The sequence below is a fragment of the Oryza glaberrima genome, chromosome 6 (genome assembly GCF_000147395.1).
Source record: "Oryza glaberrima chromosome 6, OglaRS2, whole genome shotgun sequence".
NCBI classification, from domain to species: domain Eukaryota; kingdom Viridiplantae; phylum Streptophyta; class Magnoliopsida; order Poales; family Poaceae; genus Oryza; species Oryza glaberrima.
This window is the reverse complement of record NC_068331.1, coordinates 4,277,052-4,416,943: the sequence shown is the minus strand read 5'-3', so window position 1 is coordinate 4,416,943 and position 139,892 is coordinate 4,277,052. Positions and strand designations below refer to the sequence as shown.

At 42.6% G+C, this 139,892-nt stretch overlaps 15 protein-coding genes, 1 non-coding gene and 2 pseudogenes across 22 annotated transcripts in view; 10 read left to right on the top strand and 8 right to left on the bottom strand.

Moving 5' to 3' along the window:
* LOC127776302 (glutamate receptor 2.8-like) overlaps positions 1-1,934 on the top strand; it is a 4,845-nt gene extending 2,911 nt beyond the window's left edge. The window contains exons 3-6 of the mRNA XM_052302660.1: positions 49-302; positions 385-700; positions 815-1,227; positions 1,361-1,934. Of these exons, the coding sequence (XP_052158620.1) occupies positions 49-302; positions 385-700; positions 815-1,227; positions 1,361-1,849 (1,472 nt within the window). The 3' untranslated portion in view covers positions 1,850-1,934. The remainder of the gene's footprint in view (positions 1-48; positions 303-384; positions 701-814; positions 1,228-1,360) is intronic.
* A 3,578-nt stretch (positions 1,935-5,512) lies between these two features.
* On the top strand, positions 5,513-10,973 carry LOC127776301 (glutamate receptor 2.8-like; annotated as a pseudogene).
* A 2,396-nt stretch (positions 10,974-13,369) lies between these two features.
* On the top strand, positions 13,370-20,320 carry LOC127776057 (glutamate receptor 2.9-like). The gene is made up of 5 exons (XM_052302375.1): positions 13,370-13,646; positions 16,157-16,740; positions 17,963-18,275; positions 18,797-19,209; positions 19,402-20,320. The coding sequence occupies exons 1-5, from the start codon at positions 13,370-13,372 to the stop codon at positions 19,942-19,944; spliced, it is 2,130 nt and encodes a 709-aa protein (XP_052158335.1). The 3' UTR covers positions 19,945-20,320.
* Positions 20,321-24,184: 3,864 nt separating this feature from the next.
* LOC127775602 (glutamate receptor 2.5-like) lies at positions 24,185-27,774 on the top strand. Of its 4 annotated transcripts, none has more exons than XM_052301863.1 (5): positions 24,185-24,468; positions 25,156-25,979; positions 26,083-26,398; positions 26,491-26,888; positions 27,003-27,774. In XM_052301863.1, the coding sequence occupies exons 2-5, from the start codon at positions 25,179-25,181 to the stop codon at positions 27,462-27,464; spliced, it is 1,977 nt and encodes a 658-aa protein (XP_052157823.1). In that variant the 5' UTR covers positions 24,185-24,468; positions 25,156-25,178; the 3' UTR covers positions 27,465-27,774. The 4 variants fall into 4 exon arrangements, with proteins under 4 accessions (XP_052157823.1, XP_052157820.1, XP_052157822.1 ...); XM_052301860.1 differs by having other exon boundaries at positions 24,185-24,886; XM_052301862.1 differs by having other exon boundaries at positions 24,185-25,065.
* Positions 27,775-31,558: 3,784 nt separating this feature from the next.
* LOC127777677 (glutamate receptor 2.7-like) lies at positions 31,559-44,968 on the bottom strand (annotated as a pseudogene).
* A 10,043-nt stretch (positions 44,969-55,011) lies between these two features.
* On the top strand, positions 55,012-58,506 carry LOC127776316 (UDP-galactose/UDP-glucose transporter 7). Its single transcript, XM_052302670.1, has 7 exons — positions 55,012-55,145; positions 56,351-56,456; positions 56,571-56,816; positions 57,345-57,455; positions 57,536-57,694; positions 57,817-57,960; positions 58,060-58,506. Exons 1-7 carry the CDS (start codon positions 55,108-55,110, stop codon positions 58,225-58,227), a joined length of 972 nt encoding a protein of 323 aa, XP_052158630.1. The 5' UTR covers positions 55,012-55,107; the 3' UTR covers positions 58,228-58,506.
* A 191-nt stretch (positions 58,507-58,697) lies between these two features.
* On the bottom strand, positions 58,698-64,581 carry LOC127776314 (cyclic nucleotide-gated ion channel 17-like). Its single transcript, XM_052302669.1, has 7 exons — positions 64,255-64,581; positions 63,182-63,680; positions 62,609-62,821; positions 62,185-62,471; positions 61,845-61,956; positions 60,667-60,903; positions 58,698-59,838 (listed from the first exon to the last, which is right to left on the bottom strand). The coding sequence occupies exons 1-7, from the start codon at positions 64,311-64,313 to the stop codon at positions 59,188-59,190; spliced, it is 2,058 nt and encodes a 685-aa protein (XP_052158629.1). The 5' UTR covers positions 64,314-64,581; the 3' UTR covers positions 58,698-59,187.
* A 4,065-nt stretch (positions 64,582-68,646) lies between these two features.
* Positions 68,647-72,310, bottom strand: LOC127777542 (serine/arginine-rich splicing factor RSZ21A). 3 transcript variants are annotated; one of them, XR_008018343.1, is made up of 7 exons: positions 72,168-72,303; positions 71,878-71,978; positions 71,056-71,144; positions 70,328-70,562; positions 69,765-69,887; positions 69,524-69,655; positions 68,647-69,408 (listed from the first exon to the last, which is right to left on the bottom strand). XR_008018343.1 is itself a non-coding variant. In XM_052304148.1 (6 exons), exons 2-6 carry the CDS (start codon positions 71,964-71,966, stop codon positions 69,634-69,636), a joined length of 558 nt encoding a protein of 185 aa, XP_052160108.1. In that variant the 5' UTR covers positions 71,967-71,978; positions 72,168-72,310; the 3' UTR covers positions 69,359-69,633. The 3 variants fall into 3 exon arrangements, 2 of the variants coding, with proteins under 2 accessions (XP_052160108.1, XP_052160109.1); XM_052304148.1 differs by having other exon boundaries at positions 69,359-69,655; positions 72,168-72,310; XM_052304149.1 differs by having other exon boundaries at positions 69,359-69,655; positions 71,878-71,972.
* A 5,598-nt stretch (positions 72,311-77,908) lies between these two features.
* On the top strand, positions 77,909-79,826 carry LOC127777233 (UDP-glycosyltransferase 73B4-like). The gene has a single exon (XM_052303793.1). The coding sequence runs from the start codon at positions 77,980-77,982 to the stop codon at positions 79,627-79,629; it is 1,650 nt and encodes a 549-aa protein (XP_052159753.1). The 5' UTR covers positions 77,909-77,979; the 3' UTR covers positions 79,630-79,826.
* Positions 79,827-87,656: 7,830 nt separating this feature from the next.
* On the bottom strand, positions 87,657-89,228 carry LOC127777635 (putative RING-H2 finger protein ATL49). Its single transcript, XM_052304238.1, has one exon. The coding sequence runs from the start codon at positions 89,226-89,228 to the stop codon at positions 87,894-87,896; it is 1,335 nt and encodes a 444-aa protein (XP_052160198.1). The 3' UTR covers positions 87,657-87,893.
* Positions 89,229-97,111: 7,883 nt separating this feature from the next.
* Positions 97,112-99,074, top strand: LOC127777483 (UDP-glucuronate 4-epimerase 1-like). Its single transcript, XM_052304081.1, has 2 exons — positions 97,112-98,273; positions 98,393-99,074. Exons 1-2 carry the CDS (start codon positions 97,294-97,296, stop codon positions 98,772-98,774), a joined length of 1,362 nt encoding a protein of 453 aa, XP_052160041.1. The 5' UTR covers positions 97,112-97,293; the 3' UTR covers positions 98,775-99,074.
* Positions 99,075-99,555: 481 nt separating this feature from the next.
* LOC127777563 (uncharacterized) lies at positions 99,556-101,516 on the bottom strand. Its single transcript, XM_052304171.1, has 5 exons — positions 101,017-101,516; positions 100,807-100,942; positions 100,235-100,326; positions 100,024-100,147; positions 99,556-99,916 (listed from the first exon to the last, which is right to left on the bottom strand). The coding sequence occupies exons 1-5, from the start codon at positions 101,514-101,516 to the stop codon at positions 99,818-99,820; spliced, it is 951 nt and encodes a 316-aa protein (XP_052160131.1). The 3' UTR covers positions 99,556-99,817.
* A 178-nt stretch (positions 101,517-101,694) lies between these two features.
* Positions 101,695-109,764, bottom strand: LOC127777562 (origin of replication complex subunit 1). The gene is made up of 17 exons (XM_052304170.1): positions 108,941-109,764; positions 108,333-108,468; positions 108,088-108,240; positions 107,839-107,979; positions 107,593-107,744; positions 107,416-107,515; positions 107,193-107,315; positions 106,931-107,092; positions 106,721-106,778; positions 106,466-106,644; positions 105,567-105,675; positions 105,332-105,402; positions 104,983-105,078; positions 104,166-104,242; positions 102,903-102,986; positions 102,362-102,521; positions 101,695-102,225 (listed from the first exon to the last, which is right to left on the bottom strand). Exons 1-16 carry the CDS (start codon positions 109,675-109,677, stop codon positions 102,458-102,460), a joined length of 2,442 nt encoding a protein of 813 aa, XP_052160130.1. The 5' UTR covers positions 109,678-109,764; the 3' UTR covers positions 101,695-102,225; positions 102,362-102,457.
* On the bottom strand, positions 108,103-108,180 carry LOC127778191 (small nucleolar RNA snoR28). Its single transcript, XR_008018457.1, has one exon. It is a non-coding gene; the product is annotated as a small nucleolar RNA snoR28 (small nucleolar RNA).
* A 1,647-nt stretch (positions 109,765-111,411) lies between the features above and the next one.
* Positions 111,412-114,937, top strand: LOC127777754 (uncharacterized). Its single transcript, XM_052304374.1, has 2 exons — positions 111,412-112,327; positions 114,071-114,937. Exons 1-2 carry the CDS (start codon positions 111,540-111,542, stop codon positions 114,711-114,713), a joined length of 1,431 nt encoding a protein of 476 aa, XP_052160334.1. The 5' UTR covers positions 111,412-111,539; the 3' UTR covers positions 114,714-114,937.
* A 4,066-nt stretch (positions 114,938-119,003) lies between these two features.
* Positions 119,004-122,889, top strand: LOC127775510 (probable folate-biopterin transporter 2). Its single transcript, XM_052301757.1, has 5 exons — positions 119,004-119,922; positions 120,698-120,957; positions 121,206-121,301; positions 121,388-121,558; positions 121,761-122,889. Exons 1-5 carry the CDS (start codon positions 119,511-119,513, stop codon positions 122,439-122,441), a joined length of 1,620 nt encoding a protein of 539 aa, XP_052157717.1. The 5' UTR covers positions 119,004-119,510; the 3' UTR covers positions 122,442-122,889.
* A 3,171-nt stretch (positions 122,890-126,060) lies between these two features.
* Positions 126,061-131,454, top strand: LOC127775417 (uncharacterized). Its single transcript, XM_052301662.1, has 6 exons — positions 126,061-126,434; positions 128,039-128,287; positions 128,731-128,904; positions 128,985-129,091; positions 129,905-130,224; positions 130,537-131,454. Exons 1-6 carry the CDS (start codon positions 126,234-126,236, stop codon positions 131,106-131,108), a joined length of 1,623 nt encoding a protein of 540 aa, XP_052157622.1. The 5' UTR covers positions 126,061-126,233; the 3' UTR covers positions 131,109-131,454.
* Positions 131,455-131,579: 125 nt separating this feature from the next.
* On the bottom strand, positions 131,580-139,655 carry LOC127775416 (AUGMIN subunit 3). 2 transcript variants are annotated; one of them, XM_052301660.1, is made up of 19 exons: positions 139,367-139,655; positions 138,369-138,405; positions 137,844-137,947; positions 137,106-137,301; positions 136,792-136,858; positions 136,244-136,347; positions 136,068-136,152; positions 135,873-135,933; positions 135,419-135,550; positions 135,251-135,320; positions 134,643-134,700; positions 134,500-134,555; positions 133,836-133,988; positions 133,555-133,666; positions 133,329-133,470; positions 132,525-132,600; positions 132,295-132,390; positions 132,032-132,191; positions 131,580-131,958 (listed from the first exon to the last, which is right to left on the bottom strand). In XM_052301660.1, the coding sequence occupies exons 1-18, from the start codon at positions 139,540-139,542 to the stop codon at positions 132,063-132,065; spliced, it is 1,854 nt and encodes a 617-aa protein (XP_052157620.1). In that variant the 5' UTR covers positions 139,543-139,655; the 3' UTR covers positions 131,580-131,958; positions 132,032-132,062. The 2 variants fall into 2 exon arrangements, with proteins under 2 accessions (XP_052157620.1, XP_052157621.1); XM_052301661.1 differs by having other exon boundaries at positions 131,580-131,944.
* Between the last annotated feature and the right edge of the window lie 237 nt (positions 139,656-139,892).

Genomic DNA, 139,892 nt, shown 5'->3' with positions numbered 1-139,892 from the left:
ATTGACAATTGACACGAACTAACCTTTTTTTTTTGGTCCCTGATTCAGAAACCGAGAGGATAAATGCTGGTGTGAGGAGGAACTTAGGAGGTTTGCCTGAAGTTTATCATAAGAAACTCAAGATTGCTGTGCCACTGAAACATGGCTTTAGAGCTTTTGTGAATGTAACTGACCAAGGTGTCACTGGCTACTGCATTGATCTCTTCGAGGCTGCCGTGAATAAGTTACCATACCGTCTGATTTATGAGTTTGTTGTCTTCGACCGTTCTTATGACGAGCTAGTACAGAGTGTATCTTCAGGGGTAAGCCTTACTCCCTCTGTTTTAATGACATTGTTATAGAATCAAGTACTTATATTATATATCTGCTGGTTCTTGCTACCAGATCAACGATGCAGCAGTGGGGGATATAACCATAATTGCCGATCGAGCTAGCCATGTGGAGTTCACAATGCCGTACACCGAGTCTGGTGTTTCAATGCTTGTGCTTGCGGAGAATGAATCTGAATCAAAAATCGAATGGGTATTCTTGAAGCCACTGACAAAAGAACTTTGGTTTGCCACTGTGATCTTCTTTCTATTCACCGCATTAGTAATTTGGATAATCGAACATCCCAGAAACATGGAGTACCAAGGATCAAACACAAGGCAGTTGAGCACTGCTCTGTATTTTGCTTTCTCCACTTTGACATTTTCTCATGGTTAGTACTTAGAGGCTCAACTAATAGGCTATATTTGATGCAGTATTAAGAGGTTTAACTATTTTCTCATAGTACTTTTTCAATAACCTGCTATCTCTGTTATACTATGCACAGGTCAAATTATTAAAAGTCCTTTGTCAAAAATTGTTGTGGTAATCTGGTGCTTCGTGGTGCTGGTTCTTGTGCAGAGCTACACTGCTAGCTTTTCATCCATTCTAACTGTAAAGAGGTTCCAGCCCTCAGTGACAGATCTTGACCAGCTCCTGAAAAATGGTGATTATGTTGGATACCAAGAGGGATCCTTTGTGAACTCATTTTTGACAAGACGAGGTTTCAGTGAAAGAAGGCTAAGATCCTACACAAAGAAACAGGAATATGCTGAAGCTTTGAGGAAGGGGTCCAAGAATGGAGGTGTGTCTGCTATCGTTGATGAGATCCCATATTTAACCGCTATTGTCTCGGACCCTCATTACCAGAAAGAATTCCAGATGCTTAAGCGCATATATAAGACGCCTGGATTTGGTTTTGTAAGCCTCTTGCTCTATTGCTTCGGTGAATTCACTCATCATCCTTTTAAGAGCTATGCTACATTCTGGACAAAATTTTCTGGCCTAACTGGCATGATCATGTTTTTTTTTTCTTTTTTTTGTTCCCCTTCAGGTGTTTCCTCCTGGTTTTCCACTGGTGCATAATCTTTCAACTGCCATGTTGGATGTAACAAGTGGGGATGAGGGGTCACATATGGAAACGAAATGGTTTGGTGCAGAGGCTGTCTTTCCAAGTAATGCAATTCCCAACACAGATTCGGCACCTCTCACTTTGAAGAGTTTCTCTGGTCTTTTTATCATCACGGGGTGTATCTCAACTCTTATGCTGATGATTAGGTTCTCCATGTCAATTCTTGCCAATTACACTCAAATTAGAGATTCTGATGTGCAAAGTCCTGATGTGGGTGGTCGAAACGATGCACATGAAGAATCTAATCAAGCACAGAACAGCATGGGTGGCATTGTGGCTGATATACATCTCCATGAAGTTAGAATTGACAGTTCCCAGGATATCCATGGGAGTGTCGAACGTGCTGATGGCGAAGAGCCTCGACCAATTCAGAATGGCCCTGTGCCTGCAAATTCCACCCAGACAGTATGAATTACATGGTCATGCTGAGCATGCTCTGGAAATATAAAAACAAGAATGCTCCATCTCTTCATTTATTGTAGATATTAACCAATAATCTTCTGCAGAAATTAGTCTGGGCTGTTCCCATTCAGCAACCAGCCATGCTTCACCGCAGGCCGTGTTGGATTAGATAGTTCTATGCGTAGTTTAGTAACTGATGACGTCTATGTTTTATCATTTGCAATTGTTTATTCTTTAACAAAAATGTAATTATCACTTCTATTTTCCAAAGGCAATTTATATACTCTTGTTTTCCTCAAAAAATATATGTACTCTTTTATTATCATTTCCCTGCAGATAAAAAAACTACTGATTCGCTTCCAGCCTACCAGATGAATGATACCTTGAAATTTTAGCTGTCGGATTGATCAATACCCAAGTTTTTCTTATATATGTACCTGGGGACATTACCAACTGGTCAGAAAGTCAGAATCAGAATTGCATGAACAAGTCGATAGATCTGAACATGGAACTAGACCAGAAGTCTAGAGATTATTTGTCCCAGGACAAATAATCTGGTCATTCATGATATCAGATTCATGCTGAATGAGCATGAATGATGTTCAACTGATGTTTGTCTTGGGCTTTTTTGATCCGCGCATCTACTGACTACCGAGAGAACAGAGCAGATCAGATGGCATTGCTACTTTGCTTATTATATCCAGCTAGGGCAGCTTGACACACAAGCGAAAAATGTTACCATGTTTAATTTGCCTATACAAAAAAAAAAAGAAGTGCTTTCACTTTGATATATATATGCCACTGTATGTGTAAACTAAATTTGTGTCTCGTTTTCTTTACCATTTTTTCTAGGTGGCAGCGCACTCGTTTTCGCCACTGCAACTCACATGTACATTCTTTTTAATCTAATAGTATAAACATGAATAAACTTGTGTCCCGTTTTCTTTACATGTACATTCAATTTTAATCTACTAGTATAAACATGAAGAAATCTTAATTTTAATCTTAACTAATTAAAAGATTCATATTTTTCCAATCCTTACATTGTCCGTGCCCAAATTTTCATCCGTCCGCCCCCCACCCCCCAAAAATCTCAGTTGGAATTGCATCACCCCCCAACCAAAAAAACCAAAAAAATGCCAATCGAAATTCAATCAGACAAATAGAAGCATATACATACGAGTTCGCATCAAATAACATACAAAGTTTTAATCCAGTTCATGTTAGATCCCAAATACAAGAATAGAAGAATAGCAAACGGAGATAAAAAAAAAACAAATCGACCAAAAATCGAGCGGAGTTTGCCGTAGCAGCAGTCGCCACCGCCTCCCATGGCCAGATCCGGCGAGTGGCCGCTGGCAGTGGCTTGCCGAGCTGCACCGCCGCCCCCGCCACCGCCATCGTTTTAGCGAGTGGGGGGGGGGGGGGGGGAGGCGACAGGGGACGGAGGGAGCCGCCGCTAACGCCACCTGCGGCTGCCGGGGGTGGAGGGAGCCACTGCCGCTGCCACCAGTAGCTGCCGCGAGGCCGCCACCGCTGCCAGATCTACCTGCCGCGGGAGGGAGGCCGGTGGAGGAAGGGGAGGGAGTGGCCGTGGGGAAATAGCGCTGCCGGTGGTTTCCCTCCCCGTCGCCGTGCCGTTCCGGCAAGACGGGAGGAAGAGGGGGAGATGGGAGAGGAGGACTGCAACAGGGGGCCTGGGAGGCAATATGGGGTGGAGGGAGCCGCCGCCGCCGCTCGCGGGGAGGGAAAAAGGGCGCCGCCATAGCTAGGAGGGCACTGCCACCGCCGCTCGCACAATTGGAGTGCAGTAAGGTTGATCTGATAGCTAGCGAAAAATATTTCTTATATTATGGCTACTCTTTACAATATGAAAAAAAAAGTGTTTATCAATATTTAGTACCAAAAAATAACAAAGTACTGCAATTGCTCATAATAATACATAACAAAAACTAAATATTTTTTATGGTTTCAAACTTTAGTGTCCATATCAGTGGATTTAGAGCAGCAAATAATTATATCATGTTAGCATCTTATTTACACTGGAAAGATTCGATTCGATTATAAAGACCTCAATTAATCTGGTGGTTTTATGCTCCCACACACTAATTACTATTTTTTTTTTCTTCAACCAGTGCAAAATTAAACGAGTTTAAAAACCTGCGGGCTAGCCCGTCCCACTTGCATGCTGTTGAGTCCGAAGACCTGAACATTAATCGAGAAGACATAACGGTAGAAGTACGTGTAGAACATTCATGTTCTTGAAATGGATAGGGAAGGAATTCGTCAGCCGATCGAGACAACGCATCGTCGTTTGCACCGTATTACAGGGGACGACGCGCCTGTTTGGTGCTAATCATGGAGTCCCAATGATTTGGTCATCCCTACAAAAACTAACCTTAGCCTCTAAGAAAGAACACCCGACTGCTCTACTCGTATTCGTATACACGAACTGTTCTCTACTAGGGGTATAAGTTGGTATGCCACAAACCCACGCATATATAGATCATAATAAGATATTCGTAGCTTATTTTAGTTTATAACTGGATTTAGTGGATTAGTTACTTACACCCTCATATTCTCTGCATGTGGGTTTCGATAGGTTCCATTCTTTTTAGATTATTTTATTGTGGTTATGTATGCTTATCAAGCTCTTAAATAGTATGTTTTTTTTGAGAACTTTTTCCATCTGCCTTTATTAGAAAAATTTTTTAAACCAACGTTTTTTTTTTTAACTTTTTAGTAGCATTTAAGCTATTTGTATGTACCATCAAAATTATTATCATAAATTAACTCAATCTCAGTTTCAAGTCAAGTCAAGTCAATGATTGATTATTATTTCTACATTCTGCAACGTATGGCTCAGTTTAGTTCTAAAATTTTTTTTCCAAAAACATCACATCGAAATTTTGTATATATGTATGAAGCATTAAATATAGATAAAAAAACTAATTACACAGTTATGATGGAAATCACGAGAGGAATCTTTTTAGTATAATTAGTCCATGATTAGCCATAAGTGCTACGGTAATCTATATGTGCTAATGACGGATTAATTAGACTCAAAAGATTCGTCTCGCGGTTTCCAGGTGAGCTGTGAAATTAGTTTTTTCATTTATATCCGAAAACCCCTTCCGACATCCGATCAAACGTCCAATATGACATCAAAAAATTTTTATTTCGCGAACTAAACAGGGTCTATATAAATGTATAGTAAGGAGCAGGTAGTTACAGGAATAGTATAACTGAATACCCGATCGAGACGTTCTCTGACATGCATTGACACAGTCTGTACCTGATCTGGAGTATACTACTATACTTGGGAAACACTCCGAATTTCTGACTGGCTACGTACATTACCAAACACAAATAGTATTAAAAAAAAATACTGTCAACTAGCCATTTTGACAGTGTATAAACCGTGTGTACGTTGGAGCGTGTTAGTGTCCTAGTTAATTACTATTACTTAATTGCTTAATTAGTAGTGCCTGTATACATATACTTATTTATTAAAAAAAAACCGTGTATACGTATACTTCTACCTATATATATACATGCAGTTCGTCTCGAGATGCCATGCACTGTTAATTGCTGTGTGTTAGCTCCTTTATTAGCTAGCTCGACTAAGCTCTTGCTTTGCAGTTAATTTGCACGTTTTCGTACTATACGGCTATGGAGGAAATGCCTCGGTTGGCTATGGGCGCCGCGATGCTCATCATGCTGCTCACGGTTTGGAGTTCACCGGAGATGGCAATGGCGGCGTCGGCGGCGGCGACGGTGGCGCACCGCTTGGGCCTAAACGGCTATGGTAATGCTAATATGAGTGAAGAGATATATAAGCTTATTATTTGTATTTGCAACATTCCTTTCAAAAAAAAAGTTATTTGTATTTGCAACTTAAGTACTACTGAACTAGCCATCGTCATATAAAAAGAACCGGAGGGAGGACGTCGCTGCATGCACGAATTGTTTACTATATATCCCCCGCTACTTCGATGGGCATTTCTATGTAAATTTAGTTACAGTTTGAATTGTTTCGCTAAGTACGATAAAATTCTATCACCCTCGGGTTCATTGCGTCTAATTAAGTACATAATGAAGGTGTATTTTGATAATATTTTTGGGAACACGTGAGATGCACATGTTTTATTAAGAGGAACAGAAGTAAGTACATAGGGTTGTTAGACAATAAATTCACGTACTTACTTACAAATGGTAGCATATTTTGTGCGATAGTACTTATCTCTCCAATGGTAGAGCCGTAGAGGATATATGTATTGTTGTGGATAAGAGATTCGATGATGAGGTCATAACTATAAGAGTAACTATAAATAACATAGCAAAATTTGGGTAAAAGCTAAGTTCTGGCATGCACAGAATTTGGGTAGCAATTCTTTTTCAAATTTAGTATGGAAAATCATTTAGCCACTCTTTAGAGATGCTCTAAAGATCTGGGAACTAGGGTGCATTGACACTTCCATTATAACTTATTTTTAAGTTCATGTTAAATTACTTAACACATACTAGTAGAAAGAGAATGGAATGTGAGAAACTTAAGGATGTCTAACGCGCGAATGATCGTGCATGGAGTGGCACCCCTCTCCTCCTCCCCCACCGCATCACTCCCGAATTGCTCAGTCGCTCCTAGTGCCCTCGTCCTAGCGCACGTGGGCACGCACAAAACTTGGTTTTGAAAACAAATTCAAAAATAAGATTTTCTAAAAAAATGTACTAACAACAGAAAAACAATTATGTTTGAGAATATTCATGTGCTTTATGCATATAAATATATATACATTGAAACTCTATAGGTATAAAATGTACTAGAATCTTAGCAAAATTCTATATACCCCTTTCTTTCCTTTTTATATGAAGTTGGTTAGTTTAAAATGAACTAACCAACGTCAAACAAATAAAACATAGAGTATAAATTTGATAGATAACCTTTTATGTACAAATTTCATACATATATCTTAAAAAAAAGTCATACGGTGCCAAAATAAGAAAAGCCTACCTGATTATGCAGTCGCGCGATCACCTGTACATTAGCCTTCTTGGAGGAACCCAGAGTGGAAGATATAGGGTAGCTAAGAGGTGAAATCTGAGCCATACATCCAAATCCAACCGCCAATTCTTCCTCAATCAGAGCTCATCCCCTTCCCTTCCTCTTCGTCAGTTCTCAATTCTCACCATCGTTCAGACGGAGAGCCCAATGCCGCGCCGCCGCTACCGCCGCCGCTGCTGCCGGTGGTCCACCCCTATGGAGGGGCGCGGCTGCGCCACCGGTTGCTATACCGTGCGATTCTACCCGTATTGCTCCAATCCCCCACCTCCCCAACCACACCGCGCCGCCTGAGTCAGAGCTTCGTTACTGCAGCATTCATGCGCGCTGCGCGCATGGTCCCTCCGCCGCACCAACCCCTAAAGGACGTGGATCCATTCTTCCATCTAAGTTGAGGAGGTTCGCTGTTCATCCTAATTTTTCTAAGAGTTTGTATTTTTTAAAAAAAATCGCGGGGAGTTCATAGATTGTTCACTCCACGAATTCTTAGTTTTTAACTTTTCTTATGCGGGGCCAGTTTGATAGTGATTGCCATGGCAGTATCGTAGAATCAAACAAGCAGTACGCAAATTTTTTTCAGCAGATCATATCAATTACCATATCTATCCATTATTGGCTCTATTTACGGTGGTATCCTTTAATTTTTTTTTAAAAAAATGATATAAGAGGACGCGATCCCTTCTCCAATCTATTAAGTTATTGAAGGAATAGAAAAATGAGCCTCCACGTTCACTCTCACGGCCTAAATATTCTCATATTAATCGGAGAAAAAGAAAAACAGAGTCCATATAGAAATACAATTTAGAAATAGTTGAAATTCGGAATTAAAAAATAAGGAATATTGGAAGAGGAGACTAGAGTTCATATAGAAATACAATTAAGAAATAATGGAAATTCGGAATTAAAATAAGGAATATTAGAAGTAGAGTATAGAGTCCATATAGGAATTTAAAACTAACTAAAATTCTAAATAAACATAATAAAATTAAAAGTAGATTTTAGAGTTCGTGTAAAAATACAATTTACAAATAACTAAAATTCGAAATTAAAAAAACACAGGAAGAAGAGTCTAAAGTTAATATATGAATACAATTTAGAAGTAACTGAAATTCGAAATTAAAAATAAAGAATATTGAAAGAAGAGCCTAGAGTCTATATAGAAATACAATTCATAGATAACTAAAATTCGGAATTAAAAAAAAAAAAGAAATATTGAAAGATAAGTCTAGAGTTCATATAATATAATTTACAAATAACTAAAATTTTATATTGAAAATAATTAATAACTAATACGTATATAAAATACAATATGAATATTGCACATTAGTAGTTTCGTAAAGTTAGTATAAAATTTAAAATTATGTTGTCATTTTAATATATTTGAATACTACATTGAGAATATATGAGAGAAAATATAATGATGCTAGCCGCGCAATCTGCGTGGACCACTATGCTAGTTTCCATATATCAGAAATTAGCATACAGGATTGACCTAGTTCAAACAATAATAAAAATAAAAGATAGAAAAGATCAAAAGACCAACAACCCGCCTGGAGCAACCAGAGATTCTATTCATCCAAGATGCCATCCATCTTGCAGATTTGAGAATCTGATTTAACTTCTCACACTCATCCCAGCTGTCATCCATAAAAATATAGTGGAGGGATATGTTTTCGTTTGATATATATCCTTAACAATGTACTCCTATGAAATATGCCTAGCAGTAATGCTTAAAGAACATGATGCAAACATACGCAAAGAATTATTGTTGTTGCTATGCCACGTAGTTTAGTTTTGCTCATAGGACGAGAGAATATTGGATCTAGAGATGCGCTAGTAGCGCAGCAGTGGCAGGGGTCACTGGCACGCACCCCGTCGGCCCGGGTTCGACCCTTATCGAGCACGCTCACCAGGGGAAATATTTACCTCTCCTTTCTTAAAACCATTGACACCAAGTCCTTCCTTGGTGTCCAACCTTTTTTTTTAATATTGGATCTACAATTGACATGAACTAACCTTTTTTTTTTTCCTAATTCAGAAACCGGGAGGATAAATGTTGGAGTGAGGAGAAACCTCAAGATTGCTGTGCCACTGAAACATGGTTTTAGCGCTTTTGTGAATGTATCTGACCAAGGTGTCACTGGCTATTGCATTGATGTCTTTGAGGCTGCCATGAAGAAGTTACCAAATCATCTGAGTTATGAGTTTGTTGTCTTCAATGGTTCTTATGACCAGCTAGTACAGAGTGTATCTTCAGGGGTAAAGCCTTACTCCCTGTGCTTTGATGACATTGTAACAGAACCGAATTCTTACACTATATCTGCTGGTTCTTACTATCAGATCAACGATGCTGCAGTGGGGGATATAACCATAACTGCCGATCGAGCTAGCCAGGTGGAGTTGACGATGCCGTACACCGAGTCTGGGGTTTCAATGCTTGTGCTTGCGAAGAATGAATCTGAATCAACAATCAAATGGGTATTCTTGAAGCCACTGACAAAAGAACTTTGGTTTGCCACTATGATCTTCTTCCTATTCACTGCCTTGGTTATTTCGATGATTGAACGTCCCAGAAACATGGAGTTCCAAGGATCAAGAACAAGACAGTTCTGCACTGCTCTCTATTTTGCTTTCTCCACTTTGACATTTTCTCATGGTTAGTATTTGGAGCTCAGCTTTCAGGCTATATTTGATGCAGTATTAAGTGGTTTTAGCTATTTTCTTACAATAGTTCTTCAATTACCCACTATCTTTGTTTTACTATGCACAGGTCAAATTATTAAAAGTCCTTGTCAAAAATTGTTGTGGTAAGTTGGTGCTTCGTGGTGTTGGTTCTTGTGCAGAGCTACGGAGCTAACTTGGCATCCATTCTAACTGTTAAGAGGTTCCAGCCCTCAGTGACAGATCTTGACCAGCTCCTGTCTAATGGTGATTACGTTGGATACCAAGAGGGATCATTCGTGCACTCATTTTTGACAAGACGAGGTTTCAGTGAAGCAAGGCTAAGATCCTACTCAAAGAAACAGGAATATGCTGAAGCTTTGAGGAACGGGTCCAAGAATGGAGGTGTGTCTGCTATCGTTGATGAGATCCCATTTTTAACCGCTGTTGTCTCAGACCCTCATTACAAGAACGAATTCCAGATGCTTAAACGGATATATAAGACGCCTGGATTTGGTTTCGTAAGTCTCTCACTCCATTGCTTTGGCGAATTTACTCATATTCCTTTAAGAGCTATGCTACAATCTGGCCTAAATTGCATCATGTTTTCTTCCCTTCAGGTGTTTCCTCCTGGATTTCCACTGGTGCATAATCTTTCAACTGCCATGTTGGATGTAACGAGTGGGGATGAGGGCTCACGTATGGAAGTGAAATGGTTTGGTGCAGAGGCTGTCTCTCCAAGTAATGCGATTCCCAACACAGATTTGACACCTCTCACTTTGCAGAGTTTCTCTGGTCTTTTTATCATCTATGGATTTATGTCAGCTCTCGTACTGATGATAAGCATTTCAATGTCAGTTCTTGCCCAATACACAAAAATTAGAGTTTCTGATGTGCAAAGTCCTGGTGTGGATGATGGAAACGGAGCTCATGAAGGATCTAATCAAGCACAAAACAGCATGGGCAATGGCTTTGTGGCTGACATACCCTCCATGAAATCAGAATTGACGACAGTTCCCAGCATATCCATGGGAGTGTCGAACGTGCTGATGGCGAAGAGCCTCGACCAATTCAGAGTGGCCCTGTGCCTACAAATTCCACCCAGACAGTATGATTACATGGTCATGCTGAGCGTGCTCTGGAAATATAAAAACAAGAATGCTCCATCTCTTCATTTATTGTAGGTGTTAACCAATAATCTGCTGCAGAAATTAGTCTGGGATGTTCCCATTCAGCAACTAGCCATGCTTCACGGCAGGCCGTGTTGGATTAGATAGTTCTATGCATAGTTTAGTAACTGATCACGTCTTATGTTTTATCACTTGCAGTTGATATTCTTTAACAAAAATGTAATTGTCACTTCTACTTTCCAAAGGCAATATATATACTCTTGTTTCCCCCCCAAAAAAATATATCTACTCTTGTATTATTATTTCTCTGCAGATAAAAAAAACTACTGATTTGCTTCCAGCCTACCAGATGAATGATACCTTGAAATTTTAACTGTAGGATTGATCAATACCCAGATTTTTCTTACTATATATATGTACCTGGGGGCATCACAAACTGGTCAGAAAGTCAGAATCAGAACTGCAAGAACAAGTCTATAGACCTGACCATGGAACTATAGACCAGAAGTCTAGAGATTCTGAGAAATTGCGCACACATGTCCAGTGCCTGCGAAGTCATGCATTCAGTCAGTCACCTATGAAAACCAAGACTTGGTTATGAAGAAAAGTTTCAGGGAAGACAGACTGCTGAATTCTGATTACTTCTTGCTATTCTTTGACAGTTCGAATCTTGATCAATATTATAGACAGATAAAATCAAACTGGGGGAGAGAGATTGAATGACAGATCATGAGATGTGGAACCTGTCACGGTCAGATCAGATTGACCAATGAGATGTGGAACGTTTTTATTTTAGCTTCATAGTTGACATTACTGGATATATTTCGGAACTAGAATAAGAGTATATAAAATAGTTCTTCCAATTATTTGACATTTCCAAGAAACTTCTTTCTTTCGTTTTTATAGTACTAAATTGCTTGGAGTCTTGGATCAGATTGTTAGCTAGAGCAATAATCCATTTTCTTATTGGTTGTAAAAAAACCCAATACATTGGATCTATTATAAAAATCGTACGTGGTGAGAATATTCAAAACATTCCTCTTGCATATGGTGCAATTTCGGAGAAACTTTTTAGAATGGCGGCTTTGAAATACTATCATCAAGGGAGAAAATACTAACAGTTCGTCGGTAAATAAATGTTTGTGTCCGGTCATTAAATCCTATAGTTTAGTAATTTATTCTTGTACATTATGTCGTATGTTATTCTGAAAATGACAGCGATGCTGCAAGGCAATGACCACAGATCAGGACAAATCTAATCATATTTACATATGAGGGATTTTGTAAGAATTCCACGCTAGCTAGTTCCCTCTGGCTTCTTTCTTGAAAATCTTCTTTCTTGAAAATAATTTGCCGTCCTTTCATGAACTCACGCAACATGCATGGTACTGTTCTTGGGTGTGGTTGAGCAAATTAAGTATAACCACTGAGAATCTGTGCGTTGCTGCGGAACTTCTTTTTGGTAAAATAGAAAATATTAGTTTCAAAATATATTTGTATATTACGTGTGGGATCGATATTTGCGATGATTTAAGTACATCTTGGAACTCATTCTAAAAACTTTAAAAATTTAATAATTAATGGAGAGATGGAGTGGCATATTTTTAGGTGCTTGCTCCAGTTGAGTTAGGTTGTTAGAAAGGAAAGACATTTACCATTCATCACTCCCATGCTAATAAATTTGGATCTATTGTGAAAAATATATAAACTAAATTATAGTTAGCGCACTTAGTACTCTGAGAATTAACCCAAAAAAATCATAGCCGTATGAAGAAAGATTATGATGGAAAAGGTAGTGCTATTTATGCATTAATATGCTTATATGCACTATGTTGCTAGAAGCGCGGGGGATAAAAGGATGACTAATTAATGATTGAATTAAATAGATAATAAGTAATTAGAGTGGCAAACAAAAAAATATTATACATATGATAGTATATATATAATATTCTAATTTTAAGCTAATAATGTGCTTAATATAGGTTAAAACAACAAAAGATTAAAAATTTTTGGGTCTCAGTGACCTCATCAGTCCTCAGGTAGCACAACATAGGAACACCGAACACGGACACCCCTAATTAAGTAACATCTAGATCCAATGGCTGTTATTTTTGTACTAACATGATCTTAAGGTCAAAAGTTGTTGATCATGTGGTTTTGTGTATGTCATGTTTTATAGAAGTTAATGTTCCATTAAACACCAAGAAATGGATTATTTAAAAAAATGTTCGACTAGGAACCTAAATTTAATTTCCTCTAGTTCCCAGCTGTCACACATGCAACGCAACACGTATATAATATCAGGTCCCCTAGTTGCTACGTTATATGCAAACATTATCATATCTTTTTTTCTAACAGATCGATAAGATCGTACGTATATAAATTCAATTTGACTTGATCAAAATACGAACTACTAACAAAATCTAGTGATATGTCTCCAGCGTAAAAAACAATTGTAAAACGCCATCACACATTCTTTCCCCATGTAAAAGAAAATGAACTGGTGAAACGTCATCCTATTCAGCTCGAAACCGAAAATTTCGACGAAATTTCTCCACTGCTGTAACAGCTATATATAGCTATGTGTATATATAATCACTGCATTTTCACGTACACACAGCAACTAATTTATCACTCGATCAAAGGTGTGCGAGAATTAATCTGCCGTCGCATTGCATGGGGATCAGGCAGCGTCGCCGTCTGCTCGCTGTTGCTGCTGCTTTCCTCTCGCTGCTCGCTCTCCGGAATGCGGCGGCGGCGGCGTCGCCAGCGCCGGTGAGGGTGGGCGTCGTGGTGGACATGACGAGCGGCGAGGGGAGGAGGAGCCTCGCCGGCATTTCCATGGCGGTGGAGGACTTCCACCGGCGGCGGCATCGTCCGGGCTCCGCCGCGGTGGTGGAGCTGCGCGTGAGGGACTCGTGTGGAGACGATGATGCTGCAGCTGCACGCGCCGGTAAAATAGTTGCATCTTTTTTTCGTTTTTGATTTCGTAGTTCAAATTTCAGACATAGCATGCATTAAGCTAACTTAAATAAACAGTATATTAGAGTGAGAAAAACGGACAATAGAGTCACTACCAGACTCAAGAGCTAGCCTATTGGCCAAAAAACCGTCCCAAAAATACGGTCCGCCTGCGAAGATAGTTTTCACAGGCGGCATCTTATATGGTCCGCCTGCAAAAAGCAATCTTCGTAGATGGACGGCTAGCATGGCCCCGATTGCTAATATCGTAAGCGGCCGTTTTGTCTCTGAGGGCGATGCCCGCCTGGGAAAAAAACATATCGCCATGTCGGAAAATCGATTTTTTTAGTAGTGTGTATAAATAGACTGCGGAACCGACCAGAAGTATCATGACCCACAGGCTTTGTCTCTAAAACCAATAATGAGTTTGGAGAAATTATTTCAAATTAAATAAGTAATAAAATGTCGCAATCACGATGTTTTTCACTTGTGTGTAAGATTGTAAGTTGAAGATAACATGCACACCAATGAAAATTCAAAATTGCGACCTTGTAGAAAAACCCAAATATGTTAATTAGTTGTACCAGGTCTCTTAAGTACTTTTTTGTCATTGAAGAGTTATAGCGATAGAATAGTATATTATAAGTATAAGGGACCATATATTATGGTATATATAATCCCATCTTAGGAATACATCTCTTGGACATCAATTCAGCAAAACCATTGAAACTTCTTTGCAAACCAGTGTTTCTAAAAAACTATATATAGCTGGAGTAGTATATTTCTCTTCAAAATATAAAACTAAAGGTGATTAGAATCAGTCCAAATTTACAGATACGGCCTAGCCAAAAATACAATATGCGCTGCAGAACCCAACAAGTCCCCTCACACTTGTTAATTAATTAGTAGTAATTTAGTACTAGTATATCAGTACACCATAGAAAATTAAACTGCATATATACAACCGCGTTGGCAGATGGTGACAGCCAAACTGGAATAAATCGCGTGTGTAACCACCGTAAAGTCAAAGAAAATTTGCAACGTGAGCGAGGTAGTAGCAAGCGCATCGTTGCAGGCGTCGAAACAAAACTTCATTTATAAAAAAACTTCATGTTGACAGTACATACATGTCTCCCATAAAGGATGCACATAAATGAATCTCATCATGTACTAATTAAGGAACCTAACTAAATTCCAAACTGTTATGTTAGGGCATTCCCAACCCAATAACTAGGATGATATCCATAGCATTAAATAAGTTGCCACCTAGAATAAAAAATAATGTGTTAAGTGAATAAACGAGGAAAGAGATGGAAACCATGTCTTGCATGAGACATGGTTTCTACCCAACATCTAAGACATCATGTGAGATAAGTAGCATTAAATTGAAGTATGGAATAGTGGTGTTTGCATTGAAAGAGTAGTGTCTAGTACTAGTTTCTTGATGATGTGGTGTTTATGGAAACTATATCTAGTGTTATGGGTTGGGACTGCCCTTATACTCCCTCCGTCCCATTCTAAGTGCAACCATGATTTTCATGCTCAACTTTGATCGTTTGTTTTATTTGAAAAATTTTTGAAAAAATTTAAAAACATAAGTCACGAGTAAAGTATTAATCTCTCCGTCCCAGAATATAAGGAGTTTTAGGGTTGGACACGGTTATTAAGAAAATAGGTAAAAGTAAGTGGTGGATGGTTGTGATTGGATAATTAGTGGAAGTAGGTGGAAAAAGTGAATGTTGAAGGGTTGTGATTGATTGGAAGAGAATGTTGGTGGAGAAATTGTTATATTTTGGGACAAATCCTAAGGCTAAAAGTTGTTATATTTTGGGACGGAGGGAGTATTCATGTTTTATCATCTCATAACAACAAACATATTAATTATAAAAAAAAATTTAAATTAGACGGACGATCAAAGTTGAGTGTGAAAACTCATGGTTGCACTTAAAATGAAACGGAGGGAGTATTATGCTACTATGTAGTTAATTCAGAATTTATTTTGGTCTGGTAAATTAAGGGATCATATATAGATAGAGAAACTTCACAGTACTCAAGAAAATATGCCAAAACCTTAGTATCTCGATGTACAATATATTAAAGTATCAAATTTTACACTAAAGAACATGATACTCCCTCCGTCTCAGAATATAAGAAGTTTTAGTGTTGGAAACGGTTCTTAAGAAAGTAGGTAGAAGTGAATGGTGGAGGTTTGTGATTGAATGAGTAGTAGAGATAGATGGGAAAAGTGAACGGTGGAGGGTTATTATTGGTTGGGAAGAAAATGTTGGTGAAAAAATTGTTATATTTTGGCACAAATTCTAAAGGCTAAAAATTGTTATATCTTGGGACGGAGAGAGTACCATTTTAAAAATTACCTCTTACATCCCGTTACATCTTTTCTAGCTACTAACTCGATCGACATATATTTTGATTAATAACTTATTTGTGGGTGTAACTTATGCGAAAGGTATGTGCATGGGTTGTGTTAATTTGTGTATGCAGCCGAAGACCTTATCAAGAACGCACAGGTGCAGGCTATCATCGTCACCACGGAGGCGGATACGGCCGTGGTTGCCCGCCTTCGCCGCCGCCACCGCGTCCCCATCCTCGCCTTCCCCATCTCCGGCGGCGCTCCTCCGCCGTCATCACATCATCCACCCCACCATGCAACGGCGACGGCGCCGCCGTTCGGCGCCGATCACACTTCAGCCAAGGCGGCGCTCACCGGCATCCTCACCGCCATATTCTCATCAGCACGGCGCGCAGGCGGCTCGCCGCCCCATGGCCGCCGCTACAACGCCGGCGCTCCGACTGGTCGTCGTCTCGACCGCCGGCGATTGGCGGGGAGAAGGTCATCATCGTCATCGTCATCAGGCGAGGTTCTGAGGATCGCCGTGCCGCGGAAGACCGGGTTCCAGGCTTTCGTCGACGTGAGAATCGACCCGGACACCAAGAGACAGAACATCACCGGATACTGCATCGACGTCTTCAACGCCGCCATGGCCAGAGTACGGCCTCGCCGGAAGTATGTGTTCCACGCCTTTGACGGATCGTATGATGATCTTGTACGCAATGTATCTTCAGGGGTAAGCCTTGATTACTCCCACAAACTTGTTTATTTTTAGTTGAATTTTTTAGTCCTTAAGAAATTAACTCGAGATACCTAAATTTTACACGAGGGGACTCATCTTTTCACTTATGCTTATATTTATCAGCTAAAATTTGAAATTTCAACCTTAAATTTGGAACTGATTTTAGGGTTTCTTCATCGAAGTTTATTTTTTAGCCTTTGTTTTTAGATCATTAAAAACACATATAAAAAAGTTTTATTCACAAATTATTTTTCGTTTACAAATATGTCGGGGCTGTAAATTTTTTGGTACTACATGTAAAAAATATGATAGCTCTCCAGGGTACCTTATTAAAAATTATATTATCTATACTCCCTCCATTTTAAGTTATTTGTTCATTCTAGTTTTGTAGTCCTAAGTCAAACTTTGGTCTTTGACTATCAATATTTCTAAAAATCTAAAAACTAATATAGTTAACACAATAAGGTTTATGTTTCCAGATTTAACTTGAATAATATTTTCATAATATATAATTCACATGTGTGGTAAATTATTACGATTTTCCATAAATCAGTTGATGTTCAAAGATAAACATATTTGGACTTAAGACAAAACTAAAACAATAATTAATTTAAAATTGAGATAGTAGTAAAAAAATAGTTTTTATGTTTCGAAAACATTTGTTTTTTTCCTAACAAGGCTGATTATATTAAATATAAGAAAACTAAAACAAATCATAGGCATAAGCTTCACCAATTTACCACGAAAAGAGCACTTTATATTTTTCACTTTTATATGGGAGATATTTAGCAGTGTTATATATCATTTGGAATTGAGGAATTTTACCGAAAATTTTATATAAAATAATTAGTAAAGTCCGTATGTTCCTTGGGAAATCTAAGTAAGAAGTATCGTATAATATCGCAGCCTCAAAATAAGACCATAAAAATGTAAAACAAATCAGTTTAAAACTAGAGTTTGTAAAGTTAAATTATAATGAATTGAAATTGTATATTTTTTATAAAACACAAACGGAATAACTCATTCAATTGCTACAAATACATTGGCATATTTAGGTATAAAGATTTCTGGAACTAGAAATAGCTAGTTTTTTTAAAAAAATTATATTTGTGTCAATTGTCAAACAGGGCCTAATAATTTAAGCCAAGTCCCTTTGAATGACGACATTTCTAAGAAATTGTGCTGACATACATCTTCTGTCTTATGGTATCTTCAGAAGTTCAGCGCAGCAGTGGGCGACGTGACCATCACAGCCGACCGAGAAAACCTCGTGGAATTCACGATGCCATACACGTCGTCCGGTGTGTCGCTGCTGGTGCCGGAGGAGAACGACTCCAAGCCGATCCAATGGATTTTCGTGAAGCCACTGACCAGGGATCTCTGGCTTGCCACCATCGGCTTCTTCTTCTACACCGGCTTCGTCGTGTGGATGATTGAGCAGCCAAGAAACCCGGAGTACCAAGGATCAAGTGTGAGGCAGCTCAGCACTGCTTCCTACTTTGCTTTCTCCACCCTGACGTTTTCTCATGGTAATATAGTTACTACTTTTACTCCTCCAGTTCCTAAATATTTGACGCCGGTAGTATTTATGTTTTATTTGGATCGCTGGTCTTGTCTTAATAAATACTTGAAAACGAGTTATATTATCGGACTGTGTTGCATCGTAAATATAACCATATAACTTTTCATTCATTACAATATGATCATTTAAAAATAATTTATGGTCAAGGTGAGACAGTTGTATAGTCAATAGTGCTAGTTATTCATGAATGGAGAGAGTACTGCTTTAAGAGTTGTACATTTTTTCCAAACATAAATAAAGCACATAGTTATTATAACGAGATCTTTTTTTACTTTGAAAAAGATAACGAGACGTATGACATTTATAGTGTAAATTTTGGTCTCCTTTAGGTATATTTTTAGTATTTTAGTATAAAAGGGTATGGTTATTTCATACCAGAAATTGTGGTACCTCACCAAAGATCATAAAATTGCTCCTTTGTAATTGCATCATTAGAGGTTTACTTGGTTTCTTTCAATGTTCAAACAGGTCAAATTATCAAGAGCCCTTTGTCAAAAATTGTTGTGGTGATATGGTGCTTTGTAGTGCTGATCCTAGTGCAGAGCTACACGGCAAGCTTGTCATCCATGCTAACTGCAAAGAGGCTCCGACCATCGGTGAAAAGCTTGGATCAGCTCCTCCTTACCGGTGACTATGTTGGATATCAAAATGGATCATTTGTTGGCTCACTCCTGAAAAAACGAGGGTTCATGCCATCCAGGTTAAGGTCTTATGGAACACAAAAGGAGTATGCTGAAGCTCTGAGAAAGGGGTCCATGAATGGAGGAGTGTCGGCGATCGTCGACGAGATCCCTTATTTAACTTCTTTTTTATCCAACCCCCAATATCAGAAAGAATTTCAGATGATTAATCGGTTCTACAAGACCCCCGGATTTGGTTTTGTAAGCTTCTCAATCTTGTTCACTTTGGTAGATTCAGAGTTCTTCAATTTTCTTTTCTTTTTGACAATTAGTATATCGCGCAAAGTTTTTGCGTGTTCTCGAAAAACATTCAGATGTGTAGTGCTTACATGGAGAAATTCAACAAGTTATTTTTTGTTGTCTAATTAGTTTGCATCATGTTTTTGTATTCAGGTATTTCCTTTAGGTTCTCCACTGGTGCATGATCTCTCTACAGCTATCTTGAACCTTACAGGAGAGCCTGAAGGTTCAAACATTGAAGAGAAGTGGTTTGGCTCATCTGAACAGTCCACAGGAGGTGATGCAAACCCTAGCAGCAGCAGCAGCAGCAGCAGCAGTGACTCAAACCCTCTCACACTCCAAAGTTTCTCTGGCCTCTTCATCATCAGTGGCTGCATCTCTGCTCTGATGCTCCTGATAAGCGTCGCGAATAGGGTAATTTGCGCCAAATGCGCAAAGGAAGCTCGTGTTCATGATGTGGAGCATGGAGGCAGTACTAGTAGCAGTTCCACTGAACAATCAACACCACTTCACATTGTTATTGACAGCAACCCTGAACCTGATCAAGCTGTGCAAGAAGATGGAAATGATGGGTTTCAGGATGCCCAACCGATGCAGGCAAGAGTTGGCGATGAAAGGCATGATCCAGTGCAGAATTGCAGGCACAATGGCCCTGTGCCTGAACATCATGCTCAGATGGAAACGAACACTGGATGATATGTCAGCGTGGTTATGTACAGTACCCCTATGAAATTGCAAAAAAAAAACAGATGGCATTTGGGCTTTGTTTTGGACGCGGGAATTTTTCCTGATTTTGCAGGGTCTGAATAGTTGTATCTGAATGTTTTTGCAGTCCAAATTAGGGCCTTAATTTGGTTGGATATAGTTATGTAGGAGTAAATATTTTAGTGGGTTTATTCATCATGTAGAGTTGTTCTGTTTTGACGGTTTTATTGCGTCGATGTAAATATGTAAAATATTGTGTAAATTACCAGTTACTGAGATAAAAACATGAACCGATGATGAACTTTGTAACTTGTCAGATGAGATTCCCCGATGAAGATACAGGCTGTGATAAGTTGAAGCAATGCTAACTTTTCTTGTTGATCTTTGCAGCGATGAGGACGAAACGGCGAGTCATCTTTTTCTTCACTGTCCGTTCGCTGAAGAATTCTGGAGATCTCTCAGCATTCACCCCGGCATCTCATGCGTGCAAGATCTCTCAGGGCAACTTGCTCCTAGGCAGCTCCCCGCTAAACACTTCCAAGTTTTTTTATCTTCTCTGTGTTGTGGGGTTTATGGATTCATAGACATGACGTCGTTTTCCGTGATCTGCCTAAATCACTCCCAAGAATGGTAGCAGAATGTATAGAAGACGCTAATCTTTGGGCTGAGCGTTTTCGTAGAGAAGATAGAGTAGTTGTGTTAATTTGGAAGGATCTTCTCTCTTCGTCTGTAAGAAACCTATGAATGTTTGTAACCCTGTTCTCCTGCTTTCTTAATGAAATTCAGGTGGGGAAGCTCCCCCCCCCCCCCCCCTGTTTATTCAAAAAAAAAAAACTTTTTTTGTTGATCATTTGAATTAGGGAATCAGTACGTGTATCCACTCTTTTCTGCTTGCAAAAAAGTCAAGTTGCTTCGCTTGGAAGATATACTGATTGTAGACCTGAACATTGACAGCTCTAAAAATAGCGAAATGTGCAGAACCCTGAATTCTGGAAGGAATTTTCAAACCCAAAATCAACCTTCATGCGTAATTATCTAGACGCATCGGATCACACAAGCTAGGTAGTAAGAGAGAAATTTCTCAGCAGTGTTAGGATGTACTATCTCGTCAATAAAAGTTACTAATGAATTTTGAAATTAACTTGGTTAGCAGTTATAACTGCTAGACGTTTTTTTTTAATCTAAACCTATATACTTTGAAAATAACCTAACATATAGGACATGTTCAGATTGTAACCAAAATAAACCTTACCAAATTTTAGCAAGATGATAATATTACCAAATTTTTGACAGGATTTCTTATGTATTTACTAAATTTGGCAACAAACTAAACGTAGACATTTTTTTTGCAGCTTTGCCAAAGAAAAAAGTATGGTTAAAAATAGCATCAATATGAACAGTTCCATATTTTGATAGAAACCAATGTATTTAACATGTTATTAAATTTTTGATGTTTGTACTGTCAACAGTGACTAATAACCGGTGTAACCTCACAAGGTATATATTTTTTATATATGGTGCCTATGATATATTTTGATGCATTTATGAGCCTGTTTGGCACAGCTCCAACTCCAGCTCCATCTCTTCTGAAATTAGAGCCCAGCCAAACAGTTTCAGCTCCACCTAAAATAGGAATGGGGTTAGGTGGAGTGTTCTTACAAAATAAACTAGAGAGGTGAAAATGGGTTTAGGCAGATCCACAACTCCACTCCAAACTTAACTCCTGAAGTTAAATTTAGGAGTTGGAGCTCTACCAAATAGGCCCTATATAAAAAAAATGTCCCCGCGAAACTACGAATGCACGCACAAGCTAGGTATTGTAAGTAGCTTAGCTACTTGCAGGGTAGCTTAATTTGCAGTTGCAGCCTGTCGTCAACGGCGATCGATCTTGAAAATAAACCAGGTCACTGGTTTTGGTTCATTAATTTGCTTATTGTTCTGCTATAACCACTTGGATGAAGACGCGCTTAATTAGTATGCACACACATCGTACTACAGGCTATTACTTAGACGGAAACAAATCGTTCGACGACGCACACGTATTCACAGACCGGGTGAATGCATGGAAAGCGTCAACCTCTCGTCTGCAGGGAGATCGATCGATCGATCGACGAACGTGTACGCATGCCTGTATATATACGCATGCTGTCTTAAACTCCTTAAACCATGCATGCATCTATATAGAGAAATTAGTATACGTTTAATTAGAGGAAGCTTAATCATTACTAGCTAGCTAGTATACGATGGTTCTTACACATATCATGATCAGCCGGTTTACTGCTCTTGCTCATTGTTGTTTACTGCTCGTTTTGCTGCTCGCGTCGTCGTCTGGGAACGCGGCGCCGATGATGGTGGGCGTGGTGGTGGTAGACCTGCGGAGCGAGGCGGGGAGGAGGAGCCGCACCTGCATCGAGATGGCGTTGCAGGAGTTGTACCACAAGCATCCGATGAGCTCTACCACACTGCACGTTTGGGAGTACTCCCGTGGAGAACTTACCGAGGCAGCACATAATGCTGGTAAATAAACCCTCTCTTATCCCTTCTACGGAGCATATCATAAGAAGAAAATCCCTTATATACCACTGAAAATTGTTCTGATCCTTTATATATCATTGAAAATTGGCTCTTCCCTTATATGCCATTAGTCCAATTTTGTGCACCCTCTCATGCCACTCCCGCCTGCTTATCGTGTGTTGACCATTAACTCTCAGGTAAGAAAGATGTATTTGCCCTTCTGAGTTGTTAGGCATGTCCTATACTTAGAAGGGCAAATACGTCTTTTTCACCTGAAAGTTAACGGTCAACAGACGGGAGTGGCATGAGAGGATGCGTAAATTTGGACCAATAGCATATAGGAGAAGAGCCAATTTTCAGTGGCATACAAAAGATTAGACCAATTTTCAGTAGCATATAAGGAATTCTCTCTATCATAAGTTAAGAGCGTCACTTTTTTTTTCGTCCTGATGTTAGATATGATATATACCTTATGTATCATGCTAATATGGTAGTTTAATCAACTTTATAAAAAATAATAGCAACACTTATAGCACTAAATTAGTTTCATTATGTTTAACTTTAAACATATTTTGATATTTTTTTAAATATTGTTATATTTTTTTTATAAATTTAGTTAAACCTAATAAAGTGTTACTAAGAAAGAGCCTGTGTTCTTCAACTTTCTCTACCTATCTGATCTCACTATCTAAAAAACATATGTCTAGCTAGTGCGCTAGTATATATCTACCTTTCTTCTATTATATTTATAGTCGTATATCCATTTATCCAATATATTAGTACCTCTTTTGTTTTGTTTCACATTATAAGTCGTTTTGATTTTTTTCTCTATTCAAACTTCTTAAGTTTCACTATATTTATAGAAAAAAACTAACAATATCTATACACCATTAAATTAGTTTCATTAAAACTAATATTTAATATATTTTTTTATTTTGTGTTAAAAATATTGCTATATTTTTTATAAACATGATCAAACTTTAAAATTTTGAAAAAAAAATCAAAACGACTAATATGAAAGAGGGAGTAATTTTGATTCTCGGAATTATTAATAAAATAAAATGGTTTTGTCCTTAATACTTTAAACAAATGTATGTGCAAAGTATATAATAAAAAAAAGATGAGTCATGAATTAGTTTTAACACGGCGAAACACCACAAATATGGCGGTGGAGTCGCTCTTTCTTGACTTAACCTACCAAGATTTGCCCGAAAGGGTTTTCAAAAAAAGATTTGCCCGAAAGTTAGAAATTCTCATATTAATTGAGAAAATTACAATAAAATGTAAGTCGTCAAATCATGGTGAGACGAAATTATAACTAAGTATTAATAGCAATGCCACATACAAAGTACAGTTGTATATCTCTCCTCTCTTCTTAAATTCGGACTCGTCCTCCTTCCATCCTCTCGCTGTAACACGCAGCATGTTCAAACGTGAAATATAATCACTTTCCCTCCTTGTAATTCCTATGCATTGGTATCCTTTCAAAATCCATGAATTTTTGAAGCCATTAAAGTATACCCCTGATCTTAAAAAAGACAATCTAAATAGTGATTTGGTATCATTTACGGACATACGACATTTGGATATAAGTTTATCTAGCTAGTGTCAAATCCCATCTAGATTTTTTTTTTGGAGGGAGTAGACCCTTAAAATCTGAATAAGGAAGGATCTAGCTTATCCAAAAAGGCCGGAAATTTTAGGAGAAAGACAAGGCAGCCCATATTTTTAGGACGGAGGTAGAGTCGATCTCGTCGCTCATCGCACCAGGTGTAGCCGCCGCCAAAATCCCCCCCTCTCCCCTTCGCGACCCAGGCCGCAGGCCCCGCGCGGCTCGCCGGAGCTCGTCTCGCCGCCGCCCTTGGGCAGCAGCCCGCCTTCGCCGCCTCCTCTACTCATGGGTCACGTGCGCCCTCCCTCCCCGTCCTCCTCCCCCGGGCCCCGGTGCTGCACTGGTCGGCATCGTCCTCCGCCGCCCCCAAATCGCTCTCACCTTCAACGGTGAGTGCCGTCATGGACCACCTTTTTCCAACGGCACATTCATGATATCACTGAAATCCTGTTGAATGTTTACCTACGTGGGCACCAGGATTTGAACCCTAGTGGGTGGAGTCATGCAAGTCATGTACCCACGACTCCACCACCACACCCTTGGTAGTTCCTGGATCACCCTTTTCTTCTTTCGTGAATGATTAATTTTTTGTTGATGCGCTATACAAATCGGCTCTGCCCAGCTCGCTGAGAGCTTTCTCTCATTCTCTGGATGGCCCTCAATTCCGGCCTGGAGGAGTTTGTTTCCATTCCTATGAGCATTCCAAACACGATGGTTTTGTCACTTCAGTTCCTGCCAAAATCACAACTCGATCCTGTTCCAACTGGACCAAATCAGTTTGTCAATTCCGCATTAATCAAGGCAGCGGTATTTCCTTCGAGATCTTTTACTACTCCTACTTAGTATAAAGTGGTAGTGTTATATCATAGTGTTAATTATAAGACAAACATCTCTATAGTGAGTTATATACCTAATGTCTTACAGGTATTTCTGGAGGATCTGAAAAGAAAAAAAAAACTAATTTCTACATGCGCTCTTTGTCGAAAGTAGGAAAATTTCAATGTTTTCTGCTACAGATATACCTATTGATGAAGCTTTACATAAATTGTGATGTACCGATCCTATGGGTTGTGCAGCTAAAGACCTGACGAAGAATGCTATGGCGTTCGTCATTAGCAGGGAACTTCAGAGGTTAAATAAAGAAGTCAATTTTGCTGCTTTCCTGGATAATCCGAACATCGCTGATGTGCACAACCAAAGTATTCTGCTCTGGTCATACGATGTAATACCAGCCACTGCCACTTCAACTGAGATATGCAGGCTCTTCAGCTCAGTGGTCCAGACAATAGAGATAGAATTGGGTCAGGGTGGTGTGCTTGTAGCCAGAAGAACACATGCTGACTCAGCGGACACCATATCATTTTATCAGCTTGCTGAGAAGCTCAAGCTATCACCGTACGAGATTGTAACCATCACTGGTGAAGGTGCGAGGGGAGTATGTTCGAGGACATCATATTCTGGGCTCCCCCAAAATCGAAGCACCAGCAACTGTAGCTTTGACATTAGCAGCAATGGCAATGGAGCTGTAACAGAGGATTCTCAATCAGCTTCTGTAGGCCACAGTAGGGTTGGATTAGCAGTAACACATGGCACTAAAACACCCCTTAATCCAAAAACTCAGAGAAGAAATGCTATTGAATCAAAGGACAAATGCTCAAAAAGTAGTTGTGGAAGTGGGAGTGAGAAATCTAACGAGACACTCAGGATTGCTGTGACACGAAAATATGGTTTTCAAAATTTTCTGAACATTACTGATCTTCCTAATGGCAAGATAAATGCCACTGGTTTTAGCATCGAAGTATTTGAGAACGCTATGAAGAAGTTAGATCATCCTCCATGCTATATGTTCTGTCTCTTTGAGGGTTCATATGATGATCTAGTAGGCAGCGTCTCTTCTGGGGTGAGCCTTACTCCTACCTGCTTTCTTGGCATTTTGCAAGGCTTGAATTATAACCTTTTAATTTCCTGTCATTCTCTCACTGAATCGTTCTTCTGATTTTCAGAAGTTTAATGCTACAGTGGGTGATGTCAGCATAACTGCCGAACGAGAAAGACATGTAGATTTCACAATGCCATACACACAATCTGGTTTGTCTATTCTTGTGCTCGCTGAGAAATACTCCAAACCGAGAATTCAATGGATATTTATAAAGCCGCTGACATGGCAGCTGTGGTTGGCTGCTGTGAGTAGTTTCTTATACATTGCATTTGTCGTGTGGATGATTGAACGACCCAGAAACCAGGAGTACCAAGGATCAAGCTCGAGGCAGATCAGCACTTCTCTCTACTTTGCTTTCTCCACAATGACATTTTCTCATGGTTATAACTCACATCTCAAACATGCAGGTTTATTTACTATTCTATAATATTACTTCTGAAATAACCTACTTTCTTGGTTACACTATGCACAGGTCAAATTATTAGAAGCCCTATGTCAAAAATTGTTGTGGTAATATGGTGCTTTGCAGTGGTGATACTAGTGCAGAGTTACACGGCTAGTTTGTCATCCATGCTAACCACATCGAGGCTCCGCCCCTCAGTGGTTGATCTCGACCAGCTCCGTCACAATAATGACTATGTTGGGTATCAAAATAAATCATTTGTGTACTCCTTGTTAAATCAAACGTTCAAAGAAGACAGGTTAAAGCCTTATGCAAATGGAAAAGAATATGCAGAAGCTTTGAGAAGGGGGAAAGTATCTGCTATTGTTGATGAAATCCCCTATATAAGATCTTTTATGTCTGACCAGAATAATTCTAACGAGTTCTGGGTGTTTCCTCAGACATACAATATCCTTGGATTTGCTTTTGTAAGACTATCACTTTAATGAGTTCGTACATTTACACCTCATCCTTCAAAGAGCTATACTATGATACATTCTGGGGTCAAAAGTTGGTTACTAACACCGTGTTTTTCTCTTCAGGGATTCCCTATAGGTTCTCCATTGGTCCATAATCTTTCAGTAGCCATCTTGGACATGACAAGAATTACCAACAAGACTGTTTCACAGTTGACAGATGATCATGGCAGCCATTCCACGCCTCTCACTTTGGAAAATTTCTCCGGTCTGTTCGTCATCGTTGGATCTGTTTCAACTCTCATGCTGCTGATAAGCATTGTGAGGTTGGTTGTTTCGAGATGCTCAGAGACGGCAAACACTAATGCTCCAAGCATTGATGACGACAATGGGGATGAAGAATCGAATCCACAGCAGAATGACACCGAAGAACCCCTCCTTGAAGCCAGAGACAACGATTCCCGGAGTGCTGACCAGAATGGCAGTTTTGCTGCTGACCAAGAGCCTAGTCAAATGCAGAGTGGCACATCCAATGGCCATGTTCCTGCACAAGCACAACACATTCAGATTGAGATGAGCCCTGCCTGAGATGCCAGAGTGATCATGCAGAGCTCACTCTGTCAATGCAAGAACACTTATGCTTTTGCAGATAACCACGGATCACTTTAAGATGGTCTCTACTTGTAAAAACGGTTTGTGTCACTGATTTGTGATGGTCTCTGTTAGTTTTACTACAAGTAATTTGAGTTAGTTGTATAAATAGATACAGTTGATTAGGTGAAAAAAAGAAGATAGAATGTCTATATCATTTCTATTACCTGTTGTTCATTGTAAAATTGCTTCCAGGGCTCTCAGCCAATTTGTTTAGAAAAAATAAAAGCCAATGAAAAATAGTGGTATCAACATTCTATTTTTGCTAGATATTGAAGAAAAGTTGTTTTTCATCATGTTCATTAAATCCTGCAACGTTGATGTGCATGCCCTCCCTTTTCTTGACATGCCCACTCACTAGTCACTATACTTTCCTGTTTTCATTTGTGGAACTCAAATTTATTATAGTTAACGGTGAAGACAAGACAGTCCACGGCTACATAATTAAATTTTAAACATTAAGCATTGATACTATAATATCCATTCTTGAGCATTGATATGTCCACCCTCCGGTTAAAAAATAGTATTTGATGTTTAAGGTAAGAATCGGTTAAACTTTTGAAATTCTTGCAATGAATAGTGTATCAAATGTTTAGTTTAATGACAAATAAAATGATTTAGATGGATCTGCCTCGCAAAGTAGCATCATAATATCATAAATCTATTACATTTTATAAACAAATTATGAGCGAATCTTATCCTAAACATTAAACACACACATATATATATATATATATATATATATATATATATATATATATATATATATATATATATATATATATATATATTAGATATTAGATATCTTAAAGGTGCTGGATTTGCTGCCTCCGAGCGATTTGGGAAGCCAGCGCCCAATGCGACGTCTACACGTCATAATAAAATAAAAAAATTAATAAGCGTTAGATTAACTCGAGCCCAGCCGATCCACTCATCAATTTTTGCAGAAATCCCCTCGTTATTTCGGTATTTACGATCGAGTCCACTGAATCAGAGCCGTTCGAACCCACGCGTGGACACAATCTGACCGTTCGTCTTCTATCTAGATGGCTCCGTCCTTGCCTACCCGTGGAATCGGTCGCCGCTCGTCTCCCCACGTCGCATCCCGTCGTCCCCATCGAGCAATCCTCTTCATCCCTAATTTCTTCGTCTAGAGGCGGCATCGATGCTCCTCGCCTCCTCCAAGATCTTCCATCGTAGGTCGTCGCCCATGATGGCTTGCCATCTGCTATCCCATGCCCACATGGTGGATGCATGATCTCCTCTCCCGTCGACGCACTCCGTGTAACCGCATCCATCGGCGTCCGTCTCCCCGTACGGTGGCTAACCAGATTAGCCACTGACCAGTGCCTCCGTACACGGTAGTTGGGTTTTGTTCTGTTCAAGCTCCCTCCTCGGCTGCTCCGTTCATCTTCTCTGGATTTCTCTGGTGAGTCCGCTGCATTCTTTGCCTTCTTTTATCCCCTTCTTTCACTCTTCTCCGGTCAACTGCATCAACGGCTGCAAGATGGAGCTGAGTTGGGAGTCTGAGCAGGCAGCAACAGGAGGAATCAGGGAACAAGGGAGAAAATGTGAGGAAGGAGGAAACTAGGATACCTAAGTAATTTGCTAATGCAGTTTTAGGCTACCTATTCAAATCCCTCATCGTATGGTGTACATTCACATTCAGATAGTATTGGCTTGATATTTAGGAGGTACGTTCATGCTTTATCTTAATTTCGTTATTTTTTTTATTTTCACAAAATTGTTCAATTTGGATACAGCTAACTTTTTCAGTCTTTAGAGGCCAAATCAAGGAATGCAAATAACTATGAAGATGTACAGGGTTCCTTAAGCCCTCTATTAAGGTAAAGAACATGGAAATCCACCAAGTAGAATAGAAGTTATCACAATCTGAACTCTGTTGTATTGCATCTCAACCATAACTCGAGCTGTCAACTTTCAAAGGGTTTTCATCCTGTCTATATGGTCAAATATTGCCACTCTGTAACTAATTAATTGTTGTAAGGTATGAGATCCTCAATCCAGTGCTTGTGTATTAATTTACTTATTGTATCAAGCTTTCCTATTAACAAAGTTGTGGTTTCTTGTTGTTCTTGTTCTGTATATATTGCAATTCAATATTTTTATATCAGCTACTGGATGCCAATGATTTTTGAAATCTGACATGGCACCTCACTTGGTCGCATTGACGAAACTAGAGTAATGTTCCATTTAATTTCAGCGATATGTGCAGTTCATTATGATTTCTCTAATATATGCTCTGTCAAAGCCTATGAGATAGTTGCCAGACACTTATAATTGGTAGGTCACCCAAGATACAAGTACAAAGCAAGAGATGTTCATCAAAGGATACATGTTGTTCTGTAGGTAAGTGGCTTTCAGTTTTGTTAAAAAAACTTATGGGAAATTCTAGATGTGCTACTTAATTCACTGAAGTGTTATCTATATAGATTATTTTCACCTCATTATACACGAGTTCATACAGGACCATCACAAATTATTGCCATGCATTCTCTATATTCTTCACTGTGTATGATACATAACAAATAAGTGGTATGGTGGCATTAAACTATTGAGAACTTCAATGTGGTATTATGTGCCCAGATTACCCATTTCAATATTATGCAAATGAAACATCCTACTGAAATAGCTATTATTCGGTTTTAAATTTTTGAAGAGGACTTTACTAAATTGTTCTTTCATCTAGGACAGCGATGATATCTGATCATTCTCAATTGTTCTTGATCTTCAGACAAGTGAAAAATCGTAGGTCAGTTTTGAAGGACATATTTCCTCTTGCAAAATACCTATTCCTGTCTAGAGGGCCAATCCACTATCCTCAGCTCAGGAAAACATAATGGATGAAGCTGTCAATTGTTCCACTGAGAAACAAACACAAGATAAGATAATAGGGAACATTCATACTGCATTGATCTCTGCTCTGAGTTCTGAGCAAGAGGTAATCCTTATGAACTTTCTTATTTGATTTATTTCTGAGATGTGCTTATTAAATTTTTGCATGGTGGTATTGGTAATGTTATATTGACTATCAGGTCAATCTTGACGCTTCTTGAATTGAATCAATGCAAAAAAAGGATATTTATTTTTGCTCTTTGTATCATGGAGAATTAGTAGACATTTCATGTTCAGATATTATAGTCATATCTTTGGAATGGCAAGACAAACCTATACCCTTTTTAAGTGCTAAGCTATACATAATTATTTTTATGTTACCTCAAAGATGCGATTCAGAATATTTTTAGGTTTTGCAAATTGGACATACTACAGAGTGCTGAGGATGCAGTAACATACAAAACCTTCGTTAGCCGCATATGATATATAATATAATTGTGTTTTCAGATATGCCAAATGACATGCATTTGTAGCTCATCTCCTGATGAAGGTGATCATCCCAGAGTTTCAGTATTGTGCGAGCTATTCTGAGATACACTGCCACTAGAGTCACTCCAATGTAAGTTATTTCAAGCAGTTATGTTCTACTTGTGTGGTTATTTGTTTAAACAAGAACTGACTGCCCATTCACTTTAGATTTGGGGCTCCCATGTAATATTATCCCACCTACCATACTGTCTTAAATCTAGCAATGCTCATGGTTTGGTCGGTCTTTGTTTTGTGGTGGGAAGATAAGAACAAGGATATGTTTTTCTGTGTTGGCCTTGGGATCGACCAACTGATGTTCCAGCTATTGCCAACTCACCGACCTAAATGAATTTGTATCGCCGATTCGTAATATTGAGCTTCTAAAAATTATCCCTACAAGGATTGTGCATATTCAATCAATGGTGCTTGCCATTTCTGAAATCAGGTTCACTAAATGGCACAAAATGCCCCTTTGTGTTATTTGATATAGTTGCAACCGTTGTGATCGAAGATGTTTTGCCATATAGTTACTACATGCATTGATTCTTCCATGCCAAATATCCCAGCATGACACATCGCTCTGCCAGGATATAATGCATCTCCAACAGACTATGTAATCCAAGCATGAAAACATGCTAACTTCTTGAATCTAACTGGAGGTGTACATCCTTAAACCATAGCAGTACGTCTATAAGAGCCCAAATTTAAACATAAAACCAATCAAGCTCATTACAGCTTGAAATGTGTTACTTGTTCTGTTGTTCCCGAACAGGCTAAATAGTAAGATAAATATAACTCTTTTGGGCTGTTAGACGCATTTATTACACCCGCACGGCGTAGCGCGCGAGACCTTTCTAGTATTTATAAAACAACAACCTATTGAAGTATTGATAGGATCGTGTAACAATTACCAATACTCATCTATAAAACAAGAAAAATACTACAGAACGGGACAGGATGATGCCTCCGAGGTGATATCTTGTATCAGCCGATTACTACTACTATTTGGCTATTGTGTACTCAACTACTGTACTACTACTGTTGAGCTGGTCCCTGCAGCTGAGTGGTTCTGGTTCGGTGGTTCCCCAACCAACTGATGCGGCTCGCTTATTCTCTCCTCCGCGCCGCCACCAGCCATCGCCACCGGCGCTCCACCTCCACGCCGGCCGGATACACCGAAAGCGACGACGACGGCGAAGCGCCGCCGCAGCTCCGTCGGCAGCGACGAGACGGCGACGAGGTGGGCCAGGAGCGCGGCGGAGGACACGGCGGCGTTGATGAGGAACAGCCCGCCGAAGCTCCTCGGCTTCAGCCGGAGCTTGTCGTCGCCGGTGCTGTTGCTCTTTCTCGCGCAGGAGCCGGGCTCGCCGAACCACTTGTTCTCGATCCTCGCGAGCCTGTTCTCCTCGGCCAGCTGCACGATCGCGCGCGACACGTCCGGCACCAGCGGAGACCCCACCGGGAAAACCTGGATGACATTACACGCACAAACATTTACTCTCTCGTCTCAAAATATAAGAACGTATAAATAAATAAAATATTTTCTAATACTTTCTATTCCAATACATTATGCTAAGAAATATCTAATCTAATTTTAAGTTCTTATAATTTAGGATGAAGGTAGTATATAACTTGTTAGTTTTATTGTTACTGCACCATAAACAACTTAGTGAAAGAACAAAAATACATAAATACTAAGTGCCCTATGAATCGTTTTAAAAAAATGGATTTAAGCGCCCTCGTGTCTCGCATGTGTTTCAGATAGTTAAAAAAACATAGACCATGGTCTGTATACATCCTAGCTAGCTCGGATGTGTGCATCCAAAGGGATGCATAGTCCAGGTTTTAACCTTTTTTATATATAAAAAAAATCCCAGCTAGCTACGTTAAAAAAGGCACAACAGTATTCCTCGGTTATCCTGAAAAAAAAAAGAAAAAAAAACCCCATCGGTTAGTAAAGGGCGAAGCCAGGAACCATAAATAGGGCTGAATCACTAGAGTATGAGCTTCTTAAACAAATTTTAACTAAAGATCAGCAAATTCCTTTGTGTTTCTTTTGGCACGTGTGGGACTTAAGCTCAAGCTGCTCCACTCGTGGCCCCACCCCTAAATTTAGAAAAAAAGAATTCCCGTATAAGAACAAAGTATGAGCTAACTACCACTTTCTATATGTGTTAATTTCTTGGTAAAATTCTACGATTCTTGAGGAATTAAGGAGTACCATATTTTGTAGTTTAAAAATTTGATAACTTTCAGTAATTTCTCAAGTACCATAAATCCATTTTCTATCTAAATTATGTTGTGTGAAATGTGTTGAAAGGGATGATAAGGACAGACGAATCCAAATCCACCGCTCTTGTACGTTGGACCAACTATGGCGTAGCCTTGGCAGTACTGAGACACAAAGAGCTTCAAGTAGGGCACTTCGTCAATAATTGCCGAGACACCGCCATTATCTGACCCCATGTTTAGGGCTTCGGCATACTGGTCAATTGTGGCATATGCCCTTAGTCTGTCCTCATTGAATCCCATGTCTTTTAGGATGTTTTGGACGAATGATCCCTGCTGGTAACCCACATAGTCGCCCTTCTTTAATTCGTTTATCGTCGGCTGCAGCTGTCCCACTGTCAACATCGATGTTAGGTTTGCCGTGTAGCTTGTCGTGATGATAAGAACAGTAAACACCCATACGATGACCACGAGCTTCGACAGGTTGCTCTCCAACTTCTCCTCTGAAAATTAAATCAGGATTAGTGTCGTCATCAAAAGGGAATAGTAACAAAATTGTGCAATCATATAATAATATACTCCCCAATCTTAAAATATAGTAATCGAGTATTGGATTTGATATAATATAGTACTATGAACTTGGACAAATATCGTAGTACTAGATTGTTTCTAATTCAATACTCCCTCCTTCCTAAATTGATCATCATACAATGAAAATTAAAATTTCTTAAATTGATCATCATATAACCGCATGGACACGGATTTCATTAGAATACAATTATTAATGCAGCACGGGAGAATGTGTGTATGCTAAGGTGTGTAGTTGGCATTATAATTTAACCGATGCATGCATTATGAGAGAACGTGTGCATGGTATCTTGATTGTTGTGATTTAAATTATCTTTGATCTTGGTGTATAAATTTATATGATGATCAATATGGGAAGGAGATAGTACTAAATTACTATATTTTAGAATGATGGAGTACTTAAAAAAGGGGGGGGCAAGAACGGGGTTTACTATGGGAGAAGACTAGAGTCGAGAATGCAAAGTAGAATACAACTCCGAACTGATTACATGGCGTGCCATGGAATCGGGGGTTGATCCTGTGCTCAATTGCCCACACGACGAAGCCGGTGAAGAAGAAGAAAGCCATGCTAGTGATCCAAAGGCCCGGAGTTAGTGGCCTTAGGAAGATCCACATGTTGTTTGCCTTCTCCTTTTCCGCCACAACCATCGACACTCCTGAGTCGGTGAATGGCATTGTGAATGAAACCAGTTTCATCCGTTCTGCCGTGATCATCATATCAGCCACAACCACATCGGCTTTCTACAATACAATAGTATTAGATTGGTATATTTTGAGACGGATGCATTTGTTAAATTTTAGTATATTTAAATGTTCTATCTTAATACAATTCTATCCTCAACAAGGTGAGGATAAATTATTTTAGTGGCATGTCATTGTTTATCGGCCTATACTTGTAGCACATATTGTTTCGTACCTCCTTCGTCCTAAAATATATTAATGGTATTCTACCCATTTAAGTTAAAAATAAATTTTGTGATCAAAGTTGAAGCAATAAAAGTTAATACTGCCAAGTAAACGCAAATTAATGGAGGTGGTAAGTAGACACTAACCATTTCATGCACCAGGTTCACCATTTTGTCATAAGATAACATGTTGTCAGTGACTGGCACATACTGATATGCGACTGGATACGCCAGCTTCGCCATGACCGCTTGGAACACGTCTAATGCAGAAGCCTGTGATCATTGCCCCGCCGGCGCTCGTCTGGTTTTGTTGCCTTCGGATCGCCACGAATTGGTTGAATCCGACCTTCACCGGGACGGCGACGCGGAGCAGCCGCCCGTTCGCCGACTCGCTCCACCCGATCGGGACGGCCGCCGTCTCGCCCGGCCATAGGATTTGCTTCAGCTCCTCATTGCTGCCACTCTTGGGGCGGCGCCGCGCCATGTCCTGGGAGACCCCAAGCTCCGGCGTCCAGAAACCCACCGTCCTTGCGCCGCTGCCGATGATGTTGACAACCTCGTACGCCGACACCTGCCGCTCGCCGTCGACCAGCCTGAACCTTCCGGCCAGGCCTTGAAACGTGGTCTCGAGCAGAGCATCGAGAAACTGTTGGAATTAATGAATGGGCCTTAGCCCACTCGAAGATTAATTCTTTGGAAAATCACAAAAACCCACCTCATGGGATGACATGCATGTGGAGTTTAGTACCACCTTGCTTATTCTAGGAGAGGGGGACCTCCTTAAAAGGGAGGATGCCCTCCTAGCCATTTGAAGCATATGTGGTGGAGAGAAGAGGGGAAACACACGCGCGCGCTCGCTCGCCTCGCCGGGCCGGCCAGGGCAGGCGGCGTGCGTGCGTGCGTGCGTGCACGACGTACGCGTCGAATGGTCCGAAAAATTGGCTCCTCACCCTTGCGCAGATGCAGCCTCCTTCTGCAGTTTTGTTTTGCTGCAAATTCGGATTCGTTTTTGTTTTGGAAACGTTCCGAAAAATCCGGTGCGTGCAAACGGCATGGAGTCCGGATAAGTTACGCGCGACTTATCCGGTTCGGTTACGCGCAGTAGAGATCATGAGGGCGCCCTGATCAAGCGACCCTTCTCTATATAAACCGACCTGCCGTCTTCACGGAAAAAACACGAAATCAATCTAGGGTTTGCCTCCTACTCTGTACTGCACCGTCGCTCGTAGACTACTCCATCTCGCTCGCCGGCGTGCACCGGCGATCGGGAGAGCAGGTCTCCGGAACCTCTGCCTTCGACGTCCTGCACCGGGAGAAGGCGGCAATAAGGTTTTTGGGAAGCGCTTCGCGCGACTGTTCCCTGTTCGTTCGCGACGGCTCGCCTTCCTCTTCGCTCGCGTGTTTCGTGCCTTCGTAGATGCCTGCGAAAAGTTTCGACCAAGCAGCCGGTCTTTCCATCACCTCGGTACGTGTTCAATATGTTGCGCATATTTGATCTGTTCATGTTATACTGTGTAGCTTACATGTGTAGATCTAATGATGCGTTCATGCTAGTTTTCATCTGTAATGTCATGATTTATTTATGGAATAGATTAAATTATTATATGCCTATAATCTCAACAATCCAAAAACCTTATTGTAGGCACTGTGATTTTACTATGGCTGGTTTTGCCGATGCACTGAGGCCGGATAAATTCACCGGTGTGCATTTTAAGAGATGGTAGATCAGGGTCACTCTGTGGCTGACAGCTATGAAATGCTTCTGGGTGAGTACTGGCAAACCTAAAGGAGTTCTTACTGCTGAACAGCAGAAGCAATTCGAGGAAGCCACTACTCTCTTTGTGGGATGTATTCTTAGCGTTCTTGGCGATCGTCTGGTCGAGGTGTATATGCATATGACCGACGCTAAGGAGTTGTGGGATGCACTGAATACTAAATTCGGTGCTACTGATGCTAGCAATGATTTGTATATCATGGAGCAGTTTCATGACTACAAGATGGCTGACAACCGTTCTGTAGTCGAACAGGCTCATGAGATACAAACCATGGCTAAGGAACTCGAACTCCTTAAGTGTGTCTTACCCGACAAATTTGTGGCCGGGTGCATTATTGCGAAATTACCTCCATCTTGGAGAAGTTTCGGTACTGCACTCAAACACAAGAGACAGGAATACTCCGTTGAGGGGTTGATAGCGTCTCTTGATGTTGAGGAGAAAGCTCGGGAAAAGGATGTCGCATCTAAGGGCGATGGTGGGCAGTCCAGTGCCAATGTTGTGCACAAGGCTCAGAACAAGAGTAAGGGAAAATACAAAGCTCAGCAGACCACCAACTTCAAGAAGCAGAAGAAGAACAACAACAATCCTAATCAGGATGAGAGGACTTGCTTTGTGTGTGGCCAAGTTGGTCATCTGGCTAGGAAGTGTCCACAGCACAAGGGGATGAAGGCACCTGCAGGGCAGACTTTTAAGTCTGCTAATGTGACTATTGGCAACACTGGAGATGGAAGCAGGTATGGTAATCTACCTACTGTTTTTTCAGTTAATCAGTCTATTAATTGGTGGGTTGACACTGGGGCCAATGTACATGTTTGTGCTGACATCTCATTGTTTTCTTCTTATCAGGTCACACGGGGTTCCACCGTCCTAATGGGGAATGGGTCACATGCTTCTGTTCATGGTGTTGGCACGGTAGATCTGAAGTTTACTTCGGGAAAGATCGTGCAGCTGAAGAACGTGCAGCATGTCCCTTCTATCGACAGGAATCTTGTTAGTGGCTCCCGTCTGACTAGAGACGGATTTAAGTTGGTTTTTGAGTCCAATAAAGTAGTCGTGTCTAAACATGGATATTTTATTGGTAAAGGTTATGAGTGCGGAGGCCTGTTCCGCTTTTCCCTTTCTGATTTCTGCAATAAGTCTGTGAACCATATTTGTGGCAGTGTGGATGATGAGGCTAATGTTTGGCACTCACGTTTATGTCATATTAATTTTGGCTTGATGTCTCGGCTTTCCAACATGTGTTTAATTCCTAAGTTTCCATTGTCAAAGGTTCTAAGTGCCATAGTTGTGTGCAATCGAAGCAACCTCGCAAGCCTCACAAGGCTGTCGAGGAGAGAAACTTGGCACCACTAGAACTCCTACATTCAGATCTTTGTGAAATGAATGGGGTGTTGACGAAGGGTGGAAAACGATATTTCATGACGTTGATTGATGATGCTACTAAATTTTGCTATGTGTATTTGTTGAAAACGAAAGACGAGGCTCTAGACTATTTTAAAATTTATAAGGCAGAAGTTGAAAATCAACTTGACAGAAAGATAAAAAGGCTTAGGTCTGATCGTGGTGGAGAGTTTTTCTCGAACGAGTTTGACTTATTCTGTGAGGAACATGACATCATACATGAGAGGACGCCTCCCTATTCTCCCGAGTCTAATGGGATTGCTGAAAGGAAGAACCGCACACTGACTGACTTGGTGAATGCCATGTTGGACACCGCGGGACTGCCTAAGGCATGGTGGGGGGAGGCATTGTTGACCTCAAATCATGTGTTAAACAGAGTTCCTAACAGAAATAAGGACAAAACACCATATGAGATATGGATTGGGAGAAAACCATCACTTTCTTATTTGCGCACATGGGGGTGCTTGGCGAAAGTCAATGTACCAATAACGAAAAAGCGCAAACTTAGACCCAAGACTATGGACTGTGTCTTTCTGGGATATGCTCATCATAGCATTGCCTATAGATTTTTAATAGTTAAATCCGAGGTACCGGACATGCATGTTGGTACAATTATGGAATCTCGTGATGCTACCTTCTTTGAGAGATTTTTCCCAATGAAGGATACACATAGTGGTTCGAACCAACCCTCTGAAATAATTCCCAGTTCAATCACACCACCAGAACAAACTGAATATACACATGAACATGTCTCTGAGGAGGATGTCAGTGAAGCTCCTCGAAGGAGTAAGAGACAAAGGACGGCTAAGTCTTTTGGTGATGATTTCACTGTGTACCTCATGGATGACACTCCTAAGTCAATTTCAGAAGCATATGCATCTCCTAATGCAGACTACTGGAAGGAGGCTGTCCGTAGTGAAATGGATTCCATTATCACTAACAGGACTTGGGAGGTGACAGAGTGACCCTATGGGTGTAAACCTGTGGGGCGCAAGTGGGTGTTCAAGAAGAAGCTTAGGCCTGACGATACTATTGAAAAGTACAAGGCTCGGCTTGTTGCTAAGGGCTATACTCAGAAAGAAGGCGAAGATTTCTTTGACACTTACTCACCTGTTGCTAGATTGACCACAATTCGTGTGCTACTTTCCCTAGCAGCCTCACATGGTCTTCTCGTTCATCAAATGGACGTTAAGACAGCTTTTCTTAATGGAGAGCTGGATGAGGAGATCTATATGGATCAACCTGATGGGTTTGTAGTTGAAGGTCAAGAAGGCAAAGTGTGCAAATTGTTGAAGTCTTTGTATGGTCTGAAACAAGCTCCTAAGCAATGGCACGAGAAATTTGACAAAACATTGACATCTGCAGGCTTTGCAGTCAATGAGGCAGATAAATGTGTGTACTATCGCCATGGTGGGGGTGAGGGAGTTATTTTGTGCTTGTATGTTGACGACATACTGATATTTGGGACAAACCTTGAGGTGATAAATGAGGTTAAATTATTCTTGTCTCAAAATTTTGATATGAAGGATTTGGGAGTAGCTGATGTTATCTTAAACATTAAGTTAATTAGAGATGAGAATGGGATTACACTCTTGCAGTCTCATTATGTGGAGAAGATTTTGAATCGCTTTGGCTACATTGATAGTAAGCCTTCTCCAACACCTTATGATCCTAGCTTGTTGCTTCGCAAGAACAAGAGAATTGCTAGGAATCAACTGGAATACTCCCAAATCATTGGCTCGTTGATGTACCTGGCTAGTGCAACTAGGCCTGATATCTCCTTTGCTGTGAGCAAGTTGAGCCGATTTACCTCTAATCCAGGAGATGATCACTGGCGTGCGCTTGAGCGAGTAATGCGCTATCTGAAAGGTACTGTGGAATTGGGGCTTCACTATACTGGGTATCCTGCGGTACTGGAGGGTTATAGTGATTCTAACTGGATCTCTAATGTGGATGAGATCAAAGCCACTAGTGGATATATCTTCACACTGGGTGGTGGTGCTGTTTCATGGAGGTCTTGCAAACAGACCATTTTGACGAGGTCAACTATGGAAGCAGAGCTGACGGCACTGGATACTGCTACTGTTGAGGCAGAATGGCTGCGTGATCTATTAATGGATCTGCCTATTGTTGAAAAACCGGTGCCGGCTATCCTTATGAACTGTGACAATCAAACGGTAATTGTCAAAGTGAATAGTTCTAAGGATAATATGAAATCGTCTAGACATGTGAAAAGACGATTGAAGTCTGTCAGGAAATTAAGAAACTCCGGAGTTATAACGTTGGATTACATCCAAACAGCAAGAAACCTAGCAGATCCCTTCACGAAGGGACTATCACGAAATGTGATAGACAATGCATCAAAGGAGATGGGTTTGAGACCTATGTGAGTTATACTATGGTGGTAACCCAGTCTATGTGATCGGAGATCCCGTGAATTAGATCCTGGGAAGAACAAATCATTAGTAAACTAGAGGAGAGTACCAATATATATACCCTCTCCAAGTGAAGATGCATGTACTCTCGTGAGCTGCAAGGCAGGTTGGCTATGCCTTAATGAGTTCTGTTGGCTTTAATTAGCGAAGATGTTGTCCTGCAGAGCATTCTTGAAAGAACTCACCTTTGTGAGCTTGACTGTTGGTCGCAGTCTATGAAGATTTTGGATGAATCTTCTAGGAAGCTTACTAAAGACCTAGGAGTATGACTTATACGCTCCACCCGAGGAGTAGTCTACAGACGGTCTAGTACCAGATAAGACTTTGAGTGAAACTTGCTTGCACAAGACTTGCAATTCAAGGCGTAGTCCATTGTTCAAGTTGTGAGTAAGTGTAGCTTGGAGTTCTAGGTGGATGTTCAACCTTAATCGGTCTCCATCGAACCGCTGGTATATAAACAGTACATTGGAAAAGGCAAATCTCAGTGGGATTTTGAGATTTGGTGGGGGATTGTTGGAATTAATGAATGGGCCTTAGCCCACTCGAAGATTAATTCTTTGGAAAATCACAAAAGCCCACCTCATGGGATGACATGCATGTGGAGTTTAGTACCACCTTGCTTATTCTAGGAGAGGGGGACCTCCTTAAAAGGGAGGATGCCCTCCTAGCCGTTTGAAGCATGTGTGGTGGAGAGAAGAGGGGAAACACACGCGCGCGCTCGCTCGCCTCGCCTCGCCGGGCAGGCGGCGCGCGTGCACGACGTACGCGTCGAATGGTCCGAAAAATTGGCTCCTCACCCTTGCGCAAATGCAGCCTCCTTTTGCAGTTTTGTTTTGCTGCAAATTCGGATTCGTTTTTGTTTTGGAAACGTTCCGAAAAATCCGGTGCGTGCAAACGGCATGGAGTCCGGATAAGTTACGCGCGACTTATCCGGTTCGGTTACGCGCAGTAGAGATCGTGAGGGCGCCCTGATCAAGCGACCCTTCTCTATATAAACCGACCTGCCGTCTTCACGGAAAAAACGCGAAATCAATCTAGGATTTGCCTCCTACTCTGTACTGCACCGTCGCTCGTAGACTACTCCATCTCGCTCGCCGGCGTGCACCGGCGATCGGGAGAGCAGGTCTCTGGAACCTCTGCCTTCGACGTCCTGCACCGGGAGAAGGCGGCAATAAGGTTTTTGGGAAGCGCTTCACGCGACTGCTCCCTATTCGTTCGCGACGGCTCGCCTTCCTCTTCGCTCGCGTGTTTCGTGCCTTCGTAGACGCCTGCGAAAAGTTTCGACCAAGCAGCCGGTCTTTCCATCACCTCGGTACGTGTTCAATATGTTGCGCATATTTGATCTGTTCATGTTATACTGTGTAGCTTACATGTGTAGATCTAATGATGCGTTCATGCTAGTTTTCATCTGTAATATCATGATTTATTTATGGAATAGATTAAATCATTATATGCCTATAATCTCAACAGAACGTCGTCGTGTTGTGTTCTTCCCTCGCGTTGCTGCTCTGGTGGAGACATCGATCGGCTGCGGCGGCGGCTGCCCATGCCGTGTCGTACAGCCAGAGCAGCGACGCCGACGTGTGCGCGACGTCGTCGTCGTCGTCTTCGTCGGCGATGCCCGGGTTATCACGGCGAAACCTTGCCTTGAGCCGCCTCGTGAAACTCCTGACTTGGCCCGTCGGCTGCACGTACGGGCGTAGGCTGACGACACCCTGCATGTGCTCGATGTCGTCAGGGCTAAGGCCGTCCGCCGCGGCGCCGACGCCGGCGGTGGCGATCCACGCGTAGCCCTCCGACATCATGCCGGCGACGCTGGCCCGGCGGAAGAGGCGCGCGGCCAGGGCGGGGAGCATGTGCACGACGTAGACCCGCCACGGCATGATCTTGACGGCACGGAGCGCCGCGTCGAGGCGGCCGTCCGTCGCGTCGGCCGGCACGGACACGCTGTCCACCACGCCACGCGCACCGTACGACCCTGCCAGCAGCTGCCCTTGCACCTGGAACGCGTGAACCAGCGCCGGGAGGATGCCGATGCCGTAGAGCGAGTCCTCGTGCAGGAGCACGGCCGCGCGCCACGAGAACACATCGAGGATTGCGGCGATGGGCGCGGCCTGGGAGGCGATGCTGGCAGCGGTGCGCACGAAGAAGCGTGTCGGCGGTGAGCTCAACGCCGGTGAGGTAGTAGGGGAGAAGGAGAGGATCGGGATGTGGTTGCGGATCGCGATGCCAGCGAAGAGCTCGACTTCGGCTGAGGTTTGAGGCCCGATGATGGCTTCGACCTGGGCGTTCTTGTTCATCAACTCCTCGACTGCAAGGACAACGAGAAGGGATAAGTAGTCCATTAATTTAATTTTATCCCCTTCAATTAGCGTTTGTTTATAAACACCTATAAACTCTAATATCGGATATTGAACCACCCTTAACTCTTAAAACCGTTCTTCTTCCTGGTCCAAACCCAAGTGGTTTTGACGTACGTGCTGAGTGACAATTCGATAAGCAAAAATATATTTCCTTTGCTTTTTTTTACATTGGTTATTTTAATTTTAAACTAATCAACGTCAAATATTAAGGAATATAGATACTACTTATCAAAATTCGGAGGTGTCACTTAGGTCTATAAACCTGTAAAATGCGTATCTAAATCCATCAACTCGGTTTAATGAATCATAGCAGGTCCAAACTTCATTTGATCGGAGAGGACCACCGACATGGCACTCCATATAGGCAGAAATTTTGCATCCAGCCTCCTCCTCGTTCAATACTACCCCAAATACCAACCCCTCCCCCCTCCCAAAAAAAAGATCTCCCCAATCTAGATGAATGCCAGAGAACAAAAAAGAGTGAAGACACTAACGATACACAGGCATGCGCACCGGTTCATCTTTTCCCCTAAATTTGGGGTCCATCATGGACACTCCTGCAACGTCCCCAATAACGTGTAACATGGATGTCGATCTAAGGAGAATAATACACGACGAAATGAATCGTCTTGTTTCCAACAATTATTCTTCTAGACGGTACAAACAAACTCCTAAAAGCTACAAACAGACTTCGACGGATTAAGGAGATATTATACCAAGTAATAATTAAAAAACGTTTTTTGTACTCAACAAATATTAAAAAAATTCAACATGTATTTAACTAAGAGATATGAGAAATACACATATTACTTATACACGGAGGAATAGATCGAGGATACGTAGTTAGCAATAACATTGTAAACAGATGCATGTAATCAAAATAATAAATATGATGGAATATTTTTACAAAATTAAGTAAAACTGAAAAACGGTTTGGTGCATACTTTCTCTGTAAAAGAAAAAAAAAGCAACTTTTAAAAATAAATTTAGATAAACACTTGTACAAATTTATCATCAGAAGTTGGTTTTCTCCGGTATACTGAGGTAGCTAGCAGATGCATGTGCAGCCGACCAGCCGTGTAAGCCAGCACCACTGTCACTACTGGAGAAAGTATCTTTGGTCAGTCGACCAAATTACACAATAGTCCTGGTTCCAATAAAAACCGGGACTAAAAAGAATTTTTAGTCCCAGTTTATAAGCGCAACGAGACTATGTGTTCTTCAGTTCCGGTTGGTAGGCTATGTCAGGCCCCCCGGGATCTTTACTCTCGGTTTGTAACACCAACCGGGACTAAAGATCCTAACTGATTAAAGATCCCGGGGATCTTTACACCCGGTTGGTAACGCCAACCAGGACTAGTTAGCTTCCTTTATATATGTACTCCCTCTGTCCCACAATATAAGGGATTTTCGGTTTTTACTTGCAACGTTTGACCATTCGTCTTATTCAAATTTTTTTTGCAAATATAAAAAACGAAAAGTTGTGCTTAAAGTACTGTAGATAATAAAGTAAGTCACAAATAAAATAATTAATAATTTCAAAAAATTTTGAATAAGACGAGTGGTCAAACGTTACAAGCAAAAACTCAAAATCCCTTATATTATGGGACGGAGGGAGTATTTTTTATCCAACCCGAGCCAAGCTTCAAAATTTCTTCTTGAGGAGGGGAGGTGTTGCCGAAATTTCTTATGAATTTATTTTAGTGATTATATACAAATTGGAGGTGTCTAAAAGGTTAGTAACTTCATCCTCCAATATTTTTTGGTTATCATATTACATTTAGAGATATGTTTTGTATACATTATTGCCTCTGTAATTTTGATGGAAGTTGATTAGAGAGAAATTTTTCGTAGGGAAGAAAGAATATAGAAATTTTTACCAACCGACACTAAAGATCGATATTTAGTCCCGGGTATTTAAACCGTCCCGGATCTTTAGTCTCGATTTGCTATCTAGGACTATAGGATGTTACAAACCGGGACTACAAACCATTTCTCCAGTAGCATGTGCATACGTTACATCTAGCTTAGCTAGCTAGCTTCATGTGTATAGTAGCTGCACTCACCGGCGTGCGCTGCCGCAAGGACGTCCCCGCGCGAGTCCCTGACGCGCAGCTCCACCCTCGCGCGCGCGGCCGCGGCGGTAGAATAATCGTTGGCGCCGTAGTAGTCGTCCAACGCCATGGAAATGCAGGCGAGGCTCCTCCTCCCCTCGCCGCCGCTCGCCAGGTCCAGCACAACTCCGACCCTCACCGGCGCCGCCGCCGCCGCCCTACTGATGGCACCGCAAAGCACGACCAGCAGAGAAAGGCGAGCTACTGCAGCTGCCGAAGCAGCAACGGGAAGCGGCCACCTCTCCATAACCGATAACTCGATCGTGTTTAGCTAGCTAGCTTGTTCTTTCAATTCGCTCGATGATCGGGTGTAATTAAGTTAGTTTACTCGATCGATGATCGTGTTATGAATGGCATACATATACACGTAGGAGTACCTTAACTGGAGACACGCGGTTATTCTTGTGCGACTTGTACAATGCAAGTCGCAGGAAATTTCGCGGAGTACTCTTCCGCTGGCCGGTGGGTTAATTTTGTAGAATATCAACATGCTCGATCTCAACTCTGAACTATTAACTGTCAAAAAAAAAAACTCTGAACTATTAAGGCTGTGTTTGGAACATTGTGTTCCCAACTTCCCCTTCTCATTTTTCGTGCGCACGTTTTTTAAACTGCTAAACGGGACATTTTTTTTTAAGTTTCTATACGAAGTTGCTTAAAAAAATTATATTGATCCACTTTTGGAAAAAAAAAAAGAGCAAATACTTCATGAGCTAATGAGCCGTTTCGTTTTCCGTGCACACAGCTTGTGTTGGAAACACAGGGTTTCCGAACGCAAATCTCCTACTATAATTTTATTTAGTCGTATTAATTAGTACTCTCTCCATCTACTTTTGATAGTTATATTTTATTTTGGCACACAGACTAAGGATAAGTAATTCTATTTATCCATTTAAACATGCTACTAGTCATTCCTCGTAAACAAGCGATTCATTAATATTTACATTTCTCAATACCCATGTAGCCAATCATGTGTGGAAGAATAAATAGTCATGCATTAAATCTGAGAAAGTCATTAAAATGATAAGTTGTTGAATTGAAATATGCCTATCAAAATCTTTTTTTCAGATTTGAAAATATGACTATCAAAAATAGATGGAGAACTATTTGAGAACGTTGATCTTTAAATGTCTTAGCTAGCCAGCTATTAAAACACTGTTATATTGAGAGAAGGTGAGTGTTTGTTTTTACGATAAAATTATTAATCATGGCGTTGGGGAAAACAACGTATGCATAGAATTCGATATAGCAGCGAATTACTCTATTGGATCGAGATAGTTCGCCTGTAGTATTCTTGCTCTCTGATGCGTATACCGATCAAGTCAATGTCTTTTTAATTGCGTCAACGCGTGTAGTTTTATTTCAAGCGGCAAATACTAATTAGGTTGAACGGCAATGTAATAATGTTTGCAATGACGTTCTAGGCTAGCGAGATTCATCATATATTATCTTGAAGCAATAATACGTAGCCACGTGCCCATGTACATTAAAGAAGTTCTGTTTTCTGGTACCTATAAAGACAAGAAACCGTGAAAGTGCATGTAGCCTAGTGGTTATATTGATCTGAGTAGCACCCTAAGCATGTTTGGTTTGGAGACTTCTTAGGATAGGTTGGCGCCACCCTATTTTTTGGAACATAAAATCTACACAACAGTGTCATGTCCCAACGGGATAAATTAATTAATGATGCAATTCATTTAACAAATCAGAGTATCAGGCCACCACACACACATTAGTTAGGGCCGGTTTAGTTCGCGAAAAGAAAATTTTTTGGTATCACATCGGATGTTTGACCGGATGTCGGAGGCTTTTCGGACACGAATGAAAAAAATAATTTCATAACTCACCTGGAAACCGCGAGACAAATCTTTTGAGACTAATTAATCTGTCATTAGCACATGTGGGGTTACTGTAGCACTTATGGCTAATCATAGACTAATTAGGCTCAAAAGATTCATCTCGCTATTTCCCCCCTAACTGTGCAATTAGTTTTTTCATTTATCCATATTTAATGATTCATACATGTATCAAAGATTCGATGTGATGTTTTTGGGGAAATTTTATGGGGAACTAAACGGGGCCTTATCCTCTGGACCTCCGGGAAGCTCATCTTCCTCCTCTCTCTCTCTCTCTCTCTCTCTCTCTCTCTCTCTCTCTCTCTCTCCCCCCTTGTTCCCCTCATGCTCGTCTTTCCCCCTACTCCATCATGTCGGTGAAGGTTCGTGCAAATCCACCGTGTATGTCGACCTCCCCCACACTAGTGTTGCTCTGGGCTCGATCCCCCTTCTCCTTGTCCTATGCTTCTTCCACTTCGATGGCGTGCCCTCTGTCTTCTTTGGAGAAAGGAAGAGGATGGAGATGATGATGCTGACAATGGAGGATGGGGAGAGCTTGCCATGGAAGACTATGTAGGTGATAGGGAGTACAAGCAAGGCAGGTTCCTTGCCAGCGACGATGCCTTTTAGCTCTATTGCTACCGGATTTAGATATTGTCTTTGTGTGTCTTCTCTTTTGGGATGGATGGATGGATGGATGGATGGACGGTGCGAGGCATAGCATGGCCATTGCCGACAACGCCGATCAGGTATAATGTCGGCAACAGCGTCTCTAGCTCCATAGTTGCTAGACTTGAACCTTCTTTTGTCTTTGTTTTTTGTTGTTTTGGATCGATGGATGGATAAACAGATAAATGGGTTGTTTGTATCTTGGTTGCTTTTTGGGTAGTGGTGGTACCAGCCTACCAAGGATGATACCAGCACATTAACTGTGTGTATCAAACATGATACCTAGGTATTAAGCATGATAATCTAAGTATCATCTCTGGTGCATATAGGTATCGGATATGGTACCTGGTACCCAGATATGGTACATATAAGTATCATGAGTATTAAGCATGATATATCTAAGTGCCAGCTCTGGTATATATAGGTATCATGTTTGGTACTCATAGATACCGGACATGATACTTGATACCAGATCTGATATATATAGGCATCAGATATATTGTGTATGGTGCTAGTCTGCTAGGTCAGGCCTTGTACCTCACATCAGAAACAACACTAGCTTATTTTTCAGTGAGTGGTGGCTACACGTGGTGTCGACGGGTGGTACCATGACTACGGTATTTAGATGGTATGGGGATCGTCGGTACCAGGGTATATGCGAGATTGAGGTAAAAGAGATGGAGACAAGGATTTTTATACAGGTTCGAGCCCCTTATTTAACATGTAATACCCCTACATCCTGTTGGCCTAAACCGGTGTTGCTCTTTATTCATATGAATCACACAAGTTCAATAATTGGGATAACCTATCTAGTTGTCGTCGACTTGGCGGCATGGATAACCAACTCGTAGTTAACGACGGGGTAGTCTCCTCCTCGAATATGAACTCATCGTGATCAGAGATGGCGCTAGATCCCTCTTGCCGGCCTCCGTAGGCACCGGATGGGGTATATTTAGGCTAATCTCTGATGTCGAGATCTGCCAGCGTGTGTTGGCTTGCGTATATGTTGTGTCTTGTTGATCTGTCCCCTCGACTCCTAGGGGGGGCTTGTATTTATACCCATAGATGCCCCCTTGTCCAAGTAGAACTAGGGAGACCAATATGGATATAATCCGAGTAGTCCTTGTCGTTTCCATATAGAACTCTATTTGTCCCTCCTTATCCGGAACTCCTTCTATATACGAGGTATGATTCCGTATAAGACATGGTATGTGGTGGGCACTAGTTGTGTGATATCCATAACCCTGACACCATGGCCTTACGATAGGAGACCGCATGCGATGTCTTAACAAAAAGAAAAAAAAAGGTAGCGTGCTAGGAGACTAAAGCTTGGTGTGAGCAGATTCATTTAACTATCCCATGACTCTCAATCCCTCAAGGGATCCCGTGCGCTAGCGGTTCTCTTTTTGGAATAGGTCCATCCAAGTTGCTTGTTTGGTTGAAGAGGGATGGGATGGTCCTAGTTTTTGTTTGGTTGGAAGGATTAGGTGGGATCAAGTCGAAGGCATTTGATTGAGCACATTGCGAGCGCCAAGCGTCGCACTGTCGACCTCCGTCGAGCTTCGTCGGGCGCCGCCGTACATAGTCATGCTCCTGCAGGCTTCGTCGCGTGCCACTGCACGTCCGCAAGTCGCGAGCTCCGTCGTGCTCCCGCAAGCTTTGTCGCGCAGCTGCACGTCCACAAGCCAGGAGCTCCACCGCACTTTAGCGGGCTCGCGCCGTCAAGCTCTATCCCACGCGTCACCACCCGTCTGCGTGCTAGGAGCTCCACTGTGTGCCATCAAGCTCTGGCCCGCGCGTCGCTGCACGTCCGCGAGCAACGAGCGGTGGCGCCTGTCCACGTGTTGTCGAGCTTCGGCCCGCGTGCTGCCGCACGTCTGTGAGTCACGAGCGTCGGCATCCATCGGCGAGCCGCAAGCTTCGCCCTATGTGCCGCCCCATGTCCGCGAGCCACGAGTGTCAACGAGCGTCGATGAGCAGTGAGCTCCGCCCCGTGCACCGCCACCCGTCCGCGAGCTGCGAGCATCGACGAGCAGCGAGCTCCTCCCCTTGCACCGCCATGCTTCCCAGCGAGCTTCGCGCCGTGCGCCCGTCCACGAGTAACGAGCTCCGTGCATAGTTATTGAGACCGGGCCGGTAATCGAACCGGTGAGGCTCTTGGTTCAATGGTTCACTGGTTCAACCAGGTGAACCACTAGTCTGACCCGGTTCAATAACTATTAAATGCATTACTCATTCTATCAAAAACACAAGAAGCATAGTAGCCTGATGGTTGGCGAGTTAACTCCCTCCTATGTGGTCCTGGGTTCGAATCCCACCTACCCATATTTTTCCTCACTTTTCCCCCACCATCACCCATGCACGCGTGCCCATCCCACATACAGCAGCCACGAGACCGTTTTCCCCCACCATCAGCCATGCACGCGTGCCCATCCCACATACAGCAGTATGAGACCAGTTCAGCACCACACGAGACCGTTTTCCCCCACCATCACCCATGCACGCGTGCCCATCCCACATACAGCAGTATGAGACCGGTTCAGCGCCGATTTTATTTCCGGTTTAATAGCAGTTTTACCTCAAAACCGGGCGGTCTCACCGGTTCATGGCTGGGTCGATTGCATGCCGGTCTTTTACCTGGACCGGACCGGTAAGGGCTCTGGTTCCAGTTTTTCCCGATCCGGTCCGGTCTTAATAAATATGGCTCCGTCCCGTGCGCCGTGTGCTGCCCAGCAAGCTTCGCCCCACGCGTCGCCGCCGTGGGGAAGAACATGGGAGAGAAACCCAGGTAGGTTCAATTGGTCCGGGAGATTTTGGCGGATGAGCCAAACTCGGATCTGAGAGGAATATTTCCATCTGGGTTCAACCCACTTCATGCATTCCTTCTGACCCATCCCGCCCCTGCAACCAAACACATGCTAAGGTACTGAGTTCAAATCTTCATAGGAGCGATTTTCAGACTGGGTTGTTTGAGGGCTAAGTTCCTAATTTAAAAAGGCTGCATATATCCGGTTGTCTTGTTTTGTATCTCGAGATACATGTACCGTGAGGTACCAATCTTAATCCGTCCGTTGATTGTTGAGGGATACGATAGGACGTGACAAGTGCGCGACACGACATGTGGTCCCAATTGCCAAAGTTTTTTTTAGCGGCTAGCGGTTGTGTCATCGTTCATCCCTATTAGATCCATTCCCAACGCCACACTACGCATTCGTCGGAGCTGCCCCTGTTGCCGCATCTGCATCCGCCACAAGCGCCGCCGCCGCCAGAGTGGTGTGTGAAGGTGCACTTAAACCCCCTAGTGGGTTTTGGTGATTAATGACAAGGTGGTTAAAGGGGACTAACGTGTTTATCAAGTTTATTCACAGGAGTTTAGTCCCAAAGCAAGTTGTGATGGCTAAGAATGCAAGGAGACCCCCCAATTTGAATGTTCCTAAGTGCGAAAAACACCGAAGGTGATTAGACTATGTCTTTCACTTTCGAAATTGAGTTTAGGAAAAACCGTACTATAAAGAGGGGTTTCAAGTGTGGTTCTAGGGTATTCAAAGTGCTCTGAGTCATATCCATGAGTCTAAAGGTTTTTGGAATCTTTTTTGGAAATGTTTTTCCCCGGGACAGAGAGGCCTACCCGGAGGTTCTGGCCGGAACCTCCGGACACCAAAGTTTATTTTCTGCCCGGGACAGAGAGGGCTACCCGGAGGTTCTGGCCGGAACTTCCGGGCACCGAAGTTTAGCTAGATTTTTTCCTAAGTGCTGCCCGGAAGTTCCTAGCACTTTTACCCAGAACCTCCTGGCAGGTTTCCAGTTCAAACTTGTGAGTAACGGCTAGATGACGTCACCTAGCCGTTATATATATGGATTTCGTCCCCAGGTCACCCTTTGGCCATTCCACTTCAGCTCTTTCATGTTCTAGGGTTTTCTAGCCACTCCCAAGCTTCCTTTGCTTCCTCCATTCAAATCTAGAGCCTATCTTGTGAGATTGAGAGATTAGATTAGAGTGTAGGAGTGTTTTGGAGATGGCTTGAAGATTAGGTTTGTTTGAGCACTTTGGATACCTTGTGGGCTGTCACTTGGGCTTATTACTCTTGGAGATCTTCTCCTAGACGGTTAGGTGTCGCCCGTGAGCTTCCAAAGATCTTGTGGATGTCCCGGGAAAGTTTGTGAAGGTTTTCCTCACCTCTGCAAGGAAACGAGGTAAGTGAGTAAAGATTCTTGTGCTGAGTTTTCAGAGGTTGTCCTAGGTAGAGCAACTTGCACTTGTGGTCTTTTCTAGAAGGAATTGTGAGTTGGATCTTGGTGGTCACTCAATTCTAGAAAATGACCTAGAAGTGTTGAGTTGAAGGCTGTGGACTTCTTCTGGGATCTTTGCATAAGTGAGGCAAGGGGTTAATCGAGACCCGGCTCTTTGAGCACCTCAACGGAGAGTAGGATCCGTGTGATCCGAACTTCGGAAAAAAATCGCCTTTGTCTCTCTTGTGCATGATCTATGTTTGAATCTGCTGGTATCTTGTGATTTACATCTTGTGCTACCTTGTGCCTGATTGTCTCTAGCTAGGACCTGTTTTACATCCCCGATTTCAATTTTCTCTGTTGCCCGGAAGTTCCTGGCCCAAGAACTCCGGAAGTTCCGGGCTGCTCATCACTGCCAGGAAGCTCCGGTGTTCTTCACCAGGAGGTTCCGGGCCCTGTTAATTTAACCGCTGCGATTGTTGAGAAAATTTCAGGAAAGCATATTCACCCTCCCCCCCTCTAGGCTACATCTCTGCGCATTCCTTGCGCATCCGCTGCAAGGGCCGCCGCCACAGCTGCAAGGGTTGTTGCCGTAATGGTTCTCGCTGAAGTGCATTGTGACTTGTCGCCGCAACCACCAACCTTGTTGTCACGGCAAGGAAACGTTGGATCTGGCGCTGCCAAGGTCGAGGGGAAGCCACCGCGTCGCGTGCCGTCACTACTGCTGCACCATCTTCGTCGCTGCCTTGCGCCACCCGTTCTTTGCGCCTGAATTGAGAGGTCATCGAAGCCCACCACTGTTGTCCTCGCTCGCCGCTAGATTTCCGGCGGCGAGCTCCAGCTGCAGCGAGGTGGAGGAGAGGGTGTGGTGGTGTTAGAAGTATAATATGTTAGTTAGAGATAAGAGTCAAAAATAAATTATAGAGATAAGATATATCCTAAAGATAAGATAGAGTACTAGAGATAGAATCATAGAGATAAATCTATTTTTATTTGTATTGTACTCCAAGTCTCTATCCTATATGTACTCCTATATATACCTCATGAGAGGGTCAATGTAATAGATCAGAAAATATCAGAATACAACAATTAGATTTTTCTATAGATGGTGGCTGCTAGGGTTCGTTGTCGCCCCTGAGTCGCCTGTGCGTGGGCGACGCGATGGGAAAGTTAGGTTTTGTATTTTGAGTCATCGTATGGGTGTTTGTCGCGCTTATTCTGACCTCAAGCTACACGGCAAACCTGGCATCAATGCTGACGGTCCAGCAGCTCCAGCCAGCAGCAACCAACGTCCAAGATCTCCTAAGAGACAGCAAACGTCGGGTATCAAAAGGGCTACACCGTGGTGCACTGGCTTGAGGAAATGGGCTTCCGGAAGGAGAGAATTTGTGCGGTTATGCCTCGTTGGGAGGAGTATGATGACTCCCTTAGGAGGGGCTCTAAAAATAGATTTGACTTTTAACTATTTATTTTATGTGCCATATGTCTATGGCATATGAATACAGGTGATAAATAGTTAATTGTTATATCTAAGAGCGATAAATAGTTAAATATCTTGAAAATGGGTTTTTTCGCGGTATCTACTGTATTTGACGAGATACCCTACCTGAAGGCCTTCCTCTCAAATTATTGTCAAGGTTACAGCATGGTTGGCCCGACCTAACAGGTTGGGAGGCTTCGGATTTGTAAGTCTCTCTCGTCTGTTAAAATACTTCATCATCTACTCCAGTTAATTTACTGGGTTAGTGAACAAGATTTGATCAATTTTGTGATGTGTTTCTTTCAGGCATTTCCGATAGGATCGCCGATTGTGCACGACATATATATAGCAAGCCTTCATGCTGCCCTCGGTGCAGGAGGAGATGGCACGGATAGATAGGAAATGGTTCGGTGACACACAATCCGGCGAGGCTGCGAGGCAAGAGCAGCTGCGTCGACTCGTCATCATCCAGCCTTGGGTTCAGAGGTAGATGTGTTCTTCATGGAGGCGACACGTTGATCCTTTGAGGAATGTCATTGGTACTGCAAGTCAACTGAAGAAAGCTAGATTAATTAGATGCTACGGCTGGTGATCGATGAATCAAGCAAGAGGAACTGAGGAAGTATCTTTTTTGAAAGAGCACGATTGGTACCTCCATTTCAAAGATAAATGCTAGTAGCTGCTTCTGAATCTTATGCAAGAATTTGAGAGCATCCTAGAAATAGATCGTGCATAAACATCTACTAGCATGTAATGTGATGATTGCGTAGAAGAGCTTCAGAGCCTCAGAGGTCATGTGCGGTTTCGAGATTAGAGAAGAAACGGCAGAGTTGAAATGACTTCTTGATACTCCATGGGCAGCGCAATTCTTTTATACTACAATGCGCCGTAAAATGATGCCAAAATATGTAATTCAGTTTGTGAAAATATTGACATGATTTTTTCATGTTAACAGGTATGGAAACTTTCCATCTTTTAGTTGAATTTACAAAGATTTAGAGAATATGTTCTCTAAAATAGCTTGTAAGCCACTGTCTCATTTCCAGATTAGAATATATAGTTCAGGTTCAGAACAATTATTCTCTCCTTTTAAATATAACCACTGGCACGGTATCTGTGTATTTGTGTGGCTGGATTTTAATATTATATACATGTTTGATTTAGACGCTTTGGAACACTCTTCAATATTTAGAATGTACATGTCTTAGTTGATTTAAATGCTAAAGTTTATATCTAGATGTAACCAGATGATCATAATACCGATTAACAAAATCATGATCAAATCATATGTTAGATTGATCCTTCAATTAGTTAATTAAGGCTGCGTTCGTTCGTAAGGTTTGGTTGGGATTTTAAGCAACACGCGAAACAAGAAAATTCATTAATACATAATTAACTGAGTATTAATTAAAGTAATAAATTTTAGAAAACATTACTTTCATGGTAAAAAATGGTAGAAAGCCATATTGTTATAACTTGTGACATATAACCACATGTTTCATGGTCTAAGTATTCCATTAAATCTCACATTTATTCAAACTGTAATTAATTTTATCATATGTGAAAAATATTGAAAGTAGTGAAGAGTTAAAACGTAGTTAAAATCAACAATTAAAAATTCCATATAGATTATATTTTAAAAACTTAAGTAAATGTGTGCTAAACATATATATATATATATATATATATATATATATATATATAGGAGCGGGGTTTTATAAAACCATAATAAATGAGTTTTATATAACACCAGTCATAATACCTGTTATATAGGTTGAACGGTTTACTGAAAATCTACTCAATTGATTTATATAAACTTCAAAAAAAAGATTTAAATTAACTTTTTTTTAGAAATAACTTCTATATAAGAAAAGGTTCTACATGCAATACATCGTTTAGAAGTTAAAAAAAGAGAATGTTTGTACTTTGTAGAATGCAATACTCTTCTTTTTTTGGAAAAAAAAAGAGAGAAAAGGTTAGTCAATTAATTAACGGATTAATTTGAGAAGGACACTTGGGCGCATTTTGTGGATATAACCCCAGCCCCCGCCAATTCCGATGCTCCCCCTCCGTCTCCAGATCTCCCCCCACCCACATTCCCCAGCACCCGTCTTGCTCCGGTCCATGTAGAGCACCCCGCCTTGTCGGAACCGCGAGCTCGAGGAGAGAGAGATGGGGGCGGAGACCGGCGAGCCCAGCTCCTTCCTCAGGTCAGCTTCTTCTTCTTCTCCTTCCTCTTCTTGTTTCAGCTCTCCCCTTTCCCCCACCTCTTCTTCTTGGCCATGTTCTTGTTGATTGGGAAAAGAACTTCGTAGGCGGCGGATGAGGCTCGTCAAGATTTCTGTTTTTTTTTTTCCTTTTCTTTGCGGTGATTTCGACAGCCGCTGTGTTGGACTTACCGCCGTAGCATTCGGCGGAGGATGTTTCTTGATTCATTCTGAAGTCTGAATCCAAGAAAATGAGGGGAAATCGCTGCGTCGGCTCGCGGGCTGTAGCATTCGGTGATTGAATTGATTGTTTCTTGATTTACTGTGAATTACGAATCCAAGAAAGAGGGGACAAAAAGTGTATTCCAGTGAGTGATGGTTGCTTGAGATGTCAGTCCCCTTCTTCAAGACGCAAACACGTGCATTATGCATACATCGATCAAGACCTGCCAAGGCCCAAGGCCATCTCCCATCTGGCATTGCAATGAGGCAATGAGCATTCTGCAGGCTAATGGAGGTGGCAGAATGGTTTTTTTTTTTCCCTTAAGAACATCCTGCATTAGGCTTTAGAGTTTACAAGTATTTATTTTCACTTGAGAAAGCAGGTTGCTTCATTACTTAAAAGGAATAGGTAGTCAACTATCTAGCCTCGCAGTGTGGTGCAATTCTACTAGTATTTTTTTAGTTAAGCTGCACGGATGCCTGTGCATGATAATTAAATAAAACGCGCTAGATTTCATCATCCCGAGCTATTGATATAATGATATTGCCAAAGATGCCGTGGGGGGAATCTTCTTGATTCATTTAATTATTGGAAACTAGAGAACATCATTACTGCATTTGTTATCATGTCATCAATTCCTGAGATTTAAGCTCTGATTGTTTGGTCTACTGACCGATAAACGTGGAAAAATAAACTGAGCAACCAAAAACAATTTATGGGCAAAATGTTTATAACTGTGTTCTTTACAGCTTAAAAGCCAATACTAGAAAATAAACTACAATGAAAAAAACCTCAAAATCAACTCTAAAATTAAGTTTTAAAATTCATTTTTTGTTGTGGCTAACAAGACAACAAGCAGAAGATGAGAGGCCAGCCACAAATATTGCAGTTTTCTATACATTTATGGATCTGTTGGTTCAGACCTAATTGAAGTAGGAAATGTATTGGAAGTTCTGACCATTTCCCTCTTTATCTTCTCTTGCAGCTTATCTGCTGCCTTCTCCTATGGAATTGCATCTATGGCAATGGTATTCGTGAACAAAGCAATTCTTATGCAGTATGCTCACTCAATGACTCTTCTCACCTTACAGGTATAATTATGAACAAACATCAGCCATCATTCATCAGTGACAACAAAAAAAAAGTTATTTTTTCCTATGTTTGTCTGAGCCTGATTATTTTGTTCAATATCACTATTTCTGCAGCAAATAGCTACAGCACTTATCATACATTTTGGTCAAATTCTAGGAGTGTCTAAAAGAAAAGATTTCAGTATGGCAACAGGAAGGAAGCTTCTTCCGCTGTCGATCTTCTACAATGCAAATGTTGCATTTGCGCTGGCAAGCCTAAAAGGGGTTAACATTCCTATGTATATTGCAATTAAAAGGCTCACTCCCCTTGCTGTACTGGTGGCTGGGTGTTTACGGGGAAAGGGGAAACCACCAACACAGGTGAGTGCATTTTTTTTAGTCATTTTATTTCTTTTCTCCACTAGGTTTTACAGAGTTATGGTTTTACTTTACACATGCCAATGCCTACCCAAGATGTTACTTTTGGATTGTGAAAGTCAATTTAGTGGCATTACAAGGTGAATTGTCCTAATAAAGTTAGGTAGGATATTTCGATAGAAGTCCCAATTCAAGATTTTGGCCTTCTAAGATGGCGTCATCATCAATTCATACTCCCCTTCCCCGCAAAAAAAAAAAAAAAATCATACTCCCCTAGTTTTTTTGCCAGTCAGCTACTTGAGGGATCCATATGCTGCTTATAAAATCACGAGAGCACTAAACAACATTGAATAGGTCAACTTAATGTTGCCACTGAATTGCAAGATTTACCATGCAATCCTTTGAAGATTTTCAATGGACTCAACTATAGTATATTAGTATCCCCTTGGGAAGGAATATATCTTTACCACCATATTTGGCTCTTTCCTTCAAAAATATTTTGCTCTTCCTCACTACTACAAATTTATTTAGGTGTCCCTTTCAGTCATCTGCACGGCCGCTGGAGTCCTTATTGCAGCTCTTGGAGACTTTTCCTTTGACTTGTATGGATACTCCATGGCTCTAACATCAGTCTTCTTCCAGGTTGTAATATGTTCACTATTGTTGCTCTCAGATAATTGTTTGGATTTCTAACTGTAACTGACAATTGAGTGTGTATGCAGACAATGTATTTGATTCTTGTGGAGAAATCAGGAGCAGAGGATGGTCTTTCCTCCGTTGAGTTGATGTTTTATAACAGCGTATTATCACTACCCTTTCTGTTTTTCATCATTATAGCAACAGGAGAATTCCCCTATTCTCTTTCAGTACTCTCTGAAAAGGTTAGTAGTACCAATACAGGCTTATCAAATTTAAGTAGGACATCAAAGATAGCAATCTGTTTTGCAGTGCTTTCCTGGATCCAATTTCCTAATCTACATAATTGGTGTCACTTGCAATGCAGACGGCCTCGCTAACATTCAGTGCTATTCTTCTTGTTTCGCTGGTGATGGGTATCGTCCTGAATTTCACCATGTTTTGGTGCACGATAGTGAACTCCGCTCTGACGACAACAATAGTAGGAGTTCTCAAGGGTGTTGGATCTACTGTAAGCAGTTCTATCTCTAACCAAATTACTGAAACACCGTGTTTTCGAAGTTCCAAAACATTGACATCTTATACCGTCTCACTTCGTCGGCTCTTTCAGACCCTGGGTTTCGTTCTGCTGGGAGGTGTGGAAGTGCATACTCTCAACGTTACTGGATTGGTGATCAATACATTTGGAGGTGTCTGGTATTCATATGCGAAGTATATGCAGAAGAGGAAGATGCCAAAGAGAATTGCACCTGATGTAGAGGCACATCCTCACAAGTAACATCATTCAGTAGCTCTGAAGCATAGATATAATAGCTATGTAGTTAAGCTTCATTCTTTAATCAGATAAATTATTGAAATGCCATACCAGTTCCAATCCAATTTTTACCTGAACTCCCATTCTAACATCAGCAAAATAGCTGGTGCAGTGAAGGAAGCTAATTAACTTTTTTTTTTTTTGTGAAAGACCAGTTGATCACCTGGCTGTAGCGTACTCCAATATCAGTCCCAGTAATTCAATAGTAGTAATACAGGTTTCGCATGGAGTCTTTATCTTGTATCTTTCAATCCAAATTTCAGTTAACCCACAATCCAAATCAGCCTGAGCAAAGCTTGCGTCCAACAGAGAGTTTCAGCGGTTTAGTAGTAGAAATTTCGCACAAATTTCATATAGAAGTAGAACAGAGCAATTTCTGTGCTGCCGAACAGGAACAGTAGAACAGAGATTAATTTACTATTACCAGCAAGCAGTAGAACAGAATGAATGAAAAACAATTTCAGTGTTCCTCCTGTGATTTACATATACACTCAAAAACGAGAAACATGGTGTACTCGCCGAGACGCTAGAATTTGCTCGGCGAGTCAAAATACAACAATATGCTACTACGAGGTCCCAAGCTGTTGCCAACAATATCCAACACAATTACAAGTTTACAACTGGATTTACAGCATGAGCAAAGGGTAAACAATAATCACTAAGCTAAGCCTACAGCAACACAATCACCAAGAAGAAAAGAAAATTAACGTGGTTACTATCTATCATTCTGTCTCCAAGATCCTAACTCCCATACCACCAATGATGCTTTCACCGTGTTAAGTTGAGCTTCAGCATTTCACCTATCAACAATCAGTTACCTGTCAACCCAAACTCTGAAGCGTGATCATGGAACGACAACAGGCAGAAGGATTTGCAGCGCAAACGGTGATTTCACTGTAGCAAATAATGTAAGCTACTCTCCGCTTAGTCGTCATGCTCAGCTGAGAAGTCTGGCTCAGAAGGCTTCCTAAACTTAGGAAGTTCTTTAATGATATGGGCTCCTTTCCTGACTGCATTCAACACAAGGCTGTGCTCAGGGGAACCATCATCTTCGAATGATCTCCTGGAAGAGAATGACTCCCTTATGCTTAGGTCCTTGGCCAGCCTCCTCCTCTTGTAGCGGCGCCAAGCTGCTTGGATGAAACACGCGGCCCATGTCCTCCAGTGGTGAGAGTAGTAGCGAAATGTGTGTTGCAACTTCCTGCTGTGGAGCCGCCTGAATTGGCTCGCAACAAACTTGAGATCTTCAGCTCGGAGAGCAAATGCCTCCACTTCAACGATTGTCTTCACCGTCCTGGTGGAGGATGGCAGGTTGACAGTAGGCTTGGGAACAAGAGCCCATCCGAGCAATTCTTCACCACAAAAATCGCCAGTTTTGAGCGTTATAGAATTGAAGAAGCCCGTCCGGCCACCATCAGTAGTGGAGCTTTCCAGTTTCCCACGAATGATAAAAAGCATCTCTGTCACTGGGTCACCTTCACGGACAATGTATGTGCCCACTGTGCTCAAGGAAGATACAAGACGCTCACAGATGGCATCCAGAAGTTGACCATCCATCTGGGAGAAAAAAGGGACCTAATGCATTGCAGTATGAAAGATTGGTGAGAATCAGTAAGTGATATAGAATGTCGAGATCTCACTATCAAATGAAATGCTACATTAATGGCAATGACAACCTCACAAGAGATACATTAACAGACAATTGCCATTGTCCTGTTACTAAAAAACTGCCAGTATCAAGTGTGTAACTGGCCAAAAAAGGGAAGACGGAGAAGGTGCATCTGCAAATGAGTACCGGATTCAGATGAATCATGTCGGCTGTAGCAGATTCAAACTCAAGCTCCAAAATATGTTCGATGTGCAGAGCAAATTTTGTGTAGGTCATTGCATTAGCAGGTTCTGCACTGATGCCTATTTGTTTTGTGATAATAGTAATAGAGTGCACAAAAACAGGGGTTCCTTTTTTTTAAATATCTCTCTTGTGGAGGGTAGAATGGATTGGAGAAGAGAAAGAGACAACCATGACATTGATATATCCTTCTCACAAAAAAAATACGGGATAAAGCAATAGCATATCCATAGCATTTGTCTGCCATTTTATGGTTATCTTATCCCATCTATTTTTAATGTGAAATAAAGAAAGGAAAAATAGGTTGCTTCGAGAAAGGTAAAGGAAAAATAGAACGAAAAGAGGCACGTTCCAATCCTGTCATTTTTCTCATTTCCTCTCCTATTTATTTTTCTTGTGTCAACTTCTTTTGTCCATTCAAATGTGGTGATAAATGGCAATGAAATAACCTGGCAGCACAGCTAAATTTCTTAAAATGGTCACTTGATAATAGGAGAGCTTGCTAAACTGGTGCAATTTTGTAAAGAAAACAAAGGGAAGAAAGGTAATTTTACCCGGCAAACAAGATCCAGGCAAAGGTGACGCTTAATGTCACGGCGAAGATCTGCAGGCAAAGCCTTAAATATAGATTCTTCATCCACACCTCTAGTTGCAAGCCACTTGTAGTGAACAAATCTTCTAACTCTTTCTCTTAGTTTCTGAGGAAGTTGCCGATGCCTCATCCATTCTTCCGTATCTCTTTGCTTTATCCTCCACTCCTCAACTCTTGCAGTGATAGATTGCAGGTAGGTCTAGCAAACAATATAATGTGACGAGCTCAATATTTCTTAAAGAAAATTATGTACGCCTTTGAAGCTAAGAGAATGTAATGGTATTTACTAGTATAATCATAAATCAGTTACTAGAACAGAACAGGTCATAGAAATACCCAAATAAACAGCTGTTGATGTTATCTTGCAAAAACAAATTCTAATTAATGCATTGCATGATAAATTGGAAGCCTTGTTTATATCAGCTTCCTTCAAGACAAAAACCCAAACATCTGCTATTTAAATCCACTATGGTACTATCACACATCAGTTCGAATACAATACAATGTACCAGGAATGTGCTGCGTAAGTGCAAAAATATAAGATTGTTACAGGGGAAAAAAAACTTTATGCATGTTCACCATTATTGGACACCAGGAAAAATTTGTTTCACCATTCCTAAAGCCATAGTCAAATGTTATAGAAGCAAGAAAACGAATCACAATTTGCAATGAAAAACTTAGTATTGGCAATATGCTCACCCAAAACCTCAATAAATATATATTCTGTTCTTTTTAAAAACAATACTTTAAATTTGCATGTACATAAAACATCATAAAATCGCCCACCTCTAGCCCTAGTGACGAAGAAATAAGGAGTTATGTTTCATCTTGCAAACATACATTTTCTAGTGCTTGCATTTTTTTAGGCAAACAAAAAAAGGAGTCTGTAGCAATGCAAAAAATAATAATAATCAGAAATTAATAGTTCAGAGGGAAAATGATGGTATCACCACCAAATCTAGGCAGGCACTAGAAAATAGTTTGACAAAAGCAAGTAAAATTACAATACAGAAATTTGTTCAGAAAAAATATTTATATATCAGACAACAAAGGAATGGGATATCAAAAATGAACAACAAAGTTACTTCATAACTATAGCATTTTAACAATTTGTAAATGGAGTTTACACCATAAAAGTACCTGCACATTTCCAATCAAATGCGCAAACAAGACAAGACCAAGAACTGCCAAGAATATAGCATACAGCGTCTCACCAATATAAGTACTCACAGTCAGAGTCTGCCCATAGCAACTGTTTAACAAAAAAGAATCACAGTGCATGTTAGAATATATTAGAATCTTCATATTAGCTATTTTTGAATCAGATCATAATAGTTCAAATTAATCAGATAAAAATTGTAATAATGTTGGGACTTATAATTGTATATTATTTTGCTTTAACAGTGAGCACGATGTGTCTTATATTCAAATTTCTTCTCCTTAATTACAAGTCTCAGAGAAGATGTGTTTGGAGTCAAACCTTAGATTCTGCAAACCCCACCAAAGGCAATAGAAGAACTTCTTCAGGAAACCCTGATCGGGAGCTTGATTTGATAATAATGGTGTGAACATACCAAAGTCAAAATCAATTGTTTTGTTTGTGGCATCACATTTATTAAAGATAGCGGTGCTAATTTTCCAATTTGAATCAGACTGTATATCACAGGCCAGGTATCTGTTTTGGCAGCCCACTTCTTTGCTACAGTATTTTTCCCAACACGCGGTCTGGCGATCAACAGATAGCAAGTACCATAATGCTCCTAAAACCTGAAAAGGATAAGTGCATCTTGACTATCCAAATAGCAAAACAGAAGAAAACGGTAGCACAATTCGAAGTAATCACGCCAGCTAGTATTAAATGGCGAAAGGAGTAAAATTGTAGAGAACTCGCATGAGTACCGTACATGACTAGCAATCATGTATAATAGAAGATTGTAAGCAGCTCCTTGCCAAGCCGTCTTTGAAAATGCTCCGGTAACTTCAACAATTTTAGAGTTCAATGAAAATACGAGGTATAATCTTAGAACATACTGAAAAAGAGCAATCAGAAGCAGTATATCATCGTCATGTTCTGACAAAGAATATTTGATGGATGGTATCACAGACCAGATGATGATCTGCAAGAAAGGGGGAAATATGTCAGATAATTTCTAGACCTCGAACTTCAGGTACAAAAGTGCAGATGTCCTTTTTAACTAATGCAAGAGAATGTAATCAGTTGCATTAAAGAAGTAATAATACAACACTAAAAGGACTTGAGCAGCCTATGTGGATTGTTTCACCTAAAAGACACAAAGATTTATAACCTCACAACTAAAGCAGGAAATATCCTAGTATATGAAATTTGAGATCCAATACTTCCATGTTTGGTAAGAGAACGTTCTTGCTAGCCCAAGCTTTCAATTATGCAATGAATTAGATGGATAAAGGCTCAAGTTATGTCTTGACAGAAAAACAGGGGGAAGAAACCAAGTTACCTGCGGTAGAGGCAAGGAAGCCACTAGATCAACCACAAAGCTAGATCTCAAATACTGCTTTGCGATATTACCAGGATCTGTGACAAGGTCTCCTCGACCGAAAACCCCTAACGTGGAGCTTGGATTAATATATGCAGTCCTGAACTTTATTATAATTTGAAGAACATAAAAAAGGTCGGTAATTGATCGGAAGACAGTAACGATGATGGCTAGGCGTGTATCTCTCCCGATACATGAATTCGGAGTGCCATAATAGATTTTAGGTACATAGAAGTACAGTGGATCCATAAATAGAGCAACGAAGCATGCAATACGGAGGACATAGTTCCATGTCAAGATGAAATCACTTGATGGGTCAATAATTTTCTTGTACCAAAGCTCATTCCCTGCTAGAAAAATCTTATTCTTCTCTGAAATCCCCAGACCAAGCTTATTAGCAGCTAGCCCAGCCTGCTTCTGGTGAGTGGGTATAGTTGGTTTTGCTCTCTCCTCGTGGAATCTGGGGACGAAGACAGCATTAGAATTCCCTCAAAAAGTAAGACTATTATTAATTTGCTAGATTCTTTTATACAGGAGTAGAGAGAGAAATTGTTAAGAGTGATTCCAACAGTAAGAAATGATCAGCAATCAGCATGACATATGAGCTTCTTAGGCTTATCAGACTACCTTTCCCATCTCATCCTCATTTATAAATATATCTCTAATTGTGCTCATCAAAGTTAAACCTGAAGTTAGCAAACAACTTGTGGGATTCACTACAAGATTATCCATTATCCAACACAAGAAATTAAACCTAACCATTTAAATCGAACATAACTATAACTTATGAGCTAAACACTAGTCCAAAAAGACCACCAGTCCACCACCAGCAACCAAATCCACTCAAGAGTTCATCTTCTCCTCGCAAGAAATGAAATTCTTCTTGAATTCTCCACTAATAAGTGGGAGAAAGACTGCCCTTGTCATGCCTTCACCCCCCCCCCCCCCCCCCCCCCCAAAACTTCCCCCCAAGCTAAAAACAAACTCAAAACTCAAAGACCCCCAAAGCAAAGCAAAGTAGTAGCTGCTCTCACCTCACGGTCCTCTGCTTCCTGAGCTCCATCTCGTCCTTCACCCTCCTCGACCCAAACATGGGCTTCCCTCCGCCACAACCAAACCACCAAACGAACTACCTCATCCTCCTCTCATCCATCCAGCGCCGGATCCTTCCCCGCGTGAGCCAGCCAGAGGAGCAGGAGAGCAGGAGAGCAGGAGACCGCGCTGAATCGGGGAGCGGCGGCGGCTGTCGGGATCGAGCGGGAGGGAGGCCGCGGCCGCCGCGCGGAGTTCGAGGGGGGGAAGGGAGAGGGAGGAAGGCGAGCGGAAAACGAAAACTACCCGTGGAAAGGGGGAAGACGATGGGGCCTTTTCGCTTAAGGCACTCTTTGTCTAGCTTTTAGGGTTATTGGTTTAGGCTTTTTAAGTCAGTTTATTGGCTTATGATTTATAAGCCAGTGAATTTAATGTCCTAATTTTAATGGTGGAGTCATGCATCTATCTTAAATAAGCAAAAAAAGCTTCTCCAACCTAGCTTTTGGCTTAATAGTGTTAGGAGGTTTTTACCTGTGTGCCATTAAAAAAGATGACCCATGCCTCTGTGCCACTAAAAAGTTCGAGCCTCCCTCTATGCCATCATCGAACTTTATCGCGTCCTCCACACCATTCCGTCGCTATTCTGTTTGGGTTTAACCATTTGGCAGCTCTGACATGTGGGCCCGAGTAGGAAAAATGTCACTATTGCCCTTTCACTTTCAGTCGCTCTCTCTCTCTCTTCTCCCTCGATTCCCCTCTCTCCGTCCATGCCCTCCGATCCTCACGACGGCCGACCGCGACCACCACCAGCAGCTAGCCCCATGGCCAAGTCGACCCCCGTGGCGGCGGCGCCCGAGGAGGCGGCGGCCGTGACGGCCGGCGGCGTAGGCGGAGGGGAGGAGGCATTCGACGAGGTGGCGGCGGCACTCGCGGTGTTGAGAGACGCGGAGCTGGGCCCGCGGCGGAAGGACAGCGGCGAGGTCGGGGCGGAGAGGAGGAGGAGGAGGGGGCATGCGGAGGAACGCCTCGTCATCGTCGTTGCAGCGCTGCTCCCATCATCATCGTCATCGCAACGCCGCCGCCGCCGCCATCGTCGCAGTGTCGCTCCCGTCGCAGCGCCGCCGCTGTTGTCGTCGTCGCGCAGCACCACCCCGTCGTCGTCATCGCGCAGCACCGCCCCGTCGTCGTCGTCGCGCAGCACCGCCCCGTCGTCGTCGTCCCGGCGCCGCCCCCATCGTCGTCGTCGTCGTCGCGCCGCACCGCCCCGTCATCGTCGTCGTCGCGGCGTCGCCCCCGTCGTCGTCGTCACAGCGCTGCTCCCATCTTCGTCGTCGTCACAGCCGCCGCCGCCGCCGCCGCAGCTAGGGCGTCAAGGTGGCGAGGCAGCGCCGATGGCGAGGTGGCCAGGTGGCGCCGGTGGCCAGCCGAGGCGGCAAGGCGGCCAGGCGACGCTCGACCTGCTCCTTGCGGGCTCGCTCTCACGCAGCGTCCGCGGCGGCCTTCTCCTCCAGTGCGCGCCTCACCTCTTCCCGATGTTCCTTCTCCCCTCTTGCCGCCGCGGCGGAGGCGCCGCCGTCGGACGCAGCGGCGACGACGGCGGGGCCTATGGAGATCTGCAGCATCGGCGTCATCGTCGTCGCGTGGTGCTCGTGGGAGGAGGAACCGGTGGAGTTGGACAAAAACGCGGCGGCCAACGGCACCGAGGTGGATGCCGGGAGGAGCTGCAGCTCAGGCAGCGGTGGCAGATGCTGATGATGATGCCGCAGCGCCATTTGGCTGGATGAAACATGGCTAAGGGCAAGAGCGTCATTTGGCTGCGCCATTACTCACCGTTAGGATCAAAAACGGACGGAATGATGTGGAGGACGCGATAAAGTTCGACGATGACATAGAGGGAGGCTCGAACTTTTTAGTGGCACAGAGGCAGAGGTCATCTTTTTTAATGGCACACAGGTAAAAACCTCTAGTGTTAGAGGGGCTTATAGCTTCAAAAAAGCCAAACGAAAAGGCCGCTTGTTTGTTTAGGTTTAGACTTTTCGGTTTATAAGTTGGCTTATAAGCCTAAACAAAGAGGGCCTAAGATCACTAAAAGTATTTTAAATCCCTATCGCATCGTATGTTTGATACTAATTATAAATATTAAACGTATACTATTAATAAAACCCATCTATAATCTTAGACTAATTCACGAGACTAATCTATTGAGCCTAATTAATCCATGATTAGCCTATGTGATGCCACAGAAAACATCCTTTAATTATGGATTAATTAGGTTTAAAAAATTTATCTCGCGAATTAGTTTTTATTTATATAATTAGTTTTGTAAGTAGTCTATATTTAATACTCTAAATTAGTCTCTAAATACAGAGACATAAATTAGTTTTTGTAAGTAGTCTATATTTAATACTTTAAATTAGTGTCTAAATACAGAGAATAAAGTTAAGTCTAGATACAAACATCACCTAGTTACTTTATTTTTACTACTAACCGCTGTTAAATCGGTGGGATTTGGGGTAAATATCGCGGTTAGTGTGTTGACATGAAGGGTGAAGGTGTGATTTTTAGTCGAGTAGAGAGATTCTTTCTTTTGGTCTGCTGCTTTTTGTACTACTCCAATACTCGACTACTACTAGTAGTAGTATTGATTGACAAGGAGACCTGGTCAACTACTCTTTTGCTAAAAGAATGCATTTTTAGGCTGTAATGGACTGATGGATCCGTGTGATCATATGAGCCTGTCTGCCTGTGGCATACGCATGTGAAGTTCATTTTCTCCTCCAGGCTCCAACATATACCCTCTATCCAAAGAAAAAAATCAATCTAATATTGAATGTCCAGATTTATTATATTAAAAAATATTATCTTCAATACTAAAACTAAAATTTATGGGACGAAGGGCAATCTGATATTGAATGTTCAGATTTATTATATTAAAAAATATTATCTTCAATACTAAAACTAAAATTTATGGGACGAAGGGAGTAAGCATCTGCATTGGAGATAATATTCTCTATTATAACAATAGATTAAATATTTTGATAAGTAAATTATTTAATCTATTGTTTCAATATTTTATTATAACTAAAATATACGCTCGTAGGCCATATCTGAATCAGATTATTAATTTTATTATAACAATAGATTACATATTTTGATAAGTAAATTATATAAATAATTTAAACAAGTGATATGCTCAAACAACATTGTACTACATTCGTTTCATACTATAAGTCGTTTTGATATTTTTCTAAGTCAAACTTCTTTAGCTTTGATAAAGCTTATAAAAAATATAGCAATATTTTTAACATAAAAAAATAAACTTCAAATATATTCAATGTTAGATTCAATAAAACTAATTTAGTGCTATAAATGTTGCTATATTTTTCTATAAACTTAATCAAACTTTCGAAAAGTTTGATTTTAAAACAATCAAAACAGATTATAATATGAAATGGAGGAAGTAGAAAAGAGTTCATTCCGAAAAGGTATTTTAAAGACGTGGAGCACTCCATTGTAATAATCTGGTGAAGTATCTGAAAAAGAAAATAATATGACCCCCAAGTTAATAGATACTCCCTCCGTCCCAAAAAAAAAATCCATTTCTAGCTATGAATCTGATCATATGCGTGTCCACTGTCCAGCAGTACAGGTTCGCAGCTAGAGTATATCTTTTTTTAAGGAAGGGGTAGTACTTCCCAAAATATAAGAATTTAACGACTTTTTTTAATACAATATATCGGCGGCAAAGCCCCCTAAGGTCGACAAAAAAAAGCAAAGGGATCGTCCATCGATCATCCTCTACCTAATCCTCCTTCCTCGAGCCGTTTGTTTATTGAGCCCGTTTCGATCGGGATAATGTCCTGGTGCGATGCGGCGGCGCCTCGCATCACCAACCCATCCTCCTTTGCATACTTTACTTTCTTCTCCCCATACATCATCCATCCACGCCCACCTGCATGCCATCATCTGCGTGCGCGGCACCAACCAAACCACCCGGTCGTCGGCTCATGTCCCGCCGTCGCGAGCCGCGACTCAAGAGAAAGCTGTTTGGATTTGAACGAGGGGGAATTTGCCCCGTTTTCATGCGAGATTGTATCATTTTTTTCAGGAACGCTACGTATCGTGTGCCAATGGTTAACCCGAACGGCGCAACGGAGAACAGCGTCACGATCTTGGGACAATTCGCGCAACATGAAACGGTAGGCGAACGGCAACCAATAGTTGATCGGCAAGAAACGTCAGCTTTCTTCATGTCACCACCAACCTTTTGGATGTGCTTGTGTCTTACACTACAGTGCGCATCTTGACGTTGATGGTCGGTTAGGCATCTTGGCCACACAACCAACCCCCGAGTCGGGATAATGAAACGGCAATGCAGTGCAAAAGGCATGCGATGATATGAATATGATCACATTTCGACGACGAAATTGAATAACATCTGGCATTTTTCACCCGTAGATGCAATCAGATACCCTAAGAAATAACCATTCACCACATTAATTTGACGAACAAATGCTAAGCAAATGAAATCAGACGCCGGGGAAGCAGTGGAAACGAAGGCGACGTCCGGGAAGCAGTGGTGGCGAAGGCTCTTGGCTAGACGGCAGCACGCAGGGTAGGCTGAGGCAGTGCAGAAGGAAGATCATGGAGAGCAAAACCTCTGGCTGCATCCAACAAAATCTTAAGCAGGCTTGCACAGACACAGTGCTTGCTGAGCTGAAATCGGCCTTGTCAAAAAGCACTCCTCTGGTGACCTCATTTACCTGCCACAAGGCGTGACGGACAGGGCAGGGGTGTAAATCATCCAACTGAATACTGCAGCTCCTCGGATTGCAGATTCATTTTCTGGAGTCTATGCCTAGGAAGAACTTTGTTTCACCAATACTTCCAGATGCTGCACTTACTGTTGTTCCGAAGACAATATTACCAAAGTTTTATTACGATAAAAGAAGGCCATTACTGTTTTCTGATGAGCAGCATCTTCAACGAAGTATATGGATCACGAAGAGGTGTTGTAGGCAGATACTAATGGGGCTGTATGACGTTTGCATGAAGCAGGCGAGGGCGCGCGTAGAATGAAGAGCGAAGAACACAACCACGAAGATATAACTGGTAGCCGTAGTCGGCCGAGTCGTTTAAGCAGTGCAGGCCGATGCCTTATTGACACACAGAAAGACAGTTGAACTTAGTTGAATACACATCCAATCATAAGTTTCTCGAGTAATATAACTTCAAACACAAAGCATAATAAGGTAGATAAGTTATGAGAACCTTAATCAAAGTCCAGAGTTGATGATGATCTTTGGAGTAGGGCATTGTTCATAGCTGACAACCCACAAAGTAACATTTGTAACAGCAGTCTTTAGACATTAGGTTCAGCTCTAACTTCTGCTGCGGCGATATCTGACACCATAAATGGAACATATTAGAGATTGTCAAAGAGCGAATGATGAAAATGGTTAACTCAGTTAGAAACAGTAAAATGATAACTGCTTACTGAAATCTGCATTACCCGTTATCATAGGCAGGAGATTCATCACGGCCACGGTTGTATTGTGGTGACCTGCTATAGCTGCGTGCACGAGCCGGTGACACACTACGACGCCTTGGAGAGCGCCCTGCAGGGCTGTAACTTCTGCTCACATAGCAAATCATTTATAACATTATCAGATATGCTATTCTTCTTCTTCGTGTAAATATACTAGTTACATACACAAAACAGGGCATAAATGCTACACTATTCTTTGCTAGCACTTACTATCCTACATGTTGGGAAATGGCAACAGGTGGATAAATACTGAATAGAAAAAATTACAAGCTTTATCTTAGTGTTTGTAAATTTGGACCATAGGCACCCCTAAATTAACAAATTGTGTGCAGGTCATATAATGTTTTACAATGAATACAGAAAGAGAACTTAGTTGTATCAAAGAGTGAGTAGGGTTGCAAACCACTAAGACTGAAATCCATAGCAGAACCAACAGTCCCAACAATGGTATTGTGACTATTAACTTATAGTAACAAAAAGCTTTTAACTATTGCAACATTGTAATAGTTATTTGACATTTTGATTACCTTCTGCCATAGCTTGGACTCCTGCGGTACCTGGGACTTCTGCTGCGGCTGCGGCTCCTGCTACGACGCCTTCCACTGCCTAGACCCCCGGAACCAATCCTCAAACGGCATTCACGAGCAAAGTGCCCAGTCTCACCACATTCATAACACTTGCTCTCAGAGCTACCATATCGATCACGGCCACCACGACCACTGCTTGCATTACGAGACAGCTCAACTCTCCATCCATTCTTGCCTATAAAAGAAGCCATTTAAAAATTAGAAATTCAGAGTTGTCACTACTGTTTGTTTTACGCCTTATCGCCTCACCCCACTTCCCCCATAAATGTAGGATCTTGACCCTCTTGACAATGTCTAATTCACCAACCAAACAACTTATACATCCAAGTGATTAATGCACACACATGAAATTGCTCTAACATAACAGTGCAAGGAGGTGTTTTAGTGGATGAGGGAGAGGGACTGGGGAGGAAAAGCATAATCTAAACAGCAGGCCACATCACATTCACATAATTCTGGTACTAAAACAAAGTATAGATATAATGGTAACACATGTCATAACTAATAGGCATATGTCATAGCCTCTGAAAGAAGTTTAACTTTCACAAGATATTTTTGCAAGCAAAGACCACCCTGTAACTCACCAAAAGAAAATCAGAGCAGAAAGATTCTCAGAGGTGATAGATCCAACTGACAGAGGCTATGTTCTCATAAAAGCATTCACATACCATCTATATCACGAATTGCATCCTGAGCATCCCTCCTGTCATCAAAATCAATGAATGCAAAACCTGGTGGCTTTCTTGCGACCCATACACTGCTTGCACAAAACAAAAATAAGCAAACTGCATCAGGACAATCAGCATCAAACATAATTTGAATTGTGGGTGCAAAATACAAATACATGGCCTCAGGCAAGAAACTTATTGGCAGCACATCAAGAAAATAAGAAAAAGTTAGGCAACAGAAAAACCGTAAAAGCATCTCCAGCATACAGTAAATTAGCCATACAAGTGAGATATCTGAATGAGTTGAATTTGTATCCTGATAAAATCTAATCCAAGGTGCTTGAAGTCTAGTGTTTGGTTGGAGGCCATTGATGTCAGGTAGATGGGTACACTGCAATCTAAAGCCTGGATGCCATAGCTGGGAAGTAATTGTGCTCTAGAAAGATCAATACATCTCAAAATGAATAAATAATTAAATAACGACTTGTAATAAGATAATCTTGAGTAAAATGAATCCATCAAATTCCCTCTCTACCTCTTCTATTACAGTAAGATCTACTAGGGTCGGAACAGGATTTCAGAAAAGCCTACAACATTTAAAATTTCACCGTGCACTGCTGGTATGGCTAATCGTCTTCCCCAAAAGTTACATAAATGTGGCTGCATAGGTAACTCAGGCCCTAGAACGAGTTTGGCTGTTCCGATGGTGGGCTAAAGCTACGTTCCCCCATATGATTCACACATACACATGCGCACGCAGCTCTAGCAGAAAACCGAAACAATCGCACACAATCCATACCACAGGTGGGTTGAGTCACTAACCTCCGAAGAACTCCAAAGACGCGGAACTCGTCCTCGAGCTCCCGCGCCGTCACGCGGGGATCCAGGTTTCCGACGTACACGCGGGCCATCGCAACCTGCACCTATCAAATCGCCAAAAGAAGACAAAAATACAATCGGATTAAACAACGAATCACGTAAACGACGTAGAGACCTGCCCCCCGAGACCGACAGATCTAATCCCGCAAGGGGCCGTGCGAGCGGATCTAGGGTTTGGGATCACGAAGGGGGGGAGGTACGAGGGGGGCGAGAGGCGGGAGCGGATCACCCACCTGCTCCGGTCGCGATCTCAAGGGACCTCACGGCGGCGGCGGCGGCAGCGGCGGCAGCGGCGGCGAGGAATTCTGCGGCGGCGCACGGAGAGGAGAGGGGTGGAGTGGTGGGTGGGCGAGATCCCGAGATGGAGAGTTCGAGAAGACGACAGGGAAGAGATGGGGGTGAGATGATATATGTGGGGTTGGGCTTGTGCGGGGAAACGGCACGCGGTTTGGGCCTGGGTCTTTGGGCCCGTGGACTCATAGTGGGCTTATTGTTTTCACTTTTTTTGGAATAAGTTCACTCTCAGTACCTCAACTTCAGATCGAGTCTACATGACGTCCCCCTAATCCTCAATGTTAGAAATGTTGACCCCTCAAGTATTCGAAACCATGTAAAATAAGTACCTTAGCAATATGTACCATATTATCCTCGGTTTTTGTTGACGTGGCATATGTCGGCGCACACTTGTCAATGACCATTTCCCTTTCACCCCCCCCCCTCCCTCCCCCCTCTCTCTCAATCTCTACTCTATGCCCATATCATCGGGCAGCGCCCAGCAATAGACGGTGAGGAAGAGCAGCCGGTGAGGAGGATGGCACCACCGACAGCAGCAGCTCCGGCACCCTCGACCTCTCGTGAACTCATTGCCCTCCACCACCACCCGCTCTGCACATCCTAACCAAACCTTGCCGTGCTACCGACACCTCATGTCGCCTCGCCCTCTGTAGCCTCCCGCTCGTGTTCCACGAGCTAGAGTGGGATCTCATCATGGTTGCCAGTGTTGAAGGGGTAGACGTTGGGACCACCAACGACAGCATTTCGGCTTGACGAGCTCCTCCCTCGCGTCTGCCTGCCCCCTCCCTCGTATTCTTTCACGTCGTCGACCTCGTCAGCAGCCGGGGACTCTACAATGGCGAGGTTGGCATCCACAAGAAGCTCACCTCCAACTCACCCCACCGCCGAGGTAGTCTGGTGTGGTGCGGTGCGACGACCGCCGCAGGGGTGTTCACCGCTACCTCCACCAAGAAGATGTGGGTGAGGTCACCTGCGGCTTCAGTGGGTGCTTAAGGTGGTGACGGCGGAGCTTGGCCGGGCTAGCCAGGACTGCCAGCGGCTACATCAGCGGATCGGCTTGATGAGCTCCTCTGCAATAGCGAGATCGGCATCCGCAAGGAGCTCGCCTTTGACTCCCCCGCTGGCGAGGTAGTCTAGAGTGGTGCGGTGAGACGCCCGCCACAGGGGCATTCGCCCCCGCCGAGAAGACGCGGGCGAGGTTAGCTATGGCTTTGTTGGGCACTCGAGGCGGCGTCGATAGAGGCGGAGCTCGGCCGGGCTCGCCGGCCACCTCTCCCCCCTCCGCCAGCGGCGGCCTCCCGGGCTCACCAAAGAAAGGAGAAGAAAGAAAAGAAAATAGAATAAAGAAGATATGCAGACCCCACATTTTCTCTTATCACTTACATGTGGGCCTTTTTATTGCTGACTAGGATACCACTTTAACTCTAATTGCATGGTTTTGTATTGTTTAGGGGTGAAGATTTCTGGTATTGGAGATAAGGGATGTGAAACAAACTCAACATAGAGTCGAGTGACGATCGGTGAACTTATTCTCTTTTTTTTTTTTGAGAAAGAGTGAGAGATAGTTGGCTTGTTCGGTTGGGCCATATGAACATCTATCTTGCAGCTATGCTAGTTGCTACTAGTAGTTGTGTGATTGGGCAGCAATTGAGATCCCATGCAGTACTGTATGTGCAGTACTGCAAACGACCTGCATCTGTGATTGGGAGATGAGAATTTCCAATGTGCATGGAAACTCAAAATTTGTGACCACAAGGTTTACAGAGTATAATAACAAACTTAGAGCCTGTTTAGATCCCCTGGCAAAATTTTTTACACTGTCACATCGAATGTTTGGACACATGTGTGGAGTATTAAATATAAGAAAAATAAACTAATTACACAGATTGCGTGTAAATTGCAAGACGTATCTTTTAAGCCTAATTGCTCCATGACCTGATAATGTGGTGCTAAAGTAAACATTTGCTAATAACGGATTAATTAGGCTTAATAAATTCGTCTCGCAGTGTACATGCGGAATCTATAATTTGTTTTGTTATTAGTCTATATTTAATACTTCAAATATGTGTCCATATATTTAATGTGACACGCCAAAACTTTTGGCCGCTGTATCTAAACACTCCATTATTTATTTTTAAGACTTGTGAGAAGATTGATTTGACTACCACTGCCATAATAGGTTGGACTAGTTATTATTAATTTGAAGCGAAAATATACATTATAACCAATATGATACTATACATTTTGATTTTTGTTTTTTTAGTTCATTTTTATTTAATTTTTCATAAAATAAACTTCTAATAACTTGTTCACATTTCATCCCTATGTGATAAGCACAGCAAATGTTATTGCAAAAGCAATAGTAGCATGGCAAGTGGCAACAATGATTTATGTGACTTTTTAGTTGTCCAGCAACACCTACCAAAAAATAATACTATAGCGGAACAATTTCGGTACGGTGGAATAGTACGAAACAGTTTTTGTGTGCTAGACTAGTGGTGGCCACGTGAATAAGTCGTGGGTGTTGACTCCATCAATTAATATTCGAAATCTTGATGCTTACTACCCTTCTGAAGGGAAGTACGGCTGGCTTTTGCCAGCCTAAACCTTTTATTCATTTCAAAAGGTTGGGAACATTACGGCTGTGTTTAGTTTATCTCAAAGTTTAGATTTTAGTTAAAAATAGAGATTACGTGGCTGAAAAGTTATGTGTATATAACATGTTGATGTGATGAAAAAGGACTGAAGTTTAGATTCAAACTTTAGATCTAAACATAGCATGTAACAAAAGTTAGTGTACTGGTGGGAGAGAAATCTAGAAGGTCGATAATGCTCATACTTGCGCATGTCGTCTGCAGTACCACAGGGGATGTCAATTGGCGCACATGCGCTTAAGCTTTTACCAATGCTGATCGCTGCATATTCGGTCCTCTCCCTCGTCAAGTTTGTAGTGCTGTACTAGTGTACTGCTACGTTGAACAAGGTACATTTGTTGGATTTCCTCGTTTCGTATTTGAAATTAGTGGTCAACTATGACGATGAGGCCCCGTTCGGACACAGAGGCAAGGCTGAGCTAATCAGCTGGTACACATAAAACGAGGTGATCATTAACGAGTAATTAATTAAATATTATTTATTATAAATTTAAAATTGAATTTATTTAATTTTTAAAGAAAAATTTATATTGGAAGTACGTACCATGAAAAACGTGCTCTTAAAATACAAGCTAATAACCTAGCTGAGAAGTTAATAATTAAGAATGGTCCTAAAAATGGGACATTTTAGTAATACAACTAGCTGCCTTAAGCAATTCTCTCTATCATAGTTATTAGCACTGGACCAGATGTCAAACCGGTGAGCCCTCAGTTTACAATGAGTATGGTACTCCAACCAGTTCGACCACCGATTCAACACGGCTCAAATATGTACGTGTCTCTAACTAAATCGTCAACGTGGGTTCAACCGGTTTTTCTCTGATCTGATTGCATGGCCGATCTTTTAGCTAGACCGAATCGGCTGAGGCTTTGGTTCTGGCTTTTTTCTGATTGGACCACTGATTCGGTCCGATCTTAATAACTACTCCATTCGTTCTAAAATGACGGAGGTACTATCTCCATCCCAAATTATAAGAATCTAGTAATAGATATGACACATTGTACATTGTAGTACTTCGAATCTTAATACTATGAAATGTCACATCTGGTACTAGTTTCTTATGTTTTGAGATATAGTGAGTAGTATGTTGTCCACTGCAGATTATCTACTACAACACATCAAATGAGTTGAAGATTTATAGTTGTACTCAGCATACTCCCTCCGTCTAATAAAAAGTTCAACTATAGCTATGAACCTGACACACATATCTAGATTTATAGCTACGATTTATTTTCTATAGAACAAAGAGTGTAGAAGGTAGTATCAAGTTAATTTGGACCTCGGAGTTCAACCTTCATGTTCGTTTGTAGTTGTACTTATATAGAGTGCTACGTCCATCTCATAATAATTGTATTTTTAGTATTCAAATTTGCCCCCAAAACAGTTGTCACAGTAAAGTACTAATGGTCTCATCAATGATTTCTCATTCAAATTTCTCTATATTCTACCCTCAACCACTCCCCAACTTTTACCTATGCACCATTTGATGAGGGGCACCATAGTTTTTCTTTTGAAACCTTAATACTCCATCCACAAAAGTTTGATATATTTCACATTTAAGTTTTTTTTAAATAAGTTGTTCCTATTTATAGTCTTTATACATTCAAGACTTAAATGATGAGATAAATTAAATGTTTGATTAAGACTTAAGGAGTCATCTAAATACTCACTGGTTGCATGCTTGCATTCACTCTTTGATTTTGTAACATCGAAGATGATTTAATTTTTCCTTAGTCTTTGTGACAAAAAAAAATAATAGGTGCAACTTTTGTGGATGAAGTGAGTATATGCTAAATAATCTAGAATTATAATATTTGGGGACAGAGGTAGTAATAACAACTAAGAGCAAGTATAATAGGAGGCTGTAAGTCGGCTAAATGCTAAGGTGGAGGAGAGAAGAGAGGAGAGAGAAAAAGCGGGCTGTAAACTTACAGCCAACTTGGACACAATAACCAAGAAATTATGTGAGAAAGACAAGTGGGCCATGTATTAATTATAAATAGCTAACTATTATATGTGTGGGTTAAGAGAAGGCTGAAAAAAACCTTATAGCCAATAAGTCGTCATCGCAGGCATATGAGTACCTTTCTTAATTAATGCATGAGTGTACCTTTCTTAATTAATGCATGCTTGGACCAGCAATAAATCCTTGGATTTTTTTTAAGATACTATTTAAAGCGTATTCAGATATTTAATTAATATTTATAGATATCACGATTAATTTAATCGAGAAATCGAGAGATAGAGTTATGCTCTCACGATTTCAGTGACCTCATCAATATTGTCTTTTTAATATACTAAGACCATGTTTAGATGGGACTAAAACTTTTAAGTACCTATCACATCGGATGTTTGGACACTAATTATAAATATTAAACATAGACTATTAATAAAACATATCCATAATTTTGGACTAATTCGCGAGACGAATCTATTGAGCCTAATTAATCCATGATTAGTCTATGTGATGCTACAATAAACATTCTCTAATTATAGATTAATTAGGCTTAAAAATTTGTCTCGCAAATTAGCTTTCATTTATGTAATTAGTTTTGTAAGTAGCCTATATTTAATACTCTAAATTAGTGTCTAAATATAGAGACTAAAGTTAAGTCCCAGTATCCAAACACCACCTAAATTGACTTATTAGGTGTTGTCACAGTTTACTTGACGGAGATATTCATTACAGTTGAGCAACTTAAAGTTTGTCAACACTATCACTATGCATATTCATTTGTGCCTATCTACCATTAGAACAACCAAAATCTAAACTCTAGAAATTATTATGCAATGGGATAAAGTGGGTATATTTTAAAGCTTACTAATATGCAAGCATATCAAATCCTCATCCACCACGTCATTTTCACATTATTTCAAAATATTTCTATCCATCGTTTATAGTATAATATTAACAAAAATTCATATGAAATATTGCCATATAGGGCATCATCTAAGATGGTGTTTGGAAAGTAGAGACTAGACAGCTTTTGCCCCTCCCATAGAGACTAAAATTTTTGTGAGTTTAATCCCTCCTTTTCAAACACCGCATAATATATAAAATTATAGAGAAGTATAGAACCATAAGCATGCAAACACATGGTACACAATATAAAGCCTTCGTTACTGCACTTTGTTGCCAATTATTGTAGCTCACCAAACTACCCATTGTCCAACGCTTCGTCGAACACCATGCCCGCCTCCGCCGCCGCCGACGACGCCACACGCCCTGCCGCAGAGGGCGTCGGCGGCAACGACGGCGCCACCCTGGCCGGCCGCGACCACGTCGTCGTCTTCCCGCTCATGTCCAAAGGCCACATGATCCCGCTCCTCCACTTCGCCGCGGCGCTCGCGGCGCACCACGGCGACCACCTCCGCGTCACGCTCGTCACCACCCCGGCCAACCTCGCCTTCGCGCGCCGCCGCCTGCCGCCGTCGCCGTCGGTGCGCGTCGTCGCCATCCCGTTCCCGGCGCACCCGCAGATCCCGCCCGGCGTCGAGTCCACCGACGCGCTCCCGTCGCAGTCCCTCTTCCCGGCGTTCCTCCGCGCCACGGCGCTGCTCCGGGAGCCCTTCGCCGAGTTCCTCGCGTCCCTGCCGTCGCCGCCGCCGCTCGTGCTCGTCTCTGACTTCTTCCTCGGGTTCACGCAGCGCGTCGCGGACGACGCCGGCGTCCGCCGCCTCACGTTCAACGGCATGTCGCCCTTCTCCCTGGCGCTCTGCTTCACCCTCGCCTCGAGGCGACCACACGTCGGCGTCGAGGGCGGCGCGGAGTTCCACGTGCCCGGCTTCCCGGACGACGTGAGGATCACCGCCGACGAGGTCCCGGACGCCGTGATCCAGGGGGGCAACCCCGACGACCCGGTGACGCAGTTCCTCCACGACGAGGTCCGCGACTGGGACCACCGGAGCTGGGGCGTCCTCGTCAATAGCTTCGCCGCGCTCGACGGCGACTACGCGGCCATCCTCGAGTCGTTCTACCACCCCGGATCCCGCGCGTGGCTCGTCGGCCCACTGTTCCTCGCCGCCGGCGAGTCGCCGGAGACGAAGCAGGAGGAAGACGACGACGACGACGACGACCCGGAAGGCTGCGTCGCTTGGCTCGACGAGCGGGCGGCGAGGCCAGGGTCGGTGGTGTACGTGTCGTTCGGCACGCAGGCGCACCTCCCCGACGCGCAGCTCGACGAGCTCGCGCACGGGCTAGTGGACTCCGGCCACGCCTTCCTCTGGGCCATCGGCCGGTCCGGCGGCGAGTGGTCGCCGCCGGTGGACGCCGGCGGCGACGGGAAGATCGTCCGCGGCTGGGTGCCACAGCGCCGCGTGCTGTCCCACCCGGCGGTGGGCGCGTTCGTCACCCACGCCGGCTGGAACTCCGTCCTGGAGAGCCTCGCCGCCGGCCGGCCGATGCTGGCGTGGCCGGTGATGGCGGAGCAGGCGGCGAACGCGAAGCTCGTGGCGGACATCATCGGCGCCGGCGTCCGCGTGGTCCACGGTGGCGGCGTCGTCGTCGGGCGCGCGGAGGTGGCCGGCAAGGTCGGGCGGCTGATGGACAGCGGCGAGGAGGGCCGCGCGATCCGCGCCAGGGCCGAGGAGGTCCGGGAGGCGGCGCGCGCGGCGGTGGGGGAGGGCGGCGCGTCGCGGGAGGCACTGTGGCGGCTGGTCGACGAGCTGCGGTCAAGCTACGTCGTCGCCGGCGACGGCACGGCGGCGGCGGCGAGCTCGGAGAATGGCGACAGTGGCAAGTGTTGAGCGAACTGTAGAACACGTCGACACAATGGCAAGTGATCGACCTCATGTCATTTCAAGTTTGAATAAAATTCGTACTCTGGGCCTGTTTAGGGGTGCTTAAATCCTACCCTAAAATTTTATACCCTGTCACATTAAATATTTATCATCTATATAAAATATTAAATATAAACTAAAAAATAATTAATTGCACATATTGCGACTAATTTACGAGCCAAATCTTTTAAACCTAATTGCTCCATGATTTGACAATATTATGATACAGTAAACATTTGCTAATGACGGATTTATTAAGTATAATAAATCCGTCTCGCGGTTTACTGACGGATTCTGTAATTAGTTTTTTTATTTGACTACGTTTAATACTTTAAATATGTGTCTGAATATCCAGTATGACACGGCAAAATTTCCACACCTGGATCTAAACCCTACCCTAAAATTTTACCTCCTTTCTGAACATTTAAACACACGTACGAAGTATTAAATATATGCTAAAAACTAATTACACATATTACGACTAATTTACGAGACAAATCTTTTAAGCTTTATTACTCCATGATTTGATAATATGGTGCTATTAGTTTTTTTTATTAGTGCCCGAACACCATATGCAACACCCTATATAATACCTGATGTGCTACGCAGAAACTTTACACCCCTGAATCTAAACAACGCCTATAGTATTTACTCTCTCCGTGTCAGGTTATAAAACGTTTTGACTTGGTTAAAGTCAAACTGCTTTAAGTTTGACTAAGTTTGGAGAAAAAGTGTAACATTTTCAACCCAAGACAAATTTATTATGAAAATATATTTAATTATTGATTTGATGAAACTAATTTAGTATTATAAATATTACTATATTTGTTTATAAACTTAGTCAAATTTAAATCAGTTTGACTTTGACCAAAGTCAAGACGTCTTAGGGGATGTTTAGATCCAGATGTGTAAAGTTTTGGCGTGTCATATCAGGTATTACATATGGTGTCGCGTAGGGTGTTTGGGCGCTAATAAAAAAACTAATTACAGAATCCGTCAGTAAACCGCGAGATAATTTTATTAAGCCTAATTAATCCGTTATTAGCAAATGTTTACTTTAGCACAACGTTGTCAAATTATAAAGCAATTAGCTTAAAAGAACAGTCTCTCTAGTTGTTTTTTAGCCTAATTAATACTACTTCATGCACGTGTTTAATGTTCGATATTATGTGTTCAATGTTCGATGTGACCAGGGAGAAAAATCAGGGCGGAGGGAGTACTATCCATTCCAACGACCGGTGGCCTAGGCCACTGCTAGTGTGTTTGTCACTACCCCTACTCCTACATCTCAGACCCTGTTTAGGTAGGACTAAAAATTAAGTCCCTATTACATCGAATGTTTAGACACTAATTATAAATATTAAACATAGACTATTAATAAAACCCATCTATAATCTTGGACTAATTCGCGAGACGAATCTATTAAGCCTAATTAATCTATGATTAGCCTATGTGATGCTACAGTAAACATTCTCTAATTATGGATTAATTAGGCTTAAAAAATTTGTCTCATATATTAGATTTTATTTATGTAATTAGTTTTGTAAGTAGTCTATATTTAATACTCTAAATTAGTATCTAAATATAGAGATTAAAGTTAAGTCTCTGGATCCAAACACCACCTCAGCATCTGGCACTGGCAGAGTGGCAGTGCTGCTGCTGCACGCCTGCACCGGCTCACTGCCATGAGCAAATTGTTCACTCGAGAATAGTATAGTAACTCTTTTGAAACTCCAATGATTCAATAAAAAAAAGTACTACAGAATTATCGTGTCAAAATACTATTATTCGAAAAGAACAAGAAAACTATAGAAGGGTCTTTTCACTTTGATACCAAAGAAAACAATACCAAATGTTGATATTGTCAAAATTTTGACAACTATACTAAAATTTTGACATAGTTGCCAAAATTTTAGCAACCGGTAGGATTTCTTATATTGTTACCAAAATTTAGCAGCAAACTAAATATAGCCATTTTTTAGCAATTTTATCAAAATTTAGTAAGGTTAAAAATGGCATCAAAATGAACATGCCCGAAATCACTCTTTGGTGGAAAAATACATGAATCACAAGAAACATACACACAAAGGATTATTTTTCAAGAGATGAACCTGATCATGCCAACGTACACACAAGAAACGTACGGAGTACGTGTCGTTCGGCACGCTCGCGTACGGCCGGCACGGGGTAGTGGACTCCGGCCACGCCTTCCTCTGGGCCATCGGCCGGTCCGGCGGCGACGGGAAGATCGTCCGTGGCTTGGTCCCACAACGCGCGTTCGTCACCCACGCCGGCTGGAACTCCGTGCTGGAGAGCCTCGCCGCCGGTCGTCCGACGCTGACGTGGCCAGTGATGGCGGAGCAGGTGGAGAACGCGAAGCACGTGGCGGACATCCTCGGCGCTGGCGTCCGCGTGGACCGCCTCCTCCGGGGCTAGTGGAAAAAACCGGACCGGGCGCTGGTGTTCGCGTGGACCGCCTCCTCCGGGCCTTCGGGGGCCGAACGCCGCCGCTGTTGTCGGGCGCGTGGAGGTAGGGGTGGTAATGGGTCAAGGCCCGTGGATTCTTTCACAACCCATTAACTCTTAAATATTTTTAGCAAAAAAATACTAAATTTCAGCACAACCTTTTTTTACCCAACCATCACATTTTCTAGACCAAAATGTTGGGCCCATTACCACCCCTACGTGGAGGTGGCCAGCAAGGTCCGGCGGCTAATGGACGACGGCGAGGAGGGCCACGCAAGTATGCGACCCGCGCCATGTGTGGATGAGGTTTTTTATTAGTGTCCAAACATCTCATACGACACCTGTATAATACCCGATGTGACACGCCAAAACTTTACACCCCTAGATCTAAACACCTCCTAAGTCTAATGCAAGCACTTGGACACGATTGATTTGACTAGCTTAGCCTGTGGTAACTGTACATCAGCGATAACAAATTGATTCGGTTACGCATGTGTGCATTTGGGTGATTTTTACAATAAACTAAATAGGAGGTGTGTATTTGCGGCAAAATGACTCATGAGGTGGAATATCAAACTCAAGTGACTTATGAGGTGAATTTTGTAATTTTCCCTTCTTATAATGTTGGATAGGAAAAAAAAAATACAGAATTAAAGTGTCTTATCGCTTTAAATCTTTGGGCTCCTTTACAACAAAAGAAAAGTAGAGAAACTTAAAAAGATTTGAATCATAAAGAAAAGTTTTTATGAGTCTAATTTTAACAAAGGATTGAGTCTGTAGAACTCCTTTGAAATTCCTATGAAATGACATGATTCATGATAATTTTGAAGGATTCCTAGCATTAACTCCAAATTCTTAGAATTTTTCATGTGTGTCTACATCTCTAAATCCTATGTGTTTTCCTATGCTTCATCCTAACGGTTTTATGTATTTTTCATTCCATTGGATTCAAGGTGCGATGACATTTGAATCATGTGTTTTTTATATTCCCATGTTTTAAAGGAGTCCCTATAGATTAAAAAAACATAAGAAAGTTATGGGAATCATTAGTTAGGTGGAGGGTAGGAAAAACACATGAACCGATTGATATATATGATTCTTTTTCTAACAGACCGGTATTTTTATAGGGACCAAAGGAGCCCTAAGATCTTTCGCCGTTACCTCAGTTTCTCTTAAGGGCTTCAGAACGAAGGGAAGGGAAGGTGGTGTGAAGTGTAAATTGTTCCAAAGGATCCCAAAAGCAGAGCACACCTTCCTCTAGCCTGATTTCTTCCCAAAGGTGGTGTGTAGTGTAAATTAGTGTTGTCTGGATGATTTCTTCCCTGTTTTTCAATAATTGATATCGATATTATTTTAGTTTTAGCATTAACTAATTTTCATTTCTAATAAATACTTTAAATATGTTATATTATTGAGCGTTGTATAATCATAAATATAACTTCTATTCAGGAGTACTTAATATAATTATTTAAAAAGAATGCGGTTAAAATGACATGATCATAATTAACCGTGTCAATTATTTGAGAATGGAAGTATGGAACATCCGGCTTGCCTGCCTGCAGGAGCAGAACCTGGGCTTATCCCAGGCCGAAGAGGCCCAGATAAAACAAGGCTGGTCTATACTGGAAGTAGGAAGGAACATCCTGCCTGCTGCTACTGGATGCAGCTGTTCATCGCCAAGCCGTCTTGGATTATTTTTTCAGCCTCATTGGATGGCCTAATAAGCCAAAAAAAAAGCCAAATTTTGAATTTTCAAGCTTAATTTTAAGATTGATTTTGACATATTTTCAACGTAGTTTTTTTTTTCAAATTAGCTTTTAAGTCACAAAGAACACATTTATAAAAGTTTTACCCACAAATTTATTTTTATTTCCTAATAAGCCGTTTTGTCTTATTAGGAAATAAGCCAAACGATGGGGACCTTTCTCTTCTCCCGCGGAATACTAATATTTTATTACTATATAATTGCCTCCCAATAAGTGAAGGGCACAGAGTCTAAGTATGTGACATTGATTTCTGTTCCTTTAAACATGTGCACAACACATTCGTGGGTGTATGAGTATGGCGTTACCCATGCAGTGGTGTGTGTGCATGTGCGTCTCTCGTGTAATGGAAAAACAATTGTTATCACAAAGTTAGAATAATCTATAATCTTATCGTCCAAACGGGACCTTTAGGGCTCATTTGAAGCAAAAGATTGAAAAAAAGAAATAGGAAGAACAGGAAAAACGCAATATTTTGACATGAATGTAACTAAAAAATAAACGATTGCAAAATACATAAATGGTTATTTGAATAAACTAAAAGAAAAACGTAGGAATCGGATGAGAAAAATAGACTCAACATATTGAAGCTCTTGCTAACTTTTCTTTAAAATCTCTATATTATTGCCTATTCCATAGGGATTTCAAAGGAAATAATTCAATCATTTGTTTCAAAGACCTTGATAAGTACTATTTTTCTTATAGAATTAAAATCCTCTAATTTTTCTATATTTTTTTGTACAAATCAAATGGGGGCATAATCTTCTCTTTCCTGGTGATGATGTCAGTTGTCAAAGTGCAGGGATGAGTAAGCGAGTGACTCCATCCACGCCGACAAAAAAAAAAGGATTAGTGACGCTTTGGGGATTTGGTCGAAGGATGATAGTGATGTAGCGCGTGCATCGATCGATCGCACAGATGGGATGAGAATATGAGGTTCAGATTGGGGACGGCAGCATGGGACAAGGGGGTTGTTGCAGCTTGCAGGCTCAACTGATGATGAACAGTACCAGTACTCTCTCCGTTTATAAGATATTTTGACTTTGATTAAAGTTAAACTGTTTTAAGTTTGTAGAAAAATATAATAATATTTATATTACTAAATTAGTTTTATTAAATTGATAATTAAGTATATTTTTATAATAAATTTATTTTGGGTCAAAAATATTACTATTTTTTCTAAAAACTTGGTCAAACTTGAAGCAGTTTGATTTTGACTAAAGTCAAAACATCTTATAACATGAAAGGGAGGAGTAAGTTATGGGTTATGGCACATTGAGCTGACGATCACTTTGATCAGGGATTCTTTTGGTTTATTTTGATTTCGGAGGATGCAGGAGTTTACAAGCACACCAGATATGCTTATCTGAATAGCCTATTTGATTTTGTAAGTAAAGGGTAACAAACCGAAAATAACTTAGTTATAAATTTTGTTCTTTCAATCTTGCCATGGCAAGGCAGAAAAAACTTGTCAGTGATTAACCACTGGTAAATCTAGTAGCCCACACTTAAATCCATGAATTCTTTTTCAAAAGAAAATTTAAAATTGTTGTACAGAAATCCAGTGAAGGGCAAGACAATGGAGCACATTTTTCGATTGAAAAAGATAATATACAGAACCTTTTTATTTGCATCAGTTCTGTTCTTTATGCAAGTATTTATTTGCAATATTACCTCAATAGAGAACCTCTGTCGAGTCTGTCAGAATGGTAGAAATTTTTAGGGTCTTCGTGGAGTAGATATTATGCATTAACTTTGCTGGATTTATACATGAATCAATTTAATTGCAGGAATTGTGGAAGAAAACCAGAAAACTCACGTTCATCATTTGCAACTTGTCTAACAAAAAAAAAACTAAAACTATGTTTCAGTACCTTAATATCAAACTATATTAAAAAAAAACGATGCGCAGGAGTGACCACACTTGTTTATTGGATAGCATTTCAAACTTAAAATCTCCAACCTGTCATGGTAATTGCTGACAGTTCCTCAACTACTCATGTGCAACTAGCAGTCTTAAATCTCCAATCTTTTAAGCTACTTCACTGATCATCTCTCAAGCTTCTATATTGTGTAATGTAAACTGGTACTTATATTTGATTATTTTTTTCTGAAGATGGCCCAGACCTGTTTCTCCTTTCCTTGACCTCTTCTATCTCCAATTCTCCATGGTCTTCAGACCTGCTAATACTGAACTACTCATGCTTTGCTTGTTGTGTCTGAACCTTGTCATCTACTCAAGATGATGCATGCATGCTAGCTTTGCTCCTGTTCTCCTAACATGGTCAATTCCAAACATGCTTTTGTGCCGATTGACCGGTCGCATTCAACTTTAGCTCACCCGGATTTGTGAACTAATGATGCATCCAGCATGAACACACCGTGAACTTGAGTTAAAAACAAGCGAAAAGAATTCAAAAGTTCGCTTTACTGTAGCTGTATGTGGTCCTCTGCTCTCTACAAAATTTGACTCACCAGCTTAGCTTAGTGACCTAGGTGGCACAAATGCACAATACAAGCTACCATTCTGCAATTCTATGTTTTACTTTCCTTTCAAATTAAATATATTCTATGCACAGATATACAAGAAGGTTCTTTGATTGAAAAGGGCAAAATATATCGATTGTGACTTGTCACAAGGCAAGCTACTACAAAAGTTCATGAAAGTTCTACTTTATATCATCCACATTTTCTCGTCAGCTTAAGCTTTTTTACAAACCTATTATTAGAATTGTAACTTTGAAGTCTGAACCTATCTTCTGAAATAAAGTTTCAGGGAAGGTACAGAGGTAGAGGCATTCAGCCACCATTCTTTAATAGGGAGATCCAATTTCATTCCATCCATGCTACAATGAAATTGTTGATCTGCCAAAAATATTACCTGACGACTAAACAGACAAAAATCTGACGGTGGCGCAGCATCATCAAGGTTGGTATTTAAACTCTTATAAATTTGGGCACCTACATCACAGTGAAGTAGTATTGCACATCTGTACTGTTGCAACAGCCTGCAGACAAAAGGAGCAAAGTGCTTGTACTGTTGCAAGTTGCAACAGCCTGTAAATGCAGTATTACTATCTTGCACACGAGTCCACTACTCAAACAAAAACTCAGCTCCAACAGAAGAACAGCTCATGAAATCAAGCATAACATGGCAAGAAAAATGGATTTGTATTTGAAACTCCGATAATCAAGCTTCCTCTCACCTTCTCATCACATGCACACCAGACCCTGATGAGGCAGTTGCAAGTCAAATGTTGCCAGCACTTTCACTAAATGCTTAGTAGTAGTAACAATTATGCAAACAAGACACTGGGTTCAGCTTCTTTAATGAGGGATTTGACTGGCTGATTTGTTTATGTCATTAATTAGAGAGAATCCACTTCTCTCACTTGCATAGTTTCATTGCCATGCCTGCATACACTTTGTCTGTATTAGCCAGTTCTTGGTTCAGTTTAAACCAAGAATGCTTAAGTTAGATCAGATGCAGTGGTGAGACAGCTAAGCCAAGTGTTCTGCACTTGTTTATTCAGATAAAAATTTCGTGCCATCCTAAAATGATGCATAAGACAAATTATATTGCCACATATGATACAAATATTAATCTGCAGTGGTTGTTATAAGGTTTGCTAATTTGATTTAATTCCATCACTGTCAACCTGACAAATCCAAACAACCAATGCTTCTTTTGTTCATGAGTGTCTTCCAAGTTCCTCCTATTCTGCTGAACTTTAAAAGCAAATCAACCTGGCTTATGTTACACTACAATCTGATATTTCAAACCAGTGAAGACCAAGAATACCTTTTGTCTCGAACTAATTAATATGACCATGACTAACACACAAATGCACTTGTTAAATTAACTCTTTTTTTCACAAATTTGTTGCTTTGCGATCACTATAATCATTTTGGAAAAGAAAAGAAAAGTAGGGAAAAAATCAATCAAAAGAAAAATAAATTAAGGGGACATTTTTTCTGTGTTCAATGTGCAAACCAAATGGCTCAAGAATGGCTTCCAACTCTGCTGTTCTGCTGCCGCCCGCCGCCGCCGGCGCCGGCGCCGACGATGTACTGCAGCGCCGTCCTCGCCAACGACGGCCGCTCGTCGGCGAGAGACGAGTCGCCATTGCCGCCGGCCTCGACGTCGCGGCGCTCGTCGTTAATCCCGCCATGCTTCTTGCTGGCCTCGGCCATCGCCGGCCACCGGAACGACGCCGCGCGCCTCCCGCCGCCGGCCAATTCCGCCGCCGTCCGGCCATCTTCCTTCTTAGTGGCTGACATCATCCAGGTCTTGGACACGGAGAAGCTGTCCTTGTTCAGCCTCGCCGCCGCCGTCGCCGACGCGGCCTCTGTCACCGCCGCCTCCCACGCGCCCTTCTTGGAGGCGGAGCCCGCGAAGTCGCACTCCGACAGCGCGAGCCGGCGGCGAGACCTCGACCTCGCCGGCCTCCGCTTGGGCGTCCTGACGGCGACGCGGAGCGCGGCGTGCTCGTCCATGACGTACTCGTAGGATCCCATGGAGAAGCACCGTCTCTGTCCAAGATCTCCCCTGCCGCCGCCGCCGATGTCGGCGTCGTTGCTGGTGGTGGTGCCTTTGACGACGGCGAGGTCGCCGGCATTGCCATTGCCGTCGATGCACTTGAGCTTGCCAAGCTTCACCTCGACGATCTCCTCCTCCTCCGCCGCCGCCGCCTTGGGAGAAGACCCCTCGCTGTCCCCACCTCCATTGTTGGCGAACGCCTCGCCGAGGCTCTCCGAGTCGAGCACGCGCCGCGCTACCGGGGTGGACGCCGACGAGTCGTCGTCGTCGTCGGCGGCGGCGGCGGCGGCGAGGACGCTGCCGCGGCAGATGGGGCACGTGGAGTGCGACAGCAGCCAGGCGTCGATGCAGGGCACGTGGAACGCGTGGCCGCACGTCGGGAGGAGGCGGAGCTTGTCGTCGCCGGCGAACTCGCACAGGCACACGGCGCAGTCGAACGGGTCGTCCTTGCGGATCCCGGCGCCGACGACGGCGCGGTAGACGAAGACGGGGAGCGCGTCGATGAAGGTCTGGTCGACGCCGGCGTCGTGGAGGTGGAACAGCTGCTGGAGCTGACCCTGGAACGCCGTCGGGCTGCCCATGCCGACGCCGCCGTCGCCCACGCGCCGCCGCCGCCGCCGCGCCCGGCGCATCCGGAGCAGGTTCTGGATCAGCAGGTTGAGCAAGCCGAAGAGGAAGAAGACGACGGCGAGGATGGCGATGATGAGGAGGACGCCCGGGCTCATCTTGTCCTCGATGGTGCTGAGCACAGAGCGCGGCGGCGGCGGCGGCGGCGAGGTGGACGCCGACGTGTCCATTGTTGTCACAAATGGTAACACGAGAAGAAGAAGAGCTTCTTGTAATACGAGGCGACGTTGTAGAGAAGAAGAGATGGTAGGTGATGACGTCATGATGATGTATGCAATGCAATGAAACTAGTGAGGGCAAGTTTTATAGTAGAGGTGACTATCACATCCAATTTCATGCATAATATACATAATTAAATTAAGAGGTGATAGGTATAATAGGTCACCTCTACCACACAATCCTCAATATCTCTAACACCCTCACATGTTTATTGAAGTTTGTGTAGGGGCTGCCCCTTGCATGAGGGCAAGTACTATGGGTATCCAAGCACAATCTCCTAGATGCCACATAAGCTAAAATAGTGAGGTGGAGGAGAGAAGAGATGAGAGAGATAAGCAGCCACCTCTCATGCAAGAGGCAACTACTTCACAAAATTCAAGACAAAAGGAGAGAGGCGAAGAGTAGATTGGGCAAACAAACATTGGGGCTAGTGTATTAGAATTAGTATAGATATGATATATTATACATGTTACCTCTACATTTATTTGTTGATGATGTGGTCAAAATTAGATGCAACATCCACCTCTTTTATAAAACTTGCCCTGAGAGGTGACTATTTCTCTCTCATCCTTCTTCTCTCCTCCACCTCACTATTTAGTCCTATGTGGCATCTTGGAGCTTGTGCTTGGATGTCCATAGTACTTGCCCTGGTGCGGCTACTCGCTCCGACTCATTTTAATTGCAGCCATTCTTTTCCGTGCTCAATTTTGATCGTCCGTTTTATTTGAAAAATTTTGAAAAACAATTTAAAACATAAATCACATATAAAGTATTATTCATATTTTATTATCTTATAACAACAAAAATACCAATTATAAAAAAATTTCAAATAAGATAGAAGATCAAAGTTGGGCACATACACTCATAGTTGCACGCAGCGAGGCGTCTGTGATGACTTCGTCAATCTCTTGAATTTACAGGTTCAGTCTTTAAAGATGCTCGTAGGGGTATGGTTTACGTGCGTGTGTTCATAGGGGTGAGTGTGCGTGTGTTGTGAGTGTCTGTGTTGTAGCGTGTAATTTAAAAAAAAAAACTACGTGTCAGTAAAAAAAAGAATTGGAGAGCTCTGCAAGAGGGAGCATACTGATACTGCAGATTGCAGGTGTATTGTTCATCTCGACGACATTCCGGATTTCCAAAAGTTCAGAAACACATTTTGCTGATTCCCTAGCGACAAGCCTCTGCAAGGGTTGGCTTGTTGTTGCAGGGGAGCAACTGAAAATCTGAATCCTACGTAAAACGGGTTCACATCGTCTGCCGTTGAGGCTAATGGCAAACATTGCCGTTGTATTCATCCGTGCCACACATCCTCTTATCAACAGCTGCATAAAGTGATCCTATTATTATGATTAATTATGGACTACTAATCAGCAGAGATTAATTATGGACTACTAATCAGCAGAATTACTTATTTCTCTTTTGAAAAAAAAAATCAGCAAATAGAATACGCACTCGGCGGCAAAGCGTGCGAGCATAGAAGCAGAGCAGAGCAAAATACTACAGCAAAGCAAGCTTCTATTATACTAAGAGCTATCCAAATCCTCGAACAACAATATTACATATCTTATAAAATACTATTTAAGTATTCATTTGACAAAAACAGTATTGCCGTACTACTATTATGTCCCATATAGAGTATTTTTCATCCAAAAACTAGTAGCGAAATGAAGCTACTAACAAAATCCTTGAGAATACAACTCACAGCCATCTGAATCACCCTGCAAATGTATAGACTGATATAAGTTAAAAAATAGAATTTATTAAATCTTAAAAAAACAGTCTACTCTACTTTTGTTCTCACACGCTTTGCCGCCAAGTGCATATTCTGTTTTCTGATTTTTTTAAGAGAAATTAGTAATTATGCTGATTAGTAGGCCTAATTAATCATGGTGGGATCACTTCATACAGCCGTTGATAGGAGGAGTCGCACGGATGAATGCAACGGCAAGTTTGCCGTTAGTCTCAACAGCAGACGATGTGAACCCACGTAAAACAAGCAGAGTCAGAACACACCATTCATCAAGGTGTCACTCCATCCCCTGACACGTCCAGACAGGCCAAAAATTTAGGAGAAAATTCCATATCTAAAATACCATCTTATTATTCACTAAAATACCATCATTTAAAATGAGCTTTGCTAAAATACCATCTATAGTGAATGTGTCTTTGCTAAATACCTTCCCGAAAGAAAATGCCACTAGCTCATTTTCCTCCTTCCCATGCTTGAAGAGGTTGCCGGCGGCCACTGCGCTGCCTCACCGGCACATACCAGGATGGACGGATGGTAGGGAGGGCAGCACCCCAATTGCCGGCGGTAGCAAGGTGTCAGGGTGGGGCGGCGACGCGTGACAGCGGCCAACCTAGATGACACGAGCGAGGTGGCGTGCGACGGTCGTTGAGACAACACGAGCGATGCCATGGCAGTGGAGCCAGCAGTGGCCACCGGTGACCTATTCAGTCATTGGAGGGAGGGAGAAAGAAGAAGCTACGGGGGTATCTCCGTCCGGGGTAGTATTTTAGCAAAGACACCTTGATTAAGGATGAAGGATGGTATTCTAGCTAAGCCCTTTTAAGTGTTAGTATTTGAGTAAATCCTGACTTATGTGATGGTATTTGAAGTATACTCGAAATTTGGTAAAAGCATGAATAAATGGCTAGGGTCCATGCTATAGGTTTTACTGAATACTCAGATTCAAGTTCATGTTATAGATTTGGTACGGGTGAACTCGCATAGTAATCACATTTTGTTATCCAATTTCAGGGGGGTGTTTAGATCCAGCGGTGTAAAGTTTTGGCGTGTCATATCGGTATAGATGGCCATGTGGGCCACCCGGCACGGCACGGCTTAGGCCCGACCGTGCCTTGGCCGAGGCTTGTCGGGCCGGCACGGCCCGACCGACGCACCGGGCCGTGCCGTGCCAGCCCACGTGCCGCACTCACGGCCCAGGCACGGCCCAACACGCCTCGGGCCGTGCCGGCCTGGCCCGAAGGCACAACGGCCCATCGTGCTTTTCCTTATAATAAGTCTAATTTTCCTCCCTCCTATAGGCTGTGACATATATATAGCTAAAAAAGTCTATTTTACTTCCCTCTTCTTTGGGCTGTGATATATTAATAGCTAAATAAGTCTATTTAAGGTCCCTATTATTTGGACATGACATTTATATGTCTATTTTTAATCCCTATACTTTGTGTACCGGGCCTGGCCTGCCGGCCCATCCGGCCCAACCGTGCCGGGCCAGCTCAGCGTGCTAGTGGGGAGGCCCAGGCACGGCCCGGCGGTCAGGCCGTGCCGTGCTTGGGCTAGGCCAAAAAGCCGTGCCATGGGCTGGGCCTTCGGGCCTTCGGGCCTCGGGCCTTATGGCCATCTATACATATCGGGTATTATATAGGGTATCGCATGTGGTGTTCGGGCACTAATAAAAATACTAATTACAGAATCCGTCAGTAAACCGCGAGACGAATTTATTAAGCCTAATTAATTCATCATTAACAAATGTTTACTGTAGCACCACATTGTCAAATCATGGAGTAATTAGGCTTAAAAGATTCGTCTCGCAAATTAGTCGCAATCTATACAATTAGTTATTTTTTAGCCTATACTATTTAATACTTAATGGATGTATTCAAACGTTTGATGTGATAGGGTGTAAAATTTTTGTGTGGGAACTAAACAAGACCTTATTTTAGAGTGTACCTTGGACTTGTAGTAAGAAAACAAACGGTTGAATAAGCTTTGGCGCTACTAAATTTGAGTAGAAAAAAGTGGGTTTGTTTGGATGCAAATCATATAGATGTGAGAAGACAAAAAAATGTGGGTTTGTTTGAACTCAAAATTTTTCTTGTTCAGTAAAACAAATTGAGGGCATGCACAAACTTAACATTAGTTTTGCCTCTATTTCGACACGAATTTTAAAACTGTCAAATCCTCCAAAACGAGACAGCATAAGCTTCAGGCTAGAAAATGGGGACAAAATGAAAAGGTTGAAATAATAGAGGTAAAATCATAATAGGAGTTGAAAACACGTGTACAGCCCTTAGTTTCTCAGGGCCCCATCGATTCATGTATACAACATCAGTTACTACCAAAATATGGATTTTAAAATTTAATATTGAAGTTTTTTTTATGGAAGTGTACTTTTCAGTATTATTATTTAAGTTGCTAAAAACATATATATAATTTTTACCCATAGATTATTTTTTTCTAATAGTTGTATGGTGTATTATCCGTATTTGGAATAAGTCCACTATCCATACCTATCTTTACGGCGAGTTTAATAAACATCCCGAAACCGCAATACCAGAAATCTTCACCCCCCATCTTTACAAAACCGTTCAGGTAAAATCCCTTGGCAGCACTTATGGTTGTTTTGAATGACGTGACATCCTAATCATAAAAAAGTTAAAAAAAACATAGGACCACATGTAAGTGTCACATAGGTTCAGCACCAACAGGTTGAGTAGGCCGAAGAGGAAGAAGACGACGGCGAGGATGGCGATGACGAGAAGCACACCTGGGCTCATCTTGTCCTCGATGGTGCTGAGCACGGAGCGCGTCGCCAGGAGTGGATCCAGAAAGAACTAATAGGGGGGACTGAACAAACCATACAAAACTATAGCCCTCTCTTTTAATAAATGTATGACATAAAATTTTATTGGGGGCTTCAATACTTCATAGGGCTCTTAGGGTGTTTACAATGTGCCGGGCAATTTTGCTGGTCCTGGGCTGCTAGGTAGAATGAGGAACTTCACAAGTCACAAGACTCACAGTGCGAAATCCCTATGCAGACTATTTTTAATGGGTCCCACAGGTCACAAGTCACTTTTCATCAACCCCTCCTTCTCTCGTCTCTGCTTTCTCCAAAAACAAATTCTAGCTTTCTCTGACAAATTTTGAGGAGGTTCGGGTGGCCAAATGAAGCTCCCCTTTCTTGGCTGCTCCTCCCTCCATGCCGACGTGGCTTGGAATCTACGCGCTGGCGAGGTGAGGCTAAACGCCACCTCACCGCACTGTGAATGGCCTTATGGTTGCAACACCGGTAGTGGGGGCTTGAGACCCCATAGCCCCCATGGTAGATCCGTCCCTACGCGTCGTATGGTACTAACACAGGAGCTTGTTCTGTGAGGCGACGTTGGAGGGAAGAGATGGTAGGTGATGACGTCATGCTAAAGCTTGCACTGAACTACTGATGCGGTTAACTTATCAAACTACGGTGTCGATTTAAAAAAAAAAAGGGGGTGAATAGCTAATACGGTCCCTGAAGTTTCGCTTCGGGCTCAATTCATTTATTGATGTTTCAAATCGTCCAAACAAATCCTCCAAATTAATCATTTGGGTTAATATAGTCCTTGGAAAAAAACTATGTAAGCATGCCAAGTCATCCTCGCATGCAGTGGTATGAATGAAATGACCATTCTACCCTTGCTTACGATTGCTGCAGCCAAGCACTAGTCGTGTAAATTCCTTTGTTGGCCACCCATCTGCAACAATGTTGGACTTGGGCTGGCTGGCTATTTTTTTATGTTTGTCTTTTATTTCTTTTATATATGGTATACAAGGGTAAATTGTCATTTCATTCATACCGCTGCATGCGAGGATGGCTTAGCATGCTCATGTGGCATTTTTTTAGTCCAAAGACTATATTAACCCAAATAATTAATTTGGAGGATTTGTTTGGACGATTTGAAACCCCGAGGACTAAACTGAGCACGAAGCAAAACTTCAGGACCGTATTGGCTATTCACTCAAAAAAAACTACGGTGTCGGTAAAAAAAATGTAGAACACTTCTATTCCTTGCTAATACTGCTCCCTCGGTTCTATAATATACATCCTCCGCTTCTTTTCAATAAAAGACGCCATTCACTTTTCAACACTTTGACTATCCGTCTCATTCAAAAATTATATGTAAATTATAAGATTTAAATTATTTTTATTAATAAAACAACTCACAACAAAATAAATTATATTTACGTAGTAAATTTTTTGACAAATGGTTAAATGGTTAAGCGCGTATTAAAAAAATCAACGAAGATAACCTAAAGGATTTTGTTCATGTAATACACGAGCAAGACCACTTATATCAAGGACGGAGGTAGAATATTCGAGGTAGAGCTTCTTCTGTCGTTTCGTTAAAAGAAAATGGAGAACACTAAAACTCTGCTAGAGGGAGGTGAGATTGCAGATGCGTTGTTCATCTCAACGACATTCCGAATTTCCAAAAGTTCAGAAACCAGATTCCTAGCGACAAAGCTTCTGCAAGGGTGGGCTTGTTGGCTGTTGCTGCAGGGGAGCAACTGAAAGTCTGAAGTCTGAACCCTGTGTAAAACAAGCGGAGTCTCAGCGTCAGAGCACACCACTCAATGGCCAGATATGTCGAAAATTTAGGGCCAATTCTGTTTGAACTTTGAAGTCTGTCTGAGCCCTGAGGAGATTCTGCACTAACAGGTTGAGAATGAATACCGAAGAGGAAGAAGACGACGTCGAGGCAGGTTGAGAATGCCGAAGAGGAAGATGACGACGTCGAGGACGGCGATGATGAGGAGGACGCCCGGGCTCATCTTGTCCACTCCTCGATGGTGCTGAGCACAGCTTCAGCTCCAACTCCACCTCTCTGGGCGAAGCACTCTCACAAAATGAACTAGAGAGGTGGAGCTAGATTTAGGGAGCTCCACAACTCTACTATAAGCTCAACTCCTAAAGCTAAATTTAGAAGTTGAAGCTCTACCAAACAGATCCGTACAATATATTTTTTCCACCCATTAACAGGCCGCGTGCAGGGCACAGCCAGCGGACACTGTCGTGTGTTCCCTGGTCGTTCAATGGCACGATCTGACGTCGTCTATGCTCCATACATGCAACATCGACTTCTTGTTTACCATGGATGACGTTAAAAACCCCCAATCCCTAGCAGCCAGTGACTCCAAGTCGGTAATGGTGGTTTTCGTCAAGAGTCACGAAAACGGAACAAGGAGGATACAAGAAATTCATTTTTTTAGTACAATTCTCAAAATGCAAATTGGATCAAGAGATTCCTCTACCTTCTTCTACCTTGGTCTCCAGTAAAGCTTTGTGCTTGATAATACACAGAATAGTCCAACACGGTTGTATAATTTAAGAGCAAAAGTGGACATACAAAATGAGTAGTCCCTCTCCTCTGTAGACAGTAGTGCAAATCCATATATAGAAAGTTTGGTGGACCCAATAAATATATTTGGGTCATGCCATCATTGGTCGAGCTCTAAGTTTCTTAACACAAATATCAAGTAGAAGAAAACTAAGCTCAACGGTTTTATAAATTTGTTCTAGCCTCCATCACATTTTGATGTGCTAAAAGAGAGGCACTCGGATGCTCGGAAACCACTCACACTACACTTTTCAGCGCATGACATAATAATAGGTACATCATTGCATTGGCATCAAGTCTAAATATAGTGGGTTTTGTTTAGGTTATACAAAACTGAAACCAACCAATTGAGATCCCCTACTCACTGGCATGTGAGCCCGAGGGGCAAGCAGTACTACACATGCAGTACTTCAGACGACCTGCATCCGAAACCAACTAATGGCATGGTATTGGCCTAATGGCATAAGGAAAGGATTAAAATGCTAGACAAACCTCGACACATATGTTCCCTATTTCTTCGCAAATCTCATGCATTCAATGGATGATGGTCCTGCCATTTTCAAAACATCCTCAAATGTTATACCATATGGCCTAAAAATAAACAGTGCTAAATTACAGGGACCCCCACCATCATCGCCGAGCCTCCGAACACAAAACCACCGCTATTTATGCAACATCCTTCGCACGCTCCACTAATCCCTCCCGCCCATTTCCCACGGCCAAAAAAATTAAAGAAAACAAAAAAGAATTCATTTCTCAGAACAACAAACCACCCAAAACCAGCAAGAACTCAAAATTTCTAAATCTTTTTCGAGCAACGGAACTCAAAAAGATTTGATCAATCGACGGTGGTGTGTTGTTTGGTTGCGTGAGGAGGAGGAGAGGAAGAGGATGCGGGTGGTGGTGGAGGAGGAGGAGGCCGAGGTGATGTACCCGTCGACGCCGGGGAAGGTGAAGGTGGAGCAGCGGTCGTCGGCGGCGATGAGCCGGCAGGTTCACCGGTGCTTCGCGTCGACGGGGACGATGTTCCTGTGGGCGCTGTTCCTGGTGGCGATGACGGCGACGTACCTGAGCTTCCGCTCCCTCGCCGGCGACGCCGCGGCGTCGTCGTCGCGCTACTTCCCGGCGGCGTCGTGGGGCGGGCTGCACTGGGAGCGGCAGATCAGGGCGTCGGCGTCGCCCCGGCGGCCGCCCGGGTCGGCGGAGGGCGCCGGGCTGTCCGTCCTGGTCACCGGCGCCGCCGGGTTCGTCGGCGCGCACTGCTCCCTCGCCCTCCGCAAGCGCGGCGACGGCGTCGTCGGCATCGACAACTACAACTCCTACTACGACCCGTCGCTGAAGAAGGCGCGGCGCGCCCTCCTAGGCTCCCACGGCGTGTTCGTCGTCGACGGCGACATCAACGACGGCCGCCTCCTCGCCAAGCTGTTCGACGTCGTCCCCTTCACCCACGTCCTCCACCTCGCCGCGCAGGCCGGCGTCCGCTACGCCATGGAGAACCCCTCCTCCTACGTCCGCTCCAACGTCGCCGGCCTCGTCTCCCTCCTCGAGTCCTGCAAGGACGCCGACCCGCAGCCGGCCGTCGTCTGGGCCTCCTCCTCCTCCGTCTACGGCCTCAACGACGCCGTCCCCTTCTCCGAGGCGCACCGCACCGACAAGCCGGCGTCGCTCTACGCCGCCACCAAGAAAGCCGGCGAGGCCATCACCCACACCTACAACCACATCTACGGCCTCTCCATCACCGGCCTCCGCTTCTTCACGGTGTACGGTCCCTGGGGCCGCCCCGACATGGCCTACTTCTTCTTCACCCGCAACATCCTGCAGGGGAAGCCAGTCACCGTGTACCGGGGCCGTGATCACGTCGACATCGCCAGGTATTATAAGAACTCTGGCTCTGATACCATATTGAGTTGCATGAACCGACCTGTTCAATCCAAAACTTTAAGCTAATGAGAAAAAGCGGTCAATTCACTTTATATTCTAACACCACCAGGGACTTTACCTACATCGACGACATCGTGCGGGGGTGCCTGGCGGCGCTGGACACGGCGGGGCGGAGCACGGGCGGGGGCGGGAGGAAGCGCGGGGCGGCGCCGTACAGGATCTTCAACCTCGGGAACACGTCGCCGGTGACGGTGCCGGCGCTGGTGGCGATGCTGGAGAGGTGCCTGATGGTGAAGGCGAGGAGGCACGTCGTCGAGATGCCCGGCAATGGCGACGTGCCCTTCACCCACGCCAACATCAGCCTGGCGAGGGAGCAGCTCGGGTACAAGCCGACGACCAGCCTCGAGATGGGGCTCAAGAAGTTCGTCAGGTGGTACCTCTCCTACTACGGCTACAACAGAGGAACTCACGCATTCAGGAACCACTTGTGATGACGATTATATAAATTATTAGTATAGTTAGCATTAGTAAATATATAAATATGTATGTTTGTATGTACTGTTTGAACATTTTTGTTTTTTTGGTGGTTGGGGGGTTTGGGGGATGGAAGGAGGAATTGATTCTTTTGTTGGTGAGAGAAGAGTATGGAAGGGTGGTAGTGATTTTTTTCCCTTGTATTTTTGTCATGTAAATTAGGTTGTTTATAGATTTTCTAAAGTTTACATTGACAAAAGAATGGGAAAGTCTTTATTTATCCCTCGAGGGGCCATCCCTCATTTTTTTTTCATGTCGCACAAAAAAAGTAATAAAAATGGTAAGATATATCAATATATGATATATCACACCACACACATATAAGTTCCAAATTTAACTTATATGAGCAGAAAAAAAAATAAATTTGACTACGAATAGAAGTATAGAACATGTAATTCACAGTCAATTTTATTGTTTTTTAATTATATATATGGGTCAAATTTAAAAGTTCTATCTTACCAATTTTTTTAAAGTTATTTTAATGACTTTTTAGATGGCATTGGACGTTCCCTCTTGGGACAAAAATCCATCTCTCAAAAGAACTAATTCTTTGTTGCTGAAGAGATAAGGGAATGGAAGCAGTGATGGTGGTTTTCCCTCCATGTATTTTTCTCCTGTAAATTAGGGTTGCTTATAGATTTTCTAAATTTAGCATTGACGAGATAGGACTGCTTCGCTGCATGTGGAGTTAGGGACAATCTTGACAATGATGGTAGAAATTGCTATAACTCCAGAATGCCAAATAATCGAATCCAAATTGGTGGTGCGGCAAAATACCAAATCTCCCACCACGCCACCGACACCGTTGAGGCCATTACATGATTACAAACACAGTGACTTTGTGGCAAACCAAATATATGGGATATACATCTCATACTGGATCAAATAAAAACGTTGGGCTTACATCAAGCCTTAGCTTCTCTTGCGCCGAGACAGTACCAACTTAGAGCATTTGCAAGCTATTAGACTAGAATTTCAGGGGAAGCTAGACATTGAAACCTTAGGAAGAAATTAGTCCTTGCTTCAAAACTTCTTGTGCCACACCTCCAAAGTAGGCGGTTATCCCTTTGAATCTATGTTCTATGTAATTCTCTTCGCTCTATAAAACAACAGGAATACCAGGTTATTTTTCACATATTGAAAGTTTTAAATGCTCGATGAAAAAAAATCACATATTGAAAGAATAGGTTATGAAACAGATCGTACCGCAAAATCTAAGGGGGGAGAAGACAACCAAGAAAGTTGCTCTACTTGGCTTATGTCCACATTCCGTGGCAAGAACATGATGATATTTGGAGATATTTCCTGAGCAGCTTGCAAAATTGTAAATCTGCATGAAAAGCCATACATTAAACACACACTAGTTTTCATATTGTGGATATGACAGGAAATCGGCAAAAAAAAAAAATCAACATACCCATCTCTTGGCTTCAGCATATCAAGGGAGTAAACTTGAGCTTGGCTGTAGGATGGCCCTCCCCATGGCGGTGAAAGGAACACCAAATCTGCCTGATCAATGCAACATGAACAATCAGAATCCCTTTTTTAAAAGAAAAACTTTGATCCAGCTTGAAATTCAGAATCTCACATCCAAATGTTATTACAAGTTTACAACTACAGTAAATAAATTACTACCTTCGTCCTAAAATACTTATCGCTTTGAGTTTTTGTTTGTAACGTTTGATCATTCGTCTTATTAAGAAAATTATGAAATTATTATTTATTTTGTTTGTGACTTGTTTTATTATCAAAAGTACTTTTAAGTATGACTTATTATTTTTTATATTTGCACTAATTTTTCAAATAAGATGAATGGATGAATGGTCAAGCAAAAAGTCAAAGCGAACACTAATTTAGGACGAAGGTAGTAGAGGAGAAAATAAACGAATTGGAGCTCTGCTCAAGTTTCTTCAGTAAATGCGAAGCATGATGCTTCATTTTGTTTTTTGGGTTATTTTTCAGTATCATTGAGTAAAGGGATGAGCTTACCTTGAAGGAGGGCGCGAGGTGGAAGAAATCGGCGACGACGAACTCGATCATGTCGTCCACGCCGTAGATCCTCGCGTTGTGCGCCGCGAGCTCCACCTTCCGGGGGTCGATCTCCACGGCGACCACGTAGCAACCCCTGCAGGGGAGACGGGGGGGTTAGCGAGCGAGTTTGCAACTGGAGAGAGATGGAAGGTGGTGGCGGCGGCGTGCCTGGCGGCGAACTGGATGGAGTTGCCGCCGACGCCGGCGAAGGCGTCGAGGACGAGGGATCCCGGCGGCGCGCGGGCGGCCTGCGCGGCGGCGATGGCCTCCGGGGTGGCGGAGTACCAGCCCTCCGCGTCCATCCGCACGCCGCGGTCGTAGAGGGAGAAGAGGCTGCGCCGCTGCGCCCAGTACTTCCCCGCCACGGCCGCCTCCGCCTCCTCGGTGGCGGCGGCGTCGTCGTCGCCGTGTCGCTCCTCGTGCCGCCGTTGCGCCGCCGCCGCCGCCTGGGTCGCTTCGGCTTCCTCCGCGTCCCGGCCTCGCGGCGGCTGACCGGAGGGAGGGGAGTCGTCACCGGCGCTGATGGAGTTAAGGCCATGGCCACCGCGGCGGAGGCGGCGAGTGGCGAGCAAGCGGAGGAGGCGGTGGCAAGTCCTAGCCAGGAACGTGACGCGGCGGCGGCGGCGGCGGCGGCGAGGGGTCTTGGGCGTTGCACTCGCGTTCGCCATTGGTAATGGGCTCGCCGGCGGCGAGAGGAAGGCGATGGGTCCAAGCTATAAAACGAAGAAGAGAGAGCCCGCGTGAATTCCAAACGAGAGATTAATATCCCACGGGAATTCACAAGCGAAAAAGAGATAATTTGTCAATGTTTTAACAGATATCATCAATCCATCATACATTTGTCAATGTTTCACAACAGATAATTTGATGATGATTTGTAGGTAACCAGTTACAAATGTGCAGTAGTACAATCAGCTCGCACGTACTCCCTCCGTCCAAAAAAAGACAAACCCTGAGTTTTCGTGTCCAACTTTAACTGTCCGTCTTATATAAAATTTTTTATAATTCGTATTTTCATTGTTGTTAGATGGTAAAACATGATTAATATTTTATGCGTGACTTGTCTTTTTAATTTTTTTATAATTTTTTCAAATAAGACGGACGGTCAAACGTTGGACACGGAAACCAGGGTTTGTCTTTTTTTGGAACGGAGGGAGTATGTAACAGAGGGATGCAAGAGAAAACAACACTGCCAGAGCAAAGTTTCTTGGGTAACAACAGATTGGCGAAAATAAAATGGCGACCTACAATCTCCTTCGAATCATACATATGTTACAGTCCTGGTGCGACACTGCATTTACATTTTGTTGCAGCGGCATCCTTCGAGTCGATATCTTTTGGAAGATGAACAATTGGACCCACATAAATTCCGAGATTCTGCAGAAGATGCGCTAGGCTTGTTAGTGTTGCATGCTCCAGTGTGGAGTATGGTTCATGACAAGAAAATACTAGATGGCCTTCAAACTTCTGCAAAGGTACGAAAAAATGAACAAGGGAACATGTTCAAACTTACTGCTGATCAAGGGCAAGTAGTTGCGATCGTTGCTCTCCAACTCCAGGAGTAGATGAATGAAATGCTGGGAAAGTACAACCGCTGCAAGTGTAAACTTCACAGGTACTTGGACAACCATGGAATATCTGGGGATTCCTTCAGGGCAAAAGTTACATCGTCACTGCCAGACAAGAAAAATAATCATCAGTACAGTTTTACATGATAAAAGAGGTGCATATTAAGTTTTCATCCAGCTAGATTAACCAAAAGTTCTCCGCTCACGTCAAGGCTCCACCAATGACCGAAGTGGATCACTAATAATGGGGTAGCTAAGTGCCAAGTCTTAAAACTAGAACCTCTAGGCTTTAATTCGTTCAAACAAAAAGTTAAGTTGACGAGGGAACAATACACACGATGTATAATTTAAACATGTAAATGATTCAAATTGAATTTTCCCCCAAAAGATGACTCTGATAGTCTTTAAAAGGCAGTAAGTAAAGAGTCGGCATAAAGCTGCCTTGTAATGCCAATTTCAATGGCAAACACAATCTTGCAAGCTAACCTTGGATAGTTAAGCTGAAGCTTCTGCAACTTGTGCTTAGTGCCTTCCTCGCAGAGAATTATCTTACTTTCACCAAGCTTGCAACTGCAATAGGAACACACACCAAGTTATTTCATACACATAAGTATAAACGAAATTAGTCGCATTCGAGAATGAAGATAAAACAGCACCACTGTGAATGTTTTAATGCCCCCATACAACTAGCAGAGAGGGTGAAAATGAGAGAGGTCAAGTTCCAGCAGATATACTGTCACTTGAATGAAATCTTGGCAGGAACTAGTAACAGAAGAAAAAAAATGATAGCAGGGCAGGCCATGTTTTAACATGCGTTTTTTTTATCAGAAGATGTAGAGTAAATTTCACAAAACTACAGGTATTTTGACCAAATTATCACAAAACTACAGATTTAAGGAGTTATATCATAAAACTACACATTTAGTACCAAATTTATCACAAAACTGCAGATTTTAGGTTAAGTATCACAAAAATGCATATTTAATATTGAACTTATCACAAAACTACAACTTTTGGAGTTTAAATCCCTAGCACCATTGTTATGGTGGAGCTATAAACATTATTACTTTGTGATTAAATTGGTTCTAAACCCGTAGTTTTATGATAATTTAGTTACTAAACATGTGTTTTGTGACACTTCATCTTAAATGTGTAGTTTTGTGATAAATTTGATGTTAAATGTGTAGTTTTGTGATACACTGAGTTAAATATGTAGTTTTGTGATAATTTGGTCATAGTATCTGTAGTTTTGTGAAATTTACTCGAAGATGTAATACCCCATCCATTTCTATGATTCTAAGAATATTTTGCCTAGCTAGAACTGGGATTCATTGTTCATTACTCCTTCCATCCCAAATTGATCATCATATATGTTTATACGCCAAGGCCAATGATAATTTAAATCGCATCAATCAAGACATCATGCACACATTCTCCCACAATGTATATATCGATTAAAACACCATGCCAATTACACCCTTAGCATGCACACATTCTCCCATGCTACATTAATTATATTCCGATGAAATCCGTATCCATGCAGTTATATGATGATCAATTTGAGAAATTGTGTATTCCATATATGATGATCAATTTGGGAAGGAGGGAGTAATATTTATCCCTCTTGGAACACAAGCATGCCAATGCACCTGCGCTTGCAATCCAAACTTAAGCAAATGAAAGAGCACCGTCCACATTTGGGGAAAAAATCATGTAATATGAAGTAAACAAAAAACCAGATTCATTTACCAGATTTTCAGAAGAGTATCATAGCCAGGCAATAATTCTCTGTTGACATGGCACCAAGAGAGGACAGTTGCTGCCAGCTACAGCATAATAGGAAAGCCCATCAGATTTCTTCCTTCAAACCACCAACAATATTAAGCATGAGCATAACATCAATTAGGATTATTGACATCTCAAAAGTAATTCACTAAAGAATTAAAAGTACTGACACCAAGGGAACTTCTTAAGCAAAACAAGACTTTGTATCTGCCTCAATTCACATAAATACAAGGTGCTGTTAAAATAAAACGATGCATTGAAAATGTTAATGAAGAATACATGACAAAGTACAAAACACTTGCACGTTTCAGCCCTGCAGGCCATTGTACTGATTCAGGGAAATAACCAGTATGTGTTGTAGTAATACTGTTACAGTGAATTCTGAAGTCATGTGAAGGACGGTAATATGCTGTACTATTGAAACTTGAAAGACAGTGGGTACAGCTGTCTAAAAAGGCCTAATAAGTTTGATGAATCACCTACTAGAGAATAAACAGAGGTGATATTTTTGCATTAGAATCAGAGAAAAGTCAATCTCTACCTTGCTTTTTCTTTATGCTCACAAAGCTAGGCCAGCAACATATAAATTAGGAAAAGGCTCTATGTACTATTTTTTTTCTTACTAACACTGATGTGTCATTCTATGAGTATATAAATTTTTTATAACTTCCATCTACCTAAATCAAACGGTTAAGATGATTGTTAGTAAAAATTTAGCAAGAAAAAGCTAGTATGTGTAGCAGTGCTCTATAAATTAAAACAACAAAAAGTGGGTGCTCACCTTATCGAACATCACTTCACCTAGCCCACTTCTGTATAATTCATGAACCATAGCGACCAATATAATCTTTCCAAATTTTGGGCAGTTCTTCATTACCTGTTAGAGGAAAAAAGTTACAGGTGAGGCTTAGAAGGTCAGCTAACATTAGTAATTGGTTAAGTTTTGTTAGATAATGGACGATAACTCCTGGTCTCTACACCTGAAGGTGTACCTAGCCAAAGTAATTGGTCTTGTTAGGGAAGGGCAAGCTAAGTATGTGCAGTAACCAACCCCTAACTGAATAATGTACTGCATTACAAAGTGAACTAGGAGTCTGATTTCTTAAAACAAGCAATCAGTGCCCACTTACTTGAATATGTGGTGCCTGAAAGACTTCCTGAATAGCAGCTTCTATGTCACCCATGCAAACAACATTTTTTCCTACAGGTATCAGATTAAAGTTTGATCACTATACAAAGCTGGAATTGGATACGAATGAAGGGATGAAGTCATAAGACCATAGTACTTGAATATATATTCATCAAGATTGCATAAATCCAGAATCCATGACTGCAATAAATGGCTTGTAGATATGTGGTCCGTACCTCTATTCACAGAAGTGTGCCCAGATTGTTTAACGCGGTAATCTGCAAACTCTGCTGCACGTCTACATATTTCTAAGGCTCGCCTTGCATCACCAGACATAGCAGCTACCTGTACATGTAGGCAATAGTCAGTTGAATAAAACACATGCCAACAGAACCCTACAGCATGTGACAACAGGAGGGGGCGTTGTATGGGCCATTGCTTGTTGTTTGACTTTTCTATAGAAACATATAACTTTTTCCTGTAATATGGAATGATGAAACTCAGTGAAGTAATAAGTAATGTTCATCCGGGATGAAATGACAGATGACACTTAACAGTCAGTGTGCAACCAAACCACAGTGCTGTGAATGCAGTTAGTCCACTGGCTTCCGTTGGTGTCAACTGTCAACTGAACTTGCAGGAACATACAAAAAGGAACTACAATGAAAATAAATTGCTAAGTGTCTTAAGTAACTAACTACAGATGACACAAATAATTGATCTCCTAGATCATGAGGTGTTCCTTAGTTTGTAAGTTCAATCCCCCAAAAGTAAGACTGCTACACGTATGGCATGCAATCATTGACTAAACAGACAATGTGTTCTGTACAGTATTTGTTGGAAAAGGGAAAAGTGTAGAGTGATTACAGCACCTGCCACTCATTTATTAGTTTGACTAGGAACTCAGAACATCCAAAGTTTTTGTTATCGGACAAGCGGTAGCAAAAAGGTGTTTAATGGCATGGAAAATTCATATGCAGAGAACAAAATAATGAAATAACTTTAAAACAAAAGACATGTTGCATAAATTCACCCTTCAGGAAAAAAAATTGCAAATAGGATGGACAAAGCAACAGTCACAGAAAAGACATGGGTGAATAATAGAAAGATTTACACATGACACTGCATTCCAAACCTTTCTAGAAGCAAATTCAATAGCTTGGTCTTCAAAGGCATCAATGCCCTTTAGACGGCTTGTAATGATCTCCTGCAGTTGCCGATAATTATATGGGCCAAAACACAGTCGTTGGATACCCATCCGACTTGAAATACGAGGCAATAACTTTTCAGGAAGATCCATTGTGTTCGCTATACCTGCGTTCAGTAACAGCCAAAGAGTAATTAAAAGGCCATCTAAAATCACACGTAAAACAAACAAAAGTATAGGTACCTATGACAACTAGATTTGAATTTGGCCTGGTGGGCCAGTCAAGAATGTTATACAGCACCTGACAAAACATTAGCTCAAATGTCAATGAACATGAATCTACATGGTAAAACAAAGTGACAAACAAAACGAAATATCAAACAATTATCATTTTCCAAACAATAGAATACAAAATTGCTGAACTACTCAACAGGTTCAGCTACAAATTATTACCGACTGATTTCTCGTCAAAAGAAGATCAAGCTCATCGATGAGCAAAATAATTGGCTGGTTTGCTTGTTTGCCAATTTTAGTGCCACCTGAAAAGTGCTCGGTTAAATAATGAAGGGCTTTTTTCAACCCTACCCTATGCCCACTCAACTGTTCATATATAACCTGCATATATTAAAATTATATGCATTATAATCCTTTTAACATGGCTGATATGGTTTACTAGGACAATCATAGTATTCAACCAAGATAGAAGTTCGCATACCTTGTAGATATTCTCTGGAGAAGCTAATTTAAGACCATTAATCTCTATGAAAGAATAAGGCCTCAGATTCCCAGAATCAAGCTCGGATCTTAGCCTCCTCATAACTGCAAGTACACTCATAGTCTACAGGTTGAAAAAGTAGGCACAGAAAATATTGCTTAGCCTTCAGCCACAGAAAAGGACATCAAACCATCAAAGGGTACAGTAAAGGATGGTTAGTTACCTTGCCAGTGCCTGGTACACCATGAATATAAAGGCAGCGTCCTAGACATTGATCATTGCAAATTGCATCCTTCACAAATGCAGATATCTCCTCCATTTCTCTGACATGAGACTTCAACTCAAAAGCAGTTTGCAAAAGGAAGTGGTTGAAACAAGCTGCAAAAATGTACTAACATACTTATCCCTACAAGGTAACGACTTAGGAAGAGTTGCCAATAACAGGGTTGCTTTTGCCTTCTCCAGATTGGTCTTTTGATGACACCGGACATGTTCAGGAATTTTACGGATCCCAATTTTTTGTAGGCCATATGTCCTCCCTTTCCGCAGATTCTGCAAATGGGCATGTCATTTCAGTAAAGCATGAAGTGCAACACTACCAGAGAGGAGACAGGCAAGAGGGGCGAGGACGAGGAATGGTTGGTACCGCAGCCAACGCATGTGATTGATGTGTTCTAGCAGAACTACATTTAGTAGGTTCTTCCTCATCATATTCAGAATCTTCATCCGAGTCACTGACATAATCATTACCAGCATTGTATGGCTCGTCGCCAGGATCTTCCTTTGTCTACAATAACAGAGTAGGATGAGGTTCACTTCTTGACTACCAGAATGGTGCCCCTGAGTCCTACACTCCTACTATGAACAGTCTATAACCAAGTTTCAGTACATGTACCTCAGGTTCATCATCGATGTCTGCCAGACGCTTAAAATTATGCCAGTGTATGTCATATTCATATTCACAGTAGAATACGTCATCTCCTTGATCACTAGCATCCTTAAATTCTTTGGGGCTCATGACATAACAATGTCTAAGAATTGTTTCCATCTGCAAAAGCCATAAAAGCAAGGAACAGAATGAATAATGAACAAAAATACCATCCAAAGGAACCAATTTATCACTCGAAAATAACTTATCACCTCAATGTCTGCAAGATCATTGGTGCGGTACAGCTCCCTACGCAAATTATGTGGCTGCCTTCCTGCTGCAGTCTCTTCAGGGATAATATACCATCTTACCTTTGCCCAGAATATTCCATCTGGCTCCCTCCATAAACTGTTGCAACCAACGGTATTGGTAAGAAATTGTATGTCTCAAACTTTACAAGCAGTCGAGTGAAATTGTTACAGTAGAGAACTAGAGGTTTAATTGCAACGATAAACATCCAGAAATTATCCAGGTGCATCTTGCACCAACCCCAATTACTGATGCAACCTTCTTTTGCTGGGGACATGGGGTATCAGACCTAATTCAAGGCCAGAACAAACGATTGTCTATGCAGAATTCATTACTGGAACAACTAAATCATGACAAGGATGCGCCATTACACATCCTATTCACACAATCACACCACCAGTTCGTCATTACTGCTCAATGCTACCTCATTCTGACTATAAGATTCACTAGAATTCGTCGTAATGTGGCTAGTTCAAGCAAGTTGAAATGAATCGAAACAATAATTGAACGGAATCAACTTCTGCCTACCATACTGACTACAAAATAACCACAGAGCACAATTTTCACTGACCTCTCGATTCGTGCAGCCCACAAATCACTGGAGAGAAGCTTCTCTTTGGCGGTCCTCACGATGCGCTTCCCCTCCGGCGGCTTGGGCCTCTCGATGGCCTTCCCCGCGCGCTCGGCCTCGCAGTAGGGGCACGCCCAGTCCCCCTCCGGCACGCGCCGCAGCGGCGGGCGCACGCACCGCAGGTGGAACCCGCCGAGGCACACGTCGCACTCCACCATCACCGCGGCGCCGGCGCGGAAGCACACGCGGCACTCCTCCGCCTCCGGGTCCTCCGCGTCGGACTCCGCGCCATCCCGCCGCTTCACGTACACGTCGTCCCCGGCGGCGAACTCCCCGCCGTCGTACACCACCTTCCGGTAGTACGCCCTCTTCTTCGGCTTCTTCGGCTGCTGCCTCTGCCTCTGCCTCTGCCGCTGCCGCTTGGGCTCGGACTGGGTCGGCGTCTTCGGCGACGGCGACGGCGCGGCGCGCTTCCGCTTCGGGGTTGGGGTGGGCTTCACGGGGGTCTCGGAAGTTACCTTGGTCGGCGTCTCGAGGAGGCGGGAGGAGCGGCGGACGGAGGACGGGGTCACGGGAGACATCGGAGCCGCCACCGGCGGCGCCTTGGGCTTCCGCCTGGGGGTCGGCTTGGACGGGGTGGAGAGGTCCATCTGGGCCACGGCGGGGGCGGCGACGGACTTCCTCGGGGAGGATCTGAGGCCGGATTTGGATCTGGACGGGGTGGCGGAGAGATCCATCTCGCCGGCGGCGGCCGGAGAGGGGAGGCGGAGTGTGGATTTGAAATGGAGGGGATCGAGACGAGATGGGAGCGGTGGAGTTTAGGGTTCCATCACGATTTGGCGCGCGGGAGTTTTTCGCTCTTTTACATTTTAACCCCTCGAGTGATGAGAATTTGAGAATCTGACCCTAGAGGGTTATTAAGGGGAATTTAACTATTTGCCACTATTAGGTTTGTCAATTATCCAAATGCCCCACTAAAAATTGCACTTAATTTTATGCCCTTAGAGAGAAACAACTTCTTAATTTTTTTTTGCCACTTTTACATATGTGGCACGCCAACAAAGCCGCCCCGTCATCTTCTTCCTTCTCCCCCTCCTCTCTGTCTTCTCTCTCCTTCCTCACCTCCGGCTATCTTCTTGGGTAGCCAGCGAGCTCCCTTGTCTTGGCTGGTTAGGTGGAGATGTGGCGCGGCAGGGACCCAGGAGCTTGCTGTCACCAAAGGAGGACAAGGCGCACAAGATGAGGGTTTTGTGCTCGCGGTGGATGTTGATAAGGAGGAGCGCCATTGTCAACAGTGAGGTCGAGTGAAACGGGTCGCGGAGCCGCGAATGAGCGCCATTGCCAGTAGCAAGCCTCTTTTCCTCAAGTCCACCCTTCCCTCCTCCACACCGCCGCATCCCCGCTTCATCGTTGTGCCTCGGTCCATGGACTCTCCTCATCATCCTCCTTAGGACACCTCTGCAGTCGACAATGTCTGCCGCAACCCCCAACCTCACGTGACACGGCCATACTTGGGCGCCATCCGGTCAGCGAGCTCCTCCTTCAGAGGGCTCAGCGAGGCTCGGTGCTCGACGAGTAGGAGCTCGCCGTTTGTCCAACAAGATGCCGGAGGTGAGAGAGAAGGGGGAGAGAAGATAGAGAGGAGGTGGAGAAGGAATAAGATGATGGGGCAACCTTGTTAGCGTGCTATATATATGCAAAAGTGGCAAAGAATTAAGAAGTTCTCTCTCTTCAATGGCAAAAAAATAAATGCAATTCTAAGAGAGCATTTGGATAATTGACAAACCTAATAGTTGCAAATAGTTAAATTCCCCCGTTATTAAAGGGAGAGTTCAATGATGGGGTAGGGCACAGGGGAAACACATGAATTTAGAATTTATGTAAGGGTTAATTGGATCCACGCTATTGCAGATATGTCAATTCAGATAAATGGCATTACAAATCGTATATACGTAGTCATGCCATTTGAATTTGCATAAAATTAGATCCATCGTCGTTCCCACTCAGGGACGACGGAGACGCGATGACCCGGGACGCAAGGCTGGTGGACCTGCAAGCAGCCAAGGACACATAGCTTCGCTGCCGCCACACCCGACTATTACGGCGACTACTCTCGGCCAGGGAGAGAAGGGATTTTTTTTTGCGACTTACATGTGGGGCCCACGCTAACTCAGGTAGGTTGACCATGCCACGTCAGCGAAACCGGCCTTATATGCTACTGGAGGACCTAATTCAACCCGGTTTTGCAAGTTGGGAGGTCAAAGATATGGCGGTTCGGGGATGCGATTTAAACTCGATTAATAGACTAGGAACGTCATGTGGACTTAATCCAATAGGAAAAACTTTGGTTCCAAACAGGCCGAAAAAGACATCTGGCCCAACTAGTAACGGCCCATTATGTCACAAGTGCAGGTGTGCAACACCTCTCCGTGCTCCCCCCTTTCGTCTTCGTCTTCATATATCCATCCACTCAACCCAACCCAAGCTGGCTGGCAAAACCCTAGAACTCGTTCCCCCCCTTTCGCCTTAAACCTTCTTCTCTTTTAGTACCTTTGGGAAGCCAAAAGCACCTCGTCGGCGGCGGCGGCGGGTGGTGGCCATGGCGGAGCTGAAGCGGCTGTCGGAGAGCCGCGACCTGACGCGGATCGAGCGCATCGGGGCGCACTCCCACATCCGGGGGCTGGGTCTGGACTCCTCGCTGGAGGCCCGCGGCTCGTCGGAGGGGATGGTCGGGCAGCTCCCCGCGCGGCGCGCCGCGGGGCTCATCCTGCAGCTCATCCGCCAGGGGAAGATCGCCGGCCGCGCCGTGCTCCTCGCCGGCCAGCCCGGGACCGGGAAGACCGCCCTCGCCATGGGCATCGCCAAGTCCCTCGGCGCCGAGACGCCCTTCGCCTCCGTCGCCGCGTCCGAGCTCTTCTCCCTCGACCTCTCCAAGACCGAGGCGCTCACCCAGGCCTTCCGCCGCTCCATCGGCGTCCGCATCAAGGAGGAGGCGGAGATCATCGAGGGCGAGGTCGTTGAGATCTCGATCGACCGCCCCGTCTCCGCCGCAGCCGCCGCCGGCAGCTCCGCGCCTTCCGGTGTCGCCGCGGCTGGCAAGACCGGGCGCCTCACGCTCAAGACCACGGACATGGAGACCGTGTACGAGCTCGGCGGCAAGATGATTGAGGCCCTGGGGAAGGAGAAGGTGCAGAGCGGGGATGTGGTTGCGCTCGACAAGGCCTCCGGGAAGGTGACCAAGCTTGGCCGCTCAATTGGGAGGTCGCGGGATTACGATGCTGTTGGTCCTCACACCAAGTTCGTCAAGTGCCCCGAGGGCGAGCTCCAGAAGCGCAAGGAGGTCGTGCATTGTGTCACCTTACATGAAATTGATGTCATCAATAGCCGGTAATTTCACATTCCCTTCCCAAAAATTCGTCCATTACTGGAGTAGATATTTCATACTACCTGACAAGAAATCTACATTGAAGTATTTAATCATTTTGGCATAGTAGAGAACTACATATTAAAGGGCGTTTGTTATCACATCTTACTGCAACGAGTAAGCGGACAAAAGTGAAATCTCTGTCAACTTTGGTATCACTCAACTGAAAAATAGATACAAGTGAAATAACCAACTGAAGTATTTCAAATTCTATCAGCTCTGGTATTTCACATCGACTTTCAGTTACCCTGGACATATGTGCTGTGTGCTTGCTTGTATGTTAATTATCCAGGTGATAGCTTAGCCACCAAAGTTTCTTTTTCAGTCTTGAAAAATCTGTTCCAACGTTTGCACACAAAGGATCACTTGTCAGCTTGTCGCTCCAAATTCCAAATTAAGGACTGCCTTACAATCTTGTATTTTGCTTCTGAGCCTGAATGGAAAATAATTTCTGCGTCGTGTATCTGCAGTGATCAGAATCACATGATAAATTTGAAATTGGTTAATCTTGCTTAGCTGCCTTACACTGTGACCATGCTCTTTGCACGGAAGTCCCTGCATTATACTGTACAACCCCTGTCCCATTCTCAGCACCACCCAAATCCTATTGAATGACGCTGGAACTAGATCAAAGGGTTGAGCATTCCTGCATTAGCAAAATTGGCCAAACCATAGCTAACCATAGTGTTCCAGTGACTACGTCGCACCTAGTCATCTCATTCATTCACCTGCAGACATGTAAAATGCGGGTTGACAGAACTCGGTTAAACTGGATTTGGACAGCCCTAGTTGGATCAGTTTCTCCCTACTAAGTGCCGCATCCACACAGTTAGCCAATACTAAGAAAATATGGTCTACTGACTACTGGATGGCATATATGATCTTGTTGGGCTTGGAGCTGAAATACAATTCAGCTGCCCAAATCAGATCTAATTTTTCTTTTGGCCCGTAGAGAAATAACAATAGAGAGCAGCCTCCTCTTGTAACTCTTGTGAAAGAAAGGACCTGCACGATGTTGCTAGAGGACATAATGTGATGAAAATTAGTCAAGCCTAATGGTACTTTGGATAGCTTAGCAATTACTCCCTCCGGGTTGATAATACTTGTCGTTTTGGACAAGGGCACAGTGTACAGAAAACAACTTTGACCATTATTTTTCATTATAATATGTATAAAAGTGTTAACAAATATATGATTTTATTAAAGTGCTTTTTAAGACTAATCTATCCATGTGGTGGTCACCATATTTGAAAGACAAGTATTTTAAAATTGATTCATAATCAAAGATTCTAAAGTTTGACATCACCCTTGTCTAAAACGACAAGTATTATCAGCCCGGAGGGAGTATCATGTGCACATAAATGAACCATGTTCCAAGACAAGGTACATGAATATGCTTCAACTAATTTGACATCATGAACTGATCGTGATTGTGATGTGTTCTGTCTCCCTCTCCTCTCTCTCTCTCTCTCTCCATGTTATCAGCCAAACAACTATCTGATGTGTTCTAAATAGTATTCTTTGGTGAATCTTTTTGAACATTCCATTTTTTAATCACCAAAAATCTAACTTATAACTGGCTTGGTAGTTTTTTGGTCATTAGACCAAGATTATTGGCTTTCAGATGTGGTTTTCTACCTACCATAAAAATTAAGTGAGACTATCTTTGCACAAACTCATTTTTGTTTTTTGTTATTGCTGTCCAGGACACAAGGTTTTCTTGCACTTTTCACTGGTGACACTGGTGAAATTCGTGCAGAGGTTCGAGAGCAGATTGATACAAAAGTTGCTGAGTGGAGGGAGGAAGGGAAGGCTGAGATTGTCCCTGGTGTTCTGTTTATTGATGAAGTCCACATGCTAGATATCGAATGCTTCTCCTTCCTAAACCGTGCATTGGAAAATGACATGGCTCCAATTCTAGTCATTGCAACTAACCGAGGGATCACATCCATACGTGGGACAAACTACCGATCACCACATGGGATACCACCTGATTTCCTTGATCGTCTGTTAATCATCACGACACAGCCTTACACCGAGGATGATATCCGGAAGATCCTAGACATCAGGTGCGATGAAGAAGATGTGGAAATGTCTGCAGATGCTAAGGTTTTGCTCACAAAGATAGGAGTGGAGACGTCCCTGAGGTATGCGATCCACCTGATCACTTCGGCTGCATTAGCTTGCCAGAAACGCAAGGGTAAGGTTGTGGAGATGGAGGATATAAGCAGGGTCTACCAGCTGTTCCTGGACGTCAAGAGATCGACGCAGTACTTGATGGAGTATCAGAGCCAGTACATGTTCAATGAAGTGCCGGGTGAAGCAGGAGATGATGCCATGCAGTCTTAGTGGGATATTGGTTACAGACTTTACGGTTGGGTTGGTTTTACGGTTCATTATGGATACCCATTGGTCTTCTAGATGAATAGGGGTAAGCGTAAGATGACTTACCCTGACAAACATTGCTCTGTGGGTGCAGTGAATTGTGTTAGTGCTGTAGCTAGATTTAAGAATTGAATGTATCTTGTCTTCATCCCGGTTTGGAGCAGTCTTTCGTATGTGTTTTTTGCTAATATCTTTCGTAGTGTTAAGAACACATAGCAGCCACCAAGAACACAGGAGTATGCCGTATGTGTTGAGTATGTGTTGTTGGTGGCTGCTATGTGTTTTTGCTAATATCTTTCGTTACTGATGAGATTGTGTGGTCCGTTAAAAAGGTAAGCACTAAAATGTTGTGATTGAGCTGAACAAACTGCAGTTTAGGCTACGTTTGTTACGAAGTCACGAGCACAACAGGTGTTGAGCCGCGTCTACACTCTGCTCCAGGAGGAGACCAGTACGCATGTAAAATCGAAAGAATTATTTATGAACCAAACCAAACACTCTGCCATTGTGGCAAATTGATTCTTATTTTCAATCAGATATTCCTAATTGTGCGGCTTGCGTGGTGGGTGAGCTCTGGCTGGTGCTGGATTCTACTGCCGTCGGAAGCTCCAGTTGAGTTCGCGTTGTGCGCTTTTAGTTCGCGGTGACATACATTGAGAAGAAGAATTTTGTGAGAAGAAGAATTTTGGGGTAAGGGAAAAACACTCCTAGTTCAATCTATTGATATATTGTCCAAGGTGGCAACTTTCGGGAAACGAATTAGATGTAGTGGCATCGTGTCTGAATCACTTAAGCTTTCTTGACGCTGAGATTGTGTCCGAGGTGGCAACTTTCGGTACGTCATGAGATCTCAGTGCCAACACAGTTGGCGGCTTGGCGCCGACCTCTGCTGCCTCCAAATATGCTGGAAGCCATATTTGTTTGAACGTTCTTAGCTCAGTTGTAGGGTTAGTGGGAATTAAATTTGAAATATATTGTTCATTTGTTTTTTCTCAGAAATATTCGGGATTCAAATTATTTAGCATAAATATACTATCGATATCACTTAACCACTGCGCGAGAATGACGTGGACGTGACAATGCTAGAGGTCTCGCACGGCCAAACAGCGAAACCGTTTTGAGAATTGATTGATTAGTGATTAATTGTCATGATTATTGATTAATTAATAATAGATAGTGATTAAATAATGATTTATTAATTTGCTAATCAGGCTAATTAATCACTAATTAAACCATTTTGAAATGATAATTTGTTTTGTTGTGCGAGACCGCTCGGTCTCACGCTAGTGCTGCGCGAGAACGAGTGGTTTTGCGCCGTCGTCGTGCGACATTGTCAGCGTTGTCACGCCCACGTCATTTTCGCATATCCGTTGAGCGATACCGACGGTATATTTGTGCAAAAAAAAATTGAATCCCGAATATTTCTGAGAAAAAATAAATAAACAATATATTTTCAAATTTAGTTCGGGTCTGTGGCTCCTATCCTTGCATCATAGATTTGAACCCCCATGCACTTCATCTTTTCTATTTCTTTTCACGGGAGGCTTACCATCAAGTTCTGAAAAGTGAAAACTAGTTTCTACTGATAGTTCATACTATGTTTTAGAGTCCTTGAATCAAAGAATTTATATAGGAATCTCGTAGGATTTAAATCCTATAGAAAATTTTTCTATTTGGCCCTTTGATTCAAAGAATTGAAACTTTCTAAATCCTATTAAAATCCTATGAAATGACTCATTGTGTGTGGATTTTGGAGGAAATTTAGCAAGAGCCCAACCTCTTGAAAAATTTCCTTTGAGTCTATCTCATCCGATTCATACGTTTTTCCTGTGGTACAATTAAACGATCATTCATGTATTTTTCCCGTGTTTTGCAATCTTTTATTATACACTTACATTTCTATTAGAATCCTGTATTTTTTCTATTCATCACCTTTTTCAATCCTGCGATTCAAATGGGTTCTTAAGTTTATTTTTAAATTTAAACAGAAAGATGTAACTTTTATTTATTAAGATGTACAAAAAATACAAAATTATAGTTATTGAGCTAAATATTGTATTAATATTAATATTATAATTTAAGTTCTCATTTTTTATTGTGATATTTATAAAATAAAATTGGAACAAAACATGTGATATTTTAAAGAAAAAACCCACAACCACAACCACAGCCACCAAGACATGAGAGTGAAAGGTGCTCTACCACTAGGCTAGAACCACTTCACCATACATGGTAGTACCATGAACAGGTTCATTCGATCCGGAGCTCTCATGGTGCTGAACTATGCTAATTTGGAAAATTCGACTCACGTTTGAGAATACTTCATCTGTCGAAAAAAAAAACTCACCTAGTACATACTAGGTTGGGTTTCCTAGGACGGAGGGAGTAGCTCAGTGCCAACCCTAGTGTTAAGATGTTATATCTACACGCGCTGAGGTCAGACTCACTTTTACAATTAGTTTTCGACATGGTTCACTCTTACAGTAAATTTTGTAAAAGGGCCAATTTTCGGTAACTGTACCCGTCTAAGGCTGTGTTCGGTATGTTAGGGGTCGTAAAACACGTATTATCACGTAAAATGAGGTGGCTTATTATCATGTGATTAATTAAGTATTAGCTAATATATTTTTTTCTGAAAAATGATTAATATGATTTTTTAAGCAACTCGTATAATTTTTTTAAGCTAGTCACTCGTCGTACAGGCACGCATTACCCTCACTGCTCTGTGGTCCCAACCAGCATGTCCCACCTGTCAGAAGCTGTGAGATTGCATAGGGGTAGGTTTCAGTTAGCGAGCGCGCAGAATTACAGTTAAATTTGAGAAAATTCGATCCACAGCACAGGAAAAAAAGCGGTACCAAAAAATAGCATAAGAATTTTTCGCTTTCGATTAGAAGCACAGGCCACCGGTTTTTCTTCGCTCCATAGCACTTCCATCAGGTTTGGAGCTAACAGCGTTACATTGAAGTATAGAAAAAAAATTTTGGACCCATTTGCCCTTCGCCTTCCTGTGTCATCTCGTTCTCTCCGGTCGGTGCCCACGACGACGGCGCCGTCGCCAAACAGCGATGCGGCGACGATCCCCGTCCCCAGCCGCGTCGCCGCCTTCTCTGTCACCAGCTGCACACCATTCCGTGTTCCCGCCGGCTCCCATCGCGACAACAGCAGCAGCTGTACGAGCCCCGGCTGGTGTCCATCGGGCCCTACCACCGCGGCCGGGACGAGCTCCACGCCATGGAGCAGCACAAGTGGCGCTTCCTCCGCCGTTTCCTCCAGCGAGCACCCACCGTCCCGCTCTCCAACTTCGTGGACGGGGTTCAGGCTGTCGAGCAGCACGCTCGCTGCTGCTACAACAAGAGCACGGCCATCTTCGACGACGACGGCGACGGCTTTGCGGAGATGCTGCTCCTACTTGGCGAAGTTGAGCCGCGCGGATTAGTGCACCAGCAAAAAGCTAATTAGGATCTAATTAATTAGTTGATTAATTAGGTAATTAATTAATTACCCTCTCGGCGAGGCTATGGCTATCGGCGGCTTGTCCCCTCCTCATCCTCACATGGATGTAGTCTTTGTGGCTGGCTCCAGCTTACCCTCCGCTGCCGCCGCCCAGTCACCGTCGTCTCCGGCTCCGGCGACCTTGGACAGCTTCAGGCTCGCGTTCGCGGCGTGCTGTAGCACGAGTTGTTGGCGCTGGCGCTGCCGTGGTTGCAGATGCTCCCGAGCCGACCGATCAGGTCGCCGATGGCCGCCATCTCATCACCGCCGCCCTGCGGAGACGACACGAGCGAGCTGAGTGCGGAGTCGAAGTGCGCCACGGACTCCGCCGACGCCATCATCATCATCTGTTCAGCCGCCACCGCCGGTGGAGGAGGAGAAGTAGTCGCCGGCGGGGAAGAAATGCGCCGGACGAGTGCCGCAGCTCGCTCGGCGGTGGCGGGGAGACGAGGCGTTCTCCCAGCACGCCGATGGTTGCCGCGCCGCCATCCAGGAGGGAGCGGAAGAGGAGACCTGGTGGGGGAATGTGGGGAAGGAAGGGCAAATGAGTCCGACAAAAAATTTCTCTACTCCCGATCTAACGGTGTTACTTCAAAATGCGACGGAAGTGGTACCGGACGAAGAAAAATCGGTGGCCTATGCTATGGATCGAAAGTGGAAACTTTTTTTTTGTTATTTGTTGGTACCGCTTTATTTCCTATACTAAAGATCGAATTTTCTCTTTAAATTTTAAAATTTTAATAAGACACAAACGGCTATCCTCTCCTCTACTACACCTGCACCCAACCAGAAGGGATCTCCCAATTTCTTTGGACTTCCTCACTTCTAGCGTGCAAATTTAATAACTCCTCGGCTCCACTTCTTTCCCCCGTTTTCTTTCTTGTTTTCAGGCACCAAATCTCTGCTGTTTATATACTCGAGTGGTGTTTTTGGATGCAATTAGGCAGCATTCTGCTGCAAATTTAGCATATAGTTTTTTTTTTCTGTTCTGTTTTTGGCGATTGTTTTCTATCTGTGTGGAGTAGTAAGCATGTGAAAGGAGCTGAGAGGTTGAAGCAGCAGTTGGATTTGATGTTCTTGCCAAGACCCCGACATTTTCTCTTGATTCTTTAAGACTTTTTGGGGATCGATTCGATTACAGATGCACCTACCTCGCAGCTCCGAGCTTTGGATTCAAGAAACCCAAATCTGGTGCTGGAATCCGAGCTCCAGATTCAAGCCGGAGCAATTCGGGTAAAACCAGGCGAGAGATCTTTGCGCAAGAAGATGTCGCCGGCCACCGCCGCCGCCGACGACCTCCCCGCCGAGGAGGAGGGGAAGGGGGGGAGGAGCAGCAGCAGGCAAGAGGAGGCCAATGTCCTCCTCGCCGTCGATGCGGCGGAGGGCGGCGGCGCGTGGTCGCCGGTGGGGTGGTTCAGGATGCTGGGGAGGGAGCTGCACTGGAGCTTCGTGGCGGGCGTGGTGGCGACGTACGGCGCCAGCCAGGGGCTCGGCGGCGGCGTCATGCGGGTGGCGTCGGACTACTACTGGAAGGACGTGCAGCGGGTGCAGCCGTCGGCGGCGCAGGTGTACCAGGGGGTGACCTCCATCCCGTGGATGGTCAAGCCGCTCTGGGGCCTCCTCACCGACGTCCTCCCCATCGCCGGCTACCGCCGCCGCCCCTACTTCGTCATCGCAGGTGGTAACAGTACTTCACGCTTCCCATTTTGCTGCTGCTGATGATGATTGCAATGGAAAACTTCTGGTTAATCATCTTTTGTTAAAAAAAAACGAGTTACTGGTTAATCATGAATCGCAAACTGAAATTTTAGGACCTGAGAGTAGTGATGTCTGATGATTAGATGCTGAAATTGTAGCAAGGAAGCGTATCGAGTTTCGATATGCTCCTTGGGACACTATCTCTTTTCATTACTAGGCTTTAGCTGAGGAGTGTTAATTATTTAGGCCGAAGTTCATAGAACAGTTTTCCATTGAGTTATTAATATTTTGGATCATTGAACTACATAAAAGGGTTGAAGGAGCAAATTTTGTCCATTACCTAATTTGGATGGATCAATGCAGTTATGTAGGTGCATTACTATAAACAGCCTTGCTGTCTAACTCAAATATATCAGCTGTTGCCGTAGCACGGTAGCATTAGTGCCTATGTCATAAAAGTTCCCGGATTGATGGGTCAAGGAACATGGGACGCTACATTTTTTATGTTTTAACATGGGGGGAAACGAGGTTATTCCCGTGTTCCCAGAACGGGAACGGCGTTCCCGGGACGAGGAACGTGGCATAGTTTCATGTTCCTGGTGACTTATTTAGTACTGACAAGTCTGATGATATGTTTTTTTCTACTGTTATTTCCTCAACATAATGTTCCTTTGATTAAGTGCGACTGTTATTCAGTTACAGGTTATGGAATTATTTTCATTGATTATGCCTCCCTGTTTGCTGAGGAATTGCAGGCTTCATGGGAGTAGTCGCGATGCTTGTATTATCTCTCCACAGCAAGCTTCATGTATTGTTCGCGTTGTTGGCATTGATGGCCGGAAGTGCTAGTGTGGCAATAGCCGATGTAACTATAGATGCCTGTGTTGCTGAAAACAGTATAGTGCACCCTCATCTTGCTGCTGACATGATAAGCTTAAACGGATTCTGTGCATCTGTGGGAGGGCTTATTGGATTCTCAATAAGTGGTTTCCTTGTCCATGCAATAGGCTCTCAAGTGAGTATCGTTGGTTTTACTTGTTTGTTAGTACTTTGTACTTCTAAATGAGAATCACAATGGTTATACCACTTTACTATAGTCCTGGCAATCAATTTAAATTTAAATTATTCTCCACTGAAAGATCCTGTTTCTGCATAAATATAAGTGAAGTGGTGGTGGTGGTGCTTCTCTCTTTTATCCACTGCTGCTTTTTCAGTTTTTCTTGTGACGGTGTCTCATCATAGATTAATCTTGTGTTTCTCAAGGGTGCCCTTGGCATGTTGGCAATACCTTCTGCCCTGGTAATCCTAGCTGGAATGATGATAAAGGACGTCCATATGCCCAACTTTCCATATGAGCTGGTAAACAATTTTGCTTTTTCATGTCAGATATAAGTACTTTTTGTTTTCCTGGATTGACATTTTCCTGTCTACTGTTAAAAAATTAGGCCCATATGAAGTTTGTAGAAGCAAGTAGAACAATGATGGCAACCTTAAAATGTCCTGAAGTATGGCGACCATGTGTTTACATGTACATGTCTCTTGCTTTGAGCGTGGACATTCAAGAAGGAATGTTCTATTGGTACACAGATAGAAATGCAGGGCTATCTTTTTCAGAGGTATATTATAATTTACAAATCTTATGCTATGCTCTGTGGTTTTCGTGGCCTACATGGGAATAAAGCTTGCCTATAGCTAATTCTTTTGTACGAAAACTTATCAGGAAAGATGTTGCTTTGATGATAATGTTAGCTTTACTATCTCTAGTTAGTTTCCCTCGTTGGTGCAGCATGACCAAATCACTTTTTTTTTTACTGCCAGGGATTAATTGGGTTTATCTTCGCAGTTGGGTCAGTTGGTTCTCTTATTGGGGTCATACTTTACCAAAATATTCTGAAGGACCATTCTTTTCGCAGCGTTCTCTGTTTAAGTCAGTTGTTGCTGAGCTTGTCAGGAATGCTTGACCTGATCTTGGTACTTCGTCTCAATCTAAAACTGGGGATACCTGACTACTACTTTGCTGTGATCGACGAGGGTGTCTCCAAAATGATCAACCGCATAAAATGGATGCCTCTTTTGGTACTTAGCTCAAAGCTTTGCCCTCCTGGCATTGAGGGCACATTCTATGCGTTGCTCATGTCCATCGACAATGTTGGCTTGCTATCTGGATCTTGGGCAGGTGGATTGATCCTTCATGTGTTGAACATCACAAGAACAGAGTTCAAAAACCTCTGGGCCGCGATCCTAATCCGAAATGCAATGAGGTTACTACCTTTGGCCCTGTTGTTTTTGGTGCCAAGAAGTGACCAGAACTCTAATCTCCTTCCAGCTGACTTGCTACCTGAGGATGATGGTGCCCAATATCAAATGGACAATGTTGAGTTAACCTCTCTTACAGTGGATGGGAAATCGAGCACCGGTAGTTTGCACCAAGAATGCAAAAATCAGGACGTTGTCGAAAACGACGATGACGAGGCTTCACTGCTTGCCAACAGGAGTTGATAGGTTATATGCATGGATTCATTTCAGGACAAGATTGAAAAATGATATATAGAAAAGGAGAAAATCACACCATTAGTTTTACGTTTTTTTGTTGTTTGTGCCATATTCATTCATTTTACGGCAGCACATTAGATACTCAACAGTTGTACTCAGAACATTTTCCTTTGACAAAAATCGAATGCCCGAAATTTCGATCTTGGGATGTTTGAACTGCTCCAGCAATTTTCGACTTATGGTCTTACCAACTGTGAATTTATCTTCCTCATTAAGGTAAGCATTTTCCCTTCTCCAACTAGGTAGTCCTGCACTTCCTGCTCTACTGCTGCATGCTTGCAGGATGGAAGAAGAGAAATTAGTATAGTCCAGTGAACCAGAGGTTTTCATGAACAGGTGAACGGTGTGCAAGCAGTTTGGTGGATGCTAAAACAATTATATGATTTCTTTCTTAGAAGCAGGAATTTCAGGCTAGGTAGATATATTGATTTTGATTGGAATCACGGCCTTATCTTTTTGCTTATGCTTATGCTTACTAGCCAAAATTTTAATTTTCAACCTTAAATTTGGAGTTGATTTTGGGGTTATTTCATCGAAGTTTATTTTTTAGCTTTTGCTTTTACATCGCTAAGAATACATATATAAAAAATTTATTCACAAATTATTTTTCGTTTGCAAATATGTCGTTTCGCTTATTCGAGAAATAAGCGAAATGATGGGGCGGTAAAACCACTTAAAACTCGAAGTCAAATTTAAACCTTTTTCAGATATATGCAATCATTCTTAACTATAGTTTTTTTAGATGCACTCTTAACTATGAGTTGTCATGGACTAAAAAGGTTTTTTTGTCAGACACTCTTCCCCATATATCCATTGGAGCCATTCTGTTTTTTTTTTAAAAAAAAAATCAAAACTATATCTCGTTAAACAGATTTTAGACCTAATAACAACCTAAAATTTTGTTTAGATCATGTAACATAACAAGCAAGTTCATATATTTTTCTTATTGTATTGCCAAATCCATTGAATGCCTCAAATAACCATTATATAATATAGATTTTTCTCGTTGTATTCCGAAATCAATTGAATGCCTGAAATGACCATTATATAATATATTTATTTCTCATTGTACTGCCAAATCATTTCAACGCCTGAAATGTCCATTGCGTATTAGGGGGGAAATATGTAATGCAAATCTATACCTATGTGAAAATTTTCAAAACAAGATTGTAGACCGTTGGATCTAGAACATGCGCTATAAATTTAGCCTTACCCCACGCAGCGTCTCCTCAATACATTTTGTGAATTGCCCGTGTAAGACTTTGCATATTTGAAGATTCACCCTTTTGTTCCCCCTTCACATTGGTATAACACTTTATAAACCACTAGATATAAATTAAAGAGAGGTTGCCCAATATACGAGCGAGGATGACCAACGACAATGATGACATCTACAAGCTGTATTTCGGATTTATCCAATTGTATTGTCAAATCCTTTTGATTACCTAAAATACCCATCATATGTATAGATTCAAATCCTTTTTTATATAATGGGAAGATTTCATTAATAAATAAAATTACACTCGACCTTTGCATCTACCAAGATGCACATGGCCTAGAAATAGAAAAAAAAGGACATCGACAACAAATCATGCTGTTCTGTGGAAGCTCACTCTAGTACAAACCAAAATGAGTATGAAAAGTCTACAACTAATCCAAAACAACGCCTTCAAGAAGGATCCGACGAATGTGTACCATTGTCATATTAAGTCTGGTCTAGATTTTCATCCAAAATCTGAAACGACACCTTCAACAAGGGAATGACAAAACAAACACTACGTTGTCAAATCCAAATGACCACATCGGGGTTTTCACCCTAGAGCCTCCGCCAATTGTACCTCGTGTTGCCATTTGATTGTGGCGAGCTCAATTCAGCGGTCATGCCCGATCATCATGATCCAAATGGCGGTCACCATCTATGTAGTCCCTGTCATCCGATCACCAAAGGCTAAAACCAAGCAAAATCAAAGGGTGAACACCATTTGCAAAGCACCGACCTCATCTATCCACCTCATTGATGAATGAAATAAGCCTATTTAGGAATCTTCTGACTCCACCTATCATCAATTTGCTGTCCCAAATAGGAACAAGGACAATGGTGGTTCCCCAAGTATCCTGCCCATAGCCCCTACCAAGTGTAGCGAGGCATACACCCAATAGGTATCCCAACCACTCATATGCGATATCTACATAGAACCCATCATGCCAGCTTGACAAGAAAGCGCCACCACGCCCCTTCACTAGTCGATCGGATCTCCTCTTGATTATTGTTCAGATTGATATGACTATGAGGCACCAAGCCCCTTTAGGGCCCCTTTGATTCATATGATTGGCAAAGGACTTTCATAGGATTCAAATTTCTATGGATTTATTTCCTACATGTCCTTTTGATTCATAGGAAAGAAAGTAAACTTTCCATATGATTGTATTCCTATGCTTCACATTTCATACGAAAAATAGCAAGAAGTGTGACCTCTTTGTGAACTTTCCTTTGTTTTTCCCACAGCACTATCAAAGGACTCCTATTGTCTTTCATGTGTTTGTTGATTCCTGTAGGATTTGAGAAACCTACTACTTCGATTCCTGTGTTTTCCTATTCCTTTGTTTTTCCTATCATGTGAATCAAAGGGGCCCTTAGCGGTCAAAATATGAACAAAGCGCCACCCCATCTGAAGAGTTGTTGACCTCGGCGATAGCGGCGGTGACACCTCACAACCCACTAATAGTTGATTCAATCTCATTACGCCCTTCATCAAATCATCTGGCAATGAAAGGCGGCGGAACATCGTCGGAGAAAGGCCATGACGACAATGGCGACAAAACAAACCACTTCCCAATTCAATTTATCCGTTCTATCGCCTTTGGTGATGAGAACTATGATATGCCTAATCTTACCTCTGGATGGAGAGAGAGCGGCCCATCGCCATAGCCCCGTCGGAGGCGGCGCCAGTGGCAACGATGAGAAAATTTTGGGAATGGTGATGACAACTAGGGTTAGGCGCCTCTGTAGTTATCCCGCGGGAGGCAACCCGAGACGACAGCTAGATTCTAATCCTTTAGATGTTTGAAATATCCGTTACATATATATTTTTATTATTTTATTAAATCCGTTATATACCTTAAAATACTAGTTACATATCTATAACAGAAAATGAACCCACGACGACTTTGTCATGCTAGTAGTAGTGTAGTACGGTGGTGGTAGTACATACTCTAGGATGTAGAGGACCAGTAGAGTAGTAGTGCCGTATACGAGAGTAGGTTGGGTGGGAAAACGTTTTGCACGTGAAAGCCAAAGCTCTCACACACCATCAACGCAGTGGCCCCCACCTGTCATCCATTCTAGCCACTGACACCCGTCCACCACCACCATCACCTCCACCTCCATGCCCCCCGGCCCCGCCACTTTATCCACACCGAGATCCGCACCACCCGCCGCCGACACGCCGGGCCCACCCGTGTGGGCCCCACCTGTCATCCACTGGTGCGCCGCCTCTCTGCGCACCCCGCGTGGGCGCCTATTTCTGGACCCTTCTCTCTCCCCAAAGGCCATCACCTCCTCCTCCTCCTCCTCGCTTCCCTTCCTCTCGAATCATTTCGATTCGATTTCGCTTCGCTTCGCGTTCGCCTTCTGCTTCGATTTCGACTTCGATTCTGCCGCCGGCGGCGGCGGCGGCGTCGGTTTGGGGGGAGTTAGGGTTAGGGTTAGGGTTAGGGTTTCCGGGGGTGATCCCTCCCATGGTGCAGCTGCCGAGCTCCGGGAAGCGGCCGGCCGAGCCGGCCATGGCGGCGGCGTCGGCGGCGGGGGCTACGGTGAAGCTGGAGGCGGACGAGATGCTGCATGGCGGCGAAGAGGACGGCGGCCCGCTCAGCAAGCGCGCCAAGGCGGGGGTCCAGATGCCCGCGCCGCCGCCTCCGCCTCCGCCCCCGCAGCAGCAGGTAGATCCGGGGGGGGGGGGGGGGTTTCGTGTTCTCGTATTCCGTTTGGTGGGTTTTGATCGGGGGATGAGGTGGTAGCGCGTCGGATTCGTAATGCTTGGCGGCGAGACGGCGCGTTTTGGTGCTGGATTGTTTGAGGGAGGGGAATCCTTTCTTCCCTGGCGTGTTTTTGACGCGTTTGATCCGAAAATACTGCATATATGTGGACTCGAGATGGATGGAATAGAGGGGTATAGGTGGATGGAATAGAATAGTACAGTTTTTTTTTTTGGAGTGATTTGATTGTTCGGATATGGAATCGCTAGCTGATGTTGTTAGAGAGATCGCATGCACGGTTTGTGTTGTAAATGTACTGAGAAATGGTTGTTCTGTTCTTAGTTGAATCAGGTAGGGTCACAGTCTGCTTGTTGGGGTTCAAGTTTATGGATATGTTTTGGATGTATCTCTATGATAATATGCTGTGCAGGAGCCTGGTATTATTGTGCCATTTTGAGGCTGATGGGGCTTCATTGACGTCCGATGATTTGCTGCAGCGGCACACTTATTTATATATTTAACTTTGTGTATTCATGTCACAAGTCATGTGCATTTGTTCAATGTAATAGGGTAATGCCTGTTTATAGTATGTCAAACTGCTAAGTTCCGTACTTTGCGTGTTATAGAAAATTTTCTAGGACCAATCATCAATGCTAACTTCCCTTTGCAAGTAGTGTACCTATTTGGAGCTTGGAATAAAATTTTTTCGTCAGAATCCAGTAAGATGTGTGTGATATGATCAATAACCGATGCATAGCACACCATTTTGAGTGCTTCCTACTTGGGCAGTAGAATGCATTGTTAGTTCATTTTTTCCCAATCTTAAATAAAATCTCTAGCTGGTATTCTTTATGAAGCATGGAATAGGTGAAATATGCCATATGACTATCCCATGCATGCATTTTCTAACGCTTGGGAAATAGCTTATAAATGTCTGCCCTTTTAACCTATTCAATGATTTATGATTCTATATTCCATGGAAAAAGATCCGTATCAGGATTTGCTGATTAGGTGTTGATATGTGACTTGGATATCAATGTTTATTTGTGGAACTGACTGTGTTCTATTCAAGTAGAGCATTGGCATATTATCAAGCTGATATGCAAATTGCGTTGGCGTATTACCAGGCCGACATGCAAAGTGCATAGACGAGCCATCATAGAGTTCACGTGTAGTTTGCATGTAGTACTGTAACGGTTAACAGAGTCATCATAAAGTTCATAGACGGTTTTGGTCGGAAAGACGAGAAAATGTTAATGGCTACATAAATGAAATGGTCAAACTAGAATGCTAGATGGTCCAGGATTTGCCTAGGATGCATGCTTGCTTATCAATACACGAAAGATTGCTTGCGTTATTTATGAAATTCCATATTTGTCCTCTTCTTGACTTGTTCTATTTGTGAAAATCCAAATTTGTCCTCTTCGCCACTTCGTGTTATTTGTGAAATTCCAAATTTGTCCTCTTTGTGACTAATTAATGTTAGTTGGTAATGTATACGTAACCAATTATAGTCTAAAATGGACAGCTTTGGTATTCATATTCTTTGCTGACTTGAACATTTGCAGGATATGTATCACAATGTACTTGACGAGCCTAGCCCATTGGGTCTGCGGTTAAGAAAAAGTCCATCTCTCTTGGATTTGATTCAGATGAGACTTTCTCAAGCAAATTCGAGTGCAGGACAGTCCTCTGCAGATGATTGCAGTTCTGAGCCTCCAAAAAAGAAAGACCTTAAATCAGGCACATCAACAGCTGGGGAGCGCTTGAAAGCTTCAAACTTTCCTGCAAATATTTTGAGAATTGGTACATGGGAGGTAAGAATCTAGATATAGCTTTTAGTAGTTCTGCCACAACCTTGACATTTATTTGATTTTGGCGTCCTCCTTTTCTGTTGCTTTTTTATTTCTTTCAATCAAAATTATTTACTATCTACACAGAAACATTCTTTTGTTGAGGTACATTCTTAGTTTCTGAGTCTCATTGTGATGATGCTGTTTGCATGTAATACTTCCGATCTTATGTAATCATAGTACTTGCTATAGTTTATATTGTACACCACTGTGAGATGTTAATGCAACATTAAAACATCCTATATCCTGTCCTAATGGCCAATTATTTGCTACAGTAGGTAGTCATTTGCCCAAAAGCCTTATCCCTGCATGTTGTTGAATCTACGACCTAGTGTTTAGTCACATTTAGAGCAGTTCTCCTGAACAATTGTTGGCCATAATCTTAACTGTATTCTATCTCTGAGCAGTACATATCACGGTATGAAGGTGATTTGGTGGCAAAATGTTACTTCGCAAAACATAAGCTTGTATGGGAAGTTCTGGAAGGTGGTTTGAAGAGTAAGATAGAAATTCAGTGGTCGGATATTACTGCATTGAAGGCATCTTGCCCTGAAAATGGACAAGGAACCTTGGATGTGGTGGTAAGTTATTTTAAAAATTATTGGTTCATGTTACTTTCCTATCTTGCTTTTTTTCTGAGAGGTTTCTATTATTAATGAAGTTGGCCCGACCTCCTCTCTTCTTCAAAGAGACGGATCCTCAACCAAGGAAACACACACTGTGGCAAGCTACATCTGATTTCACAGGTGGCCAAGCAAGTATGAACAGGTAAGGAAAGCATTAAATGTATGCTAGAGCAAAATTTGAATGCATTTCTTTTGGGCAGGTGCTAGGGTGTAATGGGATCTTAGGGTGAGTTTGGCAGGGATGTTTGCCTGCAGCTATTGTTGTCTCAGAACGGGGCGGATCAGTAGCGCATGATTAATTAAGTATTAACTATTATAAATTTGAAAAATGGATTTATTGATTCTTTAAAATAACTCCTATATAGAAAATTGCATCTTAGAACTCAACATTACAGTAACAGGACAGCAAGTATTGTTATTTTTGTCTCTATAAGTAGGGTAATACAGAACACGGACTATGCTTACCACTTATCAGTGTCTTGTAGTACATTAGTCTATGGTTACTGCATCCTTAATCTGGTTTTTAATTTAAGATTACTTTTATGGTGCCTTTTCTATTAGTAGATTTACTGAGGGAACTCTGATTTCTTTCTGGAGGTAAAAAGGTCATAAGAAATATTTAAAGCTCACAGCTACGAGAAAGAAAGTCAACATAAACTTTAAGATAGCTCTTCAGCCTTAAGCCAGCTATCTACAGAAGAAGTTTCAGCATCATCTCCTCGTAGGAGACTACTCCCTCCGTCCTAAAATAAACCAACCCCGTACGGGATGTGACACATCCTAGTACGATGAATCTGGACACACATCTGGTATGAGATTGGTTTATTTTGGGATGGAGGGAGTATGTTTCTTAGCCTAATTCCATTTCAGTTTATTACTTGCTGAGCTTCCAATCTCGATGTGCCCCCCACCCCACCCCACCCTCTTATATTCAGTGTTTCCAAAAAAATTGCAGGAGGCATTTTCTACAGTGCCCTTCAAGCTTGTTGAGCAAAAACTTTGAAAAGCTTCTCCAGTGTGATCAGCGGCTAAACCAATTGAGTCAGCAACCAGACATCATATTGGACTCTCCAGTTTTTGAACCCAGATGCTCTATATTTGAGGACCCAGTTGAATCGAAGTGCCAAGGTTTTACTAATTTGAAGGACGAACATGAATTATCTGGGTTTTCAGGTTCTCTGTCACCCTGTGCTGGTTCATCCATGTCTGCTAAGATTGAAGTCAATGATTCCATTGCAACGCAAGCAGGATTTCTTGCTCAGCCAGGAAACCCAGGTAAATTGCCCATGATGCCATTTCCACTGTCCCTCTTCTTGCACTTCCTGTCTTTGACTAGATATATTGCTGGTAGATGCATCGCAATTTTTCTCAGAATTACTACATTTAGTTACTTCAATAGATTCTCCACCACAATTTTTTTGGTCATCTGAGATGCGTCATATCTGTTCAATTAAATTACACATGTAGTTAGACTGATGTGCTGACCTAGTACTTCTAGTTATAATATGATTATAAGTTACAATGCCTTCTACACAAAATTCTCTTATGTTCAAGATTGAATTTTCTAATTCTATAGTTATTTACCAGGACCTAGTGCAGTGAACGTTCAGGGAGTCAGCAGAAACGTAAATGGTGCTCCAGAGTTAAATATCCCCAGCTGGTGGAGTCAACTGAAAGTGCCTGGGCTTAGACCGTCTATGTCAGTGGATGATTTGGTAAACCACTTGGGAAACTGCATCTCGGAGCAGATCACATCAGTCAATCCTACATTGCCCAGCAACGAGGTGCCAACAAAAGAAACACTGGAGGAGATCGCTCAGTACCTTCTCGGAGATGCACAGGGCCCACCGGCATCGACATCCGACGAGAGATCGCTGATGGCGAGGGTGGACTCCCTCTGCTGTTTGATTCAGAAAGATACGCCACCGGTGGCCCAGCCAAAGCCTGAACCAAACGACAGTGATAGCATTGGAGGCGATGGCACCGAAGGTTCCGATGAAGAATTTAGCTCGGCTGCATCCACAGTGAAAACTACAGGTCCCGCTCAGCCACCAGCCATGTCAAGGAAGGACTCCTTCGGAGATCTGCTGATGAATCTTCCCCGCATCGCCTCGTTGCCCCAGTTCCTTTTCAAGATACCCGAGGATTCTGAGAATTGAGTCTGGATATCCCAGGACTTCGATCCTCAATTCCTCATTCCGTAAATGAGGGAAGCTTCTGTAAAAAGAGATTTGTACGTGAGCAATAAGCCAGCCCGACCCCCCCTCTCGTCTTCTGTGGATGAGATGAGAGAGCTGTTCTTAGTCTTCAGTATCCACCCTGTAAATGTGTAATCGATTAGGTTGCTTCGGATCGTGTCGGTATCTTTCAGGATTGCTATGGGTCGTGGATAAAGTGTTCATTGGTTCTTTTATCCTCGGGCTTGCCCTTGTGCAAAATTAGAATTCAAGTCAAATTGTTTACAACTTTCTTCAATGCTGAGGTATATTGACTTTGATTTGGTCACCTGATCTCTAATCCCGGAGCATGAAACTTCCAGCGCCACCGGCGAGCAAGAACAAGTCCCAATTATTTATTATTTTTCAGTCTAAATATGAAGGAACCCTCACAGCGCACATTGGCATCAAATATTAGTGTTTAATTGAAGATCAATCTAATATAGGGCTCATTAGCAACAAATATTACTAGTGTTCAAATAATTGAAGATCAATCTAATATACACACTAAGCAATGCTAGTTTTCGAGTCTCCCAACACCAGTACACAAATGTACAACCACCATCTAGCCTGAATATCAATCAGACGACGAAACGGGCTCGTGGTTACTTTACAACAATCACGACTGCATCCCCAAAATATAACAACAGCAGCTGTGCACCTCAACATCCAACAAACTAACCGATGGTTCCCCCAAACTTCGCATTGGAGGAAGGGAAACTTTGCAAGCAACAGCATCATTGCGAGCTTGGCTGTTGCTTCCCATTTCGCGGGACGACCTGGCACACAAATGCTAGAAACAGAGGGTGAGATTTTATGGCTTGTATATGAGCAACAGGGGTAGAGATTGAATCTCATGTGCTTACCAAACTAGACGAGGGATATCTATCTATCTATTTATTCCTGGAGAGCTTTCACACGGGAGGTAAGCTCTCTGACTTGATTCTTGAGTCGCTCGGGGTTGCTGAAGAAATCGACGAACACTTGCCTCTCCCTCCCAACTTCATGAGCGCGATTCTCAAAGATCTAATGTGCAATTGAGACCATGATGCTTATCGATGAATATGTAACGCACAAGCTTTGCCATGTTATTTGGTAGGGACTAGGGAAAAGAAGCACATGATAATACCTTTATCTTTTGGGTGCGAGCCTTCGTTACTTCTTCCACAGAAACTTCAACTTGTGCGTTGGCATTTTCCATATCATCGAGTGCTCGCATCAGCGGCTGTGCCAAGCATAGATTTAGTTCACAAGCACAGGTAAAAACAATTCATAACTTTCAAAAGGAAAAGGAAGGAGTGCTGAAAATAACACGGGAGATATAAGAAATGGGATAATTTTAAGGATGAAAGAATGTACCCAAGGTGTCAATATTGGTTCTGCAGTCGTCGATGATGCAAATAGAAGTTGTTCCACTGTTTGAATTAGGGTGCATCTGCAAGAGTGGAAAGGATGAAAAATGACTGCTAAATTTGAATTTAAGGAGGCCAAATCAGTATATAAATGGACTATAATCTGTAATGCTAAAAACTGTAGGGGCTAGTTTTTAGAAAATGTAATGTAGAGGATTGGTGGCACCGTGGAAGATTCACCACCACCAGCTAAAAGGAAATTTATATTTGAGCAGTAGATGAGGGGGCTGAGACAACAGTTCATCATGTATAGGTGAAGACGCAAAGTTAAGCCAACAAGCAAACTGTACCAACCAAAGATCCGTTGCAAACTTGAAAAGTATCATCTGTCTCAATATTCAACTTGATTATACATGAGGACCTCAGAGTCAGTGACAGTTGACGCACTCATGGTTGTCTCAATATTCAACTTGATTATACATGAGGACTTCAGAGTCAGTCACAGTTGACGCACTCATGGTTATCAAGGCATCACCATAGCGTCGCTATGGCTGTAAGGCGCTGCGAGTAATGGCGTCTGGCCCACCTTACCATACTGCCTATGGACTGCCAGGAGTTAGGATGCCTTACCGCCTTAACAACATGGGACACTACTGTTCTATTCACTAAACCAAGAATGTGGGTAGGTTTGCTTAGATCAGAAGAAACACTAAAAGCAACAATTCGAAAATTTGATTTTGCGTATTTCAGGCAGGAGATAAAGTAAAGGCAACTGATATTTAGACATAGTGTGAGCTATAGTATCACTTACAGTTCATTGATACATCTTTTCCGATCGGCTGGCAGAGCACTTTCAAGTTCAGACTGAAGAGAAAGCAAATCAGATTGAAGGGCTGATATCTGCTGAACCAAGGCATGCGCTGACATGTATGTTGGCATTGTTGCTTGGACATCTACAGAAGTGACATGAAACATTGAATATCGAAATTAAAACGTTCAAACAGCTATCTGAGTAGAGTTGTCACTTGTCAGCTTACTTGAGTGAACACATAAGAGATCCCGTACGGCATGGAGGAGAGTGTCACGGTCATCAATTGCACCTTGCTCACGCACCTCGGTCGCAGCTTGAATTAATGAAGTACAATGGCCCTAAAGAATTAAAAAAAACATTTCTTTGTTAGGTCAACTAAGAATCATTTCTTGGAAAACTAAGAAGGGCAGATTGAACAAAAACTACCGAGTGTAGCATGAAACATGTAGACACATAAAAAAGAAGAAATGACAACATAGGAGGTTCTCAACAAATGAGATTGCTTACCAAACGGGTATTGACAGCTGATAGGTAGCTTTGCAACTCGGATTCTATTACTCTAAGCAGTGAATAGGCACTAGCTATGTTTTTCCTTTCAAGCTGGCAAGCAATCTTCAGAAACTGGTGTCTGGCTAGCTGATTAGCCAAGTGACTGATGAACTGCAGAATGAAGACAGTGCAGAATCAGAAGGATGTGTAATAAAACAATCATATGCCTGGCAGTATGTATGACCTTGGCAGAAAAGTGTAAAACACTGTTCCATCAAATGCAAAAGTAGCTGGCTTAAGGTGATCTCAGCATGTATTGGTGCAAGCTAGCAGCACATTTTTCACTGATCACTTAAATTTGTCTTCTGAGTGTATACGAAAAACAAATAGGGTCAACAAGGTGTAGAACAACCAGATTTTCTAATGAATACTCCCAGGGGCCAACTAATTCTAAACATTGAAAGTTTGTCACAAGAATATTTGGCCCCCTAGGCTATTTGGTGCAAGTCTCACCCATAGATTTGAAGGCAGAAGAAAAAATAGGTAATAACACTATCTGAATAGTTATCTCGATTATAAACTTTCATAACATTATAGAAGATACCACCAATAAGCAAACAAAGGAACTGCTGACAATAAATAAGTGTACATGACATATATACCATGTGATGAATGTGCATACCGTTTTTTGCCTGTTAATGTAGTATTCCTGGCGCATGACCTTTAAATCGTAGTCCCCTACATATTTGAATGCTAGAATATCAAGGAAATGATACAACAGAATCATGTAAGCCAGCGAAAGTAATGTAAATATCATCAACAAACCTTGCAAAATATATGTGCCTTGAAGTTGAGCGAGTTCTGAGCAGAGGCATGGTATAGTCTGGAGGGGGAGAACGAGTGAATACTGGGAAAAACAAACCTATCTTGGGAAAATTTTAACCATATGCTAAAAGAAGTATGTCTGATGCACTGCAGTAAGAATTACTATTGGCATATTATCCTCTAAGTGCTGAAAGTATCTTATAAGTGATGAGTGTTTTTCTTTTTCCTGAGAACTTATAGCAGAACAAAGCTAATATCTGCATAACAGATTATAATTTCTAGCTGCCCGTGGTTTAGAGATTTCACAACTGAAAGCTATTTTATGACAGTGCTTGGAACACTTTTTCTTCTGAAATACGAATTTAATCTGCAATGAATCATTAAATCCTACCAGATGCAAGTATGCAATTCAACCCTTATGGTATTAAATGGATGTGGCATTACGTTGATGAAAACTCTGTCGAAAACCATATACATTTCATCAATTGACAGGCAAACCCATATGCATCCAGCTAAACAGACTCATGAAGTGCCAATTTTTGTAACTAGGGAATATAATGTAAGTATTTTGCAAGAAAAGGCAGTGCCTCTACATGGGTAGAGCATACCTCAGATACAAAAGCCTGTACTTTTTGAGAAAGAGTCGAGAGTTCTCCAGAAAGCTCAGAACCTTTTCTCCTAAAATAAATAAGATACGGAGAATGTAATTGATCTATGTTTTCTTCGTTTCAGTTATTCTGATAAAATAATAGTGATGAACAGTAACGAATGTATACCTAAGAGAATGAATATCCCTATGTATATGAGCCTCGTCGGATGACACTTGTGATTTTAAAATCGAGAGTATGGCCTGTTGTTTAGCATTTTCAACTTGTGCCTCAATCCACTGTCTTTCACTTGTAGCAAATCTGTTCCCAAATTAGAGCAAGTTTACAGTTCAAGGTCGTTAGAATCACCACAAAGATATAAAGCAAATTCTAGACATATAAGAGGATAGCACAATGACAAAATTCCAGCAGACTGATGCAAAAAGAAATGCAATAGGAAGAAAAATAAAATCACTTGAATATCTCAATAGGCACCATATAACAAGATTGCATGAAACATTAGCAACTATGATGTGTTCAACATAGAGGATTCCCCTTCTGTTTCATGGTAAAAAAAAACTATGATATGTTCAAACAGAAAGGTTTGGAACTTTGGATAAGCGATAAATCAAGGGATAGTTACATTGAACGAAGTCGTTGCAATTCAGCCACACGCTGGTGATGATGTGATTTTTCAGAATCTCCTGCATAATAGGAATGAGGTTTTCATGATTAGTTCATTCAAAGCACATCATACTAATCTAGGATCAGAGTTACGCTCTTTAAATAATATAATCAATCTATTCATTGCATACAATTTACTATAACTGGTATTTACCTCTTATCAAGCCATTGGTGATGTCGTCAAGACTAACCCAGGAACATTTGGACTTCCCTTCCTCAGCAACAAGTCGAAATGGCCCCTGAAAGAAAGTGCTAAATAAATAAGTAAGCAGAATAAGTGTTAAATAAATAAGTAAGCTGAGAATAACATGACAGCCAAAGAGAACCTACCTTCTCAAATTGCTTCGAGAACCAGCGGTTCAGCTCCTTTGTACAAGCCAAGTCTCCAACAACATAAGGGTGGAAGTCTGAATATGCTAAGTATATACTTTCATCTGCACATATGAATGATGAATGAGTTATAGAGGAATCTTATTGGATAAAACACAATGTTCATATAAGTGTTAGTATTAAGAAATAGATAAATATGAAAGAGAGCTCTAAGAAAACATGGAATGTTAACAGCTGTTTGGGATGGGTACTTGTTTTTAAGATTTCAAATTTCTTAGCCACAGTACATAATAAGAGGATTCCATTCTGATTACTGTAGTTCTCTATGCTCTTGTTGTCTGATGATTCGTAAGCCATCAGTGGCTGCATTATTCTTTCTTAAGTTGCATGCATATAAAGGTAGCATTAATCCTGGAGTCCTGGACCCCTCCATATATGTAGTTTACGTATATGTTTGTATAATTATACCAGTAGAATACTCCCTTACTATTTTCTGCAAAATAAGCTAAAAAAACAACAGAACTATTATCTATAGGTAAAGAGCATACCATCTCCTGAATGATAATGGGCCAATTCCTGGGTAGTAGCAGTGATTCTTCCGAGAACTGCATTCATCTGAAAGTTAGAAGATAATGAATCATCTTAATTGAACAATTTCCTCATGAAAGAAACTCTAGATATCTTAAATATCTTATTGCATAAATAAATATATGCCACTGTTCGGAAATGAATCATGGTTAACAAAGCATATGATTGAGATAGAACTTCCACATTCAATCTTTTTAAGGAGATACTAATAGGAGATCAAAATTATGGAGATTGTTGGAAAGAAAAATATAAGATGCAACATAATGAAATATACCTCTAAGTTTCTAGAAGAAAGTTGTTCATCCAATGATATAAGTTGTCCACTAACTGCAGACATGGCAGTTACACGTGCCCGTCTGCCTTGGATAAGAGTAGAAGCTTGCCCTGCAAGCAAATCAAACTGTGCTTGTTGCCGCGCAAGCTGCTTCTGTAATTCAAAAACCTCAGCTCTGTATGCTAGTTTTGCTTCTCTGCAGCAATAGCATAATAATATACATGTCAGGAAAAGCACATCCAATGTCCAATTGGTAACTTCAACTAGCTAGCATTTGGCAGGAACCGGGCTCCGCACAGGAGTTTTAAAGTTTAAACCAGACTACAAAATACTAGTGTCTTGACATAGCTCTCCACATTTTGGAATTTTAGTCATGGACTTGAGTGGTATGGTCTGCGTTACCTGGCTAGTTTCTTTTTCACCAAACAGCTATTTTACCTGATTTAGTGTTTTTTGTTTTGAGATTTCAATGTTTTATACTAGTTAAATTATCATTTCCAGCACGATTCAAAATCTGGTCCTAGTATGATTTTTTGAGAAATTGGTTCTCAGTAGTGTGCTCTGTTTGGAATATAAATTCTGAAAGGACAAAGTTTTTTCCCCTATAAAAACTGAGGTATAATCGCATTTCAGTTGGGTTCTAGGATTTGAGCCCAAGAATCAATGTAAATGTAGTAAGTGTTCAATGGTGATGCCAATTTCCACTATAATTTTATAAGATTGAACTTCCAAGCATACCGGATATCAAGGATTGTTTCTTCTGATCCAAATACAGCCTCTTGATTATCTTTCTTGCTTGAAAAGGCTGAAATACTATCAAAAGCAGAGTCCAAATCCTCACCCTGAGAAAACAATGCCAATGATAGCATGAGTTTTAAGGTTTAGCAGGATCACAGATACATAAGTGTTCAAAAACACAAGTGGACAATACAGCTTATGTTATAGAATGTAAAGAACAAAAACCCAATTTTGAGTTTATAGTTTGTAAGCAGAGTCCCAGATCTTGGATGGGAATAGTTCCTTGAGGTTCAGCATCCCATGACAACCATTGAAAACTGGCTAATATCTGATATTTTGCCAGAAAATCTAGGAAATTTTTTTAATATCTTAGTTGTTCACAAACTGGAACTCCTGTCCTAGAGGCATCCAACATTTGGAAGTTGGAACCATGCTTGCACAATCTGACAGGAGCAGCTCCGCAACATCCTATACTGTTAAAGATCACAGAAATTATACGTTCCAGAAAGGTCTTGGTGAATATACCTCTAGCAGCCTACCCTCTTCCACAAGTTGCTCATACCTGCAATGCAAAATCTATTGTCATTTGAGAATAACTCAAGCAAAAGAAGCAGGGGAAGCTTTAGAAGTCATCTACGCAAATATGTTACTAATTAAATATGGCAACGCAATGGTAAATTGTCCTGGTTCATCCAAGATTACACAATACAAATGCAGGTGTGAGTGAAAATGTAAATTTAGAAGCATCTCATGCACGATAGTGATACAGTAAAAACCAAGTTTTTCAACACAACGCCGCACATGATTTGATAGAGTTTGCCCAATAGTTCCGCAGGATGTTGAGTACTGCTATGTGTTTAAGATGACAAATCAAAATGAATTTGTAAAAAATCAGGAATCCTACGAAAACCTTAGCTGCAGGTTCAATGAGGTTGGCAAGGAATCAAAGGCGTAGAAACTATCATAAATGATCTCTATGTGGCATAGGTCACTTCTAAAGCCCCATTGTGCCAGGAAAAGGAGATGCCAGTAGAATTTCGATGTGGCATTGCCATATGTCACATTTGTACAATCCATTTTTTTCATTATCCCAAATGGGCACACTTTCCGAGTGAACAATCCTCTGTCTTCAGAATCAAACATGCCAACAAGCAAAAATGCAGCTACCAATGAACTTACCGAGATGCCAAACACTAGATTCAAATGTGCAACTAATCAACCCGATCAAGATCTACAGCAAAATCTTCAAAAAAAAAGCTACTGTAAAAGCCTATTCTCACTAATCCCCCCATATTGTTTCTCATAGAAGCACAAACCCACATCTAGAACCCTAGCAAACCACTCCATCAGCTCTCCGAATCCCGCAACCACCAACACCACTATATACCCCCATTCCGCGCTGCAAGCATCCACTGTGGACACCAACTAGCAGAGAATCACGACATTACAGCTGGTTCATCCTAAGCATCAGCAGCAGCAGCAGCAACAACAACAACAACCGCCAAATCGAGACCCCAACTCACTGCGCGAGGTGGGAGGGGGAGAGGACGTTGGAGGGGCGGAGGCAGGAGCAGATCCAGGCGAGGAGGGGCCGCGCCTCCTCGTACTGGAACGGCCACTCGAGCGCGTCCGCGTCCAGCGGGTCCTCCCCGTCGAACCCCAGCTCCGTCAGCGCCGCGCACAGCGCCGCGCCGCTCATCTCCTCCCGATTCCAAACCCAGCAGCAGCTCGCTCGCTCGCCTGCCTCTCGCCCGGCAACCTCCGCCGCCCGCGTCTCCCGGCGGCCGCAGCCGCAGCCGCGGCGGCGCGTGGGTGGGTGGGTGGGTGGGGTGGTGGTTGGGGGCGGCGCGGCCGGCGGCGAAGCGGAGGCGAGTGGTGGTGTGCTTTTTCGCGTCGCGTGCGTTCGAAACAAAGAGAATTTCGGGGATCCGGTGTGAAATTGGAAAAGAAAAAAAGTGGTGTGGTCGAGTAGTCTGCGTGGGCGGGAATGAGGGCCCAATGGTTGGATTTTGCGGCCCATGTATAAGGGTATGGAGGCCCAATAAAGCG

Coding starts and splice junctions, on each gene's coding strand:
- LOC127776057 (XM_052302375.1), top strand. CDS start 13,370: ATGGGGATCAGGCAGCGTCGCCGTCTGCTCGCTGTTGCTGCTGCTTTC. Junction 16,741..17,962: donor TACGCAATGTATCTTCAGGG/GTAAGCCTTGAT, acceptor TGGTATCTTCAG/AAGTTCAGCGCAGCAGTGGG. Junction 19,210..19,401: donor AGACCCCCGGATTTGGTTTT/GTAAGCTTCTCA, acceptor TTTTGTATTCAG/GTATTTCCTTTAGGTTCTCC.
- LOC127775602 (XM_052301859.1), top strand. CDS start 25,143: ATGGGTTGTGCAGCTAAAGACCTGACGAAGAATGCTATGGCGTTCGTC. Junction 26,399..26,490: donor CACAATGACATTTTCTCATG/GTTATAACTCAC, acceptor CACTATGCACAG/GTCAAATTATTAGAAGCCCT. Junction 26,889..27,002: donor ATATCCTTGGATTTGCTTTT/GTAAGACTATCA, acceptor TTTTCTCTTCAG/GGATTCCCTATAGGTTCTCC.
- LOC127776316 (XM_052302670.1), top strand. CDS start 55,108: ATGGGGGCGGAGACCGGCGAGCCCAGCTCCTTCCTCAG. Junction 56,457..56,570: donor TGACTCTTCTCACCTTACAG/GTATAATTATGA, acceptor CTATTTCTGCAG/CAAATAGCTACAGCACTTAT. Junction 57,456..57,535: donor TAACATCAGTCTTCTTCCAG/GTTGTAATATGT, acceptor GTGTGTATGCAG/ACAATGTATTTGATTCTTGT.
- LOC127776314 (XM_052302669.1), bottom strand. CDS start 64,313: ATGTTTGGGTCGAGGAGGGTGAAGGACGAGATGGAGCTCAGGAAGCAG. Junction 62,472..62,608: donor TATACATGATTGCTAGTCAT/GTACGGTACTCA, acceptor TATCCTTTTCAG/GTTTTAGGAGCATTATGGTA. Junction 60,904..61,844: donor ATTTGATTGGAAATGTGCAG/GTACTTTTATGG, acceptor ATTGTTTGCTAG/ACCTACCTGCAATCTATCAC.
- LOC127777542 (XM_052304148.1), bottom strand. CDS start 71,966: ATGGCCCGCGTGTACGTCGGAAACCTGGATCCCCGCGTGACGGCGCGG. Junction 71,145..71,877: donor GTCTTTGGAGTTCTTCGGAG/GTTAGTGACTCA, acceptor TTGTGCAAGCAG/TGTATGGGTCGCAAGAAAGC. Junction 69,888..70,327: donor AGTCCAAGCTATGGCAGAAG/GTAATCAAAATG, acceptor CTATGTGAGCAG/AAGTTACAGCCCTGCAGGGC.
- LOC127777233 (XM_052303793.1), top strand. CDS start 77,980: ATGGTACACAATATAAAGCCTTCGTTACTGCACTTTGTTGCCAATTAT.
- LOC127777635 (XM_052304238.1), bottom strand. CDS start 89,228: ATGGACACGTCGGCGTCCACCTCGCCGCCGCCGCCGCCGCCGCGCTCT.
- LOC127777483 (XM_052304081.1), top strand. CDS start 97,294: ATGCGGGTGGTGGTGGAGGAGGAGGAGGCCGAGGTGATGTACCCGTCG. Junction 98,274..98,392: donor GATCACGTCGACATCGCCAG/GTATTATAAGAA, acceptor TAACACCACCAG/GGACTTTACCTACATCGACG.
- LOC127777563 (XM_052304171.1), bottom strand. CDS start 101,516: ATGGCGAACGCGAGTGCAACGCCCAAGACCCCTCGCCGCCGCCGCCGC. Junction 100,327..100,806: donor ACCTCGCGCCCTCCTTCAAG/GTAAGCTCATCC, acceptor TGCATTGATCAG/GCAGATTTGGTGTTCCTTTC. Junction 99,917..100,023: donor CTCCCCCCTTAGATTTTGCG/GTACGATCTGTT, acceptor GTTGTTTTATAG/AGCGAAGAGAATTACATAGA.
- LOC127777562 (XM_052304170.1), bottom strand. CDS start 109,677: ATGGATCTCTCCGCCACCCCGTCCAGATCCAAATCCGGCCTCAGATCC. Junction 108,241..108,332: donor ATGATCTTGCAGACATTGAG/GTGATAAGTTAT, acceptor TGGCTTTTGCAG/ATGGAAACAATTCTTAGACA. Junction 106,645..106,720: donor TTCAAATCTAGTTGTCATAG/GTACCTATACTT, acceptor TACTGAACGCAG/GTATAGCGAACACAATGGAT.
- LOC127777754 (XM_052304374.1), top strand. CDS start 111,540: ATGGCGGAGCTGAAGCGGCTGTCGGAGAGCCGCGACCTGACGCGGATC. Junction 112,328..114,070: donor ATTGATGTCATCAATAGCCG/GTAATTTCACAT, acceptor ATTGCTGTCCAG/GACACAAGGTTTTCTTGCAC.
- LOC127775510 (XM_052301757.1), top strand. CDS start 119,511: ATGTCGCCGGCCACCGCCGCCGCCGACGACCTCCCCGCCGAGGAGGAG. Junction 119,923..120,697: donor CCCCTACTTCGTCATCGCAG/GTGGTAACAGTA, acceptor GAGGAATTGCAG/GCTTCATGGGAGTAGTCGCG. Junction 121,559..121,760: donor CAGGGCTATCTTTTTCAGAG/GTATATTATAAT, acceptor TTTTACTGCCAG/GGATTAATTGGGTTTATCTT.
- LOC127775417 (XM_052301662.1), top strand. CDS start 126,234: ATGGTGCAGCTGCCGAGCTCCGGGAAGCGGCCGGCCGAGCCGGCCATG. Junction 126,435..128,038: donor CTCCGCCCCCGCAGCAGCAG/GTAGATCCGGGG, acceptor GAACATTTGCAG/GATATGTATCACAATGTACT. Junction 128,905..128,984: donor AAGGAACCTTGGATGTGGTG/GTAAGTTATTTT, acceptor TTATTAATGAAG/TTGGCCCGACCTCCTCTCTT.
- LOC127775416 (XM_052301660.1), bottom strand. CDS start 139,542: ATGAGCGGCGCGGCGCTGTGCGCGGCGCTGACGGAGCTGGGGTTCGAC. Junction 134,556..134,642: donor AGGCACATATATTTTGCAAG/GTTTGTTGATGA, acceptor TCAAATATGTAG/GGGACTACGATTTAAAGGTC. Junction 133,989..134,499: donor ACATTAACAGGCAAAAAACG/GTATGCACATTC, acceptor TTCATTCTGCAG/TTCATCAGTCACTTGGCTAA.